At 37.5% G+C, this 144179-nt stretch overlaps 1 protein-coding gene across 4 annotated transcripts; it reads right to left on the bottom strand.

The window, feature by feature from the left end:
- Positions 1–96550: 96550 nt before the first annotated feature.
- FHL5 (four and a half LIM domains 5) lies at positions 96551–138767 on the bottom strand. 4 transcript variants are annotated; one of them, XM_045499069.1, is made up of 7 exons: positions 138596–138767; positions 137967–138194; positions 108929–109099; positions 107922–108096; positions 106800–106969; positions 102099–102285; positions 96551–96784 (listed from the first exon to the last, which is right to left on the bottom strand). In XM_045499069.1, the coding sequence occupies exons 3-7, from the start codon at positions 109085–109087 to the stop codon at positions 96621–96623; spliced, it is 855 nt and encodes a 284-aa protein (XP_045355025.1). In that variant the 5' UTR covers positions 109088–109099; positions 137967–138194; positions 138596–138767; the 3' UTR covers positions 96551–96620. The 4 variants fall into 4 exon arrangements, with proteins under 4 accessions (XP_045355025.1, XP_045355026.1, XP_045355027.1 ...); XM_045499070.1 differs by having other exon boundaries at positions 137967–138118; XM_045499071.1 differs by having other exon boundaries at positions 137967–137987.
- Between the last annotated feature and the right edge of the window lie 5412 nt (positions 138768–144179).

The raw sequence follows: 144179 nt of genomic DNA, 5'->3' as shown, positions 1-144179 counted from the left end.
GAGCTCATGCCTTGTTTCAGGATTTGTGCACAGGGCCCAGCCACCATGAGTCTGCAGGGCAGAGGGGCTGGCTGGAAAAGTTTTGAATGTAAAAAGCTGACAGGATTTGTTGAAGAACTGGAGGTAGAGTTTCTGAGAGAGAAAGAAATGAAAGAGAATACTTAGATTTTGGGTCTCTTTCAGCTATATCTTTTTAAATGTACAACTTTTATTTTCTAAAGTGAAGTGTCTCTGTGTTTGGTGAAGTTTGTATTCGCGTTAGTTAAGATATGGAATCTGGCAGAAGCAGAGACTCTTGTGTTTTCCAGTGAGACATCCCTAGGAATTGACAAGTTCTCTATTGTCTAGAAAACTCACTCTGTAAGGCTTTTAAAATTAGCACATAAGCTTATAAAAAAACAAAAAAGAATAAAACTCTGAGACTGATGGCCCTTCACCCACTTCTGACTTCTCATTGAAGTACAAATGCCAAATGTGCCTTTTAATCTTTCCCAGTAAATTGAAATTGTATTTTGGGAACTCTTGGTACAAGTTAATGAGATTTAGATTAGTATGATCTGTGAGTCCTAATTGAAGAGTGATTGAGGTCTTGTGGTTTTCCTATTGCATGAACATATAAAAGCAACGAGATAGGAAAAAACCTAGGAAATCTGTCAAATGGTAGGAGGTCTGGGATTTGATGAAATTTTAAAAATGTTCTGTTTTCTCTCTCTTGCTCTCTCTCTCTTTTTTTTTTTTTTTTTTAACAAATTATTTCATATGGACAGTTTCTTCAAATTTTTTATGTGGTCATACCTCAAATCCAGATTATTTAGGACAGGATTTTGGAAAGCTTGGGTAACAAGGGACATTTTCAGAAATGACTAAGCCAGAGATTTGGCTGGAGCTGAGAATTCCACAGCCCCAAAAACTACTGACTGTGTGAAATCCTTAATGAAACTTTTCTCAGAAGGGTCTGTTGAAAATTTCCCAGAAGCCATTTGAATAAGAATGATATTATGATCTTGGAGTTTTTTTAATTCCTTATATTTAAAATTTCCAAGTAAAAGTAATTGTACAACAGGATGTTTATAATACAGGAATGCATTTTGGTTGTCTATTTATACTCAAATTATTGAATGACTGTCTGTAACAGTCCTTGATCTACAATAGAGGTTGATGTTCTATGTGAGTTAGCTTCCTTAAGAAACCTGGGAATTGGGGCACCTGGGTGGCTCAGTTGGTTAAGCATCCAACTTTGGCTCAGGTCATGATCTCACGGCTGGTGAGTTTGAGTCCCGCATTGGGCTCTGTGCTGACAGCTTGGAGCCTGGAGCCTGGAGCCTGCTTCGGATTCTGTGTCTCCTTCTCTCTCTGCCCCTTCCCAACTTGTGCTCTATCTCTCTATGTGTCTCAAAAAAAAAATAAATAAATAAATAAATAAACAAATAAAATAAATGTAAAAAAATTATAAAAAAAAAAAGAAACCCGGGAATTAAGTGTATATGCTCTTTTATAATTATAGAGCAGCTGCTTATGCATACATGTTAAATATGAAAAGAGGGATTCTTTTTTTTTTAAATTTTTTTAAACGTTTATTTATTTTTGAGACAGAGAGAGACAGAGTATGAACGGGGGAGGGTCAGGGAGAGAGAGGGAGACACAGAATCTGAAACAGGCTCCAGGCTCTGAGCAGTCAGCACAGAGCCGGACGCAGGGCTTCAACTCACGAACCGCGAGATCATGACCTGAGCCAAAGTTGGACGCTTAACCGACTGAGCCACCCAGGCGCCCAGAAAAGAGGGATTCTTAAGACTCATGAGAAGAATTGTGGTCTCATAAGGTATCCAAACACAGTGTACTGCCTTTATATATATATATATATATTTTTTTTTTTTTTTTAAGCTTATTTATTTTCAGAGAGAAACAGCATGAGTGGGGGAGGAGCAGAGCGAGAGTGGGAGAGAGAGAATCCCAAGTAGGCTCCGCACTGCCAGTGCAGAGCCTGACATGGGGCTCAAACTCATAAAACTGTGAGATCATGACCTGAGCTAAAACCAAGAGTCAGACGCTTAACTGACTGAGCCACCCAGGTATATATAAAAATATACCTTATATTTTTAAACTTAATCTAAAAGCTATTTCAATGTTAGGTCATTGACTGGTAACTATAATTTTTGGTGTCTTTGTTTTTAAATAAACTCTCAAAATGCCCTCAAATAAAGCAGATTGTATTATATTGAACTCATTGACAGTGAACTTCCTGGTTAAAGTACAAAAGTATGGTGTAGGAGCACCTGGGTGGCTCAGTCAGTTGAGCAATGGACTCTTGATTTCAGCTCAGGTCATGACCCCAGGGTCTTGTGATGGAGCCCTGGGTTGGGCTCCAAAATGAGTGTGAAGCCTGCTTGGGATTCTCTCTCCCTCTCTCTCTGCCCTTCCCCCCACCTCCTTCCCTCTCTCTCTGCCCTCCCCCCTCTCTTTCTCTCTCTCCCTCCCTCTTCTCTAAAAAGAAAATCTCTTTTAAAAAAAAGTGTGGTGTAAAAATGAGAGAAGTGTGTCTTATTGAGGTGGCAAAACCAGGTGAAGAGCAAAGGTAGCTATTTAGGTCACAGGCAGGATTTAATTAAAAAAAAAAGAACAAACCCTTGGGTGGTTAAAAATACTTGTTAACACTATTGTATTAGAGGTCTTTTCATCTTTCTTGCTCAATTAAACATCTTCTAAAACATTTGATTCATTTCCAAAAGTGAATTTGAGGTATTTAAAAATATTTCCTTTCAAAATTGCTTTCCATATTCCCAGATAAGCTGAACATAATTACTGCTGTGATTATATTATGAATGTAATCACTATAATTTTATTCTTGTTCATTTCCTTATTTTTTGAGAAACAGTTGCACCAGAGTTAAAGAATTGTGGTGGTTAATATTCATATATGGGAAAGGAGGTTGTGGTTACTTAAGAGGTAATATTTTTTTACCTGTGTAAAATGCAGTTTCTCCCACTCTGTCATCTTGTTTTTTTCCAAGTTTAGCTAATCTTTATAACTGATAGGTTAGATATCCAGAATGAGGATTAGAAATCTTTGTATTGCTTTTTCCCTTTTTATCCCTTTTACTGCTGGCATTCATATTGGTCAAGCATTGTCCATGTTATGTCAACCTAGAAATCATACCTGTGTCATACTATTTATGCTCAGACATTTCCATTTAATAGATTAAATAACTAACTGATATTTTCTTGAAACATTTATTGAGAATTTATGTCATATAACATATTCTATGTTAGGCATTTCAAACTAAATTATTTCATTACATTTTTATAAAACACTTGTGAGTTAAATGGGAGTTAAATTCACATTTGTGAGGTATTACAGAATGGCTTTCGGGCTAGCTTAATTTACAGATGGTTAACTCCATTTATTCAGGTATATGTTTCAACAAATAATGTTCTTTGAACACTGGACCCCCAGAAGAGAAAAAAAAGGACCCTATCTGCTAACTCCTCATGCTGGGACCTCTTCTTCCTTCCTTTCGTTCCTTCCTTTGTTTCTTTTTATTTTTTTAAAAAATGCTTATTTATTTATTTTGAGAGAGAGAGAGAGCGCGAGTGAGGGAGGGGCAGAGAGACAGGGAGAGAGAGAATCCCAAGCAGCCTCTGTGCTGTTAGCACAGAGCCCAATGCAGGGCTCCATCTTATGAACCGCAGGATCGTGACCTGAGCCAAAATCAGGAGTTGGACGCTCAACTGACTGAGTTACCCAGGCTCCCCTGGGACCTCTTCTGGTCTGGACCTTCTTTCTCTGGTTGGACAATGCTAGGGGTGGGCAGGATATTGATAGCTGCTGCAGGATATCACTTGCTTTCTTGGACCCTCATTTTCAGTTAATTTACTTTTGAGAAAATTTATAAATTGAGTTTCAAAATTCTCTCTTCTTTCAGAGCCCTCTACTGAGAAATTGTGCCCCTGAGCATTTGTATGAGAAGTGAGATGAGCAGTTGTATGAGAATATAAGAGGAGTGCATGATTATATCCAATTGCAGGAAGGAGGTTCAGTGAAGTTTGGCTCCACTATGCCAATCTAAATTAGAGATAAGTTTAGCAATAGTAAAACTCAGAACATTTCTTTGTGAGGTCATTTTGAATAGTTTAAAAATAATCTCTGATTCATGACACATTTTGAGCCAAAAATGTATTCTGTACTGAGTCTTAGTATAGCCTGGACTTATATTTTTTCAAAGGGAGGAAAAAATAATAAGCTTCTATATAATAAAGAAAAGCCTTATTATATAGGCTGATATCAGTTTTCCCCTTTAATCCTAACTAATGTAAGATAATCAGAAGCATGAGAAGTATCCAGAATCAAAACAAAACTTAAATTTGTCCATCCAAGTCTCATGCTCGTGCTGCTAAATCATCGGGTTCTTGATGCTTTCTGTGAAAATACTGACCAGCAGCTATTGCCAAGGGGTAGGGATAGGAATATTTGGCTAGGGTATCATAATATCATATCATAATTAAGATATAATTCTGCCAGAATATATGCTCCATGTGGGCAAGAACTTTCCTCTGTTTGCTGCTGTATCCCCAGTGCCCAGGCCCTCAATAAATTTTTGTTGAATGAATAAATAACTCTCAAGGCATGTAATTTGCATACAAACAAGACCACATATTAGCTCTGGCTAATATGTATTATAACATAATATATATATAGTATGTAATATAATATAGTAATAAGTATTTTAATTTCTCAGTGTCCTTGACCTTGAAAATGAGGATAATCATGCATACCTTGTAGGCTGTGTTGAAGATGAAATATGACATATTCAAAGTGCTGAGTGCAGTATCAGGGATCCAGCTAGTGTTTAATGGGAAGGGAGGCTTGCAGAGAAGGAGACAGCTAAAAAAAGAGCAGCTTATACATCAGATGCTCCTGTTTTCTTAAGGTGTAAAAAAAATGAGTGTGTGCATTTTTGTTTCTTTGTTAATTTCAGGTTTTCCTTCTCTGGGAGATTTTATGTGGTTTCTTCAAAAGAATTTCATACATGATAATTTCAGTGAATTCTATTAATAAGTGTTTATAAAAGTAGAGAGGGATCACTATTTAATTTAATTTGAAGGACACATTCCTCTTGAGCAGGGTTTCCAATCTTAGGTTATGCCCGAGGTTCCTTGACCATTCACAGAGCTCTATAAAGTCATATCTTTATAAAGCTTTATAAGGTATATAAAGTCACATACTTTGATATTGTTTGGAGACAATGTGCAGCCAAAAGCCCCACTGTTTTTTGCAGTGAGCTTGTTGTCAAAAACTGACCTCTGTGCTCCAGAGGTGAGATATGTAACACAAAGACAGAGTCTGAGTGTAAAGAGGAACAATAGCTTTATTGCTTTGTCAGGCAGAGACGGATGCAGCAGACTAAGGCCTTCAAAACTACAAGCTTGCTCACAGGAAGGGGCTAGGGGGGATTATAAGGAAATACAAGATCTATCCAGTTTGGACAGGAATTATGTACATGTTGCCAGCCTCCTTCATCATGTCTTCAATGAGGTATGTTCCTGAAACACAAGGCTCCGAAGGGAGGAGGGGAAGTTTGCAGAAGGAGGAAAAAGGTTACTTAGTTTAAAGTTGAGCTTCCCTGAAGAAGCATTAGTGCAGCCATTTTGATTTTTGTTCAACTTTATGTTTTTAAGTGGTTTCAAGCTGATTATGGCTATTTGATATATATCAGATAATACCAAGTAAACGTTTCTTTGATTTAAAAATAGGGGAAAAAGTAACATGTAGAGATTGTTGGGGGGAAGAAGACATTGAAAGGAGAAAAATAGGAGAGGGGGAAAAAGACAGGGTCTTGGTTCAGCTTTGCTTGGTTTCATGCAAACCCATTCCAGTTATCTAAAATTTATCTCTTGTGACTTTCAAAGTCCGCTGGTGGAAATCACCCATAAAGAGGTTAATTTTGACACTGTCTCATTTCACCTCAAAAAAATTCACCACCCATGTAAAGTGCTTCATGTAAAGTGTTTCATTTTTGGGAGAATATCATCTGAAACATTCCTATCTTTCATCAAAATTTAGAAAATTTCAGTCTCCCTTCCTCTCAACAATATTATTTCCGAGTTTTTAAAGTTTATTAAATTTCCTCCAGAATCTTTCTTTGATCTCTGCATTCTGAAGTCAGTGCTGTATTGAGTGCCACCTACTTAGGAATACAGCTCTCTATACTTTCCAGAAAGCAGCCCACTGCCCCCCGTAATAGTAGCAATTCTCCCATCAAAGATCATGGCTTTACCTTCCCCACAAATAACTTTGTGGTATTTCCTTAAGCCCAGTAGGAATCTACGACTCTCTTCATTCTGTGTTTCTCCATTTCCTGCTCTGGAGTTCTTACATCTATAACACTTGCTTTCCTGAACAGTTTTGCGGCTTATTTCTCTTGTTTCTCCATATGTATCCAATTGCTATTATGGAACATATTTTTAAACTAGACTTGTAGTTGATGCTGTCATGTGAGCTGAGCCAGCACTCTCAGGGGCCCAGTGAAGAGCAATATACCCTTGCTATACACCATGTCTCCCCCAAACCTGGCCTTTCCTCCTATTTTGAATTCCCTTGGTTTTGCATAAGGTTTCTTACTTTGGTGGCAGCAGTAATTTTACTTCCTGCTACCTCTTTTCTTTGGAATAGAGCTGAGAAGCAGGATGATAAGGAAGCCAGTGTTGGGTCATCAGTAATTTGAAAGCCTGTACACCACAGCTCTGTGTGAACTCAATTAGGCTTGCCCTGCTAGAAATGATTGGCATGTCCATCATGCCTGCAGCTATTCTTACGGTCTCTCTCCTGCCAATACCGGATGACTTTTACACACACAGATCACAATCTTCTCTCAGTGCAAGAGCTTTGCTCTCTCCATGTGGGACTTTTTGCCTTCAAGAAATCCAACTCTTTGCAGGTTGACGCTACTGAGTGATCCAGACTCCCAAATCTCTGATATGTTCCTGGGTCTGCCTATTAAATTGAGCCCAATAAAATTTCCATTTTTGTAAGTCCAAAATTGTCAGATTTGTTTCATTTGAGGATTCAACACAGTATATGTGAAGTTGGAAAAGACATGTGTGTGACTCTTTGTGGGAGCTGTAAGAACTTTTGCTGTCTAGAAAAAGAAAGGCTGAAAGAAGAGTGGCTTCTGTGTCCTCTGAAACCCACGCTGGTTCCGACTTGAGCTTCAAAAGCAGACAGGGGACAGTGAGTAGACCTCCTTCAAAAGAGACTTGACATTAATAATGGAACATGCTAAGGCTTCAGAAACATTGCTACAGGACCCTGCCCTGACAATCGAGAAGATTAGTAGATTTTGCTACATAAGTATTTGAGACTGCTGGTGACCAGACAGCAGAATCAAAATAGGCAAATTTGGAAAATATATTTTCATATATTACGTAATATGTGTTTGATTGTATTTGTAATATATGTGCAATTATGTAATTTCTGTGTAATTATGTAATTTCTGTGTAATTATGTAATATATTTACATACATTATCAATTTGTAAAGAGAACACACAAGTCAATAATAAAAAAAACACAGTTGCCTAATGGCCCATAAACACCTAAATTTAGGGGCACCTGGGTGGCTTAGTTGGTTAACCATCTGACTTGATTTTTGGCTCAGGTCATGATCTTACAGTTTGAGGGATTGAGCCCTGCGTTGGGCTCCACACTGGTAGTATGGAGCCTGCTTGGGATTCTCTCTTTCCCTCTCTCTCTTCCCTCCCCCCACCAAATAAATAAATAAACTTTAAAAAAAAGGCACCTAAAATTATTTAATTTCTCCAGTAATCCAAGAATCATTAAAACCAAATGATTTTGTCTTGCCTTTGTTTTGGGTTCTTTTCTTTTTTTTTCAGCCTTATTATATAAACAGCACTTATTTGGAGTCTGTAATTGATTAAGTTTTGTATATATGGTGAATAACATGGTGTTGATGGATCATTTTGTTTCTGAAGACACAGATCTAATTAAAAAGTTACCCACAACACAACTTATAGCAAGCAGCCCATTTAGACTAGGCAATTATACAATTAAAGTGATTAGTTGCAATTATACCTAAATTTCCAATGTAAGGATTAATTTCCATGTAATGTATAGTGTCACTACATACTCATATTTAACTTTTAAAAACTCAACTGAAGAACCTCCTATTTACTATTATCTGCCACTTCCTGTAAATTTACAGTGGCCTGGAATCTAAGAACACCTAAATTCCATCAGTGAATTAAGTCCACCTAAGTTGAGTTTGTGTTCTCCCTCCATTGAACTTCTTCTGCTGAAAATACCCATTTTATTCAACAAAGTGCTGAAATAAACCATTTATTTTTCCTGGCTAAGCTATTATGAAGATAGCTACCAAAGAAGTTTGTATGATTTCAGAATTCAGTGATCTACTCATTTTTCTCTGACCTTTAAGTTAAAAACAGAGGTAAAATGTTGCCTTGCTTTTAAAAGAGGTTTCTCTATAGAAGAATGTTCTCACACATGCAGATTATTTCTTTTTATTGAGGGTGTTATTAGGTCATCCCTTTTTCCTTTGGGTGAGGTGGACAGAAGATAGGCTGCAATCTACCTTTAAACAGGTGTGATCAGAAATAGTAGTAGATCAATCAGTAATGGTACAGCCCTTAAAGATGAGCATCCTGAGCTGGTAGCAGCCTCAACAGCGTGTGGTCAGTTCTTAAAACTTGTGTTCCCAATCTGCTGATGATGGAAGGATGTTAGAACCTTCATGTTAATTGCATTATAGTGTGACTTTGGGAAGCATCAATCATGGCAGGTAGCTAATAATTGTTTCTTTCTATCCCTGCTAATCAGGTATAGAAAGATACTTGAAGAAAAGGATGGGCCATTTTTAATGTTGTTATCCCCAACACCTGCTGGAGTACCCATGTATTACAAAAGTGGGTTGGGTAAAGAATGAAAGAATTTGGAAAAATCACGATCAGTCTTCTCTTTATGCTAAGTAATTCCTTGAACATTTTCCGAAGACTGAAGCAGTCAAATCTGAAGTTCAGAAAACAAAGGAACACTGTCTGATATCGTTAAGGAAATGAGATGAATGAAAGCATTTTCCGAATAATGAAAGTTATCCTCTTTGAAGTTTAACTGCTTTGGTGGAAATATTTCTAAGATCTAGGCCACACTTCCTTACTTTAGTAAAAATATTTTTGGAAAATTAAAATGTTTTTAATCTGGAGGTTGTCATTTTAAATCCATTATTATATTGTACCTTTAGGGTACTATACTTACAAGTAATAACTCCTATTCTTCATTTGAGTCTCAGTTGGGACTTATTAACATCTGGAAACCTTCCTTGACACCCCAAATGTGGAGGTCTATACCATTTCTACTTCTCATTTCATAATGCCCCCTTCTTGATTATTACTACCTACTTGTGTGATTTTTCTAATACGTTATAATCTCCATGACAGTAGGGATCTTCATGGTCTTGTTTACATGGAACAGTGACTGGTATATAACAGGCAGTAAATAAATGTGGCTGGTCTGAACCCTACCACATTGAGTGTAAGAGTGTCACATTTTATTATTTTTAGAAACAAGATAGCTCTGCTTTGAGTTACTTTGTTCCTGTTTCTGGCAGACAAGAAATTCAATAAGAAGTTTCCTCCCTTTATCTCCGGTTAGGCAATGATAATAAGAATCTTATTTTATACAAAACATTAGGAAAGAGCACCGTGATTTCCACTCTTCACTGGTCACCTGGATATACACATTTTTCAAGCTCACAAATACTTCGGAATGCTTCTTTGTCAAGCTCGGGTATGAGTTTCTTTGTGAAATTCCATTCCCAGCTTCCCTAGATGTACTATGCAGCCCCCAACCCCCAGTTCCTTCACTTTCTTGTAAAAGGTAAAATGCTAAATAAGTCTTTTGCTAGTCTCACAATTTAAGAAAGTTCCCTCAAGGACCCAGTGAAAACCATCCCACAGAGATGTAATCATCACAGAAGATAACACCCTATCTCACATTCTCCTGGGAGATTATGAGCCTAACTTCAGCTGTCACCTGACTCCAAATTGCAAACCCTACTTCCAGTCATCAAGATATGAGAGAATTAGCAATTTTATCTTGGAAACATGAATGTCATGGGTTGTATGCACTTAGCTATATAAAAGAATACAATTTTTTTCTGTCTTTGGAATCTCTTCAGCAGATTGTGACCGATAGCACATGCACATTAAAGTTTATTCTATAAGAAAATTATTTTCTTTTTCTTCTATCTTTGTGGAGAGGTCTTTTGGGTTGGGAAGAGATTTTGTTTTTAATTATATTTCCCCAACATTTGGAGCACTCTACAGACTCTGGTTCCAACTACTTGTGAGATAATCCAACAACCGATCCTTTGCCCACTCTCAGAGTAAATGAGTATATTATCCTTCTTCCTGTTGGCAACTGCCAACTGGTGAGTTTTTTACCGTGCAGCAGAAAAGCCCCAGGCAGATGAATGTTGCAAAGGTCTGCATGGGAAGTGATGAAGACATGCGATTTTGAGAACAAAGTTCAGATCTATATGACATTAGGAAAAGACTGGACAAAATTGGAGTTTGTGTTGACAATTACTCTTCTAAGGACAAATGAACATTTTAAAAAAGCAGCTTAATTCTATTGTAAATAAGGGAAGAAACTTCTCCCTCTTTTTTTCTTAGAGCATTTACTTTAGAAAATTGTAATTGTATGTACTTTTTCCTCTCTTTGAAATATATATATATATATATATATATACACACACACACACATACATGTGTATATGTATGTATATACATGTGTATATGTATATATACATATATATATATATGCTTTTGAAGACTCGATAGGGTTTTTATCAGCTTTATGACTCAGGCATTTCTTTTTCAAAGCTGTAGGAGCCATCGCTGCTTTAAAATATAAATATCAAGGGGTGCCTGGGTGGTTCAGTCAGTTAAGCATCCAACTCTTGATTTCGGCTCAGGTCCGGACCTCACAGTTAGTGAGTTTGAGCCCCACATCAGGCTCTGTGCTGACAGTGCAGAGTCTGCTTGAGATTCTCTCTTTCCTTCTCTCTCTCTGTACACCCCCCCACCCCCCTGGCTCATGCTCTCTCTCTGTCTCTCAAAAATAAATAAACTTAAAAAAATAAAATATAAATACTAAGTTCCTCTCCAGTTTCTGTGGAAGGGTAGGAGCCCAACTTCAGAGGCACTTTGCTTCAAGTTGCAAAACTACCTCCTGTCATAAACATATGAAAGTTCCTTTCTTTTGGATGCAGTGTGTTCTTTTTTTGATTCCTTTGTGGAGAGGATTTCTGGGTCAGAGATTTGGTATTTAACTGTGTTTCCCAAACACTGTCAAATAAAGCCCCGTCACCCACATAGAGTAGACCCTGAGTAAATATTTTGTTTCTATTTTGTAGTAGCCAGCTATCTTCTGCCTTCTAAATACCCTCACTGGTAATTCCTACACTTCTTAGACATCTGGGTCACCTGCTTTCTAATAAATGATTGGTCTTATTCTGTAATTAGGTCACTGTTAATAATCAACCTAAGACCAGATGGTGTATAGGAAATTCTTATTTTATATTTTTGATGCCATCCTTTTGTTTTTTTGTCAGTGGTTTTATTTACTCCAAAGTGTTGTAGATGTGTGCATTGAAAGGAATTTTGAGAAGTAGGACAGTAGCAGTAGTGGGAATTTAAATGGCTCTTTACTGCTTGAAAATTATTGTGTCATTTGCAGAATAAGAAATTGATCCTGGCTTGTTTACATCCAGTTAAGACTTATAGTACCCCAGCACAGTGATTTCCTTGAAAATGTAACTCAGGGGCACCTGGGTGGCTCTGAAAGTTGGGCGTCTGATTCTTGATTTCAGCTCAAATTTCACAATTTGTGAGTTCCTGCACCATATTGGGCTCTGTGCTGACAGCATGGAGTCTGCCTGGGATTCTCTCTCTCTTCCTCTGCCCCTCCCCCACTCATGCCCTTGCATGTGTGCTCTCTCTCAAAATAAATAAACATTAAAGAAAGAAAATATAATTCAAATATTTTATGAGTGACAATTTAAAATGTGGTAGGAATTAATTGGCATAATTAACTACATAATTCAACTCAACCTTCCCCCCCTACCCAAGATCTATTGAGAATGTGAGTTTGTCACAGGAGGAGGAGAGAAGAATTGGGTCATGATGATGCCAGGTTGATATTGACGTCTAATGCATAATCTTCCAGAATGAGCTGCAGAAGAAGCAGCCATTCTCTAGAAGCTCTTCCATTTGTTTTTGGAAAGCCAACTTTGACTAAGCATAGTTCATGTCTTCTTTGCTTTTTCTAAGCTTTCTAAGATATAGAAAAGTTGCCGCTGAAATCTTGGGAAATGTCAAAGAGAAGGAATGCCTGGGTAAAGCGGAGCTTGATGTATAGAGAGTTCCATGATCATTTGAGAGTCGGTGTTTTTAACAGGGCCTCTGTGGATTTCAAAGATCAGCAGGAAGACACTAAGTCATTCATTCATAGGACAGAATGAGAACATGCTGGAGCCTGGCAACCTTTTTCCTGTGATATATTATTTGTATTCCTAATCATGTTTAGCTTTGAATGGTTATTGAAAGAAAAGTTTATTGTTTTGATCATTAGACTCTTCTCTTTTGGATGACAGAAAGGAACCCTAACTGTTGTCATTTGATGACCTGTGTGCACTAGGACATTTTGTGTATAAGTGGGCTCTCAGACGCCTTTATTGTTTTGACCACTCTAAGCTTCCAAGTGAATAATAGTCATGGCAACAGCAAGTAACCATTAAGGAGATGTGAGAGTCTGATCTTAAAATGAAGTGTGTTCCTGCTGTAAGGCTCAAAATGTAATAAGGTGATGGCCAATACAATTCCAATTATCTCTGAACGTTTGTCCATATTTCTTACTCAGAGAAAGGCATCACTGCACTCTTTAGACAAATGGGGAGTGGGTGGGGAAGAGCAGAAGGCAAAAATAAAAAATGAAGTCAGTTCTGATAGATGAGGGTTAAAGGGGGAATGTATTGGCGATTTCTGTTTATTTATTTATTTACCCCAAGGGAATTGAATAATAGAATCTCTGTCATTTTAAACTAATTTTGATTGTTAGTTTTAGTTACAGCAGGGTTAGTTTTGCAAATCTATTTTACAGCCATCCCCATTGTTTTCATTAATACTGGAACTAAAGATCGACTCCATCAGGGCTTTCTGACATAGTTTCCAAATATGTTTTAAGATGGGTGTGTTGTAATTGTCTTCAGATATTTACAGGAATGGCTCTTTATCACTTTATTCACAGAATTTACCTGAAGAGCTCATCCCTTGGCCTGCTGATATCATTCATGGTTGTAAATGGGCAGCATAAAGTGAAACCAGGCAACTAAGAGCACGGGTTCTTAGAAAGTTACTTGGCTTTATAAACCCTCTTTCTTTTTTTTTTTTTTTTTTTTTCAACGTTTATTTTATTTTTGGGACAGAGAGAGACAGAGCATGAACGGGGGAGGGGCAGAGAGAGAGGGAGACACAGAATCAGAAACAGGCTCCAGGCTCTGAGCCATCAGCCCAGAGCCTGACGCGGGGCTTGAACTCACGGACCGCGAGATCGTGACCTGGCTGAAGTCGGATGCTTAACCGACTGCGCCACCCAGGCGCCCCTAAACCCTCTTTCTTTACAAGCGTTTGTGTTCCTGAATACAAACAACTTTGTTTATACAGTGAAACGAGAAGTCAAGGGAAATTTGGAATATCTACTAGCCTCATTTAAATCATCATCTGCTGATTGATGCCTGTGACTATCACTTAAAATCAGAGACACCTAGCTTTTGTATTTCTGAATAAAAGCAAAATGTTTCCTCCTTGACTCAGACTATAGAGCTGCATGAGTAACATATTTTATAATTGTATAAAAGGAAGAATGTGATTAAATAATAATAATAATAATAATAGTAATATAATAGTTGCTGCTGCTGTTGTTGTTGGAAATAGTGTTTTTCAGGCAGGTCATTAGAGTTTTGCTATGAGATCTGTCCACAAGGGGATGAGCATTTCTTTTTGGCCCAAGTTTCTTTATTTACATTAAGCTTGGTTTCTAGAACCCACTGATTATCCCACTGTCCTAAAATATCTTTATTACATTTTTATCCACCTTTTTTTGCTTTCCTACATCTCTCCATGTTTGTTTTTTTAATGTAAATAATGCTCCTTCTAGAAATTCAATTTTATCATCACTAAAATAAGAAAAAAAGGCAAAATAAATGAACCAAATGACAAACAAAAACCTTCATTGCAATTTCTGCTTAATCTCCCATTACCTGAAGTTAAACTCCTATAAGGAAGGGTTTTCTGCCACGACAGTTAACTGACATAAGGAGCATGAAGAAATCACAACACTTTGATCCTCAGTGGTTTAGAGGACACTGGTGGTCTTAAGAAGGCCTCACAGAGATTTATTTTACTTCTCTTGTCTATTAGTGGCCAAAATATGCACACTTTTTACTCAATATGAATCAAGTGGTTTTTTAAATGTTTATTTATTTATTTTTTGGAGGGGAAGAGGAGAGAGAGAGGGAGAGAGACAGAATCCCAAGAAGGCTCCACACTGTCAGCACAGAGCCCAACATGGTACTCAAACTCATGAACTGTGAGATCATGACCTGAGCTGAAATCAAGAGTCAGATGCTTAACTGACTGAGCCATCCAGGCACCCCTAAATCAAGTGATTTTTATGACAGTCTCAATAAGAGCTACACCATTCTCTTCCCTAATTTCAATGAGGGCTTTTATTTGGTGGTTTGATGGTTTTGATGCAGATGTGGTAGAATAATGGAGTAGGTAGTAGATGAGGTTTCAAATGAAAAGACATGTGACCCTCAGAAGACATCAGGGGAAGCTGGTGCCCTGGCTGCTGTTACTGGGCTCCTCCCACATGTATTTCCTTGGTGAACTAATTAGAAAGTATCCCTCAGCCTTGAAGGATTAGAAACCTGATTTGCCAGTACCCCTAGAATAGGTCAGTTTTTTAGGGATGAGTACGTAGTAACCAAGCTCAGAAGAGTGATATATAACCAATAATTCTTATTTACTGATTTGTAGAGTGAATTTTTAGGGTCATGTACCCTAGAATATTTCTGTCAGCATGCCTTGCACATTCTCCCATACCACTGAGGCACCTGGCAGGTGGGTACAGCATGTCCAACAGGAATATGGTCAACAGGAGAGGGCCACTCTGTACTTTATGCTTCTAGACTCACTATGGCCTTTCTCTATCACTTAAGAGTAGTTAAAGAAGAGCACTTATGTAGGAGGAAATGGGTGCTTTAAGCTAATCCCTGCAGCAGGACCTGGTGGGCAGTGGAGGGATGGAAGAACTTTATCAGCACATGCTTATATAAGTCTGGATAAAAATCTGGGCCAGGCTCACCCATAACATTCTGTCTCAGATTAACAAGACGTAGCAGTGGGTATCTTGGTGATGTCAGCTGTTGTTTTTCTCTTGAGTCACACTATGGCAACTGGTGAAAATCCTGGAGTCTTCCTTTACTGTCCTCCTTCACTGTTCTCTTGTACAATATCTCCTGTTTACTGCATCCTGTGTCTCTCTCTTGGCCTTTCTTTCTCATTGTAGTAAAGTACATCCTTAAGAGACTTCTTAAAAATGGGTCATGGGTGACAAATGTTTTGATTACCAAGAATGTACTGAAAATGTTTTTATTTTACCATCATACTTGATAGATAGCATGATTTTGTTTAGCATTCTAGGTTGGAAATTATTTGCTTTCATAATTCTGAAGGTGTTGATCTGTTTCTCCTGGTGTTACTGTTGAGAACTTCAAGGTCACTTGATTCCTCATCTTTTGTATGTGATCTTTTTTTTTCCCTCTTCTTCCTCCTTAAAAGTTTATAGAATTTCCTCTTTATTTTCATTCAGAATTCTGAAAATTTACACTGATATACCTTAGTATGGCTCTATTTTCTCATATTGTGGGTCCTTTCCATGTGGCAAATTGTGTTTTTTGGTTGTATGAACTTAAATTATTTCCTGCCTTCCATTTTCTCTTGTTATTTCATCATGGAAAGATTAGTGCTTCAGTTATCTTTTTATTTTCTATTCTTTTGTCTTTTTTTTTCCTACTCCCTGGAATATTTACTGAAATTATCTTCTAACCTTTCCATAGTGTTTTTAAAATTTTTTGTTAGAATATTTTAAAATTCCAAGGTCAGCTTTTTTCATCTCTCTTTAATGCCTTCCTGGTCTTATTTCGTGGACACAGCATCTTCTCTGATCTCTCTGAGGATATCATTGATAGTTGCCTAGATTTGTTTCTTCCTAGTTGTACTGTTGTCTGTTGAGTTCTTGTCTGTTGAGTTGTACAGGTTGTCTGTTGAGTTCTTGCATCCATGTTAGAGACTTTGCTCAGCTATTTGGTAATCCTTAACTGTCTACTCACAATTTAGGGGGAGGGAATAAAAAGGTCCTGAATGCATGGGTGGAGCTTTCATATTTGAACCTCAAATTTGACCCTGAAGAGGTCATTTGTTGGACAGTCTTCTTTAGTATTTCCTTTGGGAAAAGGTCAGCTTCTCTGCCTGGACAGTGAATGCCAGGCTGCTGGAGTCTTTGGGAGCCAACTAGGACCGGAGGGAGGGTTGGCTGTGCAGTCAACTTTCAGTGGATTCCGAGTTCCTTGGTTTTCCTGTACTCAGCCCTCTTCACTCCACTGCCTGTCTCTGGCTTCCTTATCTTTAAACATTTAGTGATGGTAGTTTTAATGCAGTTTGGGGGAGGAGTGAGTGAAATAAGTTGTTAAGTGTTCAATCTGCTGTCCTAACCTGGAGTGTATGGGGAAGGTTTGAAGTCATCTCTTCCACAAGAAGGCCTGCATTAGAGCTACAATGACAACATTTAATTACAGCATTTGGAGAAGGTAGTGCTTACTTAGTACAACATCCTAATTTTATAGAGCAGATAACTGAGGGACAGAAGCTTTATGATTTGCTGGGTTGAGAATAATTCAGATTCCGAGGTGGGAATTCTAGCATATTGGTTTTATCTTAGTGAACAACAAACAGGGATATGGCAAAGAGGAAATACAAAATATAGAAATAAAATGAGGTGTTAAGGACATAAATTCCAAGTGTATAAGTTTAAGCTTTGTGACCTTTAGCTTTTATATTAAGGGAAATGTCTGCTTATGCGAAACCTTCAAACAATGCCCCTATTGATATAAAGTGCTTTTATTGAAACTTTATACCTAGGTGTAAATTTAAATACAGTACAGCATTGGAAAAAGGATAGTTTATGCAGTTTTTTGTTGTTGGTATACTTTTACACTGGTTTTAAAGTTATTTTGCTTTGCAGGTTCATGCTATTAAACTACTTTAGTGTGAAACTCCCAGGTTTATAAGCAGAAACAAAAGTGTGGCAATAAAACGGAGTGTAGGGAAAACTGGCAACGTACAGCTTTTGTGGGTGGTCAGATTTTAAAACAGATGGAAAACTAAATATTTAAAGGCATGTTTTCCAATGACAAGTAAACATTTAAGAGTAGGACAATTACATTTTGAAAATTATGATAAGATTCTTTCTAAGGATGTGAATTGCTCTTAAGATAAATCTGGTTTTTGAAACCTTATGAAAAAATATTCTACAATACAGGAAACTTTGTCATTTTGATAGTTCAGTTATAGCCTTTCTGAGAGACAGAGTTATTTGTGCTTGTTAAAATATATAAACATCTTGCTGACATATGCTATCAGGTTCAGGGCTCTGGACATCTTCAATAAATATTGCTCAACTGACAGAAATATGAGAGGTGAAGTAGAGATGTTTGAAAGTATTTTTTTTTAAATAGCAAGCTATTGATGGAATATTAGCATATAGAGTTCCCAAGTAAAAGTAGAAATTATAATTTAGTTATGTAACGATTTTCTGTTGTTGTTGTTCTGCTGTTTTTCTATGTTAATTGTATCATGTCTATAGGAACACCTACACCAAACATATTTAGGGAGTTTTTCCTTTAAAATACTAAGATTGCTCTGAGTCTGCTGTCACAGCTAAATAAATATAGTAAGAAGACATTTATTCACAATATGTCTGTGCAAATGACTGCCAGCAGTCTCAGTGACCAAGAGCGCACGTGCTCAGAATTGTCTTAAACAAGGAAATGGGTTCTCTCTGTGTAATTTTTAGCTGTAGCCAAGTTCACTTAAAACCTCTTACTATTCCCAGTCTGCAGGCAGAAAGTGCTATTTCCTGTTTTATCTAGCATTCATTTGAAAAATGTCTGATTTTTATGGCATAAAAATGATAGCCCTATTATTAAAACTCTCTGGATATACATTAAAGAATTTCAGGAGAGCTGGCACAGAACAGTCAGTGAGGCCAAATCTTTGTGCTCATATCTGTGGGAGCACATTCAAAACAATTACTGCCCTTCAGCTGGATGCAGCCTTTCATTCTCTATGTTCTAATCTTTCCTTTGGTCTTTCCCACACCCAACCTGGCTTTCCTAGTGTGTGATTTCTTTGAAAAGGAATATCTAACTCTAAGAATAGATCCTCTACTCTCTTCCAAACTGTGATCCATGGATAGCACACGTGTCCAGAGAGATGTTAATAGGTATTCTGGGAAGTAAAGAGTCTTAGCTAGAATCAATTTGGGCTTGCTGCTGTCTGAGACTTGGCTTGGAGGGTCACTCTATTGGGGCCTCTGTGTCCCTCCAGTCCCTGCTGCTGCAGCCCGCTTCACGCAGGCATCACCCTGACAGAGCATGACTCTCTCTTGACACTCTCACATGCAATCTGGAAGGGCCAGGAGTTAACTCCTTATGGCATAGGGAGGATAAAAGCTCCCTTCTTCCACCTCTCTATTGGGTGTTCAGGGCTGAGATGCATTCCATGTGGCTCTTCAGAGGGCTCCTGGCCCAGAGCCCTAGCCCCATTGCCACTGCAGTGGCTGACCCAATAACACCTTCCCTTGCATTGATTCTTTCCTTTCCCTGTTTTACTGCTCCTCTCCCTCTCTCTGGCTCTCTGGAATCACTTCCCCAAATAAAAGCTCTTGTCTCTAGATACCACATCTTCTTTATCCATTCATCAGTTGATGGGCATTTGGACTCTTTCCATAGTTTGGTTATTATTGATAACACTGCTATAAACATTGGGGTGCATGTGCCCCTATTGATTAGCACTCCTGTATCCTATGGATAAATTCCTAGTAGCGCTATTGCTGGGTCGGAGAGTAGTTCTGTTTTAATTTTTTTGAGGAACCTCCACACTGTTTTCCAGAGTGGCTGTACCAGTTTGCATTCCCACCAGCAGGCAGCAGTGCAAGAGGGTTCCCCTCTCTCCCCATCTTTGCCAACATCTGTTGTTTGCCAAGTTGTTAATTTTAGCTAGTCTGACCAGTATGAGGGGTGGTATCCCAGTGTGGTTTAGATTTATATTTCCCTGATGATGAGTGATGTTGAGCATCTTTTCGTGTGTCTGTTAGCCATCTGGATGTCTTCTTTGGAGAAGTGTCTATTCATGTCTTCTGCCCATTTCTTCACTGGCTTATTTGTTTTTTAGGTGTTGAGTTTGGTAAGTTCTTTATAGATTTTAGATACTAACCCTTTATCTGATGTGTCATTTGCAAATATCTTCTCCCATTCTGTTGGTTGCCTTTTAATTTTGTTGATTGTTTCCTTTGCTGTGCGGAAGCTTTTTATATACAATGGAATACTATTTGGGAATGAAAAAGAATGAAATCTTGCCATTTGCAACAACGTGGATGGAACTGGAGGGTATTATGCTAAGTGAAATAAATCAGTCAGAGAAAGATATCATATGTTTTCACTCATATGTGGGATTTGAGAAAGTTAACAGAAGGCCATGGGTAAGGGAAGGAAAAAAATAGTTACAAAGAGAGACGAGGCAAACCGTAAGAGACTCTTAAATACAGAGAACAGACTGTTGAGGGTTGGTGGGGGTGGGGGGGTCTGAGAGGTGGGGAAAATGGGTACTGGGCATTGAGGAGGACACTTGTTGGGATGGGCACTGGGTGTTGTATGTAAACGATGAATCATGGGAATCTACCCCGAAGCCAAGAGCACGCTGTATACACTGTATGTTAACTAACTTGACAATAAATTATAAACAATAAAAAAAAAGTCCTTGTCTCACAGATTCTGCTTTTGACAGAGGAAGAGGGAGGCTCCTCTGCAGTTAACTAATGCAGTTACAAAGAACAGGAGTTCTTGAAGTCTCCTGCATTTACAAAAGTAAATAAAGAAATAAGCACACAAACAAAAAACTAAACCAAAGACTTGTTCAAGCACTGTTCCTCAATTTATAACTGTGGAGTCTTTATTTATGTATTTACTTACTTACTAATGCATTGTTACTAAAAAGAACATCTTCAAAACCTGGGCCGGGATTGACTTCACGGGTGTGTGTCTTGTGCAGTAACATTGGACCCTATGTTTGGTTTAAACCTCTCCTGCAACTTCGTGAAATTCTTAGTAATTTATGATGATTTCACTTTGCACTGGGTCCTGCAAATTATTTAGCTGTTCCTGACCTGGGCTAAGTTGAAAGGCATTCAGACCATAGACTGTTCTTCAGGAAACCTTTTGCAATCCTGTAATTCTTATAGTTGGAAGAACTCTGCACTAAAACGCATGGGCCTTTAACCCTTTTTTTGCTGCTCTTTCACTTTATGCAGGTGGGTTAGTGATTGACTCAATCTGGGCTTCAGTTTCCTTGGCTGCAAGTGATTGGAGATTTCTTTTTTTTTTTTTTTTTTTTTTTTTTGGGACAGAGAGAGACAGAGCATGAACGGGGGAGGGGCAGAGAGAGAGGGAGACACAGAATCGGAAACAGGCTCCAGGCTCCGAGCCATCAGCCCAGAGCCCGACGCGGGGCTCGAACTCACGGACCGCAAGATCGTGACCTGGCTGAAGTCGGACGCCTAACCGACCGCGCCACCCAGGCGCCCCAAGTGATTGGAGATTTCAACTGGTGTCTCTCAACCCTGGCTTCACATTAAATTGATTGAAGGGCTTTGAGAAATAAGTCAAGATGGGACTCTGTCAGCAGTATTTTAAAGCTCATTCCAGTCATTGGGAAAGTCAGCCAGGGTTGAGAACCCAGGATAAGACTGTGCCCAAGCTTTCAACTTTTATTCTGTGTTCAGAAAGTTAGTGATAGGCTCAGGCTATAAAGACTTCCACAGGTCTCATTTGATAACACAGAATAAATTATCCAGAGAACATTGAAAGCTATTTGTATCACAGTAGTATTTAAGGAGGAAAGTTTACATTTTCATAGGATCATCTTGTTGGAAAGTATCTCGGGATACTATTCTCACAACTAATATAAATAGTATTTGTAATATTTCAGCTATACACACTAAGACACTAAAAAGTGTTGTAGGAAAGGGGAAAAGAGTTCAGAAGAAAGGGCAAATCCAGATGGCTTTAATAGGGAGAATTACTCAAACATGTTATGAAAACAAACTAAAAAGCACACAAGCAAAGGAACAAAACCAAGTGTTGGACCACCTTCATTTCAAGGACAAAAACATAGCTCCACATAGAGGCATCACCAGAACCATCTGGAGGTTTGCAGGGCTTTGGGGGAATAGCATGATCTTATCTGGGAAGAGAATAACCGAATCAAAGACAGGGCTGAAAAGAAAAGGAAAACAATCTTGTAGAAATATTAATTAAAGAGCTGCCTCCACCAGAATGTGGGAAAGCTCTAACTGATAGGCAGAATGGGCTCGTGAATATTATTTGATGGATAGAAAATATGCATCTGAATTTTTTCCCAGATTTTCCTCTGATAATGTAGAAGGAAATCATTAGTAATTGGCTGTCTGATGGGAGTTGGAGTCTTTTTAAAACCTAGCCTTTACATTATTAATATGCGCTTCACTGTGTTTTCCCCACATACCAATTATTTTTTAGGGGAAGGAAGAAGTTAGTTCCCTGTCATTCTTCTAACAAAGTATGTTGTTTTGTTCTCCCTCTAGCACCACCAGACACTTGATTAAAGGAAACCACTTTATTTATTATCACCCACCAGTGTTAATCTCCTTAAGTTCAGAGAGAATCATTGAGAGGTCCATAAAAATAAATTTCTACTTTATTTTCCTTTTTAAAAATAACAACATAAGATCAAAACTCCGTGCCTTCACTTCACTTGCAGGTTTCTGCAGGACGCGTGTGTCACTTTGTGCAGAAAGCAGTGTCTCAGAGCATCGCATGCCCTCATCCACTGTCATGATCACCTGAGCTTTTTATTCTGTCTCTTCAGTCTTTTTGAACCTCAGAAACTTTAGTTCTTCTTTTGAAGCGTAATCAGGTCAGCGAATGAGACGAGAGCAGCTGCAAATCTGCTGTAGTTTTTTTGTCTGCCTGATTGGGTAACAAGGTCTTCCTCTACCCTTCGGCCTGTCTACCTTCACACCCTCAAATACTTTCTATGCTAAGCCTAATTTTGTTTGCTACTAGGGAGGCTCAGGTGGGCTTTGTTAAATTAAGGTAAAAGAAATGAGGTTGGCAGTCCGGTCTATCCTGTCAATCAGGAGGATGGGCTTTTATTTAGAAATTAAGTAAATGTGAAAAGAATAGATGATGCAGCTTCAATTTTCATTTTTGCAAAATCTGACACAGGGACTTCATTGATATTCTGTATACTCAGAGCATATGTCAGTGGAATGACATGCTGAAATGATTACATTGTGCTGAGAGAACATTATTCTGAAGGAGTCTGAGAATCTTTTGCTGATTCTTCATTTCATGACTTAGCTATACACATCATGTTTTATATTTTTGTAAAACCAACAGGAAAAGAGTAGCATATTGTCACTTAAGATTTATGCACTGTATCTTGCTCTAGCATATGTGTTATGCCCATCATTATCCTAAATCTTTATAATATTCATACGCATCATATAGACTGAGAAACTGGGGTTCAGAAATCTTAAACATCTTGCCTGTAGTCACTTCTTCTAGAATGCTTGAATCTTTTTAGGTAAGTGCTTGCTAGGTTGATCACTCTGCCTTTTAGTTGGTTTTTTAGTCTGAGACATGTTAATATATATATATATATATATATATATATATATATATATATATATAAATCCTCCTGCCTTATTGAATAAATATGTTTTATGGTGAAATATTTAACTGAGAAAGTATATTTATTAGTGAATTTTACAGTGATAAGTAAAGCAACATAAATGTAAAATCCAATTCCTTGAGTTTCCACTGAAATAAGCTTTAGATACACATCTATATGATCTACTTTCTCACTAGTTGCCTTCGGGATCGATACAGTGCTTTTATAGCATAGGTCTTCATTTGAACTCCCAAATTGATATCTGTCCCTTACTGAAAGCTTAGCAATTCTTGAGACAACAAAAGTTGTTTCTTATATTTAACAGGTTCACTAGAACAATAAGAAATTCTTCCAGCCTTGGAATTTGATGACAGGAACTAAGATGACCATATTTTGAAATCGCAGTAACTTTGATGTATTTTAAATGGAAAATTATGTAACATGCATAGAAAATAATGGTTGAGAATGAATTTTACACAGATAAAAAGAATATACTTGAGGAGAGTGACCATATACCAATTTGGTTATTTAGGGATAAACATGAAAGTAATGTTACATAGGTATAATAACAAAAAAGTCTATTCTCTCTCTCTCTCTCTATATATATATATGTACACACATATACATGTATGTATACATATATATGCATATATTTTATACATATACACGTATTATACATGTATATACACATATACATATAGATTTACATATATACATGTATATATACATACATATATATGTACATATCTATATATCTATATCTATATATAAATTTTTAAAAGATCCATTCTGATTCATCACTTCAGATTTTTGGCATGGGAATAGACTAAGAAAGCAACATTCTGCCATGGAGTCATTAACTGTAGGATCCCCGGATCCCAGCTCAGATCTTACCCTTAACCCACACCTGCCAAATAAGTGTTAGCAGTTACCTTGCACTTGTCAGAGCCTGGAACCCCATTTGGATATCCATTCTCCTTGATATCTTTAATGCTTTATTCTCTGCTCATCTCCTCCTTGGGATGTGTTCTCTGTCTCTTGATCTTGGGGACACTAAGAGCTTGGTTCTCCTGTTTAGATCACTTGTTTTCTCAGTCTGCTTTATTTCCTGTTCTCTCCTGGTTGTGCTCCTTAGCTGTTCCCAGCTCGGTCCTGCATGCTTTATTCTTTCTTTTATTCTCTCCTTCCACTCTCACTAATACCCTTAACTTAAAATGGCTTCCACTAGATTTTCCCTTCTCAAATATTTCTTTTGCATTCCTTGAAGTCCAGTCTCATTAAGGCTAAGTCAGGAGACCAAGGCTTATTGCTCTAAGGAAGGAAACAAAAGATACTGTCTACAACCAAGAAGCCGATGCTCAGCTTTCAATTCCAAATCTGACATTTAAAAATTCCTAGAGAAACAATTTATTTAAAATTTAAGGGTCTGTTTTAAAATACTCAGATACATTTGGAGGATACAGAGCTTTCAAAAGTATAGCCTGAGGGAGCCTGCATGACTCCTGGAGAAGTCGATATTGAACGTTACCATACCTACCAAGATATGGGAATAGTTGAGTAACAAAGAGGAAGTCAGGTGGCCTAGGAAGTTGAACTGGATGACAACTTCACTGGATCTAGTATACATCAGAATGATTCAGAGAAAGCAACTGAGAATTCCAAAGCCTCTAAGAGGTAGGGGACATAGAATTGCTGGGAAGAATACAAGAGATCTTTGATCGGGATAAGATGGCTGCCCCGCCTTGTGTCTGGAGGCCATGACACTTGCAACAGTGCCAGAATAATGCTCAAATGGCCACAAGGGACAGTCTCAATTCAGCAGAGAGCAGTGCAGAACAGTATAGGACGAGATGGGCCAAAGCGCAGTTCTGTAGACATAGCAAGACCCAGAAGATGGCATAAGGACTGAGCATCCTCCTCATGAAATCCACATAGATATATATGGTTTCTGGAATCCAGATGCAAAATTGGAAAGCTGAGGAGGGAGGTCACTTACAGAAGAGAGAACTCTTCACAACTCAATCAATACCCAAAGAGGATGCTTTAAAATATAATACATTTCTTTGCAAGATCAGATAGTTTCTCTATCACCAGCCGTGTCCTTTGCATCTACTAGGTGCAATGTGCTATGTTTGGGGATGTGGGTAATGAGACAAGGACTACTCCCAACCTTCAAGGTGTTCATAATTAGTTGGCAATTTTCCAAGATGCTTTCCTTCTCTAGTAGTGCAACTTCCATTGTCTAATGGATATGATGTTAACATGCTGAACCCAATGTGTGCAACCCTTAACTCACTTTTTCCTTAGTGTTTACTATTCCACTGAAATTCTGTATTATAACTATACTTTTTCAATGATATCTCTCACACTCATAATTTAGGTATCTCCTTTGAATCTTCTTTCTTTTTTCTGAGTTCCTCAGAGACAATCTCCAAACATTTACCCTTGTTTCCTTTCTTATTGGTACTACAATAGTTCAGATAACTGTGAATAAATGTAACAGTGTGATTCATCTTCATCACATTAATTTATTTCCATCCTAGCTTAGAAACATTCAATGCATGCAGGGAAGATTCCTAACTATTTTATGGCTAAATACTAAAGTTTCCTCATGCACTGGTACCCTATTATTAAGGTAACAAATTACCACAGAGTCTTACCACATATTTAATCTCTTCTGGAGATCAGAAGTCTAAAATCAAGGTGTTTGCAGGGCTGTATTCCTTTGAGGGACAATCGGTTTCCTTGTCTTTTCAGCTTCTAGAGCCCACCTGCATTCATTGGCTCATGTCCCCTTCCTCATGTCGTTCCAACTTCTTGCTTCTGTCATAAAATCTCTTTCCATTCACTCTGATCTCATGACATTTTCTTATAAGGACCCCTGTGATTATATTCTGCCCACCTGGATAATCCAGGGTAATCTCCTCCTCTCAAAATCCTTAATCATTTCTATAATCTCTCTCCCTCTCTCTCTCTCTCTCTCTCTTTCACGTAAAGATTTTATCTTATCTTTTAAGTTATCTCTACACCCAACTTGGGGCTCAAAGTCACGACCCTAAGAGAGATCATAAGTCACGTGCTCTATCGACTGAGCCAGCCAGGCACTCTCAATGACTCTTTTGCCATAAAAGATAACATTCAGAGGTTTCAGGCATAGGACATAGAGGTCTTTGTGGGAACATTATTATGTCTGTTCCTCTAGTAACCATTCTAAGATACCTTAGACTATATCAATCCTTGCTGTAGCCAGACACTTCCAGTGGTTATCCCATGGACATTCTCATCTCAACACCTTTGCTCTTGACTTTTCCCATATTTTGAATACTTTTACCTATTGACACCAGCAACTTAAATTCTGCTCAACCTTTAGTTCTTAGCTTTTCTTACTACTCCAGCCAACTATGATTTTCTTCTTCTTGACATCTTCTAATTGTTATTTTATATACCATGTGAGGAGGAACGGGAAGATATTCACTACATTTTAACTTGTACTGTTATCATAATTATGAAAAAAATTTTAATCAGAGTCTACTGTTAAGTATAGTGTTAACTTTAAAGGTTGTGAGAAATACAGACATTTATAAAGGTGATTCCTAACTTAACAGAATTTATAATTTGATATGAAATAAGAATATTATTAGGTCAATATGATGGGTTTAAAAGAACATATATTTTTGGGACTCCTGGGTGGAGTTTGAATCATAACATTTCCACTGAAATTCAAGTGTTTTCATCTGTAAAATGTAGATATTTTCATGGTAATATTGATTCAAAATGCAAATAAATTATAGTTTTTAAAGTATCTAATTCATAAGGTAAGCTCAGTAAAGTTTACATGATTTTTGACATTAAAAAAAAGCTTATTGGGGGGCTGCCTGGCTGGCTCAGTTGGTAAAGCATGTGACTCTGGATCTTGGGGTCGTAAGTTCAAGGCCCACGTTAAGCATAGAGCATACTTAAAATACAAAAAAAAGTTATGGATGTTCAGAGGACTGAGTCAGAGAAGGCTTTATAAGAAGGTGGGATTTGAGGTAGTCCTTAAAATCTAATTGGAGCTAGAAAACAGGATCCTGGACATAGGAATTTGGTTCCTAGTGATGTGCACAGCCAACCAGTTTGGGGGAAAGCATGGTAGATTCCTGCAAGGAAGGCTTATAATATAGGCTGAAGAAGTTGAAGGCAGCTAAGGGTTCATCCTGTCAAAAGAAAGTGATTCATTAACAAGCCTTTGTCTAAGCCTTCATTATTTCTACAGATGGAAACTATGTTCTGTTCATTTCTGTGCCCCCAGCACCAGGACAGGGTCGACACTTCCAAGCACTCAGGAAATGTTCGTTGAATAAACAAATAGAGAAGCACAGGGAGATAAACATTACCACATCATTCCTTTTTGCTTCTCTCATGCAGAACAAAATTATCTGAAGATGTAGATATCTTGTACAGTTCCCAAGTTTTAATTCTTTTCCTAAAAGCTTGTAATGAGGAGAGAAATTTTCTGCTGTTCTGGAAGCTAGAAATACCTACAAACATTTGATTACTTTTTAAAACACAGTAAACAGGGGCGCCTGGGTGGCGCAGTGGGTTAAGCGTCCGACTTCAGCCAGGTCACGATCTCGCGGTCCGTGAGTTCGAGCCCTGCGTCGGGCTCTGGGCTGATGGCTCAGAGCCTGGAGCCTGTTTCCGATTCTGTGTCTCCCTCTCTCTCTGCCCCTCCCCCGTTCATGCTCTGTCTCTCTCTGTCCCAAAAATAAATAAACGTTGAAAAAAAAATACAGTAAACAAAAATATCTTGCATATAAGTCTCAAAGTCATTTCTGTGAAAAACTATAATTTTTTTTATTTTTTCAATTTTTTAAACATTTATTTATTGATTTTTGAGAGAGAGAGAGAGCGCACGCGCGTGCTGGGGGGGCGAGGGGGGAGGGGCAGAGAGAGAGGGAGACAAAATCTGAAGCAGGCTCCAGGCTCTGAGTTGTCAGCACAGAGACCCAGGCGGGACTCAAACTCACAAACTGTGAGATCATGACCTGAACTGAAGTTGGACACTTAACCAACTGAGCCACCCAGACACCCCTGTGAAAAACTATTATTAATCTTATTCCTCTGATTCAGAAATTTTGATTGATTCAGTAATTTATGTTGATAGTTTGTATGTAGACTCAAGAGGATGGGTCTGATAAATAATTGAAATGAATAAACAGATTCAATTTGCTGATGTTTTCTGGTTTTTAAACAAATTTATATTTTTGCATAATTCATACTATCCCTCACCAAGTTTCTCTCTTCCTAGGAAGTTATAATGACTCTATGAAGCATAAAATGTTTATCCCTTTGAAAATTGATTGCTGTAGCTAATGAAGGGGAAAAAAACCTGCTCATACCATAGACACAAGAGAGAATCTGTTGATTCTCAGAGCCTGACCTGTTTTCTAATGTCTAGACTTTTGTTTGAGAACTTGGGGTCTTCCAATCTGCTAATCAACTGAAACCTCTTCTCCATTTCCAAGATAAACGTTCTAATGAGCATAAGGAAGCAAGTTTAATCATTAATAGGTAGATAACCATGGCAACACCATAGTTACACTGCTATAACCAGCATCATTTTCAATCTGAGCTAAGAATAGCATAACATGTTGAATTTTACTTTAAATATGATTTCTAAGATGGGAGGTTGGTAGATGAGAAAGTTTAAATGCCACATTATAATTGTTCAGCCCCAAATTTTGCATTTTCTCACAGATAAGGGGAACAGGTTACTGAGATGTTAATGATATTTATATCAAATGTTAGTATATTTCCACCACATCAGGCTACATCTTAAAGGGATGTGAAAAAAATTTTAATAACAATTTTCCTACTCATTTTAAGGAAAATAGCTACTCAGAAAGTGAAAAAGAAATGAAAAAAGGTCACAGAATTGGAGGAAAATAGAAACCTAATTTTGGTGTATGTGGCAGAACCTGTATGTAGGTGGGACCATGAGACTAGTTCTTGCTAAGTAGAATATGAGAAGTTATAAGTGTCACCATCCAGGCTGAGATGGTCAGGCCAAGTGTCTCCTACTTTCACTTATCCCCTGTCAGCTGTTCAGGTAGGAAGGATCTAATAAAGGAAATATGGTGGCATCACCAGATAGAAGGGTCTGTGGTCCCGGAATCATTCCATAAAGCAGAGCCCACCAACCACCCTCACTGCACTGTTACCTGAGCAAGAGCTCAAGGTCATGAGTTCAAGCCCCACATTGGGATCCACGTAGGGCGTGAAGCCTACTTAAAAAAAAAGAAATATAAAATGGAAAAGGAAAGTCATAAGATCATTTGGGGTTTGGATCACCTATTTTGGGCTTAAGTTTAAAAAGAAAATACACTTTCAGCTTTCTCTTAAAAATTCATTTATTAAAAAGTGTTGCTGAGAATATTTGTAAGAAAGTGACCAACAGGAAGATGACATACAGGAGGATGACATATTCCATCTGGTTTTTCCATTTCTGGCTACCATCTTCTTGGTTCATAGTAAGAAGGGTCTGCAGCTCCAAATCCAGGCATCAAACATGGGTGCATCGTAGAACTGCAAGTGGCAGAAGATCTTTGATCATGTCTTCTGAGAGGCAGAGGAGAGCAGGGCAAAGGCAGAGGGACAGAAATCAGAGTGTGTGGGTGCTGCCTTTCATCTTTAATTAATTAATTAATTAATTAATTAATTTTTAAACATTTTAAAATTTATTTTTGAGAGAGAGAGAGAGACAGCATGTGAATGGGGGAGGGGCTGAGAGAGAGGGAGACACAGAAGCAGGCTCCAGGCTCTGAGCTGTCAGCACAGAGCCTGATGCGGGGCTCTAAGCCATGAACTGTAAGATCATGACCTGAGCCGAAATCAGGCACTTAACCAACTGAGCCACCCAGGTGCCCTGATTTTATTTTATTTTTAAAAATTTTTAATTTTTTATTATTTATTTTTGAGAGAGAGAGAGAGAGATAGAGACAGAGTCAGAGATAGAGACAGCATGAGCAGGGGAGGGAGAGAGAGAGAGAGGGAGACACCGAATCCTAAGCAGGCTCCAGGCTCTGAGCTGTCAGCACAGAGCCCCATGTGGGGCTTGAAGTCACTAACCGTGAGATCATGACCTGAGCTGAAGTTGGACACTTAACCGACTGAGCCACCCAGGCTCCCCTTTTCTTTCATCTTTTAGTGATTTAAATCATATACACTTTTAATTTAACCTTTCTGTGACATAGCAAGACCAAAACATGTCAGGTTGAATAAAATGTATTCCTTAAGAATTATATATTATCCTAAGGAATGATTGTTATTAACACTCCTGAATAGTTTCTCACAACAACAAGAAGAGTGTTATAGAAGAAGATCAGCAAAAACAATATTTTATAGTTGACCCTGAACAACTTGAGGGTTAGGGGTCCTGACCCCCTGAGCAATCAAAACTCCGTGTACAACTTTGATATCCCCAAAACTTTACTAATAGCCTACTATTAACAATAGTTAATCAATAACAGTTGATTAACACATATTTTGTATGTTATGTGTACTATATACTGTATTCTTACAAGAAAGTAAGCCAGAGAAAATAAAATGTTAAGAAAATCATAAAGAAGAGAAAATACACTTATAGTTCTGTAGTGTATTTCCTGAAGAAATCCACATGTAATACATGTAAGTGTATTTATTGAAAAAAATCCACATGTAACTAAATGCAAATTTAGTTGAACCTGTCCATACCTAGAAAAATATGCTTGGAGGAAATACATGAAATGTAAATTCTGGTTTTTTAATTTTTATTTTCCTCTTTACACTTTTATATATTTTCTACTTTTCGGCAATGTGTATATATTACTCTTCTGCAATTAGGAAAATATAAGCATTTGACATAAGTCATGAATTTTAGTGCAGGTTAGCCCGCAGACTTCAATCCCCAGTCCATAAAGAAGGAACCACAGGACGTGGGAGGCTTTGGGCAGCAGCAGTCAGAGGAACCAGAAAGCAGAACTGAAATGAACCAAGGACAGTTCAGTACCAAGGGGGGAAACATTTGGCCACGAACATCATTTTATCATAGTGAGTATTCATTTCATTCTTAGTCCATCCACTCACTGCCCTCAGAGCCTTACATTAATTAACTCATTAAATCCTCACAGCAACTCCATGAGGGAGGTACTATTTTATTATACTCACTTCAGACTTGATAAAAAGACTGAGACAGAGAGATTAGTTAACCTGCCGGGGTTCTGACAGCCGGTGAGTGCAGAGGGCAGGATGTAATTAAGGGCCATCACTTCCCAGAGTCTGTGCTTTTAATCCTGATGTCCCACTACCTCCATGCTGGCATTTATTCACTTTTATGGTCCAGGAAGGGACTTTTAAAGACGCAGGTGCTCTTGTAGACACTTTGACTTTCACCACAAGAGTCCCTTTATTGCCGTATTAATTGTGTGGCTCCAGAAGTTTGGTAGGGGTCAACTCCAGGATATTTGAATTCAAACTTCATGTTCTTCCTACCTCACTATGCAGAATACCAAGAAAGTGTTTTCTTGCTATTGTAAGAATGAATTTTCTTATATGAAGGCTTGTTACACTAAGAAGCCAGCTTTGATCTGCACACTAGATAGCATCTTGATGCAAACACTGCTGATTATTAAACACAATATTTTGATTTGTCATGAACAATTCATGTTTTATTTTCTAGGTGGGTTAAGAGATTTTAGAAGGCCAAATTGCATTACTTAGTATTATTTAGCTAGATTGTGAACATTGTTTAGAGAGAGTAGGACACAAAAAAATCAACTTCCAAAGTTGAAGGAGCACATATCTCCATTTGCCCCACAACTAAAAGTAAATTAGTTATCAGATTTTATAAGTAATGTGTGTAGATTAAAATAGTACAATGAAAACAATTTGTGAACTCTTCAGTATCCTGAGCTGTCATATGCCCTTTACTAAAGGTATTAAAATATGCCAATCATTTGGGGTCTGAAAATAAATGATCTGTCTCTTAATTGTGTCATAGTAGGAATCAGCTTCAAGGATCCCTAAAAACACTGTCAATACAGAATGATTTGAGAATAATTTGAAAAGCAAAATAAATGACAACCCGTTACTCCCCCTAATTAAAACAAATTAATTGCAGCAACTTGTCAGAGTGCTGTATAAGGTAGGTGAATATAATCAGTTTAAATAGCTCATTGATTACAAAAGAAATTCAAACCATATGAGATTTCATTAAGGAGCACTAGATAGTTAAAGTCTGTTACAACTGAGAGTTTCATACTGTTCTCAAAGTAGTTTATATATTTTTTCAAAATATTTGGTTTAGTGAAAATTATGGGACTTACAGTGTTATAAATGCAATCCACGGACCAATTCTTGTGCTATATGACTTCCCCATCCAATCCTTATTCATGGTGTTAATTCTTATCCATTCAAAGAAAGATAATAATTTTCATGATGCACTTGATGGTTTTCTTTTTTCTCAATTTAGCAAGGTAGCCTGTATAGAACAAACAGGTTCTTGAGAAAACTTCAAATTTGAATATATTGTCTTAGACAACTTGAAAATGGAAATTAGGGGCGATGTGGCAGTGAATGGATGGTTTTGATTAAAGACCAGTCTTGAATGAATCCATTCTACCTGACCCCAGTTTGGAGAGACGATGGTATCCAGGATTGGCTAATCCCAACCAGTGCCTCCCTCCCATCTCACATGCCATCCAAACAGCTCTGAGGAAATTGACTGAGATTAAATTGCTGCTACTCGATATATTAGAAACTAAAAATAATAAACTTTCAGAAAAAATTAAATTTATCAGAAAAAAATTTTTTTTTCAGAGAAAAGTAAATTTAGTTGTTTGCAGACCAGTGAGGGGGGGAGGGAGTAAAAGACTAAACAGATTTACACACACACACACACACACACACACACACACACACACACATAATGCTACAGAATTTCAGGAGACATCTTTAAAATTATGTGAGCAAGAAAGCATGTCAGAGAAGGTGATACTTAAGCTGAAACATGAAGGGATGCATTGAAATAGATCATAAAAATATGTGGAATCTAAAAAAGCTGAACTCACAGAAAGAGAGTATAATGGTGGTTGCCAGGGTCTGGTGGGGAGGGGAAATATGGAGATGTTAGTCAAAGGGTACAAACTCTCAGCTTTAAGATGAATACCTTCTAGGAATCTAATGTACTGAATGGTGACTATAGTTAACAATACATTATTATATACTGGAAAGTTTCTCTGAAAGTAGATCTTAAATGTTCACACACACACACACACACACACACACACACACACACACACAGTAATTATGTGAGGGGATGGAGATGTTAGCTAACCCTATTGTGGTATCATTTTGTACTATATACACATATGAAAACCATCGTATGTATAGCTTAACCTTATACACTGTTAGATGTCAATTATATCTCAATAAAGCTGAAAAAGCAAACAAAAAATTATGGAGAAAAGAACATTGTAGGCAGAGTCTACAGCATGGGGGGACACCCTGAGGCAGGAGAGAGCTTGTACTTGGAGGAAACTGTAAGATGCCTCCGTGTGTGTGTGCACGCGTGTGTGTGTGTCTGTGTGTCTGTGTGTGTCTGTGTGTCTGTGTGTGTGATAGTGAAAGAGGATGTGAGCTATGCAAGGTCAAGTAGAATAGGTAGACAGAAGATACATTCTCCTCTCATAATACCCTACCTACTTACAGTGCTGGGGGAGGTCAATGTAACTTAACCAGACCTCTGACCTAACTTCAGTCATTCTTTCCCTTGGACATCTAGAATTTGGGAGTAGAGGCTGAGACAGTGCAGTGGGGAACTGAGCAGCACAGCCATATTGCATGGGCCAGTATCAGCATCAGGGGGAGTAAGAGTTACATGGAAGCTAAGGTCATGGGGAGCCAGAAATAGGAGCTTTCATGAAAAGGCATATGTTTTGTAGAGAGAAAAAAGAAATAGATGCTCCAAGAAAAGCAGAAGTGAGAGCACATGTGGATCCAGAGACTGACTGTCAGAGACAGTGATTGCCTAACAATTTTTCATTTCTATATGGCCCTGCTCTTCATATTTCATGTGAGTCTGTGGTGGACACCCACCATTTTTGTCTGCTCAGCACTCATTCATCTTTTCCCCAACTATGGACTCTGGTGAGACTATCCATCACAGCATCCCTCTGGTCCTTTGGTCCAGGGATGAGCCTATGGCCCAGACTTCTAAGAAGATCAGATTTAATCTTGGTTGAAAGAGCCATCCTTATCTATGATTTGGCTAACTAGAGCCCATTCAAAATATTAACATTACGTGTACACATAGGTGTAGAAAACTTTCCAGAAGGACACACCTCAACACCTTCAAAGTAGTTATCTAGTTTAACCAGAGATATGAGTTAATTTAATGTTCTTTATTCTTTCTGTATTTTAAAACTTTCATTACAGTGACATATATTACTTGATAAATAAAAGACTATAAAAACACCTTAATAACATAATTCATGTCCTTTAAATTAAAAATATTTTGAAAATATGTTCACAGCAGTCATTCAAAAAATATGTATTATGTTCCTATCCTGTACATGGTATGGTGCCAGGCATGGTAACGTCACTGGAAAAGAACAAGAACAAAAAATTCCACATCCATACTTTGGTGGGAAAGACATGGACATTTATACACAGACCAAACATGGTTATTCAAGAAAAACACCATCGGGGCACACAAGGGGAAAACCCTGAGGATTTATGGAAGGGTTTTGGAAAAGGTAATTGACACAGACCTTGAAATACTTCACCAGATGTAGAAGTGAGATGAAAGAGTCCAAGGAGTAGCATAGTGGAAGCATAAAAGAGTGCTGCATGTTCAAGGTTGGGCTGGAGTGCTTGTCCCAAAGGACCAGAGCGGAACACTTTGTGGTGGGGGATGAAGAAAGTCAAAGTGATTCATCTGTGAAGACTGCATGGAGAGGCAGCATTGCCCACAGGAAAGTGCAGAGCTTTGGGGTCAAAGAGACCGTGGCTGAAGTCTGGAAGTTGAACTCTCAAAAGATAACTAAGGGAAGTAGCTGCAACTCCGTTCCATGCAAGTGCACCTGTGCAATCTGAGTCAGGTACTCATAGAAGCACGTTCTGGCACTAATGGCCTCAGAGGATGCATTCTAAGCTTCCCCTACAAATGACTCACTGCATATAGAGACTTTGCGAAAACAGAACAGGAAAACACTAACTTGACTTGTTCTCTAAAACAACACTGCAGATGAGCTTTAGTCCATTTTTCTTTGTTATTTCCTACCCAAACCTCCCCAAACTTCATTCCTCCGAGGATATGTTTCAAAAACCAATAAAAATTAGAACTCTTCTTTATGTACCCTTTGCCTGACACCTATCTTCCTCACATAAGTGAGATGTTGCTTACCTGACTCCTTCCCAGTGCAGTGCCAGCAGCTGGGGCCAGGCAGACAGCCATGAACCTTCCAGAGTTGAGAGAATGTAGGGTGTGGCAAGCCAGTCCCCAGAGGAGTCTCTTGGCACCTAATACAATGTCCTGTGAGATCTGGTCTCACCTGTAGGCAGCTCAGACACTTCTGTTTTTCTTCTCGTGCCATCTTCTTTCTAGTGAAGTCTGCAAAGCCAAGCCATGGTTACACGCAAACGAAAGATACAGATCCAGTAAATGAGCCTATAGGCTGAAGAAATAAATTAAAATTTAGACTCAATTTGAAAGCAGCTATGCAGGGCCTTATGTTTGAGATATCCTGAGCTGTTCCATAGAAGAAGATTGTTATTTGCTCTGGTCCAATCTACATCATGAAAGCTATAAATGTAGATGCCAATCACTGGAGATATTTGGAAAGAAGAGTTTAGTTGTTTGAATAATTGAAGCGACTACTGGCACTTGCATGCAAATTTGCAGCATCCCAGCATCCCCAGACACCCACTCTCCAACCAAGCCTGTGAAATTCCTCTTCTACTCTGTTCCTGGATCTCACATTTTTGTTGTAACCAACACCTCTCCTGGAGACAGCTTAATGTCTACATATTACTCCTTGATGAATCTGTCTACTGATGTGATAGACTCTGTAGGAGGTACATGTGATGAAGGGGTTTAGATGAAATATAGTTGGCTTCAATTCCTGGGACTTTATTAATAAATCAAGAAAAAAAAGCCCTTCTCCTATTTCTAAAACAAGGTTTCTCAAAATGTAGTCTTTCCCAGAACTACATGCATTAGAATCTCCCAGGTTATGCTTGTTAAATGCAGATTCCCGGGTCTTTTCCAGACACACTGCATCTCCAGAGGATGGAGATCTGGAACTACGTATTTTGAAAGCAGCTTAGGCAATTTTGTTAGGCTTTAGCATTTGAGAACCACTTCTAAGGCAAAGGACTAAAATTACTCTCTTTCTTCTCTCAGATTGTCTTGTAGTGAATTCTTTGCCCACCAAAGTTGACTCTGAAGATGTGTCTTAGTCCTTTGGACTGCTATCACAGAATACCATAGACTGGGTGCTCTATAAACAACAGAAATTTATTTCTTACAGTCCTGGTGTCTGGGAAGTCCAAGATCATGGCACAAGCAGATTCAATGTCTGGTGAGAGCCCACTTCTTTGTTCATAGATGACTGTCTTCTTGCTGTGTCCTCACATGGCCAAATTAAGAACAAAGGAACTCCTTGGAATCTTTTTCGTAAGGGCACTAATCCCTTTCATGAAGTCTCTGCCCTCATGACCTGATCACCTCTGAAAGGCCCCATGTCAAGATACCATGATGCTGGGGATTAGGTTTCAAAAGATGAAATTGTGTGTGTGTGTTGGGGGGTGGGTAGAAATACACACTTTCAGTTTATAGTGAGGATGGAGGAAGGTTGTGTGGGATAGGTTTCAAAGAAGGAATAAGAAAGTTCGGTGAAAAAGAACAAAATTCAAGATTGCTTCCTCATCATATCCTGACATCTGAGACCTGCCCCTGGAAATTCAAACATACAGATTTTGTCATGGATGTTTTTGAGATGTATACTTTCAACTTTGGTTCAGAATTATAGTTACTACAATTCTGATGCCTCTGATTCCTAGAGAGAAATTTATTGGCAGCTGAGGATGGAGAGAGCAAGAAGACTACAGTCAATTCAGAAGGTATTACATTTGTTTCAGGCCAAATTTAGGAGATAACTGATTGATTGCATGTGTTGTCTATACTTTAGGGAATATCAGGATTCTCTGCATTTATACAGTACATTAATACTCATTTTATTTATTTATACATCAATTCAGTACTTATCCCATTGTGAATAATAGGTGTTCAATAAACTACTCAGTGAATGCATGCTCTTTGTTATATTTGTCATTTATTTGATGTTGAGGAGTTGATCATGAATATAACCTCAATTATGTCACTGAAAAGATGGGGTGGTGTAATGGAAGGGCTCAAACTTTGTAGATAGAAGATTATGGTTAACATGAAACAAGAGCTTTTTTTTTTAAAGCTCATTTATTTAAGCAATCTCTCCATCCAACGCAGGGGACTCACACAACCCCAAGATCAAGAGTTGCATGCTCCTCTGACTGAGCCACCCAGGTGCCCCAACAAGAGAGCTTTTTAAAACTATGTATCACAGTGCTCAAGGCATAATCTATGAAAGATCAAGTGTAGGTGTGTCCCTTGAAAAATATGATTCTTATTATACCATATGTTCCCAAAGAGCAGCTGATAGAAAGCAGAGATATTAGGTAGACTGTGATGAGCTGATTAAAATTTCTGTGGATAGTGGTGCCTGAGTGACTCAATCAGGTAAGTGTCTGACTCTTGATACTGGCTCGGGTCATGGTCTTGTGGTCATGAGGTCAAGCCCCGTGTTGGGGCTCTGTGCTGATAATATAGAGCCTGCTTGGGATTCTTTCTCTCCCCCTCTCCCTCTGCCCCTACCTCACTTGTGTGTGCCATATCTCTCCTTCAAATAAACCAACATTAAAAAAAAACTTCTGTGGATAATAGAGCTATCCTGCTGGATGTAGAGACAGCATGAGGCACAATGGCCTTTATCAGCAGGTGCAAGAAAGGAAGACAGACAACCCTGAAGTACACAGTTTCCACCACTCTTGGGTGCACACATATGACAAACAGAACTAACATGAATATAGTGTAAAAGGATATGCACTTTAGAGACTGTCTACATAGGTAGTTTTCCTTTTAACTCTTCACTCCAGATAACAAGCAAACCTTTGTACAAAAATTCCCTTTGCACTGATTCTTGGATAAAAGCCAAAGTATAAAAACTTTGTAGAGAAGTTGACAAACTGATCCCTAGAGTTTAAAAATAATCCCAAAGTAAAACTGGTAAAGGAAGAGAATTATTTACCTGTTTTTTGACCCTAGGCAATTTACTTAGCCTCTTTTTAAGCCTTAGTTTACATATTTGTAAAAATGGGAATGGGAATGTAAAGGGATTGCGTAACTATTAACTAAGAAGAAATATATAAAATTCTTAGCACAAAATAAATGCCCAGTGAACAGGAGCTATTTACATTAAATGGAATAATATGGAATGGCTAATAGCAATCAGAAATGTTATTAAAATATGGCCATGAATATAAGAACTGGGGAGGATGTTGAGTCTAAAACTGGATGTATTTTGACAATGATCTGTACATATTTCTACTGCAGCATGTGTTATTGTCAATTGCCCTCTCCTGCAGATGACACAAAATACTTTAAATGCTGAAGCAGATTTTAAAAATGGTTTCAGGGAAGGCTACTTGATTATCTTTCTGAAGTTACTAATACCCATAAACCCCTCTGGCCAGCAATGTACTCCTATATGAGGAAATTGCTTAGCAAGTCACATACAAATTCTCAACAGTAAGCTGCACAGAAATTTTGATCAACATATTTTATGGGAAAAATTACACTTTTGGATAATGTTTCTTTTTCCTCATATATATAATTTGCAACCAAATTTCAGACCATTTGTAGAATTTACAATTGCCATGAATCAGTTAAATGAACAGAAATGGAGTTTTCTTTTTAAAATTTGTTTTAAAACTTTTTTCCTTTTCAAATAAGTACAGATGTAAGATATAAGAATTATGAAAATATTTTAAGGTTTTAGGAATTATTATATAACTTTGTATATGATGGTTTGGCTAGGTTATAGGTTTAATTCACTTACCTGAGCCCATGAGTTAATTGAATTGGCTGAGATGTAAAAATTAGACAATTCCCACTGTCAAGGAACCCATATAAAGAAATGAAAATAATGATATAAGTAATATCTTTAGTAAAAAACCAAATGAGATTTACAAGTGCTATGAGTGAAGTATACAGCGATGGTGCTAAGGGATGAGGGGGGCTTTCTTGAAAAAGGACATTTGACCTGGGCTTGGGGGTCCAGATGAATTTGTATTCTAGAAATGGGTGTTCCACTTGTCAGAAAAGGCATAAGCCTTCTCTCTCAGAGAGAAGAAAATACATGGCTGATTAAGAGAACCAAAAAAAGTAGCCAATTTTGGCTGAAACAAGGGATATGGGGAATCATATATAATAAATCATACTGGTGGGCTAAGGCCCTCTATGAAGTATCATAATCTTGGGAACTGTAAGCATTGAATCATACTGAGTGATAATCCTGATGAAAAAATTACTCATGTGCATAGTGGTGGGGACTGTAAATGGGTTGAGAACATGTGCTGTAGTTAATGGAAAATAGTTGCTTTAGTCAACAGAAAAGTTGATTGTTTCTAAGCAGAGGATTGACGTGACCAGGGAGTTAGAATACTAGTAACTTACTAGCCAAGAGAAAATGATGGCCAATATCTATGTAAACATGCAAGTCAAACACATGAATTGAATTTCTGCCTTTCCTTCAACCCACGCTAAAATGACAGTAAAGAGATTTACGTTTTTAAGCCTATAATTACAAAGAGAATGTAGAGGAGTCAATAGCAAAAATTGGGAAGCTGGCAAAGTTGATGGATGAACAAAAACTTAACTAACAGACCTGAGAAATATGAAGAGCTGAAAAATAAACCCAAGTTACAGTCCAGAATTCTCAATGGCTAGGGAGTTGGTGGCATCAATTGCTTCTGAGAGTGTAGGTGGATTTGGGGCTGTAAACTGAAGAATTAATTGAAGGTTTATTTAAGTAGAAGATGGTCCTATAGTGGAGGCAAATTTTACTTCTACTCAACTTAAGTTTTCAGCTGGGTCTCTTTAACAAAAAGACAGATTAGCAAGAACAAAACAACAGTTTATTAATGTGGGCTGTACATATCACATGAGAGAAACCTAAACCAAAAGTGGAATTCAAAATGATGGCGTGGAATTCCAGCCAATATAGCATCTTCAACAAAGGACAATACATGTGTGAAGAAACGACATAACAAAGAAAGGCAGTTTTAGACTTCCAAGGGCCGCAAACTGGGAAGGTAAATATAATGGGAGGAAACTAATGGAGTAAAGTTTGTTTGCAGATTCCTTTGGTGCCATCTCTGGGCTGGTAAGAGTGTCTCTAGTAAAAGGAGAATCTATATCCTGCCTTCAGGCAGAAAAGGGGGAGATTTCCATGGCTTTTCTGCTTCTTAATTGCCTTCAGCTCAAAGAATTTTTATGTCAAAGGGACATATTTTGAGGTGACATATTCTGGTTTCCTTCATCTTCTCTATTCTTTCTTCTATCACATAGAGCCAAGACAATTCCCTCTTTCAACCAGACAGGAGACCAGAGATTTATTTGGATTGTAAAATAGAGGGATTTGGGAATGGAGACTATCAAACAGATTTGAGGACAAGATTATTGTATGAAAACAGGGGTATTAAATGACAATTAACCCTGAATCTGAGACTCTCAGCCCACTCTTACCTCTCATTTATCATAATGCTCTTAGCTAGGCTTACACCATTTCAAGCAAAAATTGGAAGTTTTCCCTAGGGAATCTGATCAGCCAAGAGTAAAAGTTTTACAGAAATTGATATCAGATGTTTCTTCCCAAATCCAATCTGACTCTTTGAGACTACCCTTTAGTCAACTCCTCATTGACAGCCCCACATATTCACTCATTCAAGGCTTCCAAGTAGCCCATTAGTGGATCGTTCTGAAATTTAAGCGGATACCCCAGGGTCATCACAAATTTGAATAAAACCTCTCACGAGGAAGATAGAGACTAAAACAAAAACTTAGAGAATCACACTATGCAGGGAAAAGAAAACATCAACGAAATCAATCATTAATATCCTCCAAGACACAAAAGAAGAGATTACATCCACGAAACAGAATCAGGTGTTATGAAATGGAATAGAGAGCAAAGAAGAACTATTACAAATTAAAAATACGAGATAGCAGAAATGAAAAAATAAATCTCTAAGCACGGTAAGTGAAAGTTAAGAAAACCTCCCAGAATGCAGAGGAAAAGGGGAAGGTCCCAGGCAGTCCAATATCCAAATATTAGGAAATTTAGAAAGAGCAAACAGAGAAAGTGAAGAGGAATATTTTTCAATTATATATATTTCAATTAAATATATGAGATTTCATTATTTATATATCTTTTATATAGTATACATAATTTATGTAATATAATTAGATATCCTAAATATCTAATGTGCATATATATGTGTATGTACATATATTTATAATGTATGTAAAATCTCACTATTAAAGGACATATGTTTTCATATGGAAAGGGCTCTCTGAGTTGAGTGATCAGCAAAATGGGTGAAAATACACCCCTCATTGTGAAATTTCAGGACGCAAGAGACAAAGGAAAGATCCAACAAGCTTCTAGGGGGATAGAAAAATAAATTGTAGTAGTAGAAGAAGGCGATTCATACAAAAGATCAAAATAAAAATGTCACAGATAATAGCAACACTGGAGACTAGAAGATATTGTTTTCTAACCTAGAATTCTATACCCATACATATTCTCAATCAAATGTGAGGGTAGAATTTTATAAGTCTTAAAAAATGTACCTCCATGCACCGTATCTCAGCAAAATGAGAAGTTATTGCTAGGAAAAAGAAGACACAGGGTCCAGGAAACAGCCCCAACCTGAGTTAAAAGATGGGGGTCATCAGGATGACGGCGGAGGGTAGTTGGCCTGGGGTTGGCCTGGGGTGGGGCACATCTGAAGTTCAGTGAGAGGTGTCATTCAGATGACACTGAAAGCACACCTGAACTATCTGAATATATTGAAAAGATGCTCACACCATGGGGAGGATTCATGGTTGAATTTGTGATTGAAACACTCTAGAGAAAACAAACTGTTCATTAATGGAGGGAAAGACATATTATGCAACATGAGTCAATAAAAGCATTTAGTTGGTCATTACAGACACTGATCCAACTGAAATTACAACATATTTATAGAAGGATGAAGATTGCAGTGGGAGCTGAGGCCAAAGATCTGTACCTTCTGCTGAGAGAAATCAATGGCCAATGCCTATCATTAAAAAACAAAACAAAACAAAACTCAGGGAAGCCTGGGTCGATTAAGCATCTTACTCTTGATTTCAGCTCAGGTCATGATCTCACGGTTCATGAGTTCCAGTCCTGCAGTGGTGGGCTGTGCACTGACAGCATGGTATCTGCTTGGGATTCTCTCTCTTCTCTCTCTGCCCCTCTCCCCACTTGCACATGTGCACGTGCTCTCTTTCTCTCTCTCAAAATAAATAAACTTAAAAAAAAAAAAACTCAAGGGGGCGCCTCGGTGGCTTGGTCGGTTAAGCGTCTGACTTCGGCTCAGGTCATGATCTCACGGTCGTGAGTTCGAGCCCCGTGTCGGGCTCTGTGCTGACAGCTCAGAGCCTGGAACCTGTTTCGGATTCTGTGTCTCCCTCTCTCTCTGCCCCTCCCCTGTTCATGCTCTGTCTCTCTCTGTCTCAAAAATAAATAAACGTTAAAAAAAAAAAAAAAAAACTCAAGCAGTAGCAGTATATTCATGTTACTTAGAAGTAAGGATGTATGTATCCAAAAGAGCAGAAAAAGGAAGTAGGAATCTAAAATTAGATGAGACTGTGAGGTGAGGCAGGAGCAGTGAAAAAGGAGGGTTAAGACTAGATGAGAGGGGTGTGTACAGTTAGATCTATGGGCTTTGGCAACTGGCTGGATACAAATGGGCCAGAAAAGGATGACATGGGTTTCAGACAGGGTAAGTGAGGGTACGATGATGTCACTAACAGAATTCAGAAAAGAGAAGAATTCCGGAGAAGACATGGGTTATAGTGGAGGCAGATAAAGGGAGACAGTGCAATGTAGTAGAAATATAATGGCTTGGGAGTATGAAGATTCTAATTCTGCCACTTTGTCTATGTGACATTGGACAGGCCACATAATCTCCGTGGGTGGCAGTGACTTTACTATCAAGCAGGAGAGGCAGCAGAAGATAGTGGTGAAGAAGCCAGTCTCTGGAACTAGATTGCCCATGTTCAAGTACCAGCAAACCCCATTCTCCCATCCCATTTACTAGCCATGTGGTTTGGGCCATGTCTGTGTGCCTCAGTTTCCTCATCTGTAAATGGAGATAATTATATATTTGTTTGGAGAATTAAGTGGATTAATACATGAAGCACTCAGAACAAAATCCTATGTACAAATTTGCTGTTTTTATTTTAGGTAAACTCTAATGTCCATTCCACATCTAAGCTTTTTATCAATACATATTAGGACATCTTGTATTTGAGATTCCAATGGAATATTCAGGGGAAAGAATAGGACAACTAGAAATACACTTCTGGAGCCAAGGAGGGGAATGAGGATGATAAAGATTTGCAAGTTATCTAAGGTGAGTTTTCAAACTGGGAGAGTGAATGAGATTGTTTAAGGATAGGAGAGGAAAAAAAACATAATATAAAACAAAATGCCTGACTGAACATAAATTATAAATAGACCAAATTTGAAAAATAAGAAAGAGGCCATGCAGAAGCATCATTAGACTTTCTTCCAGTACATACCAGTTGCCATAAACAGGTGATGGCCAGACCCTGAGTCTTGGACCTGAATATCAGTGTTTGAGCCTTGATTCTCAAGCCATGTGAATTGGTGAAAGTTATCCTCCCTAAACCTGCCTCTACTGGATTTCAACTGGAAAACTCAGAGGAGTTTTGTATGAATCAAATTACATCAGGAGCAATGCGCCCAACACAGTGCATATCATAGAATAACACTCAAGTGTTCTACACGCATAATGGGGGTTATTTATACCACTAGCCTGCATATACCTGGGGTACCTCTGTGTGCGTGCCATCTGGAAGTGCAGCTGTTTAATCCCCTCTGTCAATCTCTTTTCCAGGTATCCCCTCTCATCAATCAGTCTTCATCTCTCTTAGAGTCCCTGTGCAGTTATAGCTTTCTAATAAGTGTCCTTAATGTAGTGTCTGCTCTGTTAATAAGGCCAACTACTGACCTCGTTCACAGAGCCATAACCATGTGCAACATAACATCTATAAAGTAGGCATAACATTTTGCATCTGAACACTGAGTTAATGCTCAGTGCTGTCATTGCACTGAAGATCACGATTAGATTTGAGAGTCCTCTGGTTTGATGTGATGAAGGAAATTCGAATCCTGAAAAATGACAAGCTGACCTTAAAGTCAATTCCAGTAACTAAGAGTGAAGAAAGCAGTCAAGTTTGATGGGCAGGATATGAATACACTAGGAGTTGGTTGCAAAAGTAAAAGAGGAAAAGTAGGAGTTCAGTACATGCTCAATAAAAATTGAATGCTCAATCTCTCTGTGTTCCAAAGCACTGGTCTATGTGCTTGAGGAAAGGAGGAAAAAAATTTAAAAGGCAACAAAATAAAAACAAATAGAACACGATTCTTTGGACAGATTGATACAGGATAACTAATCATAAGTTAGGATCTGATAGTATAGATTTACGCTACATATTCGAAGTCTTATCATAATCAACATTTTAGCCTTTCCTTCTTATTTGAGCATTCTCATGCTTCTTCACAAAATATTATGGTATACATTTAAATTATATTTATACTATAACAATAAATGTTATAATATACATTTAAAAGATTTATATACAAGAAATTGAACATAACTCACAAAAAATATCTGCTATTCCCTCCAACGTGTGTAGTCATAGCCTTGAAAATGTGTCTTGAATTGAATTGTGATCTTGAGCCTTGAAACTGTCTTGCAGAAGTGGAAAGAAAAAAATAGGAAATCTTTCATATCCTATAAGATGTATCACATTAAATAGGTCCACGTGAGAACAAGAGAGAGCCAGAAAAGGGAGACGCTTCAAATTCTTTCATTGCCCACTACAAGTTCTGCACGTGTCTTTTTCTACTAAACCACAGTATAATTCCAACATGTGGATTTATGCTCTATTTTGTGCTCTAGGTAAACTGGTCAAGGTTTAGTCAATACTCAGCACTGACTCATGATTCTTAAGGTTTTACATGGCCTAGCCCAAGCTAGTCAATAGGGTCAGAATGGCCTCTAGTAATAGGCAATATTATTGTTATTATGAAGAGTCTCCTGCAGGAAGTAATGAATTGCTTAGATCCAGCAAAACACATGCAGCATAGGGAGGCAGCATTGGCTTTGAAACTTGATAATTTGTGTGTTGTATGTCTTTGGCTAATATTAAAGCATCAGTTCCCTCATGTAAAATGACGATAATAATACTTTTCAGGTTTATTGGGAGCACTAAGTGATTAAACATAAAACAGGTGCGAACTCAGGGTCTGCCATATATTTGGAACTCAATAAATTTTAACCATATTGTGTATTTCTCTAAATGGGAAAAGAAAACATTCCTAGATAAATGACTATAAAGCCTATCTTTGAGTAGCTGAAGGTAGAGAGGAGACTTGTAGTCACATCAGCCCCCTTCCATTTTGTTATGACCAGAGAGGTGAGCATCTGTTGGCCCTGTGAGCTTTAAACTCCACAATCATTTTTAGTGGGGAAAGGCTGAGAAAGGCAGCCTTGGTAAAATGCCAGACACTCTTGGTTGCTCAACTGGTATTAATTAATCCTCACTGGCAGCATTTTGGCAACAGACCTTGACTTATGTGACCTTTCATGCTGGATTGAATTATTCTCCGGTGATTCCTTTCCTCAGCCAAGCCCTTGAGAACCTTCTTCAGCTTCTGGCAGAATTCTGTGAGCATTATAGTTTCTTGAGAAGTCTGAAGTTGGCACCTTAAATGTGTTATTGCTAAATAAGTGGAATGTGAGACATTACATATCCAATTTTGGTGATGGAAGATGCCCAAATAATCATTGTAAATATGCAAAAATTCTCACTCTGAGTTCTGTGGGGCTCAGGGGGATGGGCTCAGGAAATAGTCTCCTACCTCCTACCTCCAGTCATTCACAAGGTTATTCAGCCTGTCCACCCCCCATGACGAGGGATATTGCTGGCAAAACACTGCTTCTCTCAGAGGATGAACAGCTTCAATTTAGTGTCTTGAGTTGAATGGGCTTGACCTTATTTTTAGTCCCTTCTCACTTTTTCTCCTGCTGTTTATGAAAGGTTTCCTATTATGTGATTTTATTCTGTTTGGAAAGGCAACAGGAGTCACAAAGCTGACACTTCTAGTCCTACATGGGCCTCTTTCTGCCCGCGATTGATCATGCCCAGGCCCCAACTGTAGCAAAGGAAGAGCATGTACAGTTCTAGTAACCTTTTGCATTCCCCACAACTGCATTTTCTTGTATCATATGTTTCATGCAATTAAAAAAAATCTACTGTAAACATGATTCTCAAGAACAAGTTATTATTTTGTAGTTGGAGGTACTGTTACTACCGTTAATGTTACTTCTTTCCTAAAACTACACAGCACTTTGTCAGGTGTGTTGAAATTGTCAGTTTATTCCTCTCTCCTCTACCATAATTTACGATTTTTTTCATTGTATCCCAAGCATCTGGGATTGTGACGGAGTAAACTATTCAATAAATATTTGCTGAATGAGTGAATGATGAGGTCCTGATGTAAGCAGTGAGATACCTGTGATAGAAATGTAGCCAAAAATTTAGACCTCATCTGATGAAAATGAGTATTTTTCGCAAATGTTTTCACTGCTGTAGACTTGCTCTTGGTCAACTCCAACTTATCTTTCAGATAAACTTAGTTTCTCAGGGGAGCCTTCTTTCATGCTGCTTATCTTTTAAGCTTTGTGAGTGTAGAGACCATTGCTGTTTTGTTCCTGCCCAACATTCTATTTCTAGCACTGAGTGGAGAGCCTGACATTTATAACATGGCAAGTATTTGGTGAAAAACTACCTGTGCTCTCACTGCTCCTCTTTTCTCTACGTACTATCCAATTGTCTAGGCATTCATCATGATTCATTTGGACCACTTTGCTGATCTGATCGCTGGGCTTCCTACATCTATCCCCTCCTCCTGAGAATTGGTATTAGGCACAGCTGCCAAAATAATATTCACCGAGCGATTCTCAGGCCATAAACTTTCTGTCCTAAATTGCTTTCAAATTCATTCTATTTATTAACTTATAAATAGGGACTTAAAATTTTTTATGTTTACTTATTGAGAGAGAGAGAGAGAGAGAGAGAGAGAGAGAGAGAGCAAGCCAGGGAGGGGCAGAGGGAGAGGGAGAGAGAAATCCCAAGTAGGCTCTGCACTTTCAGTGCAGAGCTGGATGCAGGGTTCGAACTCACAAACTGTGAGATCATGACGTGAGCTGAAACCAGGAGCCAGCCATTTTGAGCCACCCAGGTGACCCGGGGGACTTTTAAGTTTTACCCCAGTTGTTTTCCATCATCTTTGAAATCTTATTTTTCATAGAAGTGCTTTGTACGACTCAAGCCATTTTTGCTTTGTCTTTAAGTTTACACCTACTTCTCTTGGGCCATACCCAGGTTCTTGTCTTTCCCTCAGTTGTGAACATTCAGGTCTCCAGAGTCATCTTTATATTGCTTATCTCACATGCTTTACATGGATGAAAATGACCTAGGAAATGTTTTAGTTCCATGGAAGATGGGCTCAAGATAAAACAGCAAGTAACATGAGGAGATGAACCACAGGCAAAGACTTGAAATTATTGAATAATCTGAATAAAACTATAAACTAAGTATATTTAAGCTAATCCTAGAAATAAAAGCCTTTCCCTTTCATCAGGGAAAAGGGAGAGAGGAGGAAGCAGGGAGTAGAGATCCCCACTGTGTCACTGCTGTGTCTCTGACTGACTCACTGATTCTCTGAGCTGGAGTGGGGTGGGGTGGAGGTATGAGTCTTGGAAGTGAGTGGAAGCACCTTGGGGGTGGGGCGGGATGGTAGGTAGGTAGTAGTGGATAAGGATAAACTCAACAATGTCAGAGGCAGCATTGATTGGCTGTTGGAAGTCAGAGGGTCAGAGCCTGGGGAGAATGTCCACCTCAGGCAAAAAGACTTCAAGAGGTCTATACTTGAAGTCTTAGAAAAATCTGTCAGTTAGGCCGTCTTATTAGAACTCGAATGCCACTCAAAATATATGCTGTTATCCATGGTCTGTCTATATATATATATATTTTTTTTGCCTTTCTCGAGTATGGTAGTTTACCCCATAAGCAGCTACTGTTTCTTGAGAATATAAGATAGGGAAGTATACCTTGCATTCACCATCAGTGTACTGTTGGTCTACAAAATTAACTACCCAGATGTTTTTTTTTTTCCGTCTCAAAGGAAATAATAAATATTAATTGAATTCATGAATTTTATAATGAAAGTAAAATAAGATACAATATTGAACCATGAGTTGTAAAAACATTTCCATAAGTGAGATTTTGAACTTATATATAAAAAAAGACTTTCAGTTGGTTTCATGTTGACATAAATATCTGCAAAGACACCAAATTATTGTGAAGAATTTGATAATGCAGTTGCCTTGATGAATGTAGAAGAAATGCTTACATGTGTTCTTTCTGTATTTTTAAAGTTTCAAGGAAAATGAAGCCAAATCTTAGTAGATTCATTATACCACCAAAGGGCAAGATCAAAGAGCAGCAAGACAGGCAAAAAGGTCAAATTAATACTGTTTACTTGAGACTTTTAATACAATATAGCTAACTTTCATTTTTAAAACTGAAATGCATACTAGTCTTTTTTTCCCAAATAAATAATGAGTTCATGTGTTTGTCACCAATTTATCATTTAATAAATAGCAGTTACTGGTTATAACATAAAAGATTTTATCCATTTCTAAATATAGTGTTTCTTATAAAATTAAATTCTCTATTCCATTTTTAAGCAAATTTTATTCTGAAAAGTTACAGATGTATGCTCCAAGGCATCAATATAGAATTGGTCTTATTTTTCTCTTTAAATTTAGCATGACCGATTATTAATTATTTTTCTGCATCTTTTCTTTATTTATTTACCTTTAAATTTTTTTTAAATATGGTACAGTTAACATATAGTGTTATATTAGTTTCAGGTGTAGGATATAGTGATTCAACAATTTTATACATTACTCAGTGCTCATCACCATAAGTGTACTCTTAATCCCCTTCATCTATTTAACCCATGCCCCCATCCACCTCCTCTCTGGTAATCATCAATTTGTTCTCTATAGTTAAGAGTCTGTTTTTTGGTTTGTCTTTTTCCATTTTGAATTGTTTTATTTCTTAAATTCCATGTATGAATGAAATTATAACATACTTATTTTTGTCTGATTGACTTATTTCACTTAGCATTATACTCTCCAGATCCATCTATATTGTTGCAAGTGGCAATATTTCATTCTTTTTTATGGCTGAATAATAGTCCATAATGGTGTGTGTGTGTGTGTGTGTGTGTGTGTGTGTGTGTGTGTGTGTGTATACATTTCACGCTTATTTATCCATTCATCTTTATTCATCTATCCATTCATCTATCCATCATCATCTTGGGCAGATTCCATAATTTAGCTATTGTAAATAATGAAGCAATAAACATAGTAGTACAGATATCTATTTGAATTAGTTTTTTTCATATTCTTTGGTTAAGTACCTAGTAGAATTATCAAACGTATCATAGTTCTATTTTCAATTTTTGAGGAACCTCTGTACTGTCTTCCTCAGTGGCTGCACCAGTTTGCATTTCTCCCAAGAGTGCACAAGATTCCTTTTTCTCCATATTCTTGCCAATACTTGTTGTATCTTGTGTACTGATTTCAACCATTCTGACAGGTGTGAGTTGCTATCTCATTGTGGTTTTGATTTGCATTTCCCTGATGATGAGTGATGTTGAGCATCTTCTCATGTGCCTGTTGGTCATCTGTATGTCTTCTGTGGAGAAATGTCTGCTGCCCATTTTTATTTGAAATATTGGTTTTCTGTGTGTGTGTGTATGTTGAGTTGTATAAGTTCTTTACATACTTGGGATATTAACCCTTTATTGGATATGTCATTTTTCAAATGTCTTCTATTCAATAGGTTATCATTTAGTATTGTTGATTGTTTCCTTTGCTATGCAAAAGTTTTTATTTTGTTGTAATCCCAATAGTTTATTTTTGGTTTTGTTTCCCTTGCCTCAGGAGACATATCTGGAAAAATGTTGCTATGTGTCAAAGAAATTACTACCTGTGCTTTCTACTATGATTTTTATGGTTTCAGGTATGACATTTAGGTTTTCAACCTATTTTGAATTTATATTTGTGGATGGTGTAAGAAAAAGTTCCAGTTTTATTCTTTTGCATGTAGGTGTCTAGTTTTCCCTGTACCATTTGTTGAAGAGACTGTTTTTATTCCATTGCATATTCTTGCTTCCTTTGTTGAAGATTAATTGACCATATAATTGTGGGTTTATTTCTGGGCTTCCTATTCTGTTCTATTGATCTATTGTGCCTATTTTTGTGTCAGTACCATACTGTTTTGATTATTACAGCTTTGTAGTATATGTTGAAATCTGGGATTGTGACACGTGTAGTTTTGTTCTTTTTAAAGATTGCTTTGGCTATTCAGGGTATTTTGTGGTTCCATACAAATTTTAGGATTATTTGTTCTAGTTCTGTGAAAAATGCTGTTGGTATTTTGATAGGGATTGCATTAAATCTTCTGATTGCTTTGGGCAGTATGGACATTTTAACAATATTTGTTCTTCCAACTCATGAGCCAGGGATATCTTCCCATGTATTTGTTTCATTTTCAATTTCTTTCATAACTGTTTTAAAAAGTTTTCAGAATATAGGCCTTTCACCTCTTGGTTAAGTTTATTCCTATGTATTTTATTATTTTGGTGCAATTGTAAATGGCATTGTTTTCTTAATTTCTCTTTCTGCTACTTCATTATAGCTTATAGTTAGCTGTGGGGTTTTCATAGATAACCTTTATTTTGTTGTGGTATATTCCCACTAATCCTACTTGGTTGAGGGGTTTTATTATGAATGGATGTTGTACTTTGTCAAATGATTTTTGGCACCTATTGAAATGATCACATGCTTTTATCCTTTCTGTTGTTGATGTGATGTGTCACATTGATAGATTTGTCAATATGGAAACTTCTTTGTATCCCAGGAATAAATCCTACTTGATGGTGGTGAATGATTTTTAAAAATGTATTCTTTGGGGGCACCTGGGTGGTTCTGTCGGTCAAGCATCAGACTTCGGCTAGGTCATCATCTCATGGTTTGTGGGTTCGACCCCTGCGTTGGTGTCTCTGTCAACACCTCAGAGCCTGGGGCCTGCTTTGGATTCTGCGTCTCCCTCTCTGTCTGCCATCCTCCGCCCGCTCTCTGTCTCTCTCTCCTTCAAAAATAAATAAACTTAAAAAAAAGATAAAATGTATTGTTGGATTCAGTTTGCTAATATTTTGTTAAGTATTTTTGCATCTATGTTTATCAGAGATAATTGGCCTGTGGTTCTCTTTTTTTGTAGTGTCTTTATCTGGTTTTGGTATCAGAGTAAGGCTGGCCTCATAGAATGATTTCTATTTTTTGAAATAGTTTGAGAAGAATAAGTATTAACTCTTCCTTAAACGTTTGGTAGAATTCACCTGTGAAGCCATCTGTCTTAGACTTTTGTATGTTGGGAGTTTTTTGATAACTGATTCAATTTCATTGTAGGATATCAATCTGTTCAAATTTTCTAATTCTTCCTGATTCAGTTTTGAGAGGTTATATGTTTCTAGGAATGTATCCATTTCTTCTAGGTTGTCCAATTTGTTGGAATATAGTTTTTCATAATATTCTCTTACAGCCCTTATATTTCTGTTGTGTCAATTATTATTTCTTACTTTTCATTTCTGATTTTGTTTATCTGAGTCCTCCCTCTCTCTCTGTCTTTTTTGATGAGTCTTGCTAGTGGTTTATCAATATTGTTGATCTTTTCAAAGAACCAGATCCTGGTTTCATTGATCTGTTCTATTGGTTTTTTTTTTATTTGTTTTGTTTTAGTTTCCATTTTGTTTATTTCTGACTTAATCTTTATTATTTCCTTCTTTCTACTGGTTTTGAGTTTTGTTTGTTCTTCTTTTTCTAGCTCCTTTAGGTATAAGGTTAGAGTGTTTGAGATTTTTGTTGCTTCTTGATGTAGGCCTGAATGGCAATAACCTTCCCTCTTAGAACAGCTTTTGCTGCATCCCAAAGATTTTGGACTGTTGTGTTTTCATTTTCATTTGTCTCCATGTATTTTTCAATTTCCTCTTTGATTTTTTGGTTGACCCATTCATTGTTTAGTATCATGTTGTATAACTTCCATGTATTTGTGTTCTTTCCAGGTTTTTTCTTTTGATTGACTTCTAGTTTCATAGTGTTATGGTCAGAAACGATGCATGGTATGCCTTCGATCTTTTTGAATTTTTTAGACATGTTTTGCTGCCTAATGTGTGATCTATTCTGGAGAATGTTCCACGTGCACTGGAAAAGAATGTATTCTGCTGTTTTAGGATGGAATGTTCTGAATATATCTGTTAGATCCATCTGGTTCATTATGTCATTCAAAGCCAGTTTCCTTATTGATTTTTTTAAGTTTTTATTCAAATTCCACTTAGATAACATACAGTGTAATATTAAATTCAGTGAACAATATAGTGATTCAACACTTCCATCCAACACCCAGTGCTCATCACAAGAGGGCATTGCTTAATCCCCATCCCCCATTTAATGCATCCCCCCATCCATCTCCCCTCTGGTAACCATCAGTTTGTTTTCTATAATTAAGAGTCCGTTTCTTGGTTTGCTTCTCTCTCTCTTTTTTTTCCCCTGTGCTTATTTGTTTTGTTTGTTAAATTCCACATATGAATGAAATAATATAGTATTTGTCTTCCTCTAACTGACTTATTTTGCTTAGCATAATACTCTGTAGCTCCATCTATGTTGTTGCCAATGGCAATATTTCATTCTTTTTATGGCTGAGTAATATTCCCTTGTATATCTATATCTATCTGTATCTATGTCTATATCTATCTATCTATCTATCTATCTATCTATCTATCTATCCACATACCACATCTTCCTTATCCATTCATCAGTTGATGGACGCTTGGGTGGTTTCCATAACTTGGCTATTGTGGATAATGCTGCTATAAATATTGGAGTGCATGTATAGATTTGAATTAGTATTTTGTTGATTTTCTGTTTGAATGACCTATCCATTGATGTAAGTGGCATGTTGAAGTTCCCTACTATTATTGTGTTACTACTGATTACTTCTTTTATGTTTTTTATTAGCTTCTTTATGTATTTGGGTGTTCCTATCTTGGGTACATAAATATTTACAATTGTTGTATCTTCTTGATGGATTATTTTCTTTATTATTACATCATGGCCTTCTTTGTCTATTGTTAAAGCCTTTGTTTTAAAGTCTATTTTATCCAATATAAGTATTGCTACCCTGGCTTTCTTTCACTTCCATTTGCATGATAAATGCTTTCCCATTCCTTCAATATCAATCTGCTTGTGTCTCTAGGTTTGAAACAAGTCTCTTGTAGTCAGCATATAGATGGGTCTTGCTTTTTTATTCATTCCATCACCCCATGTTTTTTTATTGGAGTATTTAGCACATTGGCATTCAAAGTAATTATTAATAGGTATGTATTTATTGCCATTTTGTTACTTGTTTTATGCTTGTTTTTGTAGTTCTCTCTTCCTTTCTTCTCTTGCTCTCTTCTCCCATGGTTTGCTGGCTGTCTTTAGTAGTGTACTTGGATTCCTTTCCCTTTATTTTTTGCTTATCTATTACTGGTTTTTGATTTGTCATTACTTTCATATATAGCAGTCTATATTAAGTTGCTTGTCTTTTAAATTTGAACCCATTCTTTACTCCTTTTCCACCATGTTTTAGGTATATGTAATCATACTTTACATCCTTTTATTTTGTGAATCCCTTGATTTTTATAGCTACACTTATTTTTACTGCTTTTGTGTTTCTTACTTTTCTTATTCCTACTTACGATCTTTCCTTTCCACTCAAAGACTTCCCTTTCACATTTCTTGTATGGCTGGGTTAGTGGTGATGAATTCCTCTAACTTTTTTGTTCATCTGGGAAACTCTATCTCTCCTTCTATTTTTTTTAAAAAAATTTTAATGTCTTATTTGTTTTTGAGACAGAGAGAGACAGAGCATATTCAGGGAAGGGGCAGAGAGAGAGAGAGACACAGAATCCGAAACAGGCTCCAGGCTCTGAGTTGTCAGCACAGAGCCCGACGCAGGGCTTGAACTCACAGACCACGAGATCATGACCTGAGCCGAAGTCGGACCCTCAACCGATTGAGTCACCCAGGCGCCCCTCTCCTTCTATTTTGAATTATAGCCTTTCTGGATAGAGTATTCTTTTTTTTAAAATTTTTAAATGTTTATTGATTTTTGAGAGAGAGACAGAGCATGAGCAGGGGAGGGGCAGAGAGAGAGGAAGCTTTAGAATCCGAAGCAGGCTCCAGGCTCTGAGCTGTCAGCCCAGAGCCCGATGTGGGGCTCCAAGTCACGGACCGTGAGATTATGACCTGAGCCGAAGTTGGCCGCTTAATCGACTGAGCCACCTGGGCTCCCCAAGAGTGTTCTTGACTGTAGGTTTTTTTTTTTTTCTCTTTCAGTACTTTGGATAAATCATGCCACTTCCTTCTGGCATGCAAAGTTTCTGCTGAAAAATCAGCTGAATGCCCTATGGGGTTTTCCTTATATGTAACTATTTTCTTTTCCTCGCTGCTTTTAAAATTCTCTGTTGATCACTAGTTTTTGCCTTCTTAATTACTATGTGTCTTGATGTGGATGTCCTTGGGTTGATTTTTTGGGGGTGCTCTGTGCCTTCTGTTTCTGGATCAATTTCCTTCCCCAGATTCAGGAAGTTTTCACCTATTATTTCTTCAAATAAAATTTCTGTCCCCTTTTCTCTCTCTTCTTGTTCTGGAATCCATATAATGCTGATGTTATTATGCTTGATGCTGTCACTGAGTTCACTAGGTCTGTTTTCATGTTTTGCTATTGTTTTTCTCTCTTTTGTTCAGCTTGACTGCTTTCCATTACTCTATCCTCTAGGTCACTGATCACTTCTTCTGCTTCTTCTTGTCTACTACTTATTCCTCTAGTGTATTTAAAATACAGTTATTGAGCTCTTCATCTCTCATTGGTTCTTTTTTATGTTTTCTTTCTCTTTGTTGAGGATCCTGCTGAGGATCCATTCTTTTCTCAAGTTCAGAGAGTATCTTTATAACTATTACTTTAGTATTAGGAATATTACTTATCTCCATTTCATTTAGGCCTCATGTTGTGATTTTATTCTGTTCTTTCTGTGGTATATATTCCTGTGTCTCCTCATTGTTTCCACCTCTCTATGTCTGTTTTTATGTGTTAGGAAAGTCAGCTCTGTCTCCTGTTCTTGAAATTAGGTGGCCTTATGAAAAAGAGGCCCTGTGGTGCTGTGAAGTGCAATGTTCCCTGTTCACCAGAACCTGGCACTTCAGGGATGTCTCCTGTGTGTTTTTTCACCCTCCTGCTATGACTGAGCTGTGTTTGCCTTCAGTCTGGTTGTCTGCAGTGGCTCTCTTTGCTTGTTGTGGGCAGGGTCTGGTGCCTGTGCTGTTCATGGGCCATTGTGGGGCTTTGTTGGTCTTAGATTGAGTGAGACTAGGCATTTGCCTGAGATGCAGTAGTACTGAACTGCAGGGTGCTTTTGCTGTGTTTCTCTGAGAAGCTTTTGTGGAGGGCAGGGAATACAGTCAAATCAGATGTCTGTCCCTAGTGCACTGCTGAGGTCAGACTCAGACTGGTGTGTGTAGTTATCTTTCCCTCTCCTTGGGGGAAAGAATAACTTTGGAGGGGCCAAGGGCTGGCTCCTCTCTGGGCTACCTGCACATTGCCAGCCTTTTGGTTTTTGATGGGTTCTGACCAGAATTATGTCTGAAGTGTGGTGCTCACAGGTCCATGCGGTCTGTTGTAAGAGAGGACCTGCAGCTGCAAGGGACTGAGGCTGCCATGGTTCTAAGGGTGGATCTGTAGAAGTATGTGGAGGCAGGGCTCCTGGTATATGCAAGGTTTGCACAGGTCCACTGTGGGAGGATATCTAGAGCTCAGGCTTGGCTGGAGGGTGCACATCTCCAGGAGAACATGGGAGTGGGGTGCACTATCAGCAAATTAAGTAGTGAATATTGGCACCTGCTGGTTCCTGCAGGTGTGACTAGCCTAAGGGGTAGGGAAGGGAATGGTGCCTGCCAACCTTTTTTTATTGGAGAAGTCTTCCAAGTCTTCCCTGCCCCTCTGAGATTAGTAAACAAATCTCCCTCCTGTATACCCCTTGTGTTTTTCAAACTGCTCCTTCTATATTGTATCTCCGTGAGGCTGTTTGTTGTGCTGTCTCTTTAAGGGGGAGAACTCAGTTCCTCTCACCCTACCTGCTCTCCCAGAGTGAGTCTGCTGATTTTTAAAGTTCCAGGTGTTAAGCTCTGCTAACTCTAAGAACTCATGAACTTCGACCTCTCTGGTTTTCAAAGCCAAGAGGATTTGGGATTCCTCTTCCCCATGTGGGTTGTCCCTGCCTGAGGTGCCTGCTGTGAGGGTATGTTTTTTTCCCCTCTTTTCATCAGTGGCATCCCTCCCTTCTGCTGATAGTCCCTTGGGTCCCTTTAGCTCTGGACCACATCTCTGCCCTTCCTACCCTCTTTGATGTGGCCTCTTCTCTACATTTAGCTTTAGAGAATCTGTTCTGCCTTGTCTTTGGGCCATTTTCTGGGTTATTTACACTGATGTTGGTATTTACCTATTGTATCCTTGGGACAATAAGCTTAGGACCCTCATATTCCATCATTTTCCCCATAAGTGTTAAACTCCAGTTTCTCCATCATTTCTTTCATCCTTTACTTTTCTCCATCCTTAACTTTGTGTCTTTATATTTAAATTGGATTTCTTTTAGAAAAAATATACTGGATCTTGAGGGTTTTTGTTTTGTTTTGTTTTGACTCTCTTACAGTCTCTGTCTTTTAACTGGTATATTTAGATCACTCACAGTTAAAGTGATTGGTGATATATTGGTTTAGTATCTAGCATATTTGTTACTAACATCTATTAGTTGGTTGCTCTTAGCTTTTTGGGGGGCCACTACACTTTTTCTGCCTTCTCTAGTTTTAATCGAACATTTCGTATGATTCAATTTTCTCTCTTAGCATGTAAATTATGCTTTAAATTTTAAAATTAAAAAAATTCTCTTTAGTCATTGTTCTAGATTCTGCATATATATTCACAACTAATATTAAGTCTGTTTCAAATAATGCTGACAGCACTTTATGGGTAGTGCATATACCTTATAATAGAATATTCCCAATTCATCCCAGCAGTCCTTATAACACAACTTTCATTTATTTTACATATGCATAAGCTATAACTGCTGAGTACATTGTTGCTATCATTATTTTGAACAAACTACTGTTTATTAGATCAAATGACTAAAAACATTAAAAGGTATTTTACCATCTTTTATTCCCTGATACTCTTCCTTTCTTTACGCAGATCTGGGTTTCTGACTTACATCATTTTCCATGTCTCTGAAGAACTCATTTTCTTCTATTTATTTTATCATTTTATTGTTTTTATTTGAATGTAGCTAATACACAATGTGAAGAACTTCTTTTAACATTTCTCACAAAGCAGATCTTCTATTGACAAATTCTCTCAAGTTTTGCTTGCCTGAGAAGTCTTTATCTCTTCTTCATTATTAAAGGATAATTTTGTTGGATAGGATATTCTGAATTGGTGATTTTTTTCCATAAACATTTTTTAAATAGTTCACTTCACTATTTTTGTGCATGTATAGTTTCTGAACAGAAGTCTGATGAAATTGTAATTCCGGTTCTCTATAGGTTGGGTAGTTTTTTGTTTCTTTTTCTCTGAGTCCCTTCAAAAATTTCCCTTTGCCTTTAATTGGTTTTATGAAGTTTGAATAGGTCTTTTTGTATTTTCTGCTTGGTATTCTCTGAGATTTCTGGATCTGTAGTTTTTCATTTGTCATTAATTTTAGAAAATTCTCAGCCATTATTAAATTAGAGAACATCAAAGACAGAGAAAATATTTTAAAACCAAGCAGACAGGAAAAACACTGTATGTACCAAGAATGACAATCAGACAGCAAATTTCTTATTCAAAAATAGGCACTTGAATACAATAAAAGGTATCTTTAAGTACCGATTCTATACCAAGATAAACTAAATTTAAGAGTGAGGCTGTAATAGAATATTTTCAGAGAAAGACTCAGAGAGCTAACAGGTCCTAACAGGTTTTAGAAGATCTGCTAAAGGATCTAGTTTAGTAAGGAGAAAAAATGCAGAAGGAATTCTGGATTCTGTCAGAAGATAAGTGACAAGTTAATATTTGTGAATATAGTGGACTGCAATCGTAAAGAGTATCCCTCAATAGAACACATAAATCCTGAAGAACATGATAATAATTAATACATATTTTCTTAAGTACATAGTTCATGGATCAAAAGTTTAGAAATGGAAGATCATTGCGGTAAGTGATCAGGGACACTTGGGCTGCCCAGAGAATGTTTATTAATGAATTTGGATTTAATAGATTGCTGGAATTAGCCACAAGGTGTAGGAAGGAGTTGGAAATGTGGCACCCTTCCCTAATACAGCTAAAATTCTTGTAGTATATGGTATTATTGTTCCCAAATTTTCAGTCCTTTTTATATCCATGTCCTTTGCTGCATTGAAACTAGAAGAGAGACAATGATCACTGTGGCAGGCTTTTGGCTATGACAACCAGATCTGTTTACAGATCCAAGCAATATCCTAGGAGGTTGCCAGTATATTTCATTCCCAGGGACACTCTGATCCACCAACCATCACCAAACATCTGTATGGGTCAAAATGTTTCGAACACCACTAGGTGCTTGAGTCCTTTTTATTTAAAATGTCCACTTTGTTTTTGGCTGTAAATGCTAATATTTGGTCCCTGCTCTTTGGAGTCTCCAGGGTAGTGAGGGAATTCATCTCAGTGGCAGTATCCCAGTGGTCATTACTGGCTTAGAAATGTGAGCAAACATATATTTTCAAGGATATTCTCACTAATATATTTCTCAATGCCTTAGTGTAGGGAATGAATGTCTTTTGGGCCTTCTCACAGGACATAGTTGGTATGTGTGTATGTAGGTTATGCAAGATAAATCCACTCTAACTTACCTATCTTCCTAAGTCTTTGTATTCTTTTCTCTGTATTGTGCCTGGGAAACACTAGAATCTCAACTTCATTAAAAATAGGCCACTATTGAGTCCAAGTTTTAGTCAAGCAGTTAAACTGTAAGAGCACATTCTGGCTAATAATGCTAATATTAAATATTAAACCAAATATCTTTAGTAAGGGAACCCATATCAGATAATTCAGCCTGATATATATTGTAATCTGTCCTTCTTGGTATACAAACTTAAAATCTATTTACATACACATACCTCAGAATTCTTTAATATACATTAGCAAAATATTACAATTCTTTGGTATATAACTACTTCCTCTTTGGTCATACTTATATTTGACTCCCTGGAGCAAGTTCAGAGTTGAACCTAGTTATGGCTCTAGGAACAAAGGGGTGTTGGGGTAAATTTTGAGCAGAATGGGCATTGCCTACTAAGGCATCTTTCTCAGGTGAGGTGATTATAGGGTTTACAAGCAAGGAAAGCTATTCTCCTTACAAAGAAGAGCCAGCTCATTGTCCTGATAAGAAAGACTGATGATGACTCAGGTTTAAAGATTCCCAGTTTTGTCTAAGTTGAATCAGATATTCCCATTCAGCTTCAAGATCCTATTCCTTACCAAAGAGTGCCCTAAATTTTACATGAGAAACTTGGCAAGGTTTCAAATTCAACTGTTTTTGTAATTCTGCAACCCATATATTAAATTTTATATTTAATTTTATTGAATTATTAAATATTAAAATTTCCAGTTCAAAGTACCGGTGTGATCTCTACTTACCAGATTCTTACTTATACAGAACAATGAATTATAAAAATGTTTATTAAAACATTGATTTAGTGATGTCAGCGTCCAGTTAGATTGAGATTACAGTAGCAATGGTGACAAACAACACTGACCATGATCTGCAGTAGATTCTACTGAGTCCACTCGAGTCCTTACATAAATAAAATGACAAGCTCAATTCAAGTCCGAGGACCAGAGAACTACATAGCATTCCTTACAGAATCTTTAGTTGCTCAAAATTAGGGGGCAGATATTGCTGGGGAAAATGGTCTCTCCTGCATTCTTATCTTCTCCCTCTAACACTTGCTATTGGCAGAGCTGACATCAAGTCAGCTGGCAAAGAAGAAAAGTAGCTTGCATAGTTCAGGTCCAGGATCGTAAAGTAGGGAAAAGACAGTGGGTTTGGCTCCAAGAGGCAATAATTTAAGGGCTGGAGGCAAACCTAAATGTGGCACAAATAAGCAGCTTGAAATTGAAATAAGCAAATCCGTTTCTAACTAAAAAAGTATAGATTTCTCTATAACTTATCAGAAGAAAGGATTAAAACATTCATGATTTAACCACCCATTTTGTAATCATTTTTCTTATGTATAAAAATGTGCCCTTAAAATAATGATACATGTAGGTCACCGCTTTAGGGAAGAATTTTGGAGATGGAAGATAGCCTTGAGTTTTCTAGTACATCTTCTTGTCTCTGGCATGTCTGGATTACATAATATTAATATTAGCCCATTGTATTCAAGCCAAAATTCTTTGTTCTGAGATACTATGCTCACATAGGAGTGGAATAAGCACCTAATGAGAGATTAATTAAGTCAAGTCAGTTTTTGGTAATCTTTAGACACCAGCTTGCTATTTTTTATTGGGCAAGTATTTTGACTCCTTTGACTCTTTCTTTCCTTTTCTTCTTTTTATTTGAGAGAGACAGAGAGAGACAGAGAGGCAGAGGGAGAGGGACAGAGAGAATCTTAAGCAGACTCCATGTGCAAAGCCTGATGTGGGCCTCGATGCCAGGCCTAGTCCCATGGTATCGGGATCAAGACCTGAGCCGAAATCAAGAGTCAGGAGCTTAGCCGAGTGAACCACCCGGGTACGTCTGCTTTTAGTTCCTTTTTCTGTGAAATGATATTTTTGAGGTCTAATATCTTTAGGACTGCACACATATGAAAGAATCTCACAGGATGTCCTCACTTTCCACTGGGATTACAGAAGGTATTTATTAGAACAGCAAGAGTCAGAACCACATTTCCAGTTACCTGCTTTATCACTCAAGTGGTAAAGAAGAGGAGAAAATTATGAATTTTTTTAAGTTTATTTATTTATTTGGAGAGAGACAGAGACAGCATGAGTCGGGGAGGGGCAGAGAGAGAGGGAGACAGAATCGCCAGCAGGCTCCACACTGTCAGCACAGAGCCCGTTGCAGGGCTCAATCTCATGAACCATGAGATCATGACCTGAGCTAAAACCAAGAGTCAAATGCTTCATTGACTGAGCCACCTAGGCACCCCTCAAAAATTATTTTTTAAATGACTTCTGTCATAAGCTTTTAATTCTGAGAACATACAGGCACTTTGTATTTATGGATTTTATGGTAATAAGTCATCATGTGTTGGGAGTTTTCAACTGTCATTTTTAAATGTATGAGAAATGTGACTATTAAGAATTGGAGAATATTCAAGCTCATTAAAAGAGGCAGAAAAATACTAAATTTCTTTTTTTGGGTTTAAAATTTAACTGTAGCACTTGTGAATTTCTAAGGTTTCAAACTTGACTATTTTCACATCCATATTCATGATGCTATATCTTATCTGGAAATGCTACCCACTAGGTTTATTTTAGATGATCTTGTTAACACCTTGACAAGCAGTGAACTTCTCATTCCATGTTTTTGTATCAGACTCAGAAATGTGGAACAGAAGATTTGGTATGGTAGGGTGAGAAAAAGGAAGAAGAAAGAGGGAAAAGGCCTTCTAATAATGCTCTAATATCAACATGGAAAGATTAATATGCAAGTCTTAACATGAAAAAATTTTAACATGAAAAGTGGTCAGAAATGAAAGTGAAATATAGATAGACAAAAATGTATTAAATATTCTAGTGATTGGGACATAGAGAATTCAATGAGCTATATTAAATTATTTAGTTATTTCCAAGCAGAGGAATATTTTCAACTATATTAGAGATGTATTTCTCAAGGATTAAGTGCTTTAAAATGTTGCATTTGAGGGGCACCTGGGTGGCTCGTTTGGGTAAGCATAGAAACTTCGACTCGGTTCATGATCTCAGGCTCGTGAGTTCGAGTTCCACATCAGGGTCTCTGCTGTCAGCACAGACCCTGCTTCAGATCCTCTGACCCCTCCCTCTCTGCCCTTCCCTTGCTTGTGCTCCCTCTCTCTCTCAAAAATAAACAAACATTAAAAAAATTGGTGCATTTGACTCTTAAGGAGAAATAAATCCGAAATCACTGAAGGATCAGTAATCATACCTTTAGACCTAGTACCTCAGTTTTGATTAGGTTATTTTCTACCATTTTTGTGAAAAGAGAAACATCTTAATATAATGATGAATATATAATAACATAAAAATTAGATTTCAGTGAACTTTAGGGTAATCTTTTCAGCCACAACAATAACCCAACAAGAGGGCTTGAGGCAAACAACTTCACTTAATAATTTAACTTTTATTTTTGATGTCTAGTCATCTTTCATTATTTTCTTTAAAAATATGGAATCTGGGGTAGATGTATGTGTTGGTGTATGAAAGGGGAAAAAGAAAACTCATTTAAAATTTGATTATAACCTGCAAAATAGCTTTTTTTTGCAATTTAATAACTTCAGTAATGTACTTTTTAAAAAGTGCCTTCAGGGGTGCCTGGTGGTTCCGTCGGTTAAGCGTCCAACTTCAGCTCAGGTCATGATCTTGCAGTCGGTAAGTTCGAGCCCCGCGTCGGGCTCTGTGCTGACAGCTCAGAGCCTGGAGCCTGCTTCAGATTCTGTGTCTCCCTCTCTCTGACCCTCCCCCGTTCATGCTCTGTCTCTCTCTGTCTCAAAAATAAACAAACGTTAAAAAAAATGTAAAAAGTGCACTCAAATGTATCTAATAATAAAACTGTTGGTTAGGGATTATATCATCAAATTACTCATTACATTGAGGAAATGAGGAGTTGGAATCAGTCTTCCACTTCATACTGTGTTTGAAAAAATGGATGACATGTGTAAATTGTCTTTCTATGTTCAGTGTGAAGAGTGATCAGGTCCCTCTTCGGCTAGACAGCCAGCCTGTAGAGGTATACTACTGGGCATTACTGGTTCCATTTGGAGACTTAGATTGTACAGCACCTGGAAAAATAAATGGGGAGTAAAAGCTTGGTGTAGAGACTTCTCATTTCAATATTTGTCATTGAAAGCATCTCTTATGCTTAACAACGAAAAATAAAAATACCATGCCCACTTCATATTCCTTAATTATTTTCTGCAGTAAGCCACAAGAATCCCACAGAAATGGAAGTTTTATAGAAGCCTCCAGAGATACCAAAGTGACAGTGATATCTGTATCCAGGATCAGAAGATATCTGTCACTGCCGAAATGAATTGGTACGACTAAACTCAAATGAATCTTATTTATACCCCCTCACCCTCTTCAAGGTGCTTATTTCATTTTATTATTATTGTTTAATTTCCTGCCTATGACAGTGTAAGCTAAGTAAGAGCATAATTTACATACCCTATATTGCAAAACAATCTGTATTAGATCTAATTAGATTGTTTTACCCTGTTGTCACAGTACTTCATGCAATGTCTGGCTCATGGTAAATTGTTTAATAAGTATTTATTGAATGTGTGTCTATAGAATAAACAAATGAATAATGCTATGATCTCATTGCTAAAACATGCACCACTAAATAGAGAGCAAAATTTTCATATAAGTGAACTAAAACCCACAGTAGGAATAATCAAATGATTCATCCTTGACCAAGCATCAGTGGCTGAGCCAGTAATATTCAACCTACTGGGAAATTCTAAAGTTTAGCCATTCATTAATCATTCTTTGAAAATCATGTACGGAGCACCTGTTATGTACCGGTTCCTGGAAAAAGCTTTAGGGTGGCAATTCCCAACAGGAGCGATACCCAACTCCCGCCTCCCTTCCTGGTGGTGTTTTGCAGTTTATGGGATATTTTTTCTTAACACAATCATAATATTTAGCCATTAGGGACCAATAATTCTAGATATCTTTCAATTTGTAGGACAGTCCTTCACAATGAAGAATTGATCCAGATTCCACAGGATTTCAAAGTATTTCACAAGACATTTGTGTATCATATTTCATTTGACTTATGAAACTATTGGTTAAGATGTACCATTATTTTATGTAACTGAGAAGGAAGAAATACTGCAGGTTAAACCATGACATGGTACCTCGACTACAGTTCCACGTGACACTCAGATCAGTCTCCACAGCTCTTGTTAACTTTCTTTTACCTACTCTGAGGGATCTACAAATTCTCCTGCCATCTGTTGCACTGAATGACATATGATAAACAGTCCTTGCATATGTTTTATTAAGAAAAAATGTAAGCCCCTAGGTATTTATGGTACCTTCATTTCTTAAGGAACAAATGTGCTCTTTGTTCCTAAAGGAGGAAGCAATTAAATGTTCCTTTGGAAAAAAAATATTGAAAGATGGTCATTCTTCCAAAGATGAATATTTTAAAATTTCAAAATCATGTCCCATTTCTCTGTTTCCATGCTTGTGAATAGCTATTTATTTCAATGCTCAGTCACAGCATAATCCTTTAAAATGGCATTTTCTATAGTAATTAAACTCAAAGCAGATAACTGGAAGTGACACTGAGCAGCTGACAAAGTTTGCTGATCTTGACTGCCATCTAGTAGAAAGAGACTGTAAGTAGCGATCAACTGTAAGATGAATTTCCTAATTTGAGAGAGGGGGGAAATGTGAGGAAATAGTGTACTCAGTGACAATAGGGGAGAATTTTGCTTTTGTAATTATCCGAATCCAGAGGCCAACCCCATTTTATTTATGTATGGTGACTTTCCCAAGAATGCAAATGTTGTGTAAACCACAAAAAGATTGTGCTTCACTTTGTTCAGAACATACTGAGTTGTTCATCATTTTGGAAAGTTGAGATGCTGATGGAAAAGGTATAAGTGGTGTCTGAGTCTCTTACAGTACAAGCCTCACACCTATAGCTGTCTGCATTATGAACTACTATGTAATTCTTCATATAGTTGAAGATATCAGACTAATTAAAATTTTGTTCTGTTTTGAGGATTTACATATTGACATACAGCCTCCTTAAGTATAAATAATTTCCTTTTGTTACTTCCTCATACTATAGTTGAGGGCATTTCGTTGACTTCTTTTGAAGATAGAATGATGCTTTATTATATTTATACCAATATGTAAAACAAATATCATTTCAAATGATTGGAATGACATTGTGTATTATATGGTCAATAGTATTTATATACTGATATCACAATAGTGTTTGTATAATACTTGAAATTCACTGACATTCTTCATACAGATGTATTTGAAATGCACGCACATGTTTTTCTAAGGTATGCAAACGTCTAATCTGATCTTATTCAGTTTTAGAATTTTCACACATTCTTGAGTTAACTAAGCTCAAGGATTTTTTTTTTTCCAAAAGAACTGGCCTTTTTTACTAAAACAATTATCTCCTAGAGAAGCTGTTCTTAATGATACATAGTAACTGGTAGGATACTGATGGGATTTTGCCTAGTTCTTCCCCTTTAGAACAAAACCAAAAACTTCCACCTAAGCATTCACACTGCCTCCTAAAGACTGACAATATCCTTGAAACAGAACTCATTTCAGACAGCCATTTCCATTTTTATAGTCAGATGAAGACTGTAGCCTTTAATCTGAAAATCTTCAGCTTTGAAGTTCTTAATTATCTCAACTTTTTGAAGATTGTGAGCTTGAGGAAAGGTCTAATTATCAATGGTTTGTTGTGATTTAAATAATCACAGATCTGTGCACAAACTTTGTGCACAGTCACTTGGCTTCAGGTCTGTGATGTGTGGGATCATGTAGGTGATGCAGAAAGGCCCCTAGGGGACCCATGTCTCCTGTTCCCTAGTAAAGTTCACTGTAGGACTGACAACTGGGATGCCACGAGCAACATCAAAGGGACATTTTTGTAGATTTTAAGCACACTTGATGATTCTTTTGTCATGGGGTTGACTTTGTGTCAGTAACCGATGGCAGTTGGTTGTCTCCTTGAATAATCTGAATTCATCACTTTGCATTCTGTCCCCACACCTCTACTGAAAAGCTGGTTCCCAGTCCCCTTTCTTCTGTTGGGAATCTTAGACTGCCCGGAAAGGTTTCTGGATCCACTGGCATCTGATTTTCACTTCCTTGGGAGATGGTTCTTAAGTGTATGTGGATGCCTTGATATACCATAGTAAACCCTCCAGAATATCCTCTCAGGGCACACATTTGGTTGCCAACAAGGGAAACTGTTCTCTCAGGCTGAATGGCGCTTGCACACTGGATGCAGATGGTGCTGATATGACCACAGTGAGACTGTGTTAAGTCTTCTAGAGTACTGAAGCTGGCTACATGGATGCCACTTGGGTTCTGGCTCTGGCTCTGTGTCCCAACAGGCGGGCTCCAAAAGTCAGTGCTTCACTCCTGTGCAGCAGGAAACACCACAGGCTGCTGCAAGGCCATCAGGCTTTGGATGGATTTCATTTCAGGATAGTGAAAGGACTAAATAGGCTTCTAAATAGAAGGATTTGATCTAGTAAGATTGAAAACCACCAAACAGAAATGCACTATTTCTGTCCTTAGGTAGCTAATAGTGTCACTGGAGAGGTAGAAATAAACAATCACAGCAAAGAGGGAAAAGCGCTGAGAGGGACAAGCACACAGTGCTGCTATAAGAGCAAGAAGGAGGACACTTAACACAGACAGAGGGGCGGACAGGCAGGGATTCCCAGAGGAGGGGGTTTCTGACATGACTTGAAGAAAAGTGGAGCCATCCAGATGAATGGACATCTTTCCAGGCGGATGAACCCTGCGATGGAGGTACGAGCCAGCATAGCACGCTTGAAGATCTGCAAATGGTTCGGGAGGTTGAATCAAAAGAAAGAGTCATTAAAGTCAAATCTAGACTTCCTTTTAGTTACCCCACCTGAACCCAAACAATATAAATCCACAGGGAAAAAGAGAATGAGAGAGGGGATATTAGTGGATAAAATTTATTGCATGTTGTGAATTAACCAAGTTAATAAGAATAGAGATAATTTTTAACATATTTGAAAATAATAATGGCACAGGGTCCAAGCAACATAAGAACTGTCAGATGAAATGCTGGAGTTTTCTGGGGACCCTCTGCTGACACACTTGTGTGCTGCATGATCTCTGTCATGGTCTGCTCTCCCTCTCCAAAGGAGCTGAGAGGGCTCCTTTGCTCTTTGGCTTGGCTTCCTGTTCTTCAGCTAATACAGGCATGGTGGGAAGGGGGTGAGGGGGGGATGGGAGTGGTGGTGTCAAGGTCTTTATTCCACAGGCTTCTTCCTTCCTGGGCCAAAGTTTGGCGATTCCTGTTAAGCTCCACTTGTGACCACAGCTCCGGCAGGGTGGTCACTCACTCTGTAGCTGTAGCTGTGCTTAGTTGTGACAACTCTTCTCTTTCCTTGTCCCTTCAGGCCTAGAGGAGTTGAGAGCTTTAAAGTCTTGATGATTCTTGGATCCCATCTCATTGTTTGTTGATTTCCCTTAACTCTGTCCACATCTTTGTCAATGACATCTTCATTAAACCCTTCAACAATCCCATTTCGGGGTACTATCTGTTTCCTGTGAAGAGGTGTGTGTGTGTGTGTGTGTGTGTGTGTGTGTGAAGTGGGGGGTTCCCAGGAGATGCTATCTAACAGGAGGGTGCATAGGGGTTTGGGGTGGAGGCTGATGGCCAACAGGTACAAGAGTATTTCTCTTTCAAAAGCTGGCATGGCTAAACTGGTGAATTGCAGCTGAGTAGAAGCCCCGGATAGAGTAAAGGTTATGTACTTAGCAGAGTAGAAGTTATACAGGAGAGGTGGGGGAGGGCTTGTTTGCCCCCTCAAATGCAGAAATAGTCAAAACCTAAGGATAGTGTAAATGTGAAAGTACCGGAAGAGAAGTCCAGAACTGAAAGCGGTGCAAACAGAAGCAGTGATTATGTCTGTATATGAAATTTAAACCTCAAATACTATTTCCATCCCAAGATGTATGGCCCTTGGACAAGGAATTGTAGGTTACTTCTCTGTAGAAATTGAAAAAGAAATACTTGGGATTTCAGGCAAATGCAGGAGTGTTAAGTAAAAGGCTTCATCAGAGGATGACTGATTTCTATTCCCTTGTCCCCATCCAGGCTACACTGCAGACAGAATATTGGAGAATCTTCTCTGGAGAACAGAATGCCTCCAGAGAAAAGTTCTGCACATATTGAGCTGATCCAACAGGAAGTCAGAGAATTCTCCAGTGCAAATATGGCTCCCACTCAGTCACCCCAAAGTGAAACAGGCTTAGTTGTTGACCCAACTCTTCCATACACAGAAAGCTGCCAGTTAACTTTTTAAACCTTTATCTTTAATATATATTATCAACCAAAAATCTCTAGGTATAAGAGATTATGCCTAGGCAAAAGCCCCAAGGGAAAGAGAGACAAAATAAACATTCAGAAAAAAATACCCAGAAGAAACAGAAACAATACAGATGTCAGAATTAACTTCTCCCAAATAAAATTTTATGACTCTCATATTTTAAGATGAGCAAGAATATGTTACAGCTATTTAAAAAAAACCCCAGAATACTACTTTAAAAATCAGTTCGATCCAATAGATTTTTTTGAAAGCCAGGTGCATGTGCTGGTATAATAAAAACATTTGTAAGCACAGAAACAGAAAGATGAGTCTGGGAAAATAGACAGGAGTCTAATCTTGTATATCATGGTAAGCAGTCTGCAGTTTGGATGTGATCGGATTGGTGTTTTGGGAGTCATCAGATTGATGACTCCCACAAGTAATACGGAGAATAGAGCTGAAGGGGCAAGAGTCGGTAGCTATACTAAACAATAAAGAAAGAAGTTTTTATATAACTGCGTGACATCATCCAGATTAAACCAAGGCTACTGTAGAGGGGGCCAGGTCAAGCAATATCAGAGAGAGCTAGAATTGACAGAGCTACATTATCAACCATGAGAAGGTGGGGAAAGAGAAGAGGTTGTACAAATAGTGAAGCCCCTGTCTCTGAAGTCCTTCTGTCTCAGTCGGTCACTCCCTGTTTGGTTGGGCAAGCTTCTGTAATGATGCTGTGCTTCCCTTTCCTCATCTGTAAAATGGGTATAATAGTGGTATCCTTCTTAGGGTTGTGGTGAACATGACATGCAAGTGTGCAGATGAGAAACCTAGCAAACTGCTTAGTGCAGACTGAGCACTGAGTATATGTTAACTGCTAGAGTTATATGTTGTATTTTATATAGTAATATAACATACATAGTATATGTTAACTCCTATAGTTGATACATTCATGGAGAGAAGTACAGCAGAAGGTTCAGACCACAGAGTGCGAAGACTTTAAACTGTATTCTGGAATGTGGGGTTTGAGGTACTAGATATCCAAGCGACTCATCCGGTAAAGAGGATTTATAGGAGAGAAGTTAGGCTTACATAGGAGTCACGGGTATCTGGGTGGAATTTGCAGCTCTGGGAAAAATTAGTTCTACATCGAAGAGCGAGGAAGATAGCAGGAGCACCAACACTGAAGGGAAAGGGAGACTTCAAAGAAATGAAGAATGAGAAATCAGAGATATGGGTGGAGGACTAGTGGGGAACAATGGGAAATGATTTCAGAGTGCCTTGGAGTTTTTAAACATGATGAGGTTGTTAGACATGTCCATTGGCTCAGCACCTAAGGGACTGATGCCAAGCTTGGTGGTCCATGGAGCACAGGAGCCAGAGGGCAGAGGTGCTGCAAACATGAGAGAACCAAATGGAGCCCCTGGTTGAGGACTGTTATTTCTAGAAGTCTGTCTGGGAAATAGAGAACCAGGAGAGATTTGAGGATGTTTACACATGAAGGTTAAGACTTCAGAACAAGGGAGAGAGAAAACAGGAGAAAGACTGCACATGAGTGGTAGGGTCCCTGAGGATCTGTTCTCTTCTGATTTTTCTATTTTGCCTTCTTAGATAAGTGAGATTTGTAAATACAAAAAAGATGAATTATTGTTCTTGGAACTTTCTTACATAAGAGCTGTTTTAAAGCCCTCATGGGAGAGTGTGTTTTTCCTGTTATATATCCTTTCTCTGTATGTTTTCTTAAAATAAATAACAATATATGCAAAGGAACACTGAGAGGGGAATCAATCCTAAATGACATCACATGTCTAGGGATTATCTCTGTGCCTAAACTTTTCTCTTTCAACTTCTCCAAAAGGTAACTGACTGATCTGTCTATAATGGTAGCAGGGGTGTGTGTGTGTGTGTGTGTGTGTGTGTGTGTGTGTGTGTATTTAAAAGAGACTTGGGAGTTGAAATAGAACTCTTAATATAATTAAAGAGATATTTTTTTTTTCAACGTTTATTTATTTTTTTGGGACAGAGAGAGACAGAGCATGAACGGGGGAGGGGCAGAGAGAGAGGGAGACACAGAATCGGAAACAGGCTCCAGGCTCTGAGTCATCAGCCCAGAGCCCGACGCGGGGCTCGAACTCACGGACCGCGAGATCGTGACCTGGCTGAAGTCGGACGCTTAACCGACTGCGCCACCCAGGCGCCCCTAAAGAGATATTTTTAAACCGTTCAATGAAAACAATGACAAACAGAATAAAATGTATTTGATCTCAGGGTGTGACAAACGCATTTCCAGTAACCAGCAGTACATGCATGCAGCCTCTGGAGGGTGGCTCCTGTGCTGAGCTCTGTGCTCCCGCAGCTGTTTTAGAGTCGCCATAAACAGGAATAGATAAACTCTTCTGCACAAGCATTGGATTGACCCAGGAAATGAACTACTCTTAAAGTTGAAGAACTGGATGTTTGCTATTCCGACTAGGCTTTCAATGCATATGCTGCTTGACTTGTAAGGGAAAGGTTATTTACACGTATCCTTTTGAGAGAGCTGATGAAAGTTCCATAAGAAATGGCCTTCATGATTGCCACGCACAAGTCCTTCTAGGCAAAAATACTGTGATTTGTGTTCCTCGTGTGAGGCCTGATTGTTTGCCAGGCACTGTGCTACATACTTGAAAAGCAATTAAAAATTGTACTAATTACAATCCTAGGTCATAAACACTAGTAGTACCTAATGTAGCAGAAGATGAATTTGAGAGTCAAAAGACTTTCCTATAGTTTGAGATTTGGTGTGTGAGATTTAAAGCTATTAGCAGGGAGGCCAGTCTTCCCAGCAGTAGTATTTTCGGGCTAAACAACTAAGATATGAAGACATTATCCTTATTTAGGGGCACCAGCCATTTATCAAAAGAGAGTCTTTATGTCTAAGAAGTTTTCCTTTTCTTTTTAATGTTTATTTATTTTTGAGAAGGTGAGAGAGAGAGAGAGACAGAGAGAGAGAGAGAGAGAGAGAGAGAGAGAGAGAGAGACAGCCACGCAAGTGGGGAAAGGGTGGAGAGAAGGGGGACAGAGGATCCAAAGTGGGCTCTGTGCTAATGGCAGAGAGCCCGAGGCGGGGCTTAAACTCATGAACTCAGATCATGACCTGAGCTGAAGTCTGATGCTTATCTGACTGAGTCACCCTGGAGCCCTGTCTAAGAAATTTTCAGCTTACCTGAAAAACTCTGCAAAGTCCTATTCTTCTGATTGGTATATTCAGTCCTGTGTTCATATATGTTATATGACTAAAGTCTATTGCTACTTTTCAGGGTCCCTTATTTTATGGAATTGGTGTACTCAAAAATTATGGGTTTTCTTTCTTTCTTTCTTTCTTTCTTTCTTTCTTTCTTTCTTTCTTCTTTTCTTTTTCTTCCTTACCTCTCTTTCTCCCTCTTTCTTTCTTTTTCTTTTCTTTTATCTTTTCCTTCCTTCCTTCCCTTTCTCTCTCCCTATTTCTTTCTTTTTCTTTTCTTTTCTTTTATCTTTTCTTTTCTTTTATCTTTTCTTTCCTTCCTTCCTTCATCCCTCCCTCCCTCTCTCTTTCCCTCTTTTCTTTTCCTTTATTTCTTCCCTCATTCTTTTCTTTTCTTTCTTTCTTTCGTTCTTTCTTTCTTTCTTTCTCTTCTTCTTCTTCTTCTTCTTCTCTCTCTCTCTCTCTCTCTCTCTCTCTCTTCTCTCTCTTTCTCTCTCTCTTTCACTCTCTCTCTCTCTTCTAAATGTCTACAGCTCAGTTTGAAAGGGGTCCCGCTGTGGACACTGGGTAAAGAATAGTTATATATTATTAAACAGTATACATGATTATCTTCCAAATAAGCACACTTTCTAAGTAGCTGCACACATGGGGATCTGAATGCTTCACATCATGTAGCTAAGATATGGACTTGTTGTAAATTGAGTAGCATGGCACATGGTGGCCACTAGAGATGGAACCACTCTCCACCAAGAGGACTGAGCCAGATTGGGCCTGGGATTATGTATAGCCTAGTGGCACACAATCTCATGCCCTCTAAGGGTCATCTAGCATAGATGTGTATGATTCTTTCTATGTTTCCATAGTTACAAATCTGTTATAGAATGTTTTTGTAAGTTTCCTGTAGTCTCCTAAGAAAGTATTACCTTGTGCTCCTTTTTTTCTTGCTTGTGATTGTTATGTTATTTTAAACGTATAGTGATGTGAGGCGAATAGTACAAAGTACAACCCTTACCCAGACACAACACTTGCTTACATTTCACCCCATTGCTCTATCATTTTCTTTACTCTTTCTAAATATTTATTTGTGTGTTTTTTTTTCTGAAACACTTGAGAATAAGTCTTAGACATCATTCCCCTTTGTCTTGATGACTTCAGTGTGTATTTACTAGGAACAAAAGATATTCTCTTACATAATCTGCATAACTGCAAGCATAAAAAAAACAAACAACATTGATATATTACTATTATGTAATCCATGGTTCACAGTCAAATTTTATCAATTTTCCAGGGTGTTTTTTATAGTTATTTTTTTTTCTAGTCTAAGTTTTAACCCAAGTGTGTGCTTTGATGTAGTTATCATGTCTCTTTATTCTGGAACTATTCCTGTCTTTCTTTGGTCATTCATGATCTTGACATTTTAAAAATGTACAGGCTTGTTTTTGACAGAATGCCCCTCGGTTTGGGTGTGTTTGATATTAACTCATGATTAGACATTAGATCATGTATCTTTTGTGAGAATACAAAGGAATGATGATGTATCCTCCTTGGTGCTTCATAGCAGGTAGCACAAAGATTAGCTTACTCCCATTACTAGTGATCTTAACTTTCACCAGTCAGTTTAAGTGCTTCTACCGAGATTCTCCTCTGTAAAGTAACAGTTTTTTTCTTTGTAATTAATAAATAGCTTAAGGTGGCATTCATTGATGATTTTTATCTGAATCATTTACTACCATGATGTTGCAAAATGGTGATTTTTCTAACTCCTTCTATATCAAAGAACTTTTTCTCTCCCATTATGTATTTATTTATGTATTTATTTTCATAATTTGGATTTGTGGATTTTTATTGTAGTCAAAGGGTACAATGTTTTATTATCATTATCTGAGGTAATGGATGTATAAAGGAACTCCATGGGGGAAACCCCTTCACAATGTACATGTGTGTGAAATCACCACATACACTTTAGATATCTTACAATTTTCTTTGTCGATACATCAGTAAAGCTGGAAAAGTACATTCTCAGACCATGGAATTTGACTGTACTTAATATATACAATAATTAATGATTTTGAAGAGTGCTAGTTTTGTTTTAATTAGCCTGCAACTTCCTTAATAATCTACTATTTCTTTTTGTTTTTTTTAAATATGGTATGAAGCTCACCACCATCAGTGGCATGATTTTATCTTTTAGATTTTAGGTGCTTGTACAGTCACATTAATCAAACCTCCTGTAAGTTTTTCCTGTTTGCTTGTACACCCTCATTACCTCAAAGAACAAAGGTCAGGAATGGATTGAAATATATTAATAATAAATAATTGCTCCTACTTATTTAATTATTATTGATTCATTTCTTCTGTGTGGTTTAATTCAGTAAGTGTTATTCATTCTGGCTTTTAATAGGTCTGTTTTGTTTGGGATACCCTCTGGTCACTTTCTTTTTGAAAACCCTACATAGTAGTGTTTCCATAATTGGACTTTATTTGCCTAGGTATAAATCTATTGTCTTGGACCCCAAAGTAAAACTGTGGGAATAAACTTCAGTGTGAACCTATTGATTACCATTGCTTTTCATATTGTCATTGAACAAAGGAGGCATGGATATATTTCATTGGTATTGTACCCACAAAACTCTGTATGGTAGTTCAAAGGCTAAAGAACAAGGAATCTATGAATTGTGAAACTTCCTAGGGGAAAATTTCTTGGAGGAAAATTAGTTTGGAAAGATTTCAAATATAGATCAGAAGTATGGAAAACATACATATCGTGCCTTTTTGACAGGCCTCTTTTTGGACTTAGGAAAACAGGTGGGGTTATTAGGAGTGAAGGAAGGAGTCTACTGGGGCAAAGGCATTGAAATAAGATTGACCATCCATTCGGCAGGTTATTTAGGGCTTGTGCTAGTTTTGTGCCCAGCCCAAATAAGGCATTCTGTTGCTTGGGGAATTATTTTCCCTAAGATACTCTAAGTCCTTATTATGTTCTGTGGTATTTTTAGAAAACAGCCTTGGTTCTCCATTAGAGGGAGGTTTACTTGAGTTTGCAAGTTGTTATTTTACAAGGTGAAAACCACACTGATGTAAAACTTCACCATAAATATGGTCTTAAGTGGCGTCTACTCTTAATCATATTTAGATACTTTCATGGAGAAAGAGTTTCTGTTTGTTTGCATTTAATTTTAGGGAAATGCTATGTGCTATTTCACAATGGCCTCAACTCAACCTCTCTGAAATGTTGTTGGTGCTGGAAACACAGCACTCTATAGTAGGTTTACATTTATTTGCTGGAATAGATGATAAAAAAGTTAAATATCTCTATGCTGCCTGCAGTAGTATATAGAAAATGAGTTCAGATGACCTCTATCTATCTCCAGATGGTATGGCTTCCATTCTTCCCACACTGATTCAAACAACCTAAAAAATAAGTCCAGTTGCAGAAACTGAACGCTGCCACTCTATTGTGTGGGTGCACAATGGCTTTCCAGTTCAGCCTTGCAAAGCTGGCTGCGGCTCAGTGATTGCACATCAGCTCTGCAGCAGAGAGCTTCAACATGAGGGTAATGAATCCACCCAAATTCAACAGAGTATTGCTCACACTCATTTTAATGAGAGGGCCTTTGCCTGTATGCTATTGCTGTTATCCTTTTTTCTTACAAGACTGTATTTACCATCATTTAGTCAGTTAAGTGGGGGACTGTTTTTATATTTCAGACTGTGAGTTGATTATTTCCTCATTTTTATGACCAACTGATGACTAGTTGCAAGTTAGAAGCAAATGTTGATTGATGATAATATTTATTAAATGCTTGCCAGTACTAAATGTAGTATAAAACATATGAAAGCCATGTTTCCTGTCGTCTAACGGCTCATTATCTAAGATAATAAGATAGTCATATATTCACTCTTCTGCCTTACTTACCCATTAGTTCCAAAGGAGAGTAGCAATTAGTCTGTGAGTGAAACAATACCTTCTCTAGACATTCTTAATTAAGTCAGCTGTTGGTTCAGTAGAAGATATTTGAGAATGTTTTGGGGAGGGGTAATTGATTACAACTGTGCCCAAGGGAACTTTTTGGATGATGGAAATGTCCCATGTTGATTGTGCTTGTGGCTACATGAGTGAATACATTTGTCAAAACACATCAAACTACATATTGAAAGTGGATGAATTTTAATGTATTTAAATCATACCTTGCTTCTAGTTTATAAAGCAATTTTAGACGTTAATGTAAAGCCAGACTAACTGATAGAATGTTCTTCAAAGTATATGAGCTATCAATTCACAGAAAAGGAAATACAAATTGGAAAATATATGTTGAGGCTATAATCCTCTCAAAATAAAGGAAAAACAAATGAAAATAACATGAAATATTCTTTTTCACCTGTAAGTTTGGGGGAAATTATTGATTACAAACACACAGTGCAGAAAAATATACACTCTCATACTTAACTGGTTGAAGTATAGATTGGTACCATTCCTATGGAGGGTAGTTTGGCATTAACTAACAAAATTGCAAGTGCATATAACTTTTGAACCAATCATTTCATTTTGGGGGAACTTGTCCAACAGGTATAATTGCATTCATGAAAAATAACATATGTATAACACATTACTTATAGAATTGTTAATAATTTCAGATGATGGTTCAAATGTTCCAAAATAGGGGACTGGCTAAGTGAGTTATGTATGGCTTATCCATGCAATGAAATATGTGTAGCCATAAAAATGAGACAGTCTTTATGTTCTGGTACAGATAACTCTTGATAATGATGTGAAATGACAAGTTACACTTTCCAGGAAGATAGAGTGGATGCAATCTTCCCTATTCCTTTCCTTAAGCACAAATAAAAATTCTGGACATTATATGTGTAAACAAAGAAACAAAAACATAAGAAAACTCTGAAAGATGGAGAGAAGGCACAAGAGATAGGAAACTCAGAACTCAAGAAAACCATGGTGGTGAGTGCCCTGGGTTTTCTTTTTGCCTCATATATTCCAGACTTGCTGCTGAAAAAGTGGCAACTTGGAAATGCTAATGGGAGAAGACAAAAATGCCTCAAAAAAAGCTTACTTTCTCTAGCCAAAAGATTAGGAAATGGGAAGGCTAGCAACAGAAAACTTTTAGAGAATAACTACTCCAGTCAAACCCCACAGAAAAAAAACTATGGCCCCACCTCCAGACATACAAGCAAAGGCTGAGTAGGGAGACTAGATTTCCATCCCACTTTCTTCACACCCCTTTTGTCAGGGTGGTGTCAGAGAATGTGTATCAAGCAGGGAGCCTGAACTTTCATCTATGCTGGGGATAAATTTGACTTAATAAAAAATTAAATTTGTTTTTGAATGACACCATTGGAGGATGAAAAGACAAGCCTAGATTGGGAGAAAATATTTGCAAACCACATATCCAACAAAGGACTAGTAAGTAAAATATATGAAGAACTCTTAAAACTCAACAGTAAAAAAAATTTCAAATACCAAACAGGCAAAACGTGAATCATTTTACTTAAAAGGATATACATATAGCAAATAAACACATAAAAAATATGTTCAACATCATTAGCCACCAGGGCAGTGCAAATTAAAGCCATAATGAGATGTTACTACCCACCTTCCAAAATGACCAAAATAAAAACTAGTGACAATACCAAATGCTGGTGAGGATTTGGAGAAACTGGATAACTCATGTATTGCTGGAGGGAATGTTAAATGGTACAGCCATTCTGGAAAACAGTTTGATAGTCTCTCATAAAACTAAACATGCAATTACTTTGTCATCCCTAAGTTTTACTCCTGGGAATTTATTCTAAAGAAATTAAAATTCAGGGCACCTGGGTTACTCAGTCGGTTGAACATCTGACTTCTGCTCAGGTCATAATCTCGCAGTTCCTGAGTTTGAGCCCCGCATCAGGCTCTGTGCTGACAGCTCAGAGCATGAAGCCTGCTTCAGATTCTGTGTCTCCCTCTCTCTCTGGCCCTCCCCTACTCGTGCTGTGTCTCCTTCTCAAAAATAAAAAATAAAACACTAAAAAATTTTAAAGAAATGCAAACTTATGTTCACACAGAAACCTGTACATGAATTCTTGTATTAGTTTTATTTATAATAGACAAAAGTTAGAAATATCCCAATGAGTGAAAACTTAAAGAAACTGTGGTTTATCTTTACCATGGAATACTACTCTGTGAGAAAAAGGAATGAGCTATTGATATATGCAACAACCTGAAAGAATCTTTACAGAATTGTGTTGCATGAAGAAATTAAATTCCTAGAGGTTACGTACTACATAATTTCATTTATATAATGTTCTTTTTTAAAATTTTATTTATTTTTGAGAGGCACAGAGACAGTGTGAGCAGGGGAGGGGCAAAGAGAGGGAGAGAGAGAATCCCAAGTAGGCTCCATGCTGTCAGCACAGAGCCCAAAGCAGGGCTCGAACCCACGAAATGGTGAGATCATGACCTGAGCTGAAACCAAGAGTTGGATGCGCCTAACCCACTGAGCCACCCAGGTGCCCCTCATTTATATAATGTTCTTGAAATGACAAAATTATAGAAATGAAGAACTGATTTGTGGTAGGAAGTGGGTGTGGATATCCAAAGGACAGGGGGAAGGATCTTTGTGATGACGGAACTGTTCTGTATCTAGACTGCATCAATCTCAGTATCTGGATTGTGATATTGTACTATAGTTTTGCAGGATGTTACCATGTGGGGAAAATGGGTAAAGGATGCATGGGTTTGCTCTGCATTATTTCTTACAACTGCATGTGAATTATCTCAAAATAAAAAGTGTAATTTAAAAGAGTCAACGTGCAGAATAATCTGTCTGATATGCTACGTTATATGTAAAAATTGTGAGGAACAATCTGTACTCTTTGTTTTAAGTGAATAATGGAATGCTAGAAAGATCCACTAAGAAACTTAAAAATCTTGTCACCAATGGAGGGAGGGAGGGAGGGGAAATGGGGACAAGAATAGAAAGGAGACTTCATTTATATTCTTTTAATTTTCCAATTTGTGTATGTTTCTGTTTCAGGTGATAATCTCAGGTAGGCTATCTATCTATCTATCTATCTTCTATCTATCTATCATCTATCATCTATCTATATAGATATTCTTTTGACACAGACCTGCACAGGTCTCCATGCAACTAGTTATGTAACAATTTGTTTAATGCTTGCTAACTGGTTTATAAATGTGAGAAGATTTGCCAAGAGGACAAATCTAGTTGAACAAAATTCAGAACATGGAGAATGGATTAAATAAAGCTGGAATTTGAGTGGTAACATAGAATGTAGTAAGAAATATGAGAAATAAACATACTTGTGAACTCTTATCTAATTTAAATTAATTTTTTCCATCCTCTTTTTCTTCATTTGATATTAACATCCTAGAAACTCTCTTTTGTTGGCTCTGCCTGTTGGGTCACAAAACTTCCCAACTCTTGATCAGTGTCGATTTCATCTGCCGACTTCATTGATTCAACTTTATCTCTTGTTATGCGTGGTGTGTGTGTGTGTGTGTGTGTGTGTGTTAGGTGAAAAGGGACTAAGGGAGAAGGAGAAATGGCATATCCTACAGTTTAGTTTTTGGGTTTCTAGTCATTTCTCAATTCACTTTCCATCCCAAAAGCCCACATATATTAAACACTTACATGCTGGTCACCATGTAAGTACTTTAAACATTAGTTAACTTAATTCTTGTAACAGTGCTATGAAGAAAGTTACTTTTTATGGTCATACCCATTTTATGGATGAGGAAAATAAAGCTAAGTGGGGTAAACAACTTTCCCAATGTCATCTAGCTATATGGGATGGAACAAGGATTTAAATTCAAGTGTTTCTGACACCAAAGTGTATGCCTTTTGCTGTTCTGCTTATCCAATAGAGGGGTTATTGCATGAACTTTAGGAAAATAGAGGTGATGCCTTGACAAATGACACGTAACACATCTCCTGAAGACTTCATCTGGAGAAAGGTGAGAAATGGGTAATACACTGACCAGATTAGAGTAGTCTGTATGTGAAGTGCCTGGGTTATCATAAATGCTTGGGTCATCATGAAGGAAATGCATTCTTGATAGAAATAATGAAAACCATATGTAAAAAAAATTGAATGTGAGAAAAAAGAACAAAGGGTTTGAGGTTCTGCATTGGGGTGAAAGACATGGTTGCGACTCTTACCAGGGGTAATTTGTAGTAGAGGTATCTTGGTTAATGAGAGAGACAGACAGAGAGAGAGAGAGAGAGAGAGAAGAGAAAAAGAGAGATACTTCTATTGCCTGGTTCTGCTAGGTGTGTTAGGATCTTGTCCAGATAGAGAATGAGGAAGATACGAGGGGTGGCTACATGACAGAAAGGGAGAGGCTGGTGATGTAAAGTATATGTGGAAGGTGATTAAGATTATTAGAATGGCTGAACTTGTTTAAATAGCATACTTGGAAAGAAAAGAACAGAGCCAGAATGAAGATTAAGAAAACCAGACTCCTAGAGAAACAGAGGAGGAAAGAGAGAGTTGACTATGAATCAGTTCAATGACAGCTTGAGAAAATTGAAATAGGTCTTTGAAAGAAACTATCAGATGTGTTTTTGTATAACTGTTTAAGATAGGATGGTTCACTGTGCTGAATTATGTCCATGCATAATCTTCAGTTAGTTTTAGGCTGATAGAAACATCACTTTCATGTAGCCTGCTGTATCTCACTTCTCATGTTTGGGTTTCTGCCACTGAAAGTGCACTCAGGGACCAGAGCCATAACACCGTGCCAAGTCCCATTCCAACTCTAAAATTGGCCATCATGGCCTTTTAGGAACCTCAAAGATAGTCTTCAATTATAAATTGCCTCTTTTCCTTTCCACACCTCTTCACTTTATGAGGCCAGAATTAATGCCTGGCTTTCCCAGATAAATATTGGGTGGCTGCCAGACCTGACTGGGACAATGGTTTAGAAAAAGCCTCTCATTGACCTTGGGGAATTTGCACAAAACAAGGGAGAAATACCCCTTGCTGTGGTCCACACCTCCGGGACTTAATGGACCAAGTAACTAACTGCACACAAGGGACCTCTGCCTGGGGAGACAGCCTCCGTGTTAATCCTATGTCTTCAAGAGAGAAATTCTGAGCCCAAAAGGCTGTTGTCAAGGTCATATCCTTGTTGAGAGTCCTTCCTCCAAAGTCAGCATCCCTCCATTGCACTGTCCAATTGCAATGAAAGTCTCTTCATGACTTAAAAATTATCACCCAATCCACAGTTTGGGGAATGTATAGTAGACTTCTGTGATATGTTAAATCACTGTGTTCCAGTATCTAGCACAATATATGCCACTGACATTTAACCCAGAAGAAACATGACACCCAGATTGCTAACAGACACATGAAAAGATGCTCAGCATCACTCATCATTAGGGAAGTACAAATCAAAACACAATGAGATACCACCTCACACCTGTTAGAATGGCTAAAATTAACTCAGAAAACACAGATTTTCGTGAAGATGTGGAGACAGGGGAACACTTTGCACTGCTGGTGCGAATGCAAACTTATGCTGCCACTCTGGAAAACAGTGTGGAGGTTCCTCAGTTTATCCAAAGGATACAAAAATGCTAATTTGAAGGGTCACATACACCCCATTGTTTATAGCAACGCTATCAACAATAGCCAAATTATAGAAGGAGCCCAAATGTCTACTGACTGACAAATGGATAAAGAAGATGTGGTAATGGAATATTACTCAGCCATAAAAAGAATGAAATCTTGCCATTTGCAACAATGTGGATGGAACTAAGTGTATTATGCTAAATGAAATAAGTCAGCTAGAGGAAAATAATATACGACCTCACTCATGTGGAATTTAAGAAACAGAACAGATGAACATAGGGAAGGGAAGGAAAAATAAGATAAAAAGAGAGAGGGAGGCAAAATATAAGAGACTTTTAAATATAGATAACAAACTGAGTGTTGTTGAAAGGGTGTTGGGTGGGGGGATGGGCTAAATGGATAATGGACATTAAGGAGGGCACTTGTTGGGATGAGCACTGGGTGTTACATGTAAGTGATGAATCATTAAATTCTACTCCTGAAATCATTATTATACTATCTGTTAACTAACTTGGATTTAAATAAAATTTAAAAATTAAATTTTTTTTTCTATAGCGAAATGGTTACTAAGGAGATTACAACTACTTAGCAAGAATCAGACATAGTCTAAAGTTTAAACAAAGTGGTAGGAGAGAATAAGGTAAACTTTGGTGCAGTACTGAGGAAGTTTATATTCTTCCTGGTTAAAACTCATCAGATAAAACACTTTCTGAAATTAAAAATCAGATACTCAATGCTAACCTACATTCCTCAGGGCCAGGGCCTCCAATAATGAATGGGATCTAGATAAATGGGTTCTAAATTATTTTTTGTTTAAAATTTTTAAATGTTTATTTATTTTTGAGGGAGAGGCAGAGCATGAGTGGGGAAGGGGCAGAGAGAGAGGGAGACACAGAATCTGAAGCAGGCTCCAGGCTCTGAGCTGTCAGCACAGAGCCTGACATAGGGCTCGAACCCACAAACCACAAGATCATGACCTGAGCCAAAGTTGGATGATTAACCGACTGAGCCACCCAGGCACCCCTAAAAATGTAATTATTAATTTAAGTATCATGTAATGGTTATGGTCTCTTAAGAAGAGCCCTTTTCTTTTGGAATGTGATCCTAAAATTCTTACAGATGAAATAATATCATGTCTGGGGTTGGCTTCAAAATAACCCATGTGTGAGGGCAAGGGAATAGAGGTACAGATAAGGAATTGACAGGGTGTTAATAATTGTTGAATTTAGGTGATGGGTACATGAGTATTTATTACATCACTCATTCTACTTTTTCATATTTTTTCCATTATAAAAAGTAAAAAAAATAATATCACTGATGGTCACACTTAGGACCATTTAGTTCTTGTGAACATCATTATTCTCCTCAAAGATCATCCAAAAGTTCATAGCAACTGTACATCATATTTACTACTTACCTCTGTCTCCTAGGTCTTCATTTAGCAAGCAATGTTGACAAAACGTATTTTCTTTTCAAGGCTCCAGGGAATTCAGCTTGTTAAGTCAAGTGGGGAAGAATCTATACCACATTCACCTGTGCTTCTAAGGAAGTTCTCCCTGCTGGGTCAAGAGACTTACATGTTCAATGCTCCAAAAAAGTGAGATTCTAAAAAAGGAGCACAGAATGTGGACAGAATTTAGTTTTATTAATCTCTTATGAGTCCTGGAGTGAAACCCCTGTCAATAAATGTTTATATGATTAATTTAACTAGAATTTTCTAGAAAATTTCAATAAGTGCATTTCAAATGCTCATCTTTTGCAAAATACCAGAGATTACTGAGTTCAGTTACAATTTAATCCAGAAAAACAGCACTTCCAAATATACTGATTTTTTTTTACAGTTGGCCTTTGCCATACACAGTTCCCAGGTATATTATGGCAGTTATGGCTTAAATAACAATGTAGGAACCATAGTTGTTAGTGCAGGTACAATAGGTAGAAAAATAGAGATGGATATAGTTTATTCATTAATCAACTATTTATGAGGGAATTATGACATGACATTATATGATCAGACTCTAGAACCAAGCTGCCTGGTCATATCTCATGTGGTGTTGGGCACATTGTGAAACTTTTCTGTCTCACTTTTCCCCAGCTTTGTCATAGTTGTGTGAATCGACCAAGTTAATAATCGTGAAGGATCTAGAGCGGAAGTAGCTCTCGCACTCATGGAGTATGTTGTTAGGCATCAATTCTAGAATTTAATGCTGGAAAAAAGACTGGAATGTCTACTTGTATCCCCTTATTGTATATGAGGCTGTAAAAAATACCAATGCCCAGGCTCCATCATCAGAGATTTGGGGTCTGGGGTAGGGCCCCTAGGGTGAGTCTACCATGTAACAGGGATGAGAACTTGGGCTTGAAAGTTACAGAAAACCATCCTACTGGAGGCTTTTCTGCTCAACTTTAATATCTAACATCTGGATGGAACATTTTATGTGGGATACCAGCCCTTCTTCCACAAGTCTCTGCATCTGTTCGTACTATGTTAAAGCAGAGCAACACAAACATATAATTAGCATGCTCATGCCTAATATTTATTCCTGTGAAAACCTCTGATTTTTCCCAGCTTAAAAATAGTTGTTTGCTTTAAAATGCCATATGTGAAAAGGCCAGCATTGCTAGGGGTAGAGGTAAAAGCATTTGGCATAAATCTGAAACTAAGAAAGGAGTTGGGACTAAGCCAGTAAAGTTGCTTTAGACAGTGACAGTTTTCTGCCATCTAGCGGATAGTTCAAAGAATAAAGTATGTCTTTATTTTAAGATCACAAAGCTATGAATTCCAAGCCTCCTGCTGCTGGAAAGGAATATTTTCGTGTCAACAAAACAAACAGTTCTCCACAAATTGTGCCTCAAATCTATTCTTGCATTTTTATTGATTTGTTGACTTCTTTTTTTTTAATGTAAAAAATGCATGATGTCTTGTTACTTCTTTTACTGTTGCTAAACATAATTGTGGACACTCATAAAATATAAATCCAAATACAGTCTAGTCCTCCTTATCCACGGTTTCGCTGTCTGTGGCTTCAGTTCCGCAGGGGGAAGGTCAATAGTAGCCTAATGCTTTGTCACTTACCTCACTTCATATCACGTAGACATTTTATCATCCCGCATCATTACAAGAGTAAGGGTGAATACAGTACGGTTAGATATTTTGAGAGATGCACCACATCCACATAACTTTATTGCAGTATATTGTCACAATTATTCTATGATATTATTAATATCATTGTTAACCTCTTAGTTCGACTAATTTATAAATTAAACTTTATCACAGGTATTTATGTAAAGGAAAAAAACATAGTATATACAGGGTTTGGTATTATCTGCGGCCTCCACTGGGGGTCTTGGATGTGTCCTCTGCAGATAAGGGGGGATGGTGGCTACTGTATGCCGAATTTCTAAGTGTTTGAATAGTTACAGGCCTGTGGCATAGATAAATGTGGCTCCATATTTGGCTCTTTTAAAAAATATCTATATTTGACTCTTAAAATTTCTCCTTTCTCCAATATTGGAAGAGGCAGTCATATCCAAGGTTAAAAGCATGGGCTCTAAAGTCAAACCTCCTGATTTAAAATTGAGGATCTCCCTTGGCCTAACTATGGGAATTTGGAGAACTTAATCTATTTGTTCCCCAGCTTTCCTATCTGATAATGATAGTACCTGACTCATAGGGCTGCTAGAGGGATTAAATCCATGCAAAGTGCTTAGTGTTCAATGTCATTACTGTTTTTACCATTGTTATTTGTTTACATGTGTACCCATATTTACTAATATGAGGAAGAAGTTCAGAACTGGCTTGTACTGAGACTCAATTCAATTTAAATAATCAACAAACATTTGTTTAGGCTTATATTATATTCAACATTATGGGGGATGCAAAGCTGAATAAGACATTGCCCTGTTCATGAGTCAATGTTTTCATAAGCTAATGGAGGAGACTTAACTATAATTCAAAGCAAATGCAGTGAGTGTGAGACCAGAGTTATCATAACCAAAGTATGGGGGAGAGGGAGGATGTTTCCAGCTGGAGAACTTGACTTATGAGCTGTAACTTAAGTAATGGGTAAATTGTAATGGAAATTAAATTGTGTAAATAGGAATGGTAGGGAAGACTCCCTAGGTAGGAGACTATTTTAAGCAAAGGAACCAAGTTGGAAAAGATCTAGGATTTATTTATTTTGGGAGCAATGAGTAATATGATCTGGCTAAACCGCAAGATTTCTTCATTCTTATTTGAGCTCCTACTCTGCCAGGCTCTGTTCTAGATGGTACATATATGTTTGTGAATAGAATAGAAAAAGACTCCATCCTCAAGCATGTGTATTCTAGTGTGGAAGATATACTGGGACAGAAACCTGAGACGAGGTGGGGGGGCTAGATTTTGGAGGGGATCTAATGGAGAGCCAACAAAGGCTACTAAGCAAGATGAAACCATGATCAAGCATTACTTAAGAAATATTTATCTGTTGGAGGCAATGTGTAAGATAGACAAAAGAATGAGGCCATCAAGGCACGGAAACATATTTCTTTTTTTTAAATGTTTATTTATTTTTGAGGGAGAGTGCACGTGAGTGGGGGTAGGGCAGAAAGAGAGGGTGACAGAGGTTCCCAAGCAGGCTCTGAGATGACAGCAGAGAACCCTATGTGGGTCAAGAACTCACTAGCTGTGAAATCATTACCTGAGCCAAAGTCAGATGCTTAACCTCCTGAGCCACCCAGGTGCCCCAGAAGGATAACTCAATAGGAGGCAATTTGAAGAGTCCAGGTGAGATTTAAAGAAGCTGTGCACAGGGGCGCCTGGGTGGCGCAGTCGGTTAAGCGTCCGACTTCAGCCGGGTCACGATCTCGCGGTCCGTGAGTTCGAGCCCCGCGTCAGGCTCTGGACTGATGGCTCAGAGCCTGGAGCCTGTTTCCGATTCTGTGTCTCCCTCTCTCTCTGCCCCTCCCCCGTTCATGCTCTGTCTCTCTGTCCCCAAAATAAATAAACGTTGAAAAAACGTTTAAAAAAAAAAAAAAAAAAAAAAAAGAAGCTGTGCACCACGGAAGTGAAAAGGACAAACTACAAAGATATCCAGCAGGTGGAAGATTGGTACCAGCAGGAAGTGGGCATGAGCGCAATGACGTGAAATGACGATTCTAGGTTAGTTGCAGAGAGGAGGCAGCCTAAACTATGTATCCAGTGTATCATTTGCAGATCTGGCAGTGTAGACTCTGGAAGCAGACCTGCCTATGTTGCAATCAGTCAAGGAAATTATTTTATCTATTTAAACCTCAGTGTCCTCATCTGTCCAGTAGGAATAATTAAAAGTATCATTTTATCAGATCGTTGTGGAAAACAACAACAACTACTTCCACATTACTGGGGATACGGTGAACACTTGACCCTGGAGTCTGGAACTGGGGGAGTAAAGAAGTAACACAGAGCCACCTACACCTGCTTGCTTTGGCATCAGATGTATTTGAAGGGGTATTTGCTCTCACCTTGATATTACAGTTATTCACAAAGAAGATAATTAGCTGAGAATTTTTCACAATTACTCCACATTAGAAAATGAACCACAAATCGAAGGATCTTATTTTGCCTTTGGGAATCAAAATAGTTGTGAGTTTTCATATTATTCTGCTCATTTCAGTAGCTGTAAACATGAGGGACAAATAGATATTTCATGAAAAATCTGAGTGAGAATGAGACTAAAGTTTCAATCCCCAGAATGTTTTCTTCTCCCCAATCTCAGGGCCTGTCTCTGAACACTTGTTGGCTGCAGACCTCTATTATCCCATCCTTCGAAGCTACACACAAAGCTTAATATAGAAGCATGAGGCAGCAGAAGTGTGGGTGCTGGTTAAAGATCAGGCAATACAGGGGTGCCTGGGTGGCTCACTCAGTTGAGCGCCAACTTCAGCTCAGGTCATGGTCTCGCAGTTGGTGAGTTCAAGCCCCGCATAGGGCTCTGTGCTGACAGCTCAGAGCCTGGAGCCTGCTAGGATTCTGTATCTCCCTCTCTCACTGCCCCTCTGCTGCTTTCTCTCTCCCTCTCTCTCTCTGCCCCTCCCCCACACATGCTCTGTCTCTCAAAAATAAATAAACATTAAAAAGAAGGTTAAAAAAAAAAAAAGACCAGGCAATGCAGATCCCGAAAGTGCCTAGGTGCTTATTTTCTGGGTTTCCACCCAAAATAATTCTGTGAATAGTTGGAATCTAAGTCTGGAGGGAATTAATGCACATTAAGAGAAACAGGACACTGAAACAGGGGAAGTGAATCTGTCAAGGAAAGGGGAAGCTTAATAAGGAGGAACAAGAGGAATGCTGTTCCCTGATAGGACTGAGGCAGCCCATGCATGCTGTTCTGGCACGATAAGAGAATTTCAAATGCCCAAAGCTACACATAGTCAACAATCAGTTTAAGTAAAATCCTCTGTACTTTTGAGAGACACAGAGAATGCATTTTGCAGTTTAAGCAAAGCAAGTGCAATTACATTTCTAACTGTCTGTAAGTACATGATACAAAACTTGGGGGACAGATTGACTCCAAAGTTGGCAGGCATGGGATGGTCTGGCTTAACCTAAAGCTGTGCAGTGTATACAGAATCTACTTCAGATGCCATAAAGGAAAACTTCAGATGCAGTTCTTCTTCAGAGCACCTGAAAAATAAGTGTCTCAAGACACCCAAATGAATGCCAATTGAGAGAGGCACACTGTCTCATGATATAAGGTTAGGTGAATTTGCAGGAAGGATAATAGAGTTGCAGTGAACTATCTGCACAACACTGACAGCGAAAAATTTGAGTGGAACTCAGAATTTAAGGCCAAGGACATAGACTTGGGACTCAGCTGCACAGAAAAGGCAGTTGAAATCATGAAGCTAGAGAAGTTCATCAGCATAGAAAATGAGCTCAAGGAGCTTGAGAGAATATGTAGAAATATCTGTTTTTAAGGAAGAGATGAATGGTGTGCAAAGTTTTAGGAGATATAGGAAAACTGGTGCCATAAATGCCATTGGAATAAAAGTGTTTTTTTGCTAATATTAACATTTTATTTTCCTTCTTTGCAGACTTTTCCTTCACACATAAATAAATAACATTGGATCATATCATACCTGTTATAACATTCTTTTTCCACCTAACCCTATGTCATGAACATTTTCCCATTTCATTAAGTAGTCTTAAAGTTATTTTTTAATCGCTGTTTTAAAAGCATTTCATTGCAGTTATGTACCATAATTAATTTTTCCCTTTTATTGTACATATTTAAAAATCCCCTTTATTTGGACTTTTAGGTTGTTTTCTTGGGAGGGGAGGCTATTTTAACAACACTGCAATAAACATTCTAGTGTAGAAATATTTCTATGGCCCTTATGTGACTTCCCCAGCATAAGTTCCTAGGTTTCAGAATAACTTGGTCAAAGCTTAATGAAAACATTTTAAAGGCTCTTTTTTAGATGCATTGCCAAATTGTTTTCCAAAAGTGTTTTTCTCTCCTCAGCAGTGTATGAAAGTAATGAGACAAATGTATTGAACGTGAAAAGATATCTCATAAATGTAAGGAGAATATTTAATATCATTACAATTTTAGAGGATCTGTTTCCAAGATGAGTCTACTGATGGGACTGCCTCTGAGCATTTGTGGGTTTTTTTTAAGTTTTTGAAATTATTTAATTTTTTAAAAATAAAAATTATATATATTTAACACATACACCATGATCATTTGTTATACATATACATCGTGAAATGAGGACTATAATCAGATTTTGAAAAAAACAAGGAAAGGTCAACAATAGCAAATACCTCACAACAGCATAGAAAGCTGAAGAGAAAATGATTATTGACTTTGGCAACTACATAACCATTGGTGGCATCTGAGAGAGTAATTTCCCTTGCAGGGAGGAGACACACACCATATTGCAGTTCTCAAGAACAAAATTTTATTGCAATTTTTGGTCCATTAATTTTGTTTCCTACAAATGCCTTGTAGTTTTGGAAATTTTTTATTATATGATAGGGAAAACAGTTTAAAAATTCAAATTAATTTTCTATTTTTTCAGGACTGTCAACTTTTATCACCACTCTTTTTTCTCCATTTTTTCCTTTATCCATATTCCATCAATTTCCTCTTTGAGGACTTGGGTTGGGATTCTCAGATCAACAGCTTCATCCGTGAAGAGACAAACCAGGGAGAGGCTGTCATTTGCATAAAGAAAGAATAAGCCCTTGGGATTCAGTATGTGGACTACCATAAATATCAAACTTGATTTTTGTTTTTGTGTGTATGGGAATAGCATTTAATGTCACTGTTTGAGTCATTGAATGGATGTCTGTTGAGCTCATTACTGTTTCTTGTTCAGAGAACCCTTTATGGACATCCACTCCATAAGTTTATTACCATTTGTGGGAAAATATTTGACCCAAATACTCTGTGCTCCTCTGTGACATGGATCATAATTCTATCACAGTGAGCTGTTTCCTTTCCAACCCAGAGATATACAATCCAGTCATTCCAGAATCACATAAATCCTGTTATTTCTTTTATAGACTAAATCTTAAGCACAAATCTCATTTCTTTTCACTCCTTTCTGGTTCCCAGTTTAAGAAATATCTCCCCCACCTTCATATTCAACAAGGTAGCTGGTCCTAAAGCTGGTCATTTGGGAAAATTCAGAATGGTCAGAATTCTGAAAAGAACTTCTCTGATTCTCTCTGGATGATTCATATTTAGTACCATCTAGGAGGCTATGCAGATGTCTCAGTGAATGGACTCATTTCTAATTCCTCTTGAGTTGGGTGATTTAAGGGAAGACTCTTGGTATCCTTGCTTCTTGGTGTCCCTTTGTTATGTTGGCATAACGAAAAATCCAGATACAGTAATTTCTGAGAAGTTGGAAGGTCAAACTATATTATGACATATTTTCCCAAGTTTTGATAGATATTCCCAAGATTTGATAGATATTGATAGAGGTCATCACATTCCCCAATCATTTCTTTACAGTTATCCCAGCTAACTCTTAAAATGTTTCTAGTCAAATAATGAAGATCTAAAGGTTTGATGCTTTGGAGAAAAGAGGTTCAGGATAAAAGTAATATCCTACCAATTATAATTTCTAGTGATATTTTGACTCTTTTGTTGAAGAAACAGTATTCTAAGGCATACAGTTTGTCTTTTGTGTGCCCATCCAAAGTTCATTATATTTGAAGGCCACGTGATTTTCAAAAATGAATTAGAAATGTTTGGTAAGAATAAGAAACTCTTAAATATAGAGAGCAAACTGAGGGTTCCTGGAAGGGTAGGGGGATGGGCTAAATGGGTAATGGGCATTAAGGACAGCACTTGTTGGGATGAGCACTGGGTGTTTTACATTAAGTGATGAATCACTACATTCTACTCCTGAAACCAATACTACACTATATGTTAACTAAATTGAATTTTAAAAAAATGTTTGGTAAGAGATGTTTTTCCAAATATTTCTTTGTGGAACACACTTTGACATTAGAAGAACTCATAATCTGACAAAATTCTGAAGAGAACCTAACTAATGCTAATAGTGTGAATTAGTTAGTTTCTTAAGGGCTTGTGTTATAGACACAAACTTTGCTTTAGATAAAATAAGAGTTTGAAACCACTATGATTTTTTTTGAAGTCTAATTGACATATAATATTATATTAGTTTTAGGTGTATAACATAACGATTCGGTATTTGTATATATTGCAAAATGATCGCCCACAAGTCATCACGCATAGTTATGGGATGAGACTTAAGATCTGCTCTTAGCAACTCTCAAATATGCAATACAGTATTATTTAACTATAGTCATCATTATGTACATTACATCCCAGGACTTATTTGTAACTGGAAGTTTGTACCTTTGACCCCCTTCACCAATTTTACACTCCCCCACCCCCATCCCTGTCAACAAGCTGTCTGTTCTTTGTACCCATGAACTTTATTAATTTTTCTTCTCCAAATTTTTATTTAAATTCCAGTTAGTTAACATACAGTGTAACATTAGTTTCACCTATAAGATTTAGTAATTCATCACTTATATACAACACCCAGTGCTCATCACAAATGCTCTACTTAATACCCATCACCTATTTAACTCCTTCCCCCACCTCCTCCCTTCCAGTAACCTTCAGTTTGTTCACTATAGTTAAGAGTCTGTTTCTTGGTTTGCCTCTCTTTTTTCTCCCTCCACAAATTTGTTTTGTTTCTTAAATTCCACATATGAGTGAAATAATATGGTATTTGTCTTTCTCTGACAGACTTATTTCACTTAGCATTATACTCTTTAACTCCATCTATGTCATAGCAAATGACAAAATTTCATTCTTTTTCATGGCCAAATAATATTCCAATGTGTGTGTATATGTATATATACATATGTATATGTATATATGTATGTGTGTACATATATGTATATGTATATGTATGTGTATATATATATATATGTATACACACACACACACACACACACACACCCCTTTCTCTTTATCCATTCATCAGTTGATGGGCACTTGGGCTCTTTCCATAATTTAACTATTGTAGATAATGCTGCTACAAACATCAGAGTGCATGTTTCCCTTGGGATCAGTAATTTTGTATCCTTTGGGTACCTGGGAGCTTTAAAACTACTAAGAATACCAGCATTTCCTCCAATATAAAAATAATAAGAAATTAGCTAAAGAGTATCTTAGTCAAAACAGGAAAATCAAATTAAAATGAACTTTTTCTGATGGAATATTTTTAGAATCACAGAAATGATAATTAGAAATAAAATAACTCTTAGTTTAAGTATTTAAAAATTTTATCACTGTAAAAAAGAGCACAGATGTGTTTCCCTTAGTTTAACAGGAGAGGCATTACTGTTTGGATCAGACAGAATTCAGTTATGCTATTTTTATATTAATGCCCTGAAATGATATCTGAATATATAGTTAATTTGAGTGTTGTAAAAATGGTTGGGACAAGAAGGTAAAAGTCATCATGCTACCTTATGTCATAGAAGTAGAAGCACCACAAAGCTACTCCATATTGGTACAGTTAATGTAAAAAATAAGTCTCTAAAAACAATTTGAGAAATTTGTACTATGCAAATTTATTCAGTATAAGAAACTTCTGAAAATGACAATTTGTAAAACAAGTAAAAACTGCATTATCCCAATAACAAACATCTATCTATAAATGTATTTGATAATAATTTATGTGCTCAATAAATAGATCTAAAACATAGTGTAACAATCATTTTATTTAAAATATGAATTATCAATACATCAAACAGATTAAAAATACTTTTTTATTAAATTCAAAAGTGGTATTACTAACATCAGACAAATGTTTTTGAGTTAATTTTTCATTTGTGGTTCTGTGTTTTGCAACGATTTTTAACCAAGGCCATTTGTGACAATGTTATACATTTTTACAATGGTTGACCAATCTTTCACTCCAATGTACAACTTAATGTTTCTTTTTTTTCTTAATGTTTCTTTTTTTTTTTTTTTAATTTTTTTTTTTCAACGTCTATCTATTTTTGGGACAGAGAGAGACAGAGCACGAACGGGGGAGGGGCAGAGAGAGAGGGAGACACAGAATCGGAAACAGGCTCCAGGCTCCGAGCCATCAGCCCAGAGCCTGACGCGGGGCTCGAACCCACGGACCGCGAGATCGTGACCTGGCTGAAGTCGGACGCTTAACCGACTGCGCCACCCAGGCGCCCCCTTAATGTTTCTTTTAAAGTTATAGTGACTGTAAGTTTTGAATCTATCATGGTACCCCTATCGTACTTTAGGTAACCAATGGACCTAGATTGTTCCAATATAACAAGTTTATGATTTTGTTAAGTGAAAATTGAAAACTTGGCCACCCCATCTGTTATTATAGAAACAGAAATTCCTTTCTGCCTTTTTCTTTGTCATCTTTAATCCTAACATGACAACATAAAACATTTTGATTTGTTGACTTGTATTTTCAGCTGTATCAACAAATATAGCTCTTTGCCTCCATTAGCTATTGCTTCTTTTCTCTTTTCTGTAGCCAGGAACCAAATGTGTTACTGCATTAAGAGACTTAGCCTTTGGAACCTTGCCCTCTTCAGTTCTAGGCCACACAGAGTCATTAGTATAATGTTCCTCAAACACTGTCATAATGCTTTTCTCCTCTATTTAAGAGCAGTTAGTAACTTTCTATTGCCTGTTATATCAAATATAAAGCTTTTATGCTAAGAGTTAATATCTGTCTTCATCTGACCTTTTCTCTTTTAGCAATCTCATTTCTTCTTGCTCTTTGGCACAGTCTCTCTGCTACTTCCAAGCCATCTGGTTGTTATTAGCACACAGGATTTGCTTCTAACTGCTTTCCTGCCTGTGCAGATGTCACTCCTTGAATCACTGGGTGCCCACTGCTTCCTGAGGCAGTCCGTTCCATCTTTGGATAGGTCAGTTAGAGAGCTTTTCTCTTTACTGACCCCAAATCAATTACAGTATACAGTATAAGGTTTTCATTTTTATCTTTGTGTGTATGGCAGTCTAATGAGGTCTTCTTACTTAATTGTTTTGTATATGTATATTATGTCCACAGTGGCGCTGTTTATCAGCTGTGGGGAAAGATCTCTACATCTGGCAATTTTACATTTCCATACCCTGGTCTATCTGCCCACCACCCCAGAACCACAACAGCTCAAACTCTTAACTCTGAGCACAGTATGTGTTTAATACATATGTGATAACGAAGCTTTATTCTATATATGGAATTATTTATATGTGAAAAATATATACTTAAGTATACGTATCAAAGGATAACAGAATCTCTATCTCAGAAATGATTCTGTGAATTTTAGTTGTACAGATACAATGCAAGCCTGATCATATGCAAGCTCAGCCCACACACAAGGCAAAATGCTTAAACATTACTAATTGTTTGACTCAGAAAGCAGTACATTTTGCATGCTTATCTATAATCGGTTATCTTGGCATTGTTACTACAAAACAAAGACAATTATATCTTTCAAATAGCCTTTGTAGCCTGACCCCTTTTATTAGTGGCTCTAAATTGTTAGCATCTCCAAATGTCCTTGCATTTTAAGCTATTTCAAAAATTGTGTTTCCATAACAATTTTAATGGAATCTCCTGTGAAACGATTTTAATCATTGTAATCAGCCACATCATATAATTAGATTTTAATCAGGACCTTTAACAGTAATCTGAGAGTAGACACTTATAAAAATGTTATGTCTGTGTGGGTTTCTTCTCCTGACCCCCTCCTACCCCAACCATGTGGCACTATAACAATTGACCATGGAGAAAAAAGTTTCCTTTCCATTTGTCCCACATAATGTGGAAAATATTGCCCAGGAACAGGTAGGTAGGGCCATGATCAGTCGATGTCTAGTAGAAAGATACACATATAGTGATAGGCTTTTCACTAAGGCTGTTGCTTCTCTTGTGACCAATACACACTGACTTATTTGTAGAATGGCTGCTAAGGTTGGGAGTGTACCTCTGGGCCATGCAGAAGATTGGAACTCTGGGGCATGGTTGGCATGGGGTGAGGTGGATGGCATGGGTGTGGAGGAACAGTGGGGAGGGCTCATCTACAACCCATATTACTCTATTGTACTGCTTTGCAGGTCCTGAATTATCAGCAGTGAATTAATCTTTTTCAGTTCTTATTGTTACTAGATTTTGTTAAAGCCCACTTTTATGTCTTCCCATTAGTCATCTATGTAATTTTGGAAGGCAAAATGCATGAAGCTCAGAGCTAATTATGCATTCTATTATGCCTTTAGATATCTGGATGAAAGTCATGTTCCGACGCTCAATCCCTTCCCTAAAACTCATTTCCACGAGTGATGACTTAATGATCTATTTACTTTAAAGGTTTGCCTTTGGGGACAATGATTTTCCTGCTTAGCTCATTTGAAAGAATAGACTTCTCTTTCATGGAATCTGTTAAGTATTTAGAAAAATCATTGGGAGCTTTGAAAATGCAATTGATACAAAATGTGTTGAAACCTATGCTTTGACTATCCCTAGGGAGAGGGGACCCCTTTATATCCATGCAGAGTATGAGAGCCATAGTGTCCAAATTCTCAATTCTATTTGTTAAGCATGAAACCAACCAGCTGTGGAAGCAGTGTGGATGAAGGCAAATTTGCAGCTTTGCAAATCCAAAGTCAGTGTGTGTGAATAAAAGAATGATAAAATGACACAGTTCTCAAGTAGGATGATTGTTAATCAGTTTTCCCTGATCAGTTTTGTTCTTCCACCATTAATAGCCAAGCTATCATATTATTTATAGCTAGCTATCTAAGAATGCAAACATTAGCCTCATGTATGCCTTTCACTTTGATCTCTTAATTTCCTTTTTCCCCCTGCGGTTTTAAAAACAGCAGTCTTCAGTAATAACATCCATGACTTCTAGGTATAGGTCATATTGTTGGTTACAATAAAGAGATATTTTCTTATATTTTTAACAGCAGAGTGCAGTATTTTGCAAGGAGAGATGCCTTTGTGAGTTAGGATAGATATATTCATTTCTGTTAGACTATGCTTTTTCTGAGCTTTTATGACACAGTTCAATCAGAATGTGTGCAAAAACCCTTCTGCTATAAACTCTAATATTGGTAAAACGTAAGTCATAAATGCAACTTCAAGCAAGTTCTGGATTTAGTGAGAACAAAAGCAAGGTGGATTTCAGGTGAGGACAGACTATCTCCCTCTAGATGTCAGTGTCCATTCCAGAACCACACTTGCGGCAAAAGATTTCCTTGTTCTGGGTCAGGAAGCCTTCCCCCACCAAGGAGACTGAGCACTTCCCACAGTTGAAGCATTCGCTGTGCCATTGCCGGTCTTGAAAGCAGATAAACTTGGCACCTTTGAGACCTGTAAAGGAATTGCGGAAAAGAATATTCTTTCAATGAAGAGATTAAGCATTCCATCAGGTACTCTTCTAGGAACTGGAGATAACAGCAATGAGCAAGTCTATGTAGAGGCAAGTAACCTAGAAGAGAATGCTGCCTCCCATGCCCCTGTGTCCATCTGGGAATGTCGCCCTGGGCAAGTTCCCCCTTGAGATCCAGCCTGATTCCCAGTCAAATTTTTCTGTAATCTACACAAGTAGGTAGAATCTGAATACACAAACCAGGTATTTTTGGAAACAGATGAAGATTGCCTAAGACAGATAAGGAAGCACAGTAGAATGCTGTGGGAAGAGGGAATGGATTTCGAAGTCAGAGATACCTAAGTATGAATATCTTCTTTCTGCTTTCTTAGAAGCAAAGTGAAGATAAAATAAAATAAATGTATACTTTCTAGCCTAGTGCCTGATGTTTCAATGACTTTTAGTTCTGTTACCTCTATTCCTATGGTCAATTTTGCTTCAGATAAAGTTCCATGGTCATATTGTGGTGTGGGGCACAATTTTCCAAAAGCCCCAAATAGAAAATTTCATCCAGACTATCATGGAGTTAACCTAACATGACAACCTTACTACCTTGCCCAGAGACAACTTTAGCCCAGGCTTGCAACAAAGATCTGTGAATCTGATCACTCTGGCCACTGAGGCCATGCTATCCAATGGTTAGTCTCTAAGAAGTACTTTATCAGCCTCCACCATTTCATCAATCTGGGCTTCTTTAGCTGTAACATTTCTATGAAAGGTAGAAGAATTTGAGTCTTCAGTGAGAATCTCTTTCTATACCCCTAATATGGATCCAGGTTACAATTTAAATAATTGATTTTGAGGCGTTGAAAAGGAGAAAAGGTGTAGGGATTGGGAAGGGGTTGGGATGCCTTGGGCCTTTCTTTATTTGCCAAGGTTTTTCCAAGTGATCATAGTGCTATGAACTTCCTGTGATTTGCTCCTTACCCATAGAGTGAGGCTAAAATAGTTCATGTGTTGATTCACATACAGTTTCCAAATATTACATCTGGGGAAGCAAAAAAGGTGACTAAGCATTCTATTTCAGATAAACTCTCCTTAAATATGATAATGAACTTTTATTTTCATACTAGAAGTGTTATTTGATGTCTTTACATATAATTTACTAGTTCATAAATAAATGTACATCAAATTTCTCTACTTTCCTTGATTAAATTTATTGCTCACTTATTTATGATGCTATCATTACTTGCTAATAAGAGTAAATCAGTAATGGACCAATTAATTCCCTGAATGTTATTCAAAACATTAATAAGCTGACTGCAAGAATCATGTCCTATATATGCATGAATCATCTTTGTTCATAAAACTAATTATTACACACTTTGAATTTTGATGCTCATGAGTTTTTCTTGATTTTATTAGGTAAGCCTGTACAAGTGGTAAATGTAAAAATAATTCTTCTAGAATTTTACAAAGAGAGAAATAGAAGCTTCTGTAGTAGGAATTTAAGGAAGGCCTGACTCAGCATGTGAGATGTTTACAAACTGTTTCAACTTTGGATGCATTTACTCCCTCAGGTCATGAGGGTCATTTGCAGTAAGGAAGTCCCCCAGGAAATAAGTGTCTGGCACCTGTTTTATTTGGCTTCATTTATTACCGAAGATTTTGTAGAATAAGAGCTAGCATTTGTTGAGCACTTGAAAACGAGTCAGTCACTATTGGTTTTTTTTCTTTAATGTTTATTTCTGAGACAGAGAGAGACAGAGCATGAGTGGGGGAGGGGCAGAGAGAGAGGGAGACACAGAATTGGAAGCAGGCTCCATGCTCTGAGCTGTCAGCACAGAGCCTGACACAGGGCTTGACCTCACAGACCGTGAGATCACGACCTGAGCCGAAGTCAGAAGCTCAACCGACTGAGCCACCCAGGTGCCCCACGAGTCAGTCACTATTCTAAGCCCTTTACTTATATTGCTTCACAACTCTGACCTTACCTTTATGAAAAGATATTACCATCAACCCTACTTGGCAGAGAAAAATTGATGAACAGAAAGGTTCAAGCACTTGCCCAAATCAGCCAGCTGGTTTATGGCAGATCTGGGATTCAATCCTAGGCCATCTGGCTTCAGAGCCTATGCTCTTAACTTCACCAGATTAAGTCTGAATTTATCTATTGTAAAGACCATAACCAGGAACATTAGCATTCTTTTCTCAAGAAATAACATTTGAAACTCCTTTTACTCAAAATAAACATGGAAGAAGGGTAAGGCGTGATCCTCTTCAACTCCTCATTTGCAAGTAAGGCAAATGAGAACCTCAGTGGTGAGTCACTTACCCATGGCCACACAGTGGTCAGGGCCAGAGGCAAGACCAAGTCTTTTACTCCCTAGTCCAGAGCACTTCCCACTACATCAAGCTGCTTCACTTAACCCAGAAACTTTGAAACGTTAATCCTATCTTAGAGGGCGAGAGAAAAAAAAAAGAAAGGTTTGTAGTTATACCTTGGGTTTGTTCAAATGAATTGAATCTATTCTGATGGGATTTTAAAAAATCACATCTGGAGACTCACAGATAGATTTAGTTAATATAAAAAAGTATTTTGAAAAAAATGTATTTTGAAATATTCTAATATAGTTTCTTAGGTTGGCATATTGTTTGCATGAATGTGCAACTTCCAACAGATAAATTTATGGCCGTATAAGAACTCCCTATGGTACATTAATTCAAATGCTCAATTTTCAAGAAACACTACTTATTGCAAAGCTTATGATTAAGATAATTATCATAAGACTGATTATTCTAAATTAAATACATAATCCTGTATTTGGATTTCTTTTGGGTCAAATCTGTGGTTCCTGATCATCCTTATGTTACATGCAGAACAATGTGGTTTTTTTTTTGGTCTGAGCCTGAAAGAGCTAGGCTCAGATACTGATGTGAAACAATCCAACAGAAAAAAAAAATCACTTAGATACGTGAATCTGTGATAGATCAGAATTGAAACTCAAGTTCAGGGCTCGTGGTAGGCTCTTTGCAGGTCAGCATTAGCCACTGAGTACCCAGGAAAATTTCAACCCATTTTGAATTATTTAATTTTCTCATTTCCTCATGGAAGTCCTCCCTTTTTTCTGGATAGTTCAAGAAAAGTGTCATGGAGGGGCGCCTGGGTGGCGCAGTCGGTTAAGCGTCCGACTTCAGCCAGGTCACGATCTCGCGGTCCGTGAGTTCGAGCCCCGTGTCAGGCTCTGGGCTGACGGCTCAGAGCCTGGAGCCTGCTTCCGATTCTGTGTCTCCCTCTCTCTCTGCCCCTCCCCCATTCATGCTCTGTCTCTCTCTGTCCCAAAAATAAATAAACGTTGAAAAAAAAATTAAAAAAAAGAAAAGTGTCATGGAATAAATCAAATGCATCCATTGGGCAGTAATCGCAGATTCTACGGAGATTTTTGAGCTCTCAGTACTGATACATTTCTGGAAGCCCCATTTTCTAACCAAAACTGGTGGATATAGTGGCTTAGTCTTTTGACTAAGGGGTTGCCAGATGTGTAGAGGTAGGAGAGCAGAGTGGTTAAGAGTTCAAGCTTTAGAGCCCGATAGTCTGGGATTGCCAATGCAATCCAATGCAAGGACTGGGAAGGTGACATGGCTGAGTGATGGGGACAAGGTGTGAGGAACAGAGCAATGGGGCAGCCGCTGAGCCTATGACAGAGACCTGGCAGGGGAATGTGAGAGTAGTGTGTTCATCCCCAGCAGGCTCTTCATTTATTTTTGACCGCAGAGAGGAGTTTTACATGAGTTGTTTCCAAACATGTGCAGGCCAAACAAAACACACCTGCCAGCCAGATATAGCCATGAACCATGTGAGCTTCTGGAAAACATGGTGCCCGGTGCAGGCAAACGGGACCTTGCCTGTTTGTCTGGGTAACTCTCTCCTTCCCCTTGTAAGTCAGTGAAAACCTGCCAAGCTGGGTTTGCAGTGAAACACTTTTTCTTTCTTTGAAGAGTTAACTTTTATTTTGTGATATATTTGAAGATGGAGGAGGAGGAAAAGGATAAAATAATCTTTAATACTGTGTTACACAAACTGAACTAAAAGAAATGAAATATGATCTAAGAATACAAGGAATGGGGAAGAGAAGTACAGTTCTGCCACATTATTAGGTGACTCTAGATGCCTAAAAGAAAAGCTGCTGGTTTTCTCAGGTTATGCCAACTTCAAATTTTACTATAGGATTCGCATTCTTCAGAAGTATCTCTGAGGAAAATATAATGCACTATTTTACCTTGAAAAATCTATGTAATTGGATCAATTTATCATTTGTGATATTTTCGAATCATGTCACATGTGTTCTGTTCTTTCATCAGAATGCTATCTTGTTTTATTTCATCTATTCATAATTGAAATGTCTCACAAGTGAATAGAGAGAAAACAGAATGATACACTTGTTAGAAGCATCTTAAAATGAAGTTTAATTAATTCCTGACCTTGTATACCCTAATTATTACAGCTTCAGATTTGTACAATCCTTGCATTTAATTAAAACCTTTTCTATTTTAGGGTTCCTTTGCCCTTGTTGGAAATTAAGTAGGATTTGTATTTATAAGTATCCCTTCCTCCCATTCAAATCTTTAAATGTCAGGCCTCCTTGTGAAGTTCTTCTCTGACCTCTCAGCGTATCCTGTTCTCCTCTTTCTCTGAACTATTACTTAAAGTCATTACCATTACGTTTATTTATTTATTTTTAAAATATTTATTTATTTTTGAGAGAGAGAGAGAGAGAGAGAGAGAGAGAGATAGGGAGTGAGTAGGGGAGAGGCAGAGAGAGGGAGACAGAGTATCCAAAGCAGGCTCTGTGCTGACAGCAGAGAGCCTGATGCTTGAACTCACTAACCAGGGCTCGAAGGCACTAACTTTGAGATTGTAATCTGAACCGAAATCAGATGCTTAACTGACTGAGCCACCCAGGCGCTCCTCCATAAGGTTTAGTATTAATTACCCTCTATAGAACATGGCTACCCTAATTACGCTATATATTTGTCTTGAGGGGTCTGTGTAATGTTTCTATTTATATATGGATACCCATGTGTGTGTATCTCAAAAAGAAACATAAGGGAAAGATTATATATATATATGATAATATATATAAGGGAAAGATTATATATATATGGAAAGATTATATATATATATATATATATATATATATATATATATATATAAGATTATATATATATTTTACTTGCCTTTTCTAAATTAACTATAAAGCATCTACATAGCCACAGCTGTCCCATTAATGGACCATATTAAACTGAAGAACTCACCAGTAATGGGTTTGGTGCAGGCTTCACACCTTTTGGCATAAAGATGGTTGTAGCAGTCCACACAGAATGGATAATCATCTCTGGACATAAACTCCTCTTCACAGAGCTCTTTCCTACAGCCACTGCATAGAAAACACTCTTTATGCCATGGCTGGTCACGAAATGTTATCCCACCTGAAGTCACCACCTGCCAAAGGACCACAAAGGCAGTGACCATGGAAGCTATTACAGTTCAGACCTGTCATGATCCTCTTCTGTGCCCATGAGTGTACTTTGGGTTACTCCATCCCCTTGTGTCAGGATGTCCTTTCCCTGTGGTTTTTTTTTTTTTTTTTGAATCAATATGAGAATCAAAAGGCTATAAGGATTAAGTAGAACTGGCAAAAAAAAAAAAAAAAAAAAATATATATATATATATATATATATATATATATATCCTAATTTCTCTCCTATTGTGGAATAGAAAAGAATTAGGGCCATAACAGACTCAGGAAAATGAAAAAGAAGTAGAGCCCTGATTCCTTTTCTCATCTTTAACTTTCATGTTGGTCTTCAAAGGTCTACCATTAGAACGAAGATATTTTCTATACCATGTTCTTACTTCCATGTCTAGCTTTAAAGGATATTGAAAAAAGCTACTTTTCCCTGAAACCTTTCTTCCAGCAGAAGCAACCCTGACTATTATTGATAAGCACCATCATCCACTAATAATGACTAATATTTCTGAAGTGTGTTTTCAGTCCTTAGTCCTGTGCTAAGGGATGGCCTTTTCTTATGTTCCTAACATCCCGACATAACCAACACTCTTATTTTTTCCTCCTTTAAAAGGTGAGAAACTATTGAGGGTTACAGTGGCCAGGTCACTTGTCAGGTCACACAACTAGCATGCAAACCTAAGCTGACTCCATAGCCTCTATACTTAACCAGTAATATAATATTGACACAAGGTTACTTTCCACTAATGGCAGTTGGTTAGTCCTTGCTGAATTAATGAATAAACACCAAAGGGAAAAACATTTGGATAGCAGTTCCAGTATTATCTCTAGTACAAATGGGGTGCTGTGGCAACTGCGTGGGTTTTCAGCTTTGGAACTCTAAGTAATGAACACAGCTTGTATGTTGAACCTTAATGTGTGATGTGCTAGGGTTGTGTCAGAGAAGCTTATTATTCCTCCATAACATACATACATACATACGTGTGTGTGTGTGTGTGTGTGTGTGTGTGTGTGTATATATATATCCATCCATCCCCATGGATTAAACTGACTTATATAAATCTTTTCAATCCACGAATAGTACTTTTTTTTTTTTTTTTTTAATTTTTTTTTTCAACGTTTATTTATTTTGGGGACAGAGAGAGACAGAGCATGAACGGGGGAGGGGCAGAGAGAGAGGGAGACACAGAATCGGAAACAGGCTCCAGGCTCTGAGCCATCAGCCCAGAGCCCAACGCGGGGCTCGAACTCACGGACCGCGAGATCGTGACCTGGCTGAAGTCGGACACTTAACCGACTGCGCCACCCAGGCGCCCCCGAATAGTACTTTTTAAAAGGCTGAGATATCTTTATTTAGAATCAGATGGGTAAATATTGAACAACTCTTCTTGGATAGCAGTTTTGTAGTCCTAGCATCTTTCGAATCCATGGCTATTGAGCTCCTGGAGTAGCTGTGGAAACTGGAATGTGCTCATGTGGTATCTGAGATGATTCCTGTGATTGTTGTATCCAAATTCACTAGATATAGAAAATGTGGAACCTATGCAAAGCCATCTCATTGCTGAAAAAATTTAAAAATGTTGTCTATGACACAAACTTTTGAAAAGATTATTCTAGGGGTGCCTGGGTGGCTCAGTCGGTTAAGCGTCCAACTTCGGCTCAGGTCATGATCTCGCGGTTTGTGATTTCGAGCCCTGCGTCGGGTCTATGCTGACAGCTCAGAGCCGGAGCCTGCTTCAGATTCTGTCTCCCTCTCTCTCTGCCGCTCCCCTGCTCACACTCTGTCTCTCTCTGTCTTTCAATATTAAATAAAGGTTAAAAAATATTAAAAAAAAAAAAAGATTATGCTAAAGATATTTTTAAGCCTTACAACAAATCTCTTAAAAATTAAAGATATTTAATAGAAAAGTTATTTTTCCTAAAGGAAAAAAAATGTATACTATTCTAAATAAGTAAATGGGAAACATAATGGCATGTGTGAACTGAAGCAATTTAAAATACCCCCTACTGATTTCAAATGCCTTACCGCAGGCACAGCAGAATTGAAGATTCCTTTCATTTGTTCAGTCAAATTATTAGCAGGCAATGCTTAAAAGACTCAACACTTGAAAAATGTATTCACAGCAAAATAAAACTTGATATATAGACCAAAGACTATTTAATTAGGAAGAAGAAACTCTGGAACATTAAAAACAGTTTGCTTGTGATTATGTTCCTTTTGAAGAGGCACGCAGGCTAAGATGAAGTCTAACATTAGGTTTGGTGTTTGCCACTGATTGATCCCAGGATTTGGAACAAGTTTCTTCTCTGGCAAAGTGGACGCAGTATTGGTTTTGTGCTCAGTAGACAAGAGCCAATGAATCACAGGACACTCTGGGAAGCTCGAGGAGTTTGAATTTAAAGCACTTGTAGTTTGAGGTTACTTGTTTTTGGTAGAAAACGAGTTTTAGTTTCACAAAATAAAATCTATGAAAAAAGTTCTAAGGGCCTGATTTTTAAGTATTTTTTGCCTATTTTGTTTGTGTTATATTTGGTCTCTGGTTTGAGTCGAAACAAATTGTTTTTCTTCAGCTTGGGTCATCTTGATCAGAAACATTTATATCCAGCTTTCCTTGAATGGCTTGTGGTTTTAAAAATTAAATAGAAAACAATCTGGCATGTTGTGGTCTGTCTACTACCCAATATAAATATTTCACAAAGTTTTCATGACTTCAGATCATGTCCTAAATATAGGACAGGCTCCTATAACCTGGGAAATGCCAGTGCTTTACTCTCTAATAGTACTTAGCACTGATGTACTGGAGAAACTCCCCCTCTGAATCTTTATAGCATTGAAAGAAAGTTTATATTCCATTCCCAATAAATGGTTTTGAGGTAATTCCAACAGGTTGCACTAATATTTCAGCTTAAGTATTTAAGAAAAATGACCTGAACATGGCCAATTTATTGTCCCTCAAAACAGTGAGATCAACCTACCATTTTATTCCAAGAATCTGTTTCTAAAATGCTTGCCATTGACCTTGGTGAGTCTTCTGAGTTTCATATATCGCAGGTTCATAGCATCTGAGGGTTGCTTATAAAGCCATTTTTAAAGTCAGTGTTTCTGGTAGAGTGAAGGAAGTCTCCGGGTTTAAGATGGTTTTACATTATGTTACTATCAATTGTAATTTCGGCCATCATTATAGTATAATCAAGATTATAATCCAATTATTATAATTTAGGAGTTTATTGATGCCTCTGCAAATGCAGTACTTGTATTTTAAACATATGTAGAAAGTTACTGTGTGCATATGTTCCCATAGAAAGAGGTAACGAGACTTCTAGCTGTCCAGATGCAATTATACAAATAGTCTTGAGATCTGCCAAAGCAGCTCATAGATCAAAAATGTTTAGACAACACTGCATGCTCATCACAATTTATAGTGTTATTTTAAACTTATAATGTCTTGGGGCGCCTGGGTGGCGCGTTCGGTTAAGTGTCCGACTTCAGCCAGGTCACGATCTCACGGTCCGTGAGTTCGAGCCCCGCGTCAGGCTCTGGGCTGATGGCTCAGAGCCTGGAGCCTGTTTCCGATTCTGTGTCTCCCTCTCTCTCTGCCCCTCCCCTGTTCATGCTCTGTCTCTCTCTGTCCCAAAAATAAATAAACGTTGAAAAAAAAATTTTTTTTAAAATAAAAAAAAATAATAAACTTATGATGTCTCATGGGTCAAGGATTTCTTCAAGTACATCAATATCTATTTTATGAAATACAAACAGGTTTTATCAAAGTGATAGAGAGGAGTGACTTTTTCACATAAAAAAAGAATTGGAGAAAGTTTACTTGAAAAGCTTGACTTTTTTTCTTATTGGAAGATATGTTTTCAATGGGTATCCAAGTCAAAAGGCTGTAAATGACACTCTGGAACTGAAGCAAAGGAAACCACTTGCTACCCTTATTCCTTTTTCTGTCTGTATGTCTAATGAATTTCTCTAGTGGTCTTGTCACTCTCTTGAGTCTACCTGTCTACTCATTAGAAATATAAAAGTTTCAAGCCAAGAAGACATTTGTGTTGCTGGGACATAATGTGAGAAGTTAAACATTCTGTTTAAGTTGGTTCCCTTAATGATTCTGTGAGACAAATTCATATTCCTCTGAAAGGAAAGGGATCAAAAATTATTTTCTAAGAAATATCTTGTATTCGACAAGAGATGTGTGTCCTCTACCAGAATACATGAAATCTTATGTAACAGCAGCAAATGGAATTGGAATATCTATAGCTTTTGGAACTAAAGTCATGTTCTGGGTAGAATTTTATGATGATAAAAATAGGTGGCCATCTTCACTGTGGCAGGCAGTGTGCTCTTGGACATGCTGGAATTTAAAAGTAACATGAATGCGTAAAGACAGACATAACATGATAGTATCAGTTCATTCCAAATATAGAATGAAGTTAAAAAGCAATGGTCCGGAAGGATCCACAAGCTTCATCCCCTGTAGATAATTACCTTCTTACAAAAGCTGCAGTAGTGAGCAAACTCCTTCTCAAAACACGGTACACAGTAATTGCCACTCTCTTTGGAAATCAAAGGTTTAGTTCCTATTGGCTGTCGGCAATGCTCACACACAAAGCAGGTTTCATGCCAGTAGTTTCCCTTAAATTCCATTTTGCGGGAACCTATACCCCACAAATAAGAACCTGTTAGTACAAATGAAACATCATTTTTTTAAGTAAAGATATGTCAAGTTATTTAGAATATATATTTTAACATTAAGATGATAAGCTAATTGTGTTTATAGAAAAATAGTGTTTTGTTGGTTTCTAAAACATTTATCTGAAAAAGAAAAAAAAAAGGTAGAGTTCAGCCATGATGATGATGAATTGCTCTTTTACTGAAAACTCTTATGCTGTGTAAGCTACAATTTTGAGATTTGAAAGTACAACTAGTGGAGACTCTGAAAGGCTGCACGTGGGTTAGATAGATTGGGCCATAATTATCAGTGTTGGGATATTAGGAATGCCTGGGGCACCAACTCTCAGGATGGATGTTGTGCAGTTATGGTCTTCTAGAAACTCTTTTGAATTCATAATAAGAAAATGAGAGAGAACCGTGTTGTTATGCTGATGTCCAGAGGGACTTAGTAGAGAATCAAAACAGCAAAAGTGCTTGCCTAAAAGTATAATCATGTACATGAATCCTTGTCTTCCCTAGAAGGAATAAAGATGACTGACCCTCAAACTATATTTTGTCCTGCTACAAAATGATGGTTGGCCCCATTCTCCTATGATGGATTATGCTTCCTGATGCCATTGTTTATGCCTAGGAACCGGTGCTTAATGCACTGTTAGTGTTATTGGTTTAGATTTCATCTTTATGGCTCAGATTGTGGTTGAAAATGCCTGTATGAATTAACTTTACAAAAATACATAGAATGCTGTATTTTACCCATTCAAAACAGAGCAAAATGGTCTTTTTATTTCTGAAATACACTAAGTGAAATCAAGAGATAGCAAGATTGATGTCTTTCTCAAAAGTAGGGTTTTCTTAGCTACTATACTCTTCCTATATTGGGCATAATTCAAAGTGTTACAGCTTCCGTTAGAGACCTGAACTCCCTTGTGATCTCACCAGGCATGATGGTCTTCTTGCAGTGGAAGCACTTGGAGGAGCACTCGTTAGAATAACATTCTGAGCACAGCAGTCGCTCATCCTTGGCAGCAAAAGGCTTTTCCACCAGAGAGTGATTGCATTTGGCGCAACTGAAGCATTGTTCATGCCAGTGTCGGCCTTTGTAACAAAGATCCTTCGAGACAGTAAATACGAGTTAATTAAATGTGCTTGTGACAAAACAGGTCATTTTATAAGACTAAACTGAACACTCCTGGGACTCTGGTACCAGTAGTTTGTGCTGGTAGCTTGAGGAAAAGTTGTCATTGATAGTATTACCCATAGAGAGGAGACTCTCTGGGGCAATTAAGAGCTAGAGCCTGGGCTTGCTTAGTTGGTCAGTAAAGACAGATGGAAAATAAGTGAACTTTTTCCTATTTCTTCAAATTTCCTCTCACTCCTTTTCATAAGCTATAAGAGGGGCTTTTCATGGAATGAGTCTTATCTTTACGTTGTGATATCCTATTATTGTCTGAGATTAAACAAAATGCCAACACCACAACAAAGACAAAAAAGAAAAAGGAAAAAAATACAATAATGTGCATTGTGAGAGGAATGGACCGTGTCAGGGCACAATGGACTTAGTGGAGATGAGGCTGATTTGAAGTCAGAAGATATAGATTTTTGAAACTTTAAATTTTCAATTATTTATGTATTTATTCATTTATACTCTTGTCATTCCAGAAATAAATCAACATTTTAGCTGTGTAGCTTTGGGCAAATAACTGAACCTCTTTAATCTTTAGCATCTTAAACTATTTTCTAAGATCACTGTGAAGATTAAAGTGTATGTCATATTTCATAGTGCTGAGCATAGTATCTGGCGACCGATGGTAACTTTGAAGATGCTTATACCCAGCAATAGAGCAATGTGGTATTAATAGTCAGTACTAAAGGAAACAAGGCATTCCAAAGCATTTGTCTGCTTGTTTGCATGCAATAATTCTGGGAATTGAAGCGAGACCTACCTTGGAATCTGATTCAATTGGTTCTTTGCATTCCTCACAATAGTTAGAAAAAATACGATCGTAACAGGAAACACAGTATGGATTGTCATTCTTCAGTATGTACTTCTTCCCAAGAAGTGATGCTGCGCAGTATTGACAATCGAATTGACCAGTTGTCATTTTGGTTCAGTCCTGTGAATAAGAAAATGATTCATGTTCATAAAAACAATTTTTTTTCTAAGATAAATTATAAAGCCTCAATAGGAGTCAAGGACTTGAATGAATTTGTGTCTTACACAAAACAAATAAACAAACAAACAAACAAAAAAAAACCCCACCAATTAGGAAAATATGCTGTAGTCATGATGACATTTGGGAGTGATTTAGGAAAGGCTACTCTCCTATTTTGGCAGTTCCTGTGTGTTTTGTTAACAAAATGCATTAAGCCTGCAGCCAGATTGTGAAAAACATCTTTTATTCATCATTCACTAATGTGAACTTCAATAAGAATGTGATAGGTGTTGAAAGAGGATGGTTTCACCCCAAGGATATAAATACGAACTGTTGATAGGGCTTTCACTAACTGTCATCACTTACTAACTTGCTGGAGAGTTCTGGAGGAGAGTTCCTTGGAAATCACAACAGTCTCTTTTACTCTAACTGCAATGGAAGTTGATAATCAAGTACATTGTCATTTTCTAGACCATTCTTTTATTTCTCAAATCTTTATTGGGCACCTAATGAGGTTTCTGCACGTTAGTCCTAAGATATTCCGTGCTACATACTTTCTGTTGGGACATCCTCCTTACTTGTGGCTTCAACCTCCCCAAATATGATGTTGACTCCAAAATCTGTAGCTAAAGCTACACTTGCCTCCTGGGCATCTCCATTTAGATGGCCCACACTAAGTTGGCAAATAAAATTTCTGAGCCGGTAGGATTTGGTCCAAGTGCTAGGTCTTTATGACTGTTGTTGAACCATTGCCCAGATGTAAAAGTGCAGCCAAACCATCAGTGGTAGAAAAGAACTCCAGGCTTCTTCAAGGTTTAGGACTAAACTAATATGGATATAGAATGGTTAATAATAGCAGCATCTTACAGAACAAAAACCTGGTGTGAAACATAAAGCCAAGGCAAGGATAAGAACTTGAGTTATTCTATAATAGGAAAGCATGAAAGAACAAAACATATGGATTTCAAAAAGTTTAACTGGGCATTGAACACGAATGTTTCATTGTCTCCCAAGGTAGCACCACTGATTTTCTTGGAAAATGAGACTCGTTACCTCTGGATTTACTAGAATATATTAGGAGCTATGAATATTTTCTAATTCTCCACCTCAGAAATTTGTTTTTTTAATTTTAGCAAAATCAGAAAATTAGTTATTGTGATGCTTTTTACAGCATTTTTAATGCTAGTTTTTATTTAATACATTTAAATTTTATTCCCATACGTTTTTGCCTTCTTCTATTTTAATGGTTTTTTCCAGCAGACTGTCTTGCTGAATATATATTGTCATTAATTCTATATGTAGCAGTTTTGTTATATTGTTCCTCACTAACAGAGAAGAGACTGAGGATTTGGAACATGTGGAGTTTTTCCCAGGAAAGATGAAAACTCCTACTAGAAAGTTCCCAATGGAACATGCCAAAATTATCTGCAAGGAACATTGAATTCCCTATTTGATTAATTCCACAGAACTGTCCCTTCCAAGTGAGTACAAACACACTCAGAGAGTTAGTGAGGACTTGGAAACAGGAGGAAAATAGATGTGATTCCCTTGAAAGATTTTCAAATGCGAGTTTTAATCACATTTACAATGATCATGTGTTTATCTCTTAATAGTGAAATAAGTTATATACCTTTAACTTTCATCACAATATCATTTTATATATTTTATAAATATATAAATATTGATACCACCATGTATATCAATAAATATAAGTATTTTTCTAAATAAGTATCCCCATCCCAACCACATAATAGGCCTTACTCCATAGAGAATTCTTAACAAAATGAACCATACTTAAAATTTTTTTTAAAGAAGAAACTTACTTCTTATCTCATCTTTTCTTTATGGCGACATCAGAGGGTTGGGTAGGGTGAGAACAGTCATTTCAACACCTCAAAACCTTGTGATTTTGCATTTTATAGAACTATACAGTGAGATTAGTCTAGGTCAATATGTATTGAATATATACTCAGTAACATTTGAACTCCCTGTCCTTCTGAAGTCTGGATTCTTCTAGCTTAACTCTTACTTGGTAATGGTGAATATAATTTGAGGTAAGAGAACAAACTAAATGTTCACTTTCTTATTCTTGGTTGGGAAAGATACACTGAGAAATTCAGCCCTCATTTTCATGAAGTCTCTCATTTAACTATGGATGTATGAACACATCCAAATAGAGTTTCTTAAATAGAGGTGTTATAACCATATAAATGATGCATATTCTACTAGAACCACGGAGTTCTTAGGGAACTAATAGAAAGAGGGTGAGGAGCTATAGTATCAGGAAACCTCAGAAAGACTTTAAGGAAGTTAAGCTGTTGGAACACAGAAAAGAAGGAAGGAGGGAAGGAAGGGAGGGAGGGAGGATTGATCTCGATTTGGCAGGAAAGTAAGAGGAAAAGACAAATGGGGGAATGGTATGGGTTCTCTTCTGATGTTGGGAAATGGTGAGTCTTGTGAACAGATTTTCACCTTGGTACATTCAGGATTAAAGAAGACTTTGAAGCTAAAGCTTTTTAAAGCTATTTGAATTTTTTTTAAATTGTTTAATGTTTATTTATATTTGAGAGACAGAGAGAGAGAGAGGGAGAGAGAGAGAGAGAGGCAGAGCACAAGCAGGGGAGGGGCAGAGAGAGAGAGGGAGGGAGACACAGAATCCAAAGCAGGCTCCAAGCTGTCAGCAGAGAGCCTATGTGAGGTCTGAACTCACAGACCCCGAGATCATGACCTGAGCCAAAGTCAGACGCTTAACCGACTGAGCCGCCCAGGTGACCCTAAAACTATTTGCACTTTTAATAGAAGCAGTGCTAGATGGGGTGGGGGCAGGCAAAAAAGGCAAAAAAATTCTCCAGTCATATCACCTTTTATCTAACGTTATTCCATTCTAAACATCATTCTGTCCTTTTCCTTTTCTTTATCCCTAACATTAATATTTTTAAATGCTCGGGGAATAACTCTGTGTCTAGGAGAGCAGACCAAACAACTTGCTTTTTTAATCATTCCCAAATAGATAAAGCTGTAGGAAAGAGGATGAGAACCATGCGATTCTTACTTCAGGAGCCCTCATCTGAGGATTAATTTGGCAGAGATATTGGGAAAAGTTTTTCTTTCAAATAAATATTTAAAATCATTGAGTAAAGCTCATCTATAATTATGAAGCATAAGAAATCTTAATACTAACCATGTAACCCAATTAGATAGCATTTGACTTTTTTAGATACAAACTCAGAAATGCTAGTATCAATATCAATTACACATTCTTGTGAAACTTCTTTCAAAGAGGTTATATATATCAATTAAATATATTCTAATCAAACTTATTTCGAAGTCATTATGCAATTATACAATAGTTTAAGTGAAGAATTTTTATCCATACTGGGGGTTTTAGAAGATTGATTTAGAGATACACTGATATATCAAAGAACCTATAAAAATAAATACCTCAGAAATTCAATGCCTTGAATGGACTTGGTTTTCATTTTCCAGTTCCCACCTTTATTTTAGATTTCTACCTAAAAGGATGTGTGTTCATTGGCAATAGTTTCCATAGCTGAGAATGATGTCTCTTAGATGTTATTTTTTAAACCAGGAATAATTTTGTGTCAAGTTATATTTTACGGTGAATTATTGATTAGATGGCTAATGCTGTGCGCAATATATCCACTTATATTTTTACTAGGCTGAGCACAATTAATAGATTCACAAGAAGTGTACTTGAGAGAATGTCAAACAAGAGCAAGGCAGGGACCTGATACCATGCCTGGTATCGTTAATATGCCTTTGTTTGCAAGGCATAATACATCATTCATTTAATCATGCAGTCAATAAACATAAAGTATCTTTTTACTTCCAAAGTAATCTGCCAGAAGTTGTAAAAGACATAAAATAGTAGATTCAAATCCTATCCTCAGAGAATTTATAATATAGGAGGAAAAGTAAGGATATTTTATAAATAAACAAAAGTTAAGAAGTGATGAGGAGAAATGAAAGGTTTTAAGAATTTAGAGCAGTCCTAAACACAGAGTGCACATTAGAGTTTAAAATTTTCCAAAGTGCACCCCTACCCCAAACCAATTAAATCAGGAATTTCTGGAAATAACAGATAAGAATAAGTATTTTTCATTTCCTGGGTGGTTCTAATGTCCAATGAGGTTTGAAAACTACCAATTCGACACACAGTCACTTTTAGCTAGGAAAAATCGGGGAACAAGTTGGAGAAGGTGGCCTTTAAATGAATCATGCAGTAGATGTTATGGATTTCTTCTCTCAACCTTGGCTTTACCCTTCTAATTGGAGAGGTCAGGAAGCTAAAAATAATTCCTGGCCCCTCTACAGAAGTGTTCAGGATGCAGATTTGGCTCTGCTAACACAAACCATGTGTATAAACTGGAAGATGGAAGGGAAACGGAAGACATGTTCCTGCTGCTGCTGCTGCTGGCAGACTGTGTCAGACCTATGTGGGTGCTTTCTACTATTTTGAAATGCCTGGGCTCAGGTTGTCCAGGGTTCAGTGACTAGATTTTTGGCTATGAGATATTGTGGTAATCATATCATTGTGGCAGCTGCAGCAGGTTTCTGACCTCTGTATTACAGAGCAGAATCGATGTAGCGGTGGGAAAAGAGCAGTCTCTCCTATCCCTTGGTATTTTATAATAAAAATACTACCAGTGATCTCTCATATTCCTGTTTCTGAGTGTCAAGCACTGTATTAACCACTTTATGTGGACTGTTTCCTCTAGTCCTCACAATGGCCCTCTAGGTGAAGTCTATTATTATCCTCATGAATAATATTATCCCCTTAAAGAAGAAACCAAAGCTTAGCGAGGCCAAGATCACCTGGCTCATAAAAATGCTAGATCAATGCTAGATTCAAAACGACACTTGTCAGAAACTGAAGCCTAGGATCTTAGCCTGTGCAGACCTCTCTTTACCTGGAGATGTGGGGAAGGGCATTAAGATAGAGCAGCAGAATTAGGATAGACATTCATGCTTGGATATGCGAGGTAGGCATGGGAAGCAGCAAGTAATTTATTCAGTGGCTTTCAGGGCACAAGGAGGCAAATATTGGAGGGCAAATTAGAAAGGTAGACTGGGAGAGATCACCAGTGATTTAAGTTTCAAGCAGGAGTTGAACATATATATTTTTTTTCTATAGAAAAGGAAATGACTACTGATGACTGGAAATAGGTACGTGAAATGTTTTGAGCTGAGACTTATAAAAATTAATTTAAAAATAACAATAGAAAGGATTGCATGATAGACATACCACAAATAGGCAAATCAATTAGGATTCCGTTTTTCTTTTTTTTTAATTTTTTAATGTTTATTTATTTCTGAGACAGTAGAGAGACAGAGCATGAGTGTGGGAGGGGCAGAGAAAGAGAGGGAGATACAGAATCTGAAGCAGGCTCCAGGCTCTGAGCTGTAAGCACAGAGCCTGAAGTGGGGCTCGAACTCACACTCTGTGAGATCATGACCTGAGCTGAAGCTGGACACCCAACTGACTGAGCCACCCAAGTGCCCCTGGATTCCATTTTTCAATATGCCATTTGGTCAAGAAATATTATTTTTCTTCCTATGTAAAAAAGTGTGTTTTACACGTTTTATGGGGGAATACGAGGAGAATTCTTATTGAAAAAATAATGGCCAGTCCTCCAAAACTGACAAATCACATCATGGTACAAATTTAAAAAAAGAAAGCAAAAACCAAGAACCTCAACCAGCCTAAAAACACACACACTGAGTCATCTCGGGGTAAAACCACTAAAAACCAAAGACAAATGACATCTAACACATGGGGTAAAAATATTACTTTTGGTGTAACAACAAATTAAGAAGTTACCTACTTCTCAACAGAAAAAAATGGAAGCTGGGCAATAGAAAGACAAGGTAAAATTGCTGAAAGAAATTAGAAGCCAACCTAGAAATCTATACTCAGATAAAATAGCTTTCAATAATGAAGGCAAAAAAAGATATTTTTCAGACAATCAGAAACTGAATATATCAATAGCACACTCGTATTAAAATAAATACCAAAGACTGTTTTTCAGGGAAAAAAGCATTGATCTCAGATTGAAGCTCAGAGAGGAAGCAAGCAGTAAAAAACAATAAAAAGTATAAATAGGTGTATCTAAATAAATATTGACTATATGGAATAACTTTAGCTAAGGAATTAGAAAAATTGGATAAAACACGAAACTTCTAAAATCAGTAAATATTAAAACAGGTACAAGAATATAACATTTCAACTAGTTGGTAACTATCAGAGAAACTAAATTTATTATTAAAAGCCTATTTACATAGTACAATGCAAGCCCAAAATGGCTTCACTTGTGAATCTTACCAAGCCTCAAGAGATAATACTAATCTTAATAAATTATGCCAAATATTATAAGCAGGAAACATGTTAGCTTTGAACCCATTAAGCTGATACCAAAATCTGAAAACATTAGAGAAAAAATTTATAGGCCAATTACACTTATAATAAATAATACATTTTGCAGTACATACAATCTTTACTCAAATAATAACCAATTACCTCTAGTAATATATAAAAATGTTAATCATGTCATGATAAATTGCATTTATCCCAAGAATGCAATTTTGGTTTAAAATTAAAAAGAGAATCACTGTATTTTACCACATTTATCAAATAAAAGAGAAAGCCATATAATTGTCTCAGCAGATGCAGAAAAGACTTTTGATGAAATTTGACTTCAATTCAAAATCAAAAACTTAGAAAACTAAGAATAAAAGGAATTTCCTCAATGTAATTTAAAAATATATAGCAAACATATATAATGGTGAATGCTGATAGCTTTTACGCTGAGATCAGAAACAGAAAAAGAATGCCCGTGATCACGTTTATTCAGTTCTATACCAGAAGTCATAGCCTGTGCACTAAGATGAGAAAAAGAAAAATATCAGAATTAAAAGAGAACAAGTAACTGTCATTATTTTCTGATGGCTGATTTTGTGTGAAGAGAATCTAAATGATTCTATAATAAACAATTAGAATTTGTAAGTGAGTTAACAGAGTTGCTAGATAAAATGTTTATATACAAAAATCTATTGTATTCTCACATAACAGCAAACAAAATGAAATAAAAGCTATATACCATTACCAAACCCTCATATACCTTGTAATAAATATAATAAGCATGTATGAAACCCCTACACAGAACACTTTGAAAGAATATAAAGAAAACACAAATACGTAAGTAGAAAGATAGACCATGTTCATAGACTTGGAGACTCACTATTTTGAAGGTGCTATTTCTCTTCTAATCCTTTTAGAATATAAGAAAATGTCTTCATTAACTTGTAATAGGGAAAAATTTCTTAAGCAATGCAGCCATATAGGGAGAATTTGATAAATTGGGCTACATTAAAATTAAGACCACTATTTTAAAAAGATTCTAGATAAGAGAGTGAAAATAAAAACCACAGAGTCAAAGAAAATATTGTAACTCATGAACCAACAAAGGAATCATATCCAGAATACATAAAGAAATTCTAAAAGTCAATAAGAAAAAAACGGACAATACAATAAAGGGGCAAAGGACTTGAATAGACATTACACAAAAGAGGATGTCCAAATACTAATAAACTTGAGATTGTGCTCAAGCTCATTATCAGTCAACGAGAGGTTAGCAAGTTTCTTGATACAAAATCAATATACAAAACTCAACAGAATTCCTATACAACAGAAATATAATGTTAAAAACTATCATGTTTGAAAGCAATAAAAATAATACTTGTATTAAATGTAACACAGTATATCTAAACCTTATGATATTGGGAAGACTTGTCATATGAAATCTCAAAACTTAAAGTCATTAAGGAAATATAGTATTAGAACTGGATAAACTAAGAGACCAGTGGAACAGCATGGAGAACACCAAATCAACTATGAATCAAATCAGAACCAAATAATATCAGACAAAAATTATATATCTATTTTTGATATATTTGTATTTATAAATATTGATCTATTATATAAAGAATGAAATTTAAGTTTAGTAAGAGTAAGAAATTATTCAATAAATGGTCCTGGAATAATTGGTTACTTACATGGCAAAAAACTAAGTTGGATCCCTACCTTATACTATACTCAAAATAATTCAATCATCAATATGAAAAGCAAAATTTGAAATATAGGAGTAAATGTCTATGCTTTCATGTTAGTAAAAGTTTTTTGAAAAGATGCAAAACACAAACCATAAATGAGCAGATTGGCAATCAAAAAAATTGGTCATTGAAAGACACTATTAAATGAAAAGACAATCACAGAATAACACGTCAACAGATGATATTTGCCACACATATAACTGACAAAGGATTAGAGTACAGAATATATAAAACACTCCCATGAGTAAATAAGAATTAAAAATTAACAGAAAAATGGGAAAAAGATACAAACACATGTTTCTTTTCTAAATGACAGATATTTTAAAGAAAGCTCAATCTACTCCATGGAATTTGAATTGATCTGTTTAGCAAACCATAATAAACTATATATTTACATTCACAGAGTGAGAAAAAATGAACAAGTCTGACAATATCAAATATTGTTGAGGATAAGGACCAATGGAAACTCACTCACTAAAAATAAAAGTAAAAGATGGAAAGGATAAAACCGCTCTGAAAAACAATATTTCATAATATTGTAAAGTTGAACAAGAACCTTTTGTATGACTCAGCAATTGCACCCGTTAAGTGTGTAAGTCAGAAAATCTTGCAGAGATCATGCGCAAGAATGCTCACAGCAGCATAGTTTATAGTAGCCATAACAGGAAACTGAATATCTCTCGAAGGGAAAAATGAATACGTAAGTAGGTGTGTGGTGATACAACATACTAACATATGGCAATAAAAACAGATGAATTACAGGTAATTCATCCTCAGTATAGATGAACTTCACAATATTGAATGAAGCGATTAGGCTGTAAAAGTAAATACACTTTTATAAAGTTCAAAAACATTGAAAATGGATTATTAGGAATTATAATAGATAGGTTATTCACATGTTAAAATATGTTAGTATGTTAGTTAACATGTTATTAAACACAATAAATTTTAGTCAAGCTATTTTAAAAATCATGATGATTATAAACACAAAAATCAGGATGCAATTAAAGTTACCTAACTTCTGGAATTAGACTGGGTATTGAGAAGTTGCAAAGAGGATTTCAAATATATAGGATCTAGGTATTTACCCAAATGATACAAAAATACTAATCCAAAGGGATACATGCACCCTGATGTTTATAGCAGCATTATCAACAATAGCCAAATTTTGGAAAGAGCCCAAATGTCCATCAACTGATGAATGGATAAAGTAGATGTGGTATATATATACAATGGAATATTACTTGGCCATTAAAAAGAATGAAATTTTACCATTTGCAATGACATGGATGGAACTTGAGTGTATGACAAGTGAAATAAGTCAGTCAGAGAAAGACAAATACCATATGATTTCACTCATATGCAGAATTTATGAAACAATGAACTTGGGGAGGAAAAGGAGAGAGGCAAACCAAGAAACAGACTCAACTATAGAGAAAAAAACTGAGGGTTGCTGGAGGGAAGGTGGGCAGGGAGATGGGTTAAGTGGATGATGGGTATTAAGGAGGGCACTTGTGATGAGCACTGAGTGTTATGTGTAAGTGATGAATCACTGAATTCTACTCATGAAATTAATATTACATTGTATATTAACTAACTGCAATTTAAATAAAAACTTGAAACTACAAAAAAAGTATTTAGGGAAAATTTTGATTTCTTGACTAAATTGCTATTTCTTTACTTTGCAGATATATTAGAAATATTCTTTCCTATATATGAAATGCTTTATTTTTTTATTTTTTTTAACATTTATTTATTTTTGAGACAGAGAGAGACAGAGCATGAACGGGGGGAGGGCCAGAGAGAGAGGGAGACACAGAATCTGAAGCAGGCTCCAGGCTCTGAGCTGTCAGCACAGAGCCTGATGCGGGGCTCGAACTCACGGACCGTGAGATCGTGACCTGAGCGAAGTCGGACGCTCAACCGACTGAGCCACCCAGGTGCCCCTGAAATGCTTTATTTTTTAAAGATTTCAAAAAATGAGTAGATGATAAGTAGAGTGGTATGTATTAAATCATTTTTTCTTATGTTTGTCAAAAGAGACATAATCTAGATTCATAATCTAGACATAATCTAGATGGGGGTAGCAATATCTAAGAAGGGTTTGACTGCTAATGGTGGTCATGGAAGTTGTCCAAATTGGGAAGATCTGGGATGCATGTGGGCTGAATCAAAGGGAACTGAGCAGGAACATTTTAGATGCAAGAGAGGAGAGGGAAGCAATAAATCTCTCTCTCTGTCTCTCTCACAGTACCATGGAAGTGTGCAAAGTGGGAACATGGTTGCAATATGCATGAGCTTTGTGCATGAACATTGTGCAAATCAAGGACAACCTGTCTATGTCTTATTACTTTCCTGTCATGGATTACACTTTTGAAAACTGAGAGGGATTTTCCTTCTTATGGTGGACTTGAAATATACAAGGATACAATTTGAGCCTTCTGGTTTCCAGTAATGTCTCTATTGCCGATTTGTTTTTGAGGAATTTTACTTACTTGAGGCAATTGAATTACTGTCAATATTTTATTCTAAATAGCAATTATAACTTACATAGTTTTGATTACAGCTTTTTGTTCCCCATAGAGACAGGTAATACTATATAAATCAACACATTATGTTTCCTAAAATAGAGGACATACAATAAATGGTATATATGGTTACTTCTGTCTCCAATACATGATGTGTAAATTTTGCTAAATAGATGCAAATAATGCCATACCCACTACTTTTGCACATAAGTCAAAGTGCACTGTTCTTTAATTCAAAGTTTGCTGGGATACCTGGCCTAATTTCCATCTGGTTATTCAAAGCACCTTCACTCAGTCTGTGTAAATATATCTGTGTTCCTATGAGAGTACTGCAGGACTATTTCGACTGCCCGTTCAGGCTTTCATTGATTCAGTAAAGTAGACTTGTTTCTGCTTTTTTTAAGGGATGAACTTGGGGAGAATTCAAATCTAAATGGTGTAAGGAATATTAAAATCCTCTTGGGAAGTGTTAGTGCAAAATGTTTAAGTCTTTGAAGTGTGTGATTGATATACCAGACTTGAATGGAAACAGAAACTGGATGAAGAATCCTAATTCACACTATATTTAACTTAATTTACCTGTGGCCCTTTTTCCATTTAGGATTTTATTTTGAATTGTTTCTCTGATGGCCAGGCAGGAGCATTTTTTGGAAACCTCACCGAACAAAGTATATTTCTCTGTGCTCTATGGTTATAGAAACCATCTATAGTGCATAGTTGTATAATCACCTAGTCTCTTGAGGCAACTGTTTCCATTATTCTCTCCTCCCTCCCTGCATGCACTCCCTACATATGTTTATTGAGTACTATATCCCATTGATTCTATTTCAGAAGCATCCCTAAAATCTTATTTTAGGCCCTCTTCCTATCTCTGATGGGCCATAGTGGTTTACATCTATCTGGGGATATTATTCAAGATTTCTTCCTCTATTGAGTGGAACCAAGCACATTGCTACTACATGACTTTTGTTCTCTAATGACAAGCTCAATTTCCCCCAGGAAGTTCCAGAACATCCTCCATGTGCTCAAGAAGAATCTTTTCTCAGACTCATCTGATCATCTCCCTTCACTGGAAAAATCTCCAACAGCTTATTTTTGACTCTGAAAGAAAGTCTAAACTGCATTAGCATAGAGACCCTTTACTATCCTGTCTGCTTTCCCCTCCTCTAGCCCTTTCCAGACTCAGCACCGCCCAACATACACACATCTCCCACGTATGCTTTAGCCATTTCCAGTGACTGCCTATTCTTCACACATGCTACATCCTTTAATGGCATTGAGTCTTCACCTGTGGCTTTTCTTCTAAATCTAATACCCTCTTTCTCGTCTCACTGACCTTGTCTGCCTGATGATTCTCCTCATCCATCAAGGTCCAGTTAAAACTCCTTTTCTCGGTAGCTTTCTCATATCCCTCAGGAAAGAGTAGCTGCTCTCATCAGTTCATACATATGTCTATTTTTCTTTTGCCACATTTTGTAACAGTTTTTTCTGTCCATGTGTGTCTCACTTGTGAGCTCCTCAGAGAGGAAGAATGTTGCTTACTTCATTTGTGTATATCAAGTCCGAGTATAGCAGGACCTAAGAACATGGTTTATGACTAAAGAAATGACTGGGAAACTTCCTGTTCTCTAAGGGCGTGGCGTCCAAGGCAAGTATTGATGAAAACATATATGCAAAGAGGATTCTATCAACAGAATAAGGGATAAAGTTTCAATTAGTAAAGAGTTAAGAATTTGTATATCCACTTGACTAGTGAATTAATTGTATCTGTTACATCTGTGGCAAATATGTCCAAGGACTGAAAATGAAGGTTAGGGAACAGAAGGTAAAGCCCTAAGGACCTGTCTGTGGCAAGGAGAGTTCTTTCACTTTCCCTGTGAGGGCAGCTGAGGAAGACACCTGGTGGGTTCCTTCATTACCAACTGAGGAATGTGTCAGAGAAGCAGCAGAAGTAGGTGGTTTATCTGTGGATATTAATAAAGGCTTTTTTTTTCTCTCAACTAGGGGGACTGATATGCTTCTATTAACAGTTTTGGAGGTGTTGGCTCAGATTCTTCAATTCTCTGTTGGACGTTACACCAGACTTTTTGGATTTGTGCACATAACATTTTGAGATGAACCATGTCTTTACCCAGATCACAAGATCTTTGTCTTCTGAGATCTATGATGTTAGCTGAAATGTTGTTTGATCGAGTGACTGAATTTGATGAAGTTTAGGGGAGTTAAATGAGCTATATGAAAAAATAAATCTTCCAAAGTCTGGGTAAAGTAGGCCAGATGGGATAAATATATGTTCTACAGCAGAAGAAATTAAAATGCACATATTTAAAAATATGAAGGAGTTAGGATAACTAGTAAAAAAAAGTTCTTTTAGTTTTTTTTTTCTTTTCTTGGTTCTGAGGGTTGAGTTCAGCAGGCCTGTGTGTACTTCCTTATCTGTTTTTGCTTGTCACCCAAGACAAGGCATATTGAGAAGAATTAGGTTAGAAATCAGAAGCTGGAGATTGTGGCACCTGTTGCTTTATCACTAGCATATAACTTATCCACTGTTGTGGAAACCATTTAACCTTTCTGGCCCTTACGTTCCTTAACTGTAAATGAGAACAATAATAGCTGTCCATGATCCCACTCAAGAATCAGGTGGGATGTAGGAGTGGAAAAGTCATGGCTAAGTCATCTGTAGGTGTACTTGACTTGATGGAAAATGTGCAGTTATAACTGTAGCTCCCATTTTGAAGAAGGAGGCTATTTTCTTCCCCCCTCATGCACTACTTTTTAAAAAATCAACAAACAATTTAAAAATAACTAAAGCCATAACTTCAGGCCATCAATCAAAAATAACCTAAAACAAGCATCATAGAATGGTGGTGGAATGTTTGATATTAGTCTCTAGGGACATGTTTGCAAGTCCAGTTTGTTGGAAGCTGAATGTCTTGTGTAGAGAGGTCAAATAGTAATTCTCCTGAGAGCTGATGAACTACTCTCCCATGAAACAAAACAGCTGACTAGAGCTTTCCATCTAGTTAATTTGTTCTGTGGATACTAACAAAGAAAAAAAAGTGATGATTTTCTTGGAGATTTACATTCAGAATCATGTAATTATAGCAGCTATTATTGAAATGGTAAAATATATCATGGTAATACACAACTATATTTTATCAAACATTATATTCTTTAAAAATAAAAGAAGTAGAACTCTTATAAAATATGTAGGTTTAATACCATCCTTGAGTTTTTTCTCACTGGGAAATTTTCAAGACCAAAAGAATACTCCTTTAGAGATGAAACTGTATTATCTAAATCTCTGTCTATTCGGATCCCAGTTTTCAGTTTTTAAATTTGTGATTAAGTTTGCCTCTACAATTTTGATCACAAAGGAACCACAAGCATTTCAAATTATGTGTAAGTTGAGTTTTCTCTTCTACTTCCTGCAAAATTGCTGCTATTTCTGTAAAAAGTCTTCTGGAAGAGCAGATCTGGTTCCTGGGTTGACTTAGGGTCTCTCTTGCAAGCCTTGTTTTGAAGTTCTGATTAAGTGAAGGGTTTAATAAACGTAAATACTGAATTAAAAGAGACGATTTATCTAAAAGTATTTAGCATAGGATCAACACGTGGTAGAGGGGCAGAGTGAGTGTTTCTTGCGTATGAATTCCCCTGGATCAACCTTATTTCCTACACATGGAATCTATGAGGACACTGCAGATCTAATGTAAATATTAGAGAGTATTTTTCCTGCTTCCTCTCTATGCTTTTTGGAAAACTCAACAAATCTTCTATGGAATTCCTTAAGGGTAGTAATTGTATCAGTTTGTTTTGTTTTGTTTTGTTGGTCTTCCTTTTATTTCAAGATCGCCTTCATCACACTCATTAATTACTAACAGTATGTAAACACTAGTAGCTGTTTTCTGAGCACTGAGGAGGGAGCTCCATTGATTCATCTATTTAACACTTTCTACCTGCTTCCCCTTGCATCTCATGACAATTACAAACTTACTTAGCAATAAGCATGATGTGTCGTTGTAAAAAGGAAGTCTACCTAAGTCCACTGAGGAAAGACTGAATCTGTAACCATGACCATGTGTGTAACACACACTAATCAGCTCCATCACCCCCACAGGGCCAGGTATTTGCACAAGATCACATGAAAAATTTGCTATGATCTGGGGAATATACTTCACCAGAGAGGAAATACAATATCTTTTGTACCTTTTTCATCTTTTCATGTTTGAGTTCAATATCATGTGTTATAAAGAGATTGTGAACTGATCACTGTAAAGCCAAGATGGCTATTTTATTTTCCTGAATGTTTTTAAATAAATCCTAATTCCCTTCCATAACTAGTGATGAGAAAGCTCAAACCTTGCTCAATTAACTCACCTTTAAATGGTGACAAACATATTCAGTTTAAACAATGGCTTGAGAGCAGGTCAGGTTAATAACTGTGGATCCAGGCACTATGCCAAGTGGTCCAATCACAAGACAGTCGGTTCATCTGAACCCTATACAATCTTGAAAAACTAAAAGTACATGCTCCTTTATAATATAGGAGAATCAAGCAAAAAACACTTTCTATGATTTTCTTTTAAACAAGTATGTTTTTAAGTATAAGAAATAAACCATTTCTATTCTGATAAAATAGTATTAGAAACTGTCCAAGAAAATGAATTGCTCTTCATTTGGAAGTGGCCAATATAAAATGATAGATGTATTCTTTAACTAATAGATCCTACAAGGTAATTTTTTAAATCCCCGACTTACCTAAATGACAACTCCAGTCAAACAAATTAGTTAGGAAGAACTTTCAGCCATTCAACTAAGAGCAATAAATACGATTTCACCATTGATCACATAATTCCTTCCTGAGAATATGCCAAGTCTAACCATACAATATATTGGCTTTCATATATCCTGGCATTAATGTGTATTACAGCTTCTGTTGGTTTATGATCTTCAAATTCATAAAACACAATGATGGAAGAAGAGTCCATTTTTGGACCTTCTGAAATTAGGAGAGCCTGTCAACAAGTTCTATTTCACCTTGGACTTAAAGCTTCAGACATTACTGAATTTTAAGGTATATGAAGGCACATTTATAAATTGTATTATGATATTATGTATTACGTATTGTGATATGTTTAATGAATGCCTTTTGTGTTTTTCTTAGATATTATTTATATTCTACCCTGTATTATAAATGATTTGGAGCTTTGTTGTATTTCTTATAACCATCATGTAGACTCACTGAGAGCAGCTACCATGTCTTACTCATTTCTGTGCTCTACTGGAAGACGAGCAGTGCTGCATATTTTGTGGGTGATCTTCAAAAATGTCTTGGATAAAACTGTTGGTAATTAAAAATGATTTCTATTTTATTAAAAGTGATGATGGCTCAAGACCAGGAAAATAAGCTTTGGCTCCTTCAGTCATGGAATTTTCTGCTGGGGCATCATATGATTCCCTAGTGACTAGAAGCACTCTTCAAGCAGCATTCTCCTCTTGATTTCTGGGGTGGAGGCTCCAGATACTCTTTCTCTTCCTCTGAACTAATAGGCCTAATCAGAGGAAAACAAAGTGTCCTATATCTTTGCAAGTCTACCAGCAGTTTTCCAGATGATTGTACGCATCGAGTAGGTATTTGCTGTCTCTTTGGATCTTTCTATTCTGTTTTCAAAATTAGTGGTTCCTGCAGCTTTAGACTCTTATTAAGTCTGTTGAAGGCTGGGGAGGGAAGGGATGGACCTTTGATGGGGGGAGCTCTTCCTGGCCCTTCACAGACATGGGGAGGATGCAATGCCAGGCACTTGTTGAAGCCCAGCAGCCTGCTACTAAGGGCTGGTCATAAGGCATATGTACCCCTTGTCATATACATGACATTTATAATCTATCACCAAATTCTTAACTTTCAGTTGATTTTTTGGGACAGGTAACAGTAGCATTATTTATAAAACCACTCAGTTATCAGTATCATATTTGGCATTTTGTCAACACCTAAATATTTATGTGGTTTAAAAAAATGGCATTTATATTCTTCCTTGCAAGGTAGAAAATTGTAAATCGTATCCATAAGTGGTGCTTTAGAGCAAATGAGATAATATGTATCAAAATACCTTAAAAATTATGAGTTATGCAAGTATAAACATTGCTGAGAAGGAAAGTATGTAGGAATTAGAGTAATTATAGATGGAAAATGACAAAATTTTAAGAATATTTACAACTTGTTATGCTAATAGTGTTGTAATACTTGATATTGATCAAAACCAATCTTGGCATCTCATCAACTGACATTTCACTTAAAAATACTTAGAGTAACCCTTGAGGAAACCACAAGATACAATGTGATGGAATAGACAGGGAAGGTAGAGGGATTTACTTTTCACTGGGTAGCCTTTTGTACTTTTGAATTTTGTTCCAAATGCATGCATGGACTATCTTAAATAAAATCTTAACACAAATCAAAAGATTAAGTTTATTTCACTTGACTCTCTTGTTCCTGATCATAAAATGTAAGAACTAGATGAGATAGATCAGTTTCAACTCATTTTACAGATATGAAAACTAAATTCTGAAGATAGTATTCATAGTTACTTTCCAGAAAGATTAGGAAAAATGTAATATATCTTCCAAATAAAACTGTGTAAGCACTTAATAGAAAATACCCAAATTGCTAATCAACATGAAATTTTAAAATATCACTCATTACTTTGCTTTATTACCACATCTGTCATTTGCATGAATTTTAACAAGCTTCTTCTTAGACTAGATTACTACTTTGTAATGAATGACTAGGTTGTTAAATAAACATGAACAATTTTCTTTAAGATTGTCCAAAACTGGATGCCAAGTTAGTGACCCACTTAAAGAATCTTACATTTACCACCATTTTGGTAATTTTTCACAATTTGTTTCTCAGATCTGCTCTGTGTGACCTTGTTTTCTCAAAGAGAAAGAAAGAATTAACTTCCATTTTCCAACAAATTACCTGCACAACCTGTCTTCTCTGTAATAGTTTTCTTCAATAGTTTAAAAAAAATGTCTACCATTAGGTATAGGAGGGTGAGGAGGAAGAGAAATAAGGAGAAGGAGGAAGGAGGGAGGAGAGGGAGCCCAGAAGAGAAATTTCGGAAACTCAGGAAGAGGAACCCCTCTGGGTATCGTAAGATATTTAGAGATAAAGCCTCTTAGTGCTGCAGTCATTTTGATGTTTTTCCTTCCCTATAAAAGCATGCTTCTGATCCAATTCCATTTTTACGGAACCCCTAAATCTAGGAGCAGGGAGGGATTTTTGAAATTCTCTAGTTTGTGCCTCTCATCTAACAAATGAGAAAAACTGAAGGCCAGGAAGGCAAATTGTTTGTTTTTTAAAGCTGAAAAAGTGGTTAGTGCAAAGGTTTCCACCAGAGTCCAGATCTCCAACTCCTTATGGAAGCCATTTGTCATTGTTTTCATATATAGATGGGCAAAAAGCTTGTATGGAGTGACAGCTTTGGTTACTGCTGTGATTTTTTTCCAAAAGAGAAAAAAAACGTATTTGTATCTGGCTCTCCAGGTTTGAATTACTGACCAGGTAACAACCTCACATGCATAGAGAGGTTCATTCTGGAGCTCAAGCCAAGCCACCACTAGCTATACAAAACAAACCAATTATCTTCAACAGCAAGTACATGTCCCCTCCAACATTCAAGGCCAATTCAATTTCTATTGGTTTTCGTTTATTATAGTTGTTACTGGTTGGGAAGAAAAACCCAAACCACATTTGGCTTGATTTTCTGAATCCTCACCAAAAATATGAGGTAGTAATGCATGTGTGTGTATATGTGGTTTGTATGTTTGTATGTATGTGAATATGTGTGCTGTGGTGTGTGTGTGTGGGGTGGGGGTGGGGGGTGTTGGGGCTGGGGATGTGTGGAGAGTGCTGGAAGTTGATGTTAACTAGTTTTTCCAGCATTTCTGCCTGAAGGAAAATAATCTTCCTACCCGAATGTGATTTACAAAGATACCAGGCAGGACTGTATCCTGTGCTTTGGTGATAGCATTAATCAATAAATTCAATAATTCCTTTGACAGTTTAAAATTTGTTGGTGATGGAGGAGCTGACCATTTGAACAGCTGCATGGTGATATTGAAAACCAGCTTTAACTTAATTTTTATCTATTCTTGGTCTTTGAGTTGTAGACAAGGTTGGTTCTCAGCATCTGTTGAAGGCAAATGCTTGTAGTCAAAGTGCTCACAGCCTCACTCATCAGTTGTGGTTTACACCTTTGGAAACACAATGTGTTGATCTCAGGTTGTTCATGCTAATTTTGAGAGTAAACGGCAAAATCTGTGTTCATTCCCTTGGAAACCAAATGTTCACAGTATTAGCTGACAAATACTGGTTACGAGTTAGTGTTGTTTTCATTTTCACCCGAAGCATCACTCAGTGTGTGAATTTTTAAGTCATGCGGATGTGTCACACACACAGGAGCAGAGATCTCTCCTTGCCTTGCTCAGGGCTGTGTCCCTGGCACCTAAAGCAGAACTTTGCACAAATATGTGTTAAACGAATGCAGGAAGAAAGAAGTCAGATGTTTGGCCACAGAATCTTAAAGGTTTAGAGCCAAACAGCCACTCTTCTCCCGTTTTATAAATAGAAGCCAACCCAGAGTCTTTAGATGACTTGTGTTTGAATCACACTTCCTGCGACCTTCATAAGCCAAGCTCTTTAGCATAGCATTTCAGACCTTTCATGATCTGGCTCTTTCAACCCAACATTATCCAACAGTGTACTTTTAGTTCTATGCTTTTCACAAAGAGCTCTGGAGTGCCAACTCCGGGCCATCCACAGTGCTTGGCAGTGAAGGTAAAACCAGGTTTCTCCTTTGAAAAGCTTCCATGCTGGGAGAGAGACTCACAGATAATTCTTTACTCCATGACTCTTCCACCAGATGAGGACTTTGGCTCTAAGTTCTCATGCACAGCCCTCGGTACTTCCCCACACACAGTTCATCTTGGCTCTAGTTAGTCATGTTTACTGCTCAACAGTAAGCTTGTGGTGGGACAGACGCTACATTCCCACCAGACTTCTGATGTCTAGCAGTATCACCAGCATATGTTGAGTACTCAGTAAACATTGTGGATGGAAGAAATGAGGGCAGAAAGGAGAGAGGACATGCGGAAATACTTGGGATAAATGCGTGGGGCCCTCTGGAGATTTCAGGAAATTTCTAGAAAGCTTCAAGTGAAGCTTCTTCTAGAGCAGTGTCCTAAAGTTTGAATAAAGCTAGTCTGTAGGAAAAGCAGGGGAAAGTTCCTAAGCAGTGGGGAGTCTACATGGTTGTGGAGGTGGTGACCTAGCATGCCAAGGGATGTGGACGACAAGCCCAGTGAGCACATTAAGAGCTGCTCGAAGGACCAGACCTGGAAGGCAGCATTTCATCCATAGTTGAGCAAAAGAAACGTCACTTATGAAACTAAATATTTTTACATGTCAGAGCTTTAAAAACCCAGCTATACGTTGCTGCAAATATATTTAGCCTACTGTTTGCTTCTTGGTCAATGGAAGGCCACACTATAAAAGCAGGTCATACGTGTGACATACGCTGACATACGCTGTTAACTAAAAATCTTAATTGACATTTCTGCAATTTACATCGATGACTTAAATTTATAAGAAACCAGGAATGGTTTCTTGAATTAAAAATCATATAAGAGAAGCTCTCATTTCCCCAAGTTTCTATACTTGTCATTTCTCTTTTGAAATTATTGGGGATAAAACGTTCCTCCCTTGGCTCTTCGATTCTCTTATACTTGTGGAATGACTTAACCGATAAATAACTGGGCAAAAGGGTCCTCTCTAGTGTAACCCATTCTCCCTCAACACTCAGGTGGAAATTGCGTGCTCACAGGCTGCAACTCTGCTCCTCTCCCTCCAGGGAATTCGCTGCAGTCACCTGGCCCCAGGAAGGAGCACTGTCACCTGAAGGGCCCACAATCTCTCTCTTCTGGGAGTGAACTCAATTCAGGCTGGAAGGGGCAGTCTTTTGGAAAACCTTGTTTTCCAATTCCGTTTCAGTAATAATAAATTGAAAATAAGTTGATTCACATATGACACCTGCGTCTACTTTGCAATTCTTAAAACTCTAAAAGCAGAGATACGTGATTAAGTGAAACTTTCTAATCCATACATATGTTACAATAAAGGTGGTTTATTCTTAAGTATTGTTTGTTGTATTATGTGTATGGATATGTGGGGAAAGAGGAGGTGAGTGAGTAATATACATACCAGCTTTTTTTTTTTTTTTTAAACTTTTTTTTTTTCAACGTTTATTTATTTTTGGGACAGAGAGAGACAGAGCATGAACGGGGGAGGGGCAGAGAGAGAGGGAGACACAGAATCGGAAACAGGCTCCAGGCTCCGAGCCATCAGCCCAGAGCCCGACGCGGGGCTCGAACTCACGGACCGCGAGATCGTGACCTGGCTGAAGTCGGACGCTTAACCGACTGCGCCACCCAGGCGCCCCTATACCAGCTTTTATTAACCAGGATGTTAAATTAGGATTCTCTGATTATGCTAGCTTTGTAGTTCAACACTTAAAAACAAAATGAAGGAGTGAATAGCATTATTTGCAAGCTCTTAGAAAACAAGCAAAACAATAAATATTCTAATTATCTTGATCACAATAGCCTTTAATTCTTAAAGAATTTTGGAATTTGACTTAACTGTTTTCTCTTTAGGTTATAGCGTGTAAGGTTTTTGGATTTCAAATATTAGTTTCCCAGATGCAATTTTCATAATGGCATACGTTCATTTCTATTAATTTTTTTCAAATCATTTGCGGTTTAACTAACATCAAAAGTAAAGTACCAATATGTGTTTTAATAATGATTTATGGTTTACAAAGTACTCTCATGTATATTATCTGAAACAGTGATTTTTAAACATTTTAGTTTAAGAATTTATTTAGCATCTAATGAAAACTATCACTTAAGAATATATACATATGCATGTGTTCACAGATGCTTCTCAAAACTAAGGAAACCAGGATTCTTGGAACCAGGCTTTAGATTAGAGGTTGCCAACTCTAGCCCAAGGGCCAAAACCTAGCCACAGCCTGTGTTTGAATGGCCTGAGACCTAAACATAGGTTTTACATTTTTAAATGATCAAAACACACACACACACACACACACACACACACACACACACACAAATGAAGAATACAATATTTCAACATGTGAAATGATATAAAATTAAAATTTCAGTGTCCTTAAATAAAGTTTTATTGGAACATGGCCATACTCTTTAATTTACGTATGGTCTGTGGCTGCTTTTTTTTTTTAAACAATTTATTTTTAAGTAATCGCTACATCCAACATGAGACTCAAACTCACAACCCTGAGATCAAGAATCACATGCTCCACTGCCTGAGCCAGCTAGGTGCCCTTGTGGCTGCCTTTGAACTATCATGGCAGAGTTGAGTAGTTTCCAGGCCTAAAATATTTACTATCTGGCCCTTTACAAAAAACGTTTACTGATCCCTGATCTAAAGTTTCAGAGTATATTTTGTGGTTTTTAGTTATATTATGTTGAGTGTTTGTTTAATTATGCTTAAGTTTAGGATTTGAAAGGGACCTCTACACACTGCTTAAAAGAATATAAAATTATTGACTAAATGACTTGTAAAATAATGCTAGAAATCATTAATGTGGTGTTTGGAATGTAAGGGTATGGCAAAATGGTTCTGATATTGCTTTAAGGGAAAAAAGGAGTCTGAAGTGAAAAATCAGTGTGATCTCAACTACATAAATACTATTAAAGAGTAGAAATCAAGTTTAGAAGAAAATATGCTCAAATGATAGACCTCTTGATTGAAGTTATGGATTTTTAAAAACATGTTTACTATTCAGGACTTCATAAATTATACAATGTATCTCTTTGACAATAAGGAAAAACAAAATACTGAACTAAATTAGAGTACAGTTAAACTCTCAAAGATTAGAATCTTCTGTGGTAGTATAACTATAAATATGTTCAAGAGAATGAGTTGATAGACTGAATGTGATTATAGGACCAGAAATCATTTTGAAAAATTAAATTTTACTTCATTTAGGTAGCATGACAGCTTGGTATCAGATGCTTTTTCTTTTCTTTCCTGCATGCAAATTTATACCCATGAATCTGCTAAAGAAATGTTGATCTTTGTGTTAAGAAACAATTTTCCACAAAACCGAAGCATTGTTAGTTCTATACTGAGAGGCATTTGGTCAAAATTTATGATAGATTATTCCTTGTTCATAGGAGACTCATGAAATGGTCATCAACATAATGCATAGATTCATGGTGTAAAGAAAATTAAACAATTTGACCATTTTTTTCTGTAGCTACTATACTGGCTTGATCTACTTGGTGAACATTTGAATGAATATATAAATGAATAAATTGCCTTGTATGACTTTCTGGCTCTGAAAAAAATACATAGTTTGATGTCTTGATCAGGACAACTCTTAATACTCTTTTAAAACATATTAGGGGTAACATGACCACATTAATTAAATTGTCTTATGAAGAGTTGTGAGGAATCATTGAAGAGAATAAAATCAAGCTGGGATACAAGGAGCCCAGAAGCCCATTCCCCACCGTCTTCAGTGCTGTAATTGTGATTAAATTGTGAATAAAACAAAAAGGTGTATTCTTAAATAATGTGAGGGGAGAATCTGATGTATCAAAATGATCTACTGAAAAATAAAACTCAGAATCCATTTGGTGGTTACTGCTCTGGCAAAATGAACAAACAAAAGAATATCTCAAATCTATGTTAGTAGCAACAGTATTATAACAGAAGAATTTGTGAAGAAATAAAAATAACCATAAGAGACTCAGCAATAGAGAACAAACTGAGGGTTGATGGAGGGAGGTGGGTGGGTGATAGGCTAGATGAGTGATGGGTATTAAGGACGGCACTTGCTATGATGAGCACTGCGTGTTATAGGTAAGTGATGAATCACTAAATTCTACTCCTGAAACCAATAGTGTAGTGTATGTTAACCAACTAGAGTTTAAATAAAAATTTGAAACAAAAGAAATAAAAATAAAAATGTTACTATTACGCTAATAAAAAATTCTACAAAACGGGTGTTTTTATTCCATCTTTAAGACAGGGAGACAAACTAATTTGCCTGAGGTTGCAGAAGACTCAACATGGACCAGACTTCAAAGCCTTGATTCTCTTCTCTGTGTCACACTATCACCATTGCATTGACTTTTTAGCCTTGTTTATTTATTTAATGAATTTGAAGATCTTTGTCCCTTTCTAGTGTGTTAACAGTCCAACTCAGAAGCAGCATTTGGAGGATTACATCTAATATTTCCTTTTACTCAAACCAGCTCTTAAAGCTTTCTGTTCCCTGTCTCCATTTCTCATTTTACAGGTCTTTGGAAATGTGTCTATAAAATGCATTCACTCTTTGCTGATCACCTGCAACCTGCGAAAGAGTGTTTGAGGTATTAGAAATTTAGTATTGCCACAGTCCTTCACTCTAAAGGGGCAGATAGTCTTATAGGTGAGACAGATAAATAAATGAGATTATTATGTGAGACCAGAAGGCACATTGGTAATATGAGAATACTCAAAGTGGTATGAAATGTGGACTTGGGTGGAAGGTGTTCTGTAAATACTTCCCAGAGGATGCACACCTGAGCTGAGATACAAAATATGAGGGTGACTGAGTTAACTTTGTAGGCAGAGGCTCTGCCAAGAAGCGCCTTTGGAAGTTTGGCAGAAAGCAGGCATTTGCTCTGTTCTTAATGTGCTGAAGGTCATTCGGCATGTCTGAGCAGTAGTGTGTGTGCCTGTGTGTGCATGTGTGCCCACCAGTGCCACAGTAGAAGAATGTAGAGGCTAAGTTATTCAAAGTATTGACTGGTGATAATAATAAGGCCATTTAACACTTACTCTGGGCGAGGCACTGTTGTAAGTAATTTTAATATCACATGTTTATTTCTCATAAAAAACCCAAGAAAAAGGCACACCATCATGATCTCCATTTTATATACAAGGAAAAGGAGACACACAGAAGTTGAGTGACAACTTCAAGTTTCCAGACCTAGGGAGCAACACAACTGGAACTTGAGTTCCAGCCAATCTAGCATGAGAAGCATGGTCCTTGGACTAGTATTATCAGCTTCACCTGGAAGCTTGTTAGAAATGTAAAAACAACCCAGACCTACAGAACCAGAATCTGCATTTTAACAAAGACCAGGTCCTACCTGAGCACTTCAAAGTTTGAAGAGATCTGTTGTAATCCCTTATAATCTATTATTGTTTCTCTTTAACTTTGAGAAGGAATCTGGACATTACCTTAAGGCCAGTGGAGAGTCAGGGAAAAGTTTGAAGTAAAGGTTGGCAAAGTCAAATGTGTATTTACACCAATTGTTTTAGGTCAATCGCTCTGGCTTCAATATGGAGCCTTCAGTAGCAGAGGGCAATCCTGGAGGCAGAGAGACCAGTGAAAGGGCTACTGTTCACCAAGTACAAGAAGATGGCAGCCTGAAATTGGGTGGTGGCAGTAACAAAGGAGAGGTGTAGGCGAATGCTCAGGACAGCCTTGCCAGAACTTAGAGATTCTTTGGGTATTTGAATTGAGGGAGGGGAGGAGTTAGTTCCCCCAAGTTTATGGCTTGAGCAACTGGTTTCAGCATGGTGTCATTTACTATGTAAGAGTATACCTGAGGGAAATTGGGTAGGGAGTAGGAAACGATAATTTGCTTTTAGATTAAATGGTGAGATTTGGGAAGACTTTGGGGCAGCCAAGTATAGCTGTTTAGCCAGGGCCAAAGAAAGCCCTGGAAACCACGTATAAATGGCAGGGAAACCATATAAATTACTTGGGTATGTTGGAAGGGGTCTTTGTGCAAGTCCTGGTTTGTCCCTGATATCCCTTCCTCCTCTACCATTTAATTCATTGGGGTCCAAGCCTACTCCAAGCAGTTTTGCATTCAGCAGACAATTAAACATACAGGTCTATGGCTCAGAAAAGATACTTCAGCTACAGATACAGAACAGATGGTAACTGAGGCAGTGAGATTTCCCAGAAAGAGAAAAGGAGTCCAGGATACAGGGGAGAAGAAGAGAAATCTGCAAAGCAGACCAAAAAGAGTGGTCTTCGTGGGAGAGAAGTAAGAGTTTGATATCATGGAAGCCCTGGGTAAAGCGTGTCCCAAAGTGGGGGAAATGGAGAATAGGGTAAAATTGATTCTAGACACTGAATAGATAACGAGAAATGTCTGCTGGATTTAGCAATACACTAGTGATTGGCAACCTCCATGAGAGCTGGGAAAAACTGGTGAGGACTAAAGCCAGATTACAATAGACTGAGAAGTGGGGCTCGGGAAGCGGAGATTAATAGAGTGTAGACAACTTTTCAAGAGATTGATCTATGAAGCTGAGGAAGAGGGGAATTGGAGGAGCTCAGTAATGAAGGAGAAATGTTTTAAGATGGGAAATTTGAGCATGTTTGAGTGCCGATAAAAGGAGCCCGTAAGGAAGGGAAGATTAAAGACTGTGATGCTTGAAAGGGTAATGGACACTTGTATAGCTCTTCCTTTTATGTTCCAGTGTACCAGTAGGTAGGTATGGAGATATGGGAGGATGGTCAGAGAGATGAGAAGACTCTTCTGCTGGAGTGGAAGAGTCATCTGTTCCACATTCTGGGGTCTTTAGTGGGTTAATCCTACCAGCATTCCATCCTAAGTCTTGCTCTCCACAAAAGGAACTGTTCTGCTCCTTGAAAACTCCACTTTTATTTCCATTACACACTGCTCAGGACAAGTATGGCCATGAATTAACTAAGCACCTGCTTTAAAATTTAAACTTTAAACTTGGGGCCCCTGGGTGGCTCAGTCAAGTTGAGCATCTGATTCTTGATTTCTGCTCAGGTTATGATCCCAGGGTGGTACAATCAAGACCTGTATTGGGCTCTGTGCTGAGTGTGGAGCCTGCTTGGGATTCTCCCTCCCTCTCTCTTTCACTCTTTCCCCCTCTGTTCCTCCCCAACCTGTGTGTGCTCTTGCTCTCTCTCTAAAAAAAAAAAAAAAAAATTAACCCTTAAACCAAAATCCTTGCCTTAGCCTTACCTGTCTTCAGGTGAGGACAGTTTAAAGAGACAGTTTAGGCATACTTCTGTCCAAAACCCTTTAAAGATTTGGTGAACCCACTGGTACCAAAATATGTCTGAAGCTGAGGTCTCTGGTTTCACAGAAACCAGTGGCTCATAATCAGGACCCCAGAGAATACTCAAGGGCAGATTTCAGGTGTCTATCAACCCCAGATATGTAATTGAAAAATCTATTTGCAATGGGCTTTTGTGTGTGTGTGTGTGTGTGTGTGTGTGTGTGAGAAGAGGGTCCATTGATTCTATCAGAGTCTTAAGGGCATCTGTAGTCTGTGGAGATAGATAAATGCTCAAGCTGATCATTTCCAGGGTACCAAAAAGTAACCAATACTAATGATGACAATCAGAGAGGAAAAAAGACAATTACAAGAACATGGAAATACAAGTTTGTTTAACTGTCATCTGACTCAGAATTTCCCATGTGAACCCAAGTATTTGGTTTTCAATTCTAAAGAAATCATGTTTCCTAGATTGAAAACATAAAAAAACAAATCAAAGCTTTTCCAACATGTTCTAGATGAACATTTATTTTCAATATTATAGTTGAAAGTTACTAGGCTTGCCTAAGGAACCCAAATGAATCTACCTTTATTCAAAATGTTGTTGGCAAGTATAAAAAAATTCAGAGGTAAACTTGTCAGTGAGGTGATATGACATTAAAACACAAGTCTGCTGCTCTTGCTTAGAATTGGCAACTAATGGTAACATGTGGAAATCAAGGAAGTGTAGAAAACAGACATCAGAGTTTACCTTCCCCATCAAACAATTTGGATTATGGCTTCAGGCATGTATCATAACAAATATGTTAAGAAATATCTTGTATGATACATGCTTGCAATATTTGCATTAAATATTAATCTATAGGCTTTGCTGATGAAAATGCTAGAATTTATACATGATGATATTGTGAATGTGAAATGACAGCTAAAATGACGTGAGGATTTTCTTACATTTTATTTATAAGGATTACACGTTTTATTCATGATTCTTTTCAGTTTCCACATGTTTGAAACTCAAACTAACAGCTTAGTTTTCAAATGGCTGACAGATACCACAGAGGGTCTGACTAAACTAGTGAAGGAGAAAGTGTAAACACATATGGAATGTATGCTTTTGCTTAAGAAACGCTGTTTGTTTCAAGAAGCAATGCTTAAGATTCCTGTAATAGATTATATATTTGTGTGGGCCAGACATACAGACATTTCAATTCAATCTCAGAAAACCTAACACTAGGAATGATCTTGGGGCGACTGGGTGGCTCAGTCAGTTAAGCATCCGACTTCGGCTCAGGTCATGATCTTGTGGTTCATGGGTTCGAGCCCCACATCGGGCCCTGTGCTGGCAGCTCAGAGCCTGGAACCTGCTTCAGACTCTCTGACTCCCTCTCTCTCTGCCCCTCTCCGGCTTGTACTCTGTCTCTCAAAAATGAATAAATGTTAAAAAATTTTTAAAAAATTAAAGAAATGGTCTCTAAGCCTGCTTCTGGAACAAGCAGGCAGATTTTTCTTGAAAATAGCAGGAATCTCACTAACTCACTTCAAATCTGTAAATGACTTCAAATTGTGCTCCGGATACATAAACCCAGCCATAAAATAACCGCAGTGATAAAGTTAGTCATTCAAATAAACGAAGCCAAATAAATCCCCAGAATCCTGCCACCTTTTTTTTTGTTGTTGTTGTTCTGTTTTATGGCAATGAAGCTATAACGTGTATAAAAGCCATTTTCACAATTCAGGAGGCAACTCTGAAGAGTTATCTGTCCACTATGTGGCCCCCGCACACATATTATTGAAGTGAGAAATCTGAAAAGCTCAGCTTATAACATTTGATAACTGTTGGCTCAAATAGCTTTATAAAGTTTCTAAGAAACTTCAAGATATACACTTACTTGCCAAGTAAAAGTGTTCTCATAAGAGGTTACTAGAAATTTTATAAGAATCGCTTATACTCAAAAAAAAAAATGAACGCCGAAATACCACATAAAAACCACAAAGGAAACGTGGAAAAGAAAACAGAACTTACTTTTTCTTAAGTTGCTTCTTCCTGTGATTTAAAGAGTAGGAAAGAATATATGATGATTTTTTTTCCTCCAACACATCCAAATGTCAACTCCAAGAGGAACAGAATGAACCACCAGAGCTATCTGAGGGTTCCCCCAATTGCAGCTTTTTCAACTTTGTAGAAGAAAATAGGAGGGTGAGTGGGTTTCCTCCAAGTCTTGTGATGTGTATGTAGCTGACTCCTACTGGGCTGAAAAAGCACTCCTTGTCAATTTTTACTTAAAATTGGGAGTAACAAATTCTCTGCAGGATATCCTTAAAGGGAAATTCTGCCAAAATTAGTATTTGAAATATCTGGATAAGCTCCAGAAGTTTAAAGTACAATGTGTATACACAGACAACTCACATACACACTCAAGAAATTTCCACTGCCTAGGCTAAATTAAGGGCATATTTAAATTTTTAAAAATCTCTAAAAGGATGATGTAGTTTCCTTTTCCTTGATTAATTTGTTTTGTTTGTTTGTTTGATTTTGTTTTGTTTTCTTGCTTTTTGGTGACTCTCTGAACCTGTCTCTTAGGTTAGAGATGGCTGCACTACAGAGCTTTTCTGTCGAACTATCTGGAAAGAGATGAAGCCCCATGTTCTTACCTGAAGAATTTTTGGTAGCTTGAGAGATAAACCCTGGGTTGTGGCTTCTATCACTGCCTTCTTGGGAAACTTGGGAACTTTGAGCCTTGGATTTGAATAGAATAACTCCAGGTAGCTACCTGCTTCCTGCACGTGCACTGAGGACTTACCACTCCCTGCTTCTTTCTGCCTGTTGCCCTATGAGCTGGCAACAATTGTTATGTCACAGTCCTGGCTATATGACTTCACTTAAACATAGACTCATCTGGTCTTTTGAAATCTTCAATTCAAAAATGAAAAGTGGATAGAGATTTCGAGAGTTGTATCTAAAACTGTATTTGAATATCGTAATCCAGAACAGGAATTCTCCGTGGACCAGATGGACTAAGGGACATTTGCTCCTAGAATTTCTACTTGAGGCCATTTCTTCACTTTATAAAGTGGGGCGAGAGAAGAAATGTTCTCTCTGAACTTCATTTGTTCCCAGACAAAAACTGTTCTTGTTCTAAGTGCTAAAGAAATTATATGTTAATATTTTCTGAGATTGAACTCAGGTACACACACACACACACACACACAAAACAAACAAAAAAACCCAAAAAAAGTTGAGTTGGGGAAATGTGTGCATTGCTATTCACCTGACTTTGATGATTTAAGATATGAGAATGAGGGGCACCCGGGTGGTTCAGTTGGTTTAGTGTCCGACTCTTGATTTCGGCTCACGTCATGATCTCAAGGTTCATGAGACTGAGCCTGGGTCAGGTTCTGCACTGACAGAGCAGAGCCTGCTTGAACTTTTCTCTCCCTCTCTCTCTGCCCCCTTCCCTGCTCATGCTCTCTCTGTCTCAAAATAAATAAACTTAAAAAGTAGATATGAAAATGAAAACATGGTGAGCAGCAGCAACAAATCGATTCAGTGAAAGGACACAAGTACATTCAACTAGTAATAGATTGTAATCCGCATGACCCTACTGCTAGCCAGGCATTATTTTTATCCTTTTATAGGTGAGGAAGTAGAGTCTCAGAGATATAAATTGTATATGTTCCCCTCTAATTATGGGGCCATCACCGTCTTTGTTTACACCCATGCTTCCTGAGAGGGTAGTCTACATTCTCTGATACAGCTTCTGACCCTCCTGCTTTATCCTCCCACAGTTGCAATCTGTCTTCCACTTGAACCACTCCACCAAAAAAGTTTCAGTAAACTCATAAAAGGTCTTAATTAGCCCTCCAAAAGGCACCGTCTTTAACCTTACTTGAGATTTCTCATCTCTTGCCATGTCTGTTTCTTTTTGAAATTTGCTTTCATTAAATTTGGTTTCACTAAGTTACATTCTCTCGATTTCCTCCTTCGTTAGCACCATCAGCCTCCTCTCCCTTTATTCATCTCAGCCTTCCCTAGAGCTATGGAAACCATTAGCAATTATACGACTACCAAACCTGTGTTTTCAATTGTTATCACTCTCTGAGCCTCCAGACCTGTACCCTGTTGTCTGTTGGCCATCTTTTTCTACAGGTCCCCAGGCATCTCAAACTGAACGGTCCCTAATAAAGCTCCTCATCTCCTCACTTCAAATCCTCTCTAAGGGCATGGCACAATCATCCAAGCCGTCACCTTAGACTGTCTTCACTTATTCTCCACCATCCCCATCAGTCATCCCCATCACCAACTTCTGCTGGTTCTACTTTGTTGGCTCTCCCTCAAATTTGTCATTCTCCCTGCACTCTGATTCTCACCTTTCTCACTTGGATTACTGGATCAGTCGTAGAACGACCAGTAGCTGCCTCAGTCCAGTCCCCTTCTATCATTTCTCTACATCACTATAAAACAGTATTTTAAAATACCAGTTTATCAAATCAGAAAATACCTGCTTCTGGAGCACCTAGGTGACTTAGTCGGTTGACCCCCCAACTTCGGCTCAGGTAATCTCACAGTTCGTGGGTTCAAGCCCCATGTTGGGCTCTGTGCTGACAGCTCAGAGCCTGGAGCCTGTTTCAGATTCTGTGTCTCTGTCTCTGTCTCTCTGCCCCTTCCCTGCTTGTGCTGTGTCTCTCAAAAAATAAATAAATGTTCGGGGCGCCTGGGTGGCTCAGTCGGTTAAGCGTCCGACTTCAGCTCAGGTCACGATCTTGCGGTCCGTGAGTTCGAGCCCCACGTCGGGCTCTGGGCTGATGGCTCGGCGCCTGGAGCCTGCTTCCGATTCTGTGTCTCCCTCTCTCTCTGCCCCTCCCCCGTTCATGCTCTGTCTCTCTCTGTCTCAAAAATAAATAAAATGTTAAAAAAAATTAAAAAAAAATAAATAAATGTTAAAAATTAAAAAAAAAAAAAAGAAAATACATGCTTCTTGCAGAAAACCTGGAATAAGAATTGAAAAAATAAAGAAAATTTAAAATGACTTGCAATCAAAGAGACAGCCACAAGTCAAATCTTAGCCCAAATCTCTTTAGAATATTAGGTATGTACATGCAGGAAACTATACAAGGACATTTATACAAATGTTTATATGGTATATTTAATTAGAAAACCAAGACCACATTATATAGAGTTCTGCATCCTTTTTTTAAACCTAATATACCATGAACAATTTTCCAAATCGAGTATCTTTAAGGTGGTTGTGAATAAAGGTTGCAATATAATGAAACACACGAAATATATTATGGACTAGTGGTCTCTCTTCTCTCTGTCTCTCTTGATTTCTGATTTGTTTTCTTCAACACCAAAACTTACCCTGAGCGTTTATCATGTATGAGTCACAAGGACTTAGATTTTGGTGAGAAAGGGGGGAAGGAGAAAAATATAAAACACTCACTTTAAGTTCATTTACATTTATTAGATACTATTTAAACAACTGTATTTTCTATACTTACCATGTGTCATGTCTTCAAGCAATTAACCCAATCTGTAAGTCTGCATAGTAGAGTTAGGTGAAAGGTATATTTTAGGTGAGTAGACAAGATCAGTAGGAAAGCAATTTGATCAAGTGCTTTTTCTTCTTCACATTGAATGACAAGAAACATATGAGAAACCCCATAGGACCTTTGTCTTAGCTTGACTAGTCAGATATAGGTTTTTTGGGGGGCAGACTAGCATCTGAATAAAAAAGAGTACTTCAGAGCCAAGGAGACTGCCTCCTTTCTGGGCAAGGCAGGCTGTCCATGCTCCTCTTCGACTAGAAGCTGGGGAAAAAGACTTGTACATATCAAGTCCACATTTTACTTTTCAGACAGGAGAGACATTGATTTGATAAATAATAGTAATTTTAAAGGATTTTGATATGTTCTCAAACTGCCTTTCAGAATGGGCAGTCTTTCTAAAAGACAAATCTACCTTATTTTCCTAGTTAACCTTGTAAAACTCCCCGTTTTCAGGATGATGGCTAAACTTTTTCGCTTAGTGTACATATAAGGTAGTTCATGATCTCCCTCTGGTCTCTCCAGCTTCAGCTTACAGTGCTTCCCCAGACCATTTTTCCCATTTCTCATACTTAGGGTTTCCCAAATGTCTCATTATTTCATATTAGTTCATGTCTTAGTACTTCCTGATTTCCTCCTCTCAGAAATGCCTGATTTCACTGGGCTTGTCCTACTTTTCTGTCAGGACTCAGTTCTGTCAGGACTTTTCTGTCAGGACTCAGGAGGTCATCTCCAGCCTGTTCAGTTCCCCTCCCCGCTGTGCAAGACAGTGGACTTTCATTTCTTCCCCCATAGCATCCTCTGCTCGTTGATTCTTGCCATTTCCTTGAAACAAGGTGTATTTATTTTTCATACTTTTACTTATTCAACTAACATTATGTATTTTTAAATTATTTATTTAAATTCAAGTTGGTTAACATACAGTGTAGTATTGGTTTCAGGATAGAACCCAGTGCCCAACAAGTGCCCTTCTTAATGCCCATCACCCATTCAGCTCATACCTCCCCTACCTCCCCCATCTAGCAACACTCAGTATGTTCTCTGTATTTAAGAGTATCTTATGGTTTACTTCTGTTTTTATCTTATTTTTCCTCCCCCCTGCACCATGTTCATCTGTTGTCTTCTTAAATTCCACATGTAAGTGAAGTCATCTATTTATTTGTCTTTCTTTGGCTACTCAGTGATCAAAATGAAGGAAATGTTGCCATTTACAACAACGTGGATGTAACTAGAGTGTATTATGCTAAGTGAGTGTATTTTTAAGATTTACATTTGTATTCCTAGTTCTTCATAGTCATACAGGATCCAGGAGATTGTTGAGCTCAGGATTGAAATTCACCATGTCTCCCCTTTCTTCATCGCACCACAACACAATCTCTTTCCTCCTGCTCTGTAAACACACATCCACGATGTGGATTAGCCGTAGTACTAATCATTGAAGAGAAATAGAGGTGCAAATAGAGGCAAACCTGGTAAAACAAATAATAAAACACTGGGAACTTATAAAAATTTAATACATATTCAAAGTAGTTATTCCTTCTTTTTTGGTGGTGTAAATTGAATAAACACTTTTTATTTCTGTTTCTGTGTATTCTGTTTCTGAAAGCCTGAAAGTCAAGGTTTTTTTGTTAGATGGTTTGGAACAAATTTTTCCCAGGTTCTATTTAATTTTTTGTTCAGTGTCGACTTCAAAGTAGAGCAACTTGTGTGAATCTAGGCCATTTTAATGGCCACTTCAATGTGGTCCTAGATTTCTGTTGAAAATGTGCATCTGAGTTTATGTATGTTTTTCCTTCATCTCCCATATATACTGGGGTAAAGGCTTCATTGGTATTAGTCAAAGAAAGCAAACCTTCCATGGTCTCCAACCTCTACCCAACTAACATGTTAATTCTTGATAGAAAAAAAAGTCCCATTGGCCCTGGGATGAGTAGCATTTCTGGGGAAGCAATGAACTCTTTGTTCTCAATCCATACACTGCAGGGATGAAGTTTTGGTGTGATGGTGGGGTGGTCCGGAGCCAAAGGCCAAAGAATTCTTGAAGACATCTTTGGTGCAAAAGGTGATTTATTAAAGTACAGGGCAGGACCCGTAGGCAGGAAGAGCTGTATGGGGTCATGATGGGTAACTCCTTATATACCCTCAGGTTGCGAGAGGATCAAGGATATAGTATGTCTCTAAGGAATTTTGGAAGCAAGGTTTCCAGTACCTTGAGGGGCTAGGTGTTGCTAAGGAAACATTTATTACCATTTAATAAAACCTTAGTCATAAGAGCCTTTAGATGTATACTGAGGGGCCATAAGCTTGGAGTATGATTGCCAGCATATATCTTGGGGCAGTTAAGATAAAGGAAGTAAACTTACAGGATCCTGGAGGTTGGGATAATGTTAAGCTAAGGTTCTCCTTTTGCCCTAAAGAAAGTGTCATCCTTGAGACAGCTGAGCTCCTAGAAGGAGGTCACTGCCTGTTTCAAGGACTTGTCAATGGGCTGTAGGCAGTAAGGGAATTTAATTTTTCATTTGCCTTAGATTCCCACATTACCATGGCAAGCACTTAACTCTTTTCCTTTGTTCCTGGGTAGCCAGAAGTGTCCAAGGAATATCATATTCAACTGGGGTGGGGGGGGGGGGGGGGCGGTGCCAGCTTGCATTTTGCCCTCCGCTTGCCCCATGCTCCCTCTTCACGAACAATC

The sequence above is a fragment of the Leopardus geoffroyi genome, chromosome B2, assembly GCF_018350155.1.
Source record: "Leopardus geoffroyi isolate Oge1 chromosome B2, O.geoffroyi_Oge1_pat1.0, whole genome shotgun sequence".
Taxonomy (NCBI): Eukaryota; Metazoa; Chordata; class Mammalia; order Carnivora; family Felidae; genus Leopardus; species Leopardus geoffroyi.
The sequence above is the reverse complement of the archived record's forward strand: the minus strand, read 5'-3'. Positions and strand labels throughout refer to the sequence as shown.

Excerpts from the sequence above, each read along its gene's own strand:
- FHL5 (XM_045499069.1), bottom strand. The coding sequence starts at position 109,087 with ATGACAACTGGTCAATTCGATTGTCAATACTGCGCAGCATCACTTCTT. Across the intron at positions 108,097-108,928 it reads CAATTGAATCAGATTCCAAG|GATCTTTGTTACAAAGGCCG; the intron begins GTAGGTCTCGCT and ends ACTGTCTCGAAG. Across the intron at positions 102,286-106,799 it reads ACTGCAGCTTTTGTAAGAAG|GTGGTGACTTCAGGTGGGAT; the intron begins GTAATTATCTAC and ends GTCCTTTGGCAG.